At 43.9% G+C, this 144,179-nt stretch overlaps 1 protein-coding gene across 1 annotated transcript; it reads right to left on the bottom strand.

Annotated features, from left to right (window-relative positions):
- Positions 1-23,827: 23,827 nt before the first annotated feature.
- Positions 23,828-69,754, bottom strand: PI15 (peptidase inhibitor 15). The gene is made up of 6 exons (XM_069220371.1): positions 69,601-69,754; positions 68,765-69,071; positions 43,978-44,096; positions 41,789-41,921; positions 41,538-41,653; positions 23,828-27,052 (listed from the first exon to the last, which is right to left on the bottom strand). Exons 2-6 carry the CDS (start codon positions 69,029-69,031, stop codon positions 26,917-26,919), a joined length of 771 nt encoding a protein of 256 aa, XP_069076472.1. The 5' UTR covers positions 69,032-69,071; positions 69,601-69,754; the 3' UTR covers positions 23,828-26,916.
- Positions 69,755-144,179: the final 74,425 nt, after the last annotated feature.

Here is a 144,179-nt window from a genome sequence, read left to right as displayed (position 1 = left end):
TGACCTGCACCTCCCCTGGGAGGTGTCCAGAGTTCCTCCAGTGTGCTCCAGACCTCTGCCATCTTGGAAACAGAGGTGCTGCTGGCACACTGGACTGCTCTGAGTGGCCAGTGCCACCAGGTGACGTCAGAGACTCCTTCTGGTAGGCTCCTTCAGGTGTTGCTAGCCTATCCTCTCTCCTAGGTAGCCAAACCCTCTTTTCTGGCTATTTAGGGTCTCTGTCTCTGGGGAAACTTTGGATAACGAATGCAAGAGCTCATCCGAGTTCCTCTGCATCTCTCTCTTCACCTTCTGCCAAGGAATCGACTGCTGACCGCGCTGGAAGCCTGCAACACTGCAACAAAGTAGCAAAGACGACTACTGCAACTCTGTAACGCTGATCCTGCCGCCTTCTCGACTGTTTTCCTGGTGGTGCATGCTGTGGGGGTAGTCTGCCTCCTCTCTGCACTAGAAGCTCCGAAGAAATCTCCCGTGGGTCGACGGAATCTTCCCCCTGCAACCGCAGGCACCAAAAAGCTGCATTACCGGTCCCTTGGGTTTCCTCTCAGCACGACGAGCGAGGTCCCTCGAATCCAGCAACTCTGTCCAAGTGACCCCCACAGTCAAGTGACTCTTCAGTCCAAGTTTGGTGGAGGTAAGTCCTTGCCTCACCTCGCTAGACTGCATTGCTGGGAACCGTGACTTTTGCAGCTACTCCGGCCTCCGTGCACTTCTGGCAGAAATCCTTTGTGCACAGTCCAGCCTGGGTCCACGGCACTCTAACCTGCATTGCACGACCTCCTAAATTGTTCTCCGGCGACGTGGGACTTCTTTGTGCGACTTCGGGTGAGCACCATTTCACGCATCATCGTAGTGCATGTTTCTGGCACTTCTCCGGGTGCTACCTGCTGCTAAGAGGGCTCCTTGTCTTGCTCGACGTCTCCTCTACCTCCTGGTCCAATTTGCGACCTCCTGGTCCCTCCTGGGCCACAGCAGCATCCAAAAACGCTAACCGCACGATTTGCCGCTAGCAAGGCTTGTTGGTGTTCTTTCGGCGGGAAAACACTTCTACACGACTCTCCTGGCTTGAGGGATCCGTCCTCCAAAGGGGAAGTCTCTAGCCCTTTGCGTTCCGGCAGAAACCGCAGCTTCTTCTGTCCAGTAGAAGCTTCTTTGCACCCGCAGCTGGCATTTCCTGGGCATCTGCCCATCTCCGACTTGCTTGTGACTTTTGGACTTGGTCCCCTTGTTCCACAGGTACCCCAGATTGGAAATCCAGCGTTGTTGCATTGTTGGTTTGTGTCTTTCCTGCATTATTCCTCTAACACGACTTATTTATCCTTAGGGGAACTTTAGTGCACTTTGCACTCACTTTTCAGGGTCTTGGGGAGGGTTATTTTTCTAACTCTCACTATTTTCTAATAGTCCCAGCGACCCTCTACAAGGTCACATAGGTTTGGGGTCCATTCGTGGTTCGAATTCCACTTTTGGAGTATATGGTTTGTGTTGCCCCTATCCCTATGTTTCCCCATTGCATCCTATTGTAACTATACATTGTTTGCACTGTTTTCTAAGACTATACTGCATATTTTTGCTATTGTGTATATATATCTTGTGTATATTTCCTATCCTCTCACTGAGGGTACACTCTAAGATACTTTGGCATATTGTCATAAAAATAAAGTACCTTTATTTTTAGTATAACTGTGTATTGTGTTTTCTTATGATATTGTGCATATGACACTAAGTGGTACTGTAGTAGCTTCACCCGTCTCCTAGTTCAGCCTAAGCTGCTCTGCTAAGCTACCATTATCTATCAGCCTAAGCTGCTAGACACCCTATACACTAATAAGGGATAACTGGGCCTGGTGCAAGGTGCAAGTACCCCTTGGTACTCACTACAAGCCAGTCCAGCCTCCTACACTAGACAGGGTTGTCTGCTCTCCGCCATGATATTTGCTTTGGCACTTGATTCACTACTGGCCTGGCTAAGGGAGAACCCTCTGGTCAGCGGATTGAGGTGAGAAGATAAATGGGACAAGAGAATTTCACTCTATGCTGATAATGTGCTGCTGTATGCGACACAATACCAATCCCCAGATTCTTACAAACCTTTTGCCATTTTAGTAGAAATTAATAATAGCTTTCTCAGAAAAGGGCTGCTGATTAGTTCTTTCTGGACCCTGCCATTTGGTGGATGGTAAGGTGAAAGGGCAGGCTGCAGTTTCGTTGATCAAGATAAGGAGGTTTTCAGCCATGGCATGCCCTTTTGTCTATCCCCAATCATTGCTTCTGCAAAGATCTCACACTCCATTTAGACCTTGTTGTAGATACTCCTGCTTAGAGCCAGCACCATTGCTACTTGCAGTGACAGCCATCACCCTGTGCATAGGCTGGCCTGAGAACTCCTTCCTGCACCATCCATTTTGCTTTTGATATTCTCTGTTTTTCAGCTTTGTGTCCTTCGGCTTTTCTCTTTTTACTTGCCTTCCCCCAGTTTATTGTGGGGGAAACGCACATTTTTTTGTGCTGCTCAAAATGGTCCTTTAACCCTTTTTTGGTTTCTTTTGGACTATTTGTTTCTAATTATTTATATTTTGACCTAATAATTTTAAGTTTTTAACAGCATGTCATATGTTAAAAGGTAATCAAGATCTCTCCTGCTATGACTCAAGCCATTGACCCAAGCTCCCACACACATTGCTGCATTGGAACAGTCTTGCAAAGCAGGCAGACTGGCTCTGGCAAGATGGCCATGCCCTGTGACAGATCCGATTGAGCCACTTCTTTGTTCATGGCAAAATTCAAAGCCTTAAAACAGATCAACAGTCTGGGTCTAACAGTCTAGTCTCCGCTATCAAGAGCAGAGACAATGATCATCGTCTGATGCAGCTTCGGTTTGCCATCTGTTCTACCCTCTCCTCGGTTGGTGTACAAGCACAAAGAGAGGCCCTTGAAAAAGCCAACCAAGCACAGCCATTCATTACCCCATTGCAGTAAAACACCACCCAGCATGCGCGCAGCAATCCCCAGAGGGAGAGAAAAACATCAGATGCCAAAAAGGTGAGAGAGAGCGCGGACAGCTGACAACAGCACAGCGATACTTGCAACCTTATTGTTGGCCAGGCCTTGCACACCATGTACAGAGAACTACGTCTACGCAGACAAGAAGCAATATGGACTATGAGGTTAAGAGCTGTGGAGGTGGGATTGAACTCTGATAGAGAATTAGAATTTTTTCTGGGTGATTAAATGTTGATTCAAGCCTATAGCAAAATCATGTTATACTCTGTTTTCATGTATGTTAACGTTTTGTCTGAGTTCATTATTGTATAATATGTGATGTAATCTTTGCTCTCATGAGTTAACAACCAAAATCCCCAAACGTCAGAGTATATTTTTTAGTTACATGAGCACTTCAATCTTACTGTGAACTTACTCTTCCCTACTTGGGTCCCTCTATTTCATTTTATTTTATTTTATTTAATTTTACTTCAATATGTTCAAGTAGTCAAGTTACTATTAAGTTATTAATTAATATTCTCTCTTAACGCTATTGTAAGTTGAAAGAAGTTCTGAGACAGCCTACACAAAGAAGTTGTTTGACTTGGTTTTGAGTATAGTATTATTATAATTGTAGCTTTAATTTCGTGGACTTAACTTAGCTATTTGACAAAGTAGTTGTCTGCTTAGCCGCAATTGCTATGGGAAGGACATACTATTTACTCATATCAAGGCATAGTTTGCATATATTTGTGTCGGGTGTATTATGAAATATACGTTTTATCTCTGAGCATGTTGTAGTCCTTTTTTGGTGTTTGTCACCCGTGGAGGTACGCAGTGAACCCGGAAGTATATTTACTTCCGGGTTCGGAGACGCGCGAGTAGCGCACTCGCGAAGCGTCCGTACCTGTAGACGCAGCTTACCACAATATTGGAAGAATTAAACTAACGGGGTGAGTTCTGTGTGTGTACAAGGTATTTAGCTATGATTAATTGTTACTGTGTGAGGCGATAAAATAGTTGAATGACCAAGGATATTACTTTGGATGATATGTAAATTTAAATAATCATTGTACAACCACAAAAGAATTATTTCGGTCAAATCTTCGACTGGGTGTTCTATTTGTCTTTCTTGCTTGGACATAAGAATGCACATGTATTACATATTGATTGTTGAAATCTCTAAAGATGATAAGCTGGGACATATTTACTCTTGACTATTTTTGAATTAAAATTTTATTTTCACAGTTGATTGGATTGTACGTTGATATATCACTAGTGTTGCAAGCATATCTGGATTGGAGTAACTTATTTCATCGATTGCATCTAGAATAGTGATAAATTAACAAGGTATTCTTGTCAGTGTATTTCTTGAGTGGTGACACTTTGCTGCACTTTGGGTGGCATGGATTTTTGTGTCTAACTTTCAATGAGGATGGGTTTGCACTTACACATAGCATGTTGGAGGTTATTGGTGATATGTTGATGATTAATCATATATTTTACAAATTTTGGTTGTGGGTGTTTTGTGCACTGGTTGTCTTACTCATTTCTGGTGATTAATTATTAAGATTGCACTTCCCTTGGGTGTAATATATATATACTTTAGATTTGACGATTGAGCATTTTGTTTTTTTTACTTATTCTATTGTATTGTATTCTATGATTTCTAGCCCTGAAGAAGTCGTCAGGGATATAGAAATTTCCCAAGACGAAACACGTGTTGGCTGGAACAATAAATCCTGTGGACTGTATACTTGTGAATATTAATCAGAGACTGGAAGGATAATATCCTGTGGATTTCAGACTGTTGAATATAAATCAGATTCTGAATAAACTTTGGACTCATCGATCAATGAGTGGTTGAATCCTGGGCCGAAGAATATTTTTTGTAACATGGACTGTTGTACTTAATTAATTTGTTATGTGAATTGTTTACTTAAAAATCTTTTCTAGGCAACAAGAGGGGACCCTCGTTGTGTTAACTTGCACACCATGTGCACCGCAATGGAAGGCCAGCTGGGTTGGGGCCTATTTGTGTACACCAAAAGCATCAGTGGTGCAGCACCAAAGCACTGAAATTCAGGGGAAGCAGAACCTGCCTAGAGCACCACTTGTTGTCCATCTGTGACTGCAAACGTGACTTCAATCCATATAAACATACATATAATTAATAACAGTATGCCCTGGAAGACATGAACCCTGTGTACCCTGTTATATAGCCTGTTGTTACTTAAAGAAACAGTGCAATATGCAGGGTGCCTCACCTGTGATTGCCCCACTACCGGAGGAGACACGCTACCTCACTACTACCTACTAGCACTGTATTTAAAGGAGTAGGATGCCCGCCTCACTTTCCAGATATTGGGCAACCACAGAAACTATTTACATGGGAGGTACATGTTCTCTAACGTACAGCCAAATATCTATCTAAACAGCCACTACAATGAGGGAAATAGCATGGATGTAAACACAGAAAGAAACAACGGACCGTTTAGTCACAATAAAAACCGCAGCTCACCCGGGTTGATTACTTGGTCCGTTTTTCGACCTCAGTTTTGAGATCTGGTGACATTAAAGCTACACTGGGCTTGAACCTCATTACCCACCTTGAGCAGAGAACTAGAACTCAAAAGGTGAACCTGGGGAAGAGCAGATGAACCTGCAGCTCAAAGATGATTGGGGGAAGAGAGGCCTTGGTTTGCTAACGTATCGCCAAACAATGATATTCCCATTCAAGCAGGAAGTGAGGCAGGTGCCCACACATGGAAAATCTTGAGAGTCAGCAACAATATGTATTCCCCAGTTACTAATCCAAGATTCCCCTCTCAACTCAGTCAAAGTAATGATCCAGTCTTCCCTGTACAATTTAGAATCCATCATCATCAAACACTATCACCAACCACATAATATTATATGTCACATGGAATATGTACCTGGGACGGTAGGGGGTGAACTTCGAATGGACAGGTATTGAAACACGCATGAATTCAACAAAATCAGTGCAGAAGTTACTTTTCTCAAATACATCACAGGGGTTTGCATTATAGTAACTCAGGCAATAAGCAATACAGAGTGAGGATGGCTCCATATTAACTCAATCGATTAAGATCTCAAATGTGTTAGGCTCATACTATAAATCCGTATATCACTCAGATGACTCAGACATCCCACATCCCAAAGAAAAGTTCCTAAAACACTTAGGCCCATACGTATACTCTGTTTACACTGAATTTGTGTCAGTTTTTTTTATGCAAATTCAGCGCAAACTTAACTTCATATTTATATTTTGACGCTAGACATGTCTAGCGTCAAAATATTAGAGTTTGCACCATTTTTTGGATGCGTGAGCCTACCTTGCATCAATGAGATGCAATGTAGGCGTTCCCATCCAAAATATGGTGCTATCCCCATAGCCCCATATTTATCCCCCGGTGCTAAAATGACGCACAGGTAGTAGGAGGGGCTAAATAGTAGTGCAAAGCTTGCTTTGCACCATTATGTAACGCCTGGGTCATACCAGGCATTAGGGGACCTGTGGACTCATTTCCATGATAAACACCATTGAATGGGTCCACAGGTGCCCTCCCCAAATCCCAGGAACACCCCCATCCCCACCAGAGGGACACCAGAGGATGGGGGACCCCATCCCAGGTAAGTATGGTATTTTTTAATTTATTTTTTTTGCCATTGGGTTTCTACCTTGGGGTCCCCTGCATGGCACATGGTGTATTGGCCATGCCCAGGGGACACTTGTCCCCTGTGCTGGCCATTGGGGTGGTGGGCATGACTCCTGAGTTTCCTAAGACAGGAGTCATGTTTTTAATGCAAATTTGGCACAAACTTAACTCCATATTTATATTTTGAAGCTAGACACGTCTAGCATCAAAATATTGGAGTTTGCACCATTTTTTGGATGCGTGAGCCTACCTTGCATCAATGAGCAAGGTAGGCGTTCCCATCCAAAAAATGGTGCTATCCCCATAACCCCATATTTATCCCCCTGTGCTAAAATGACGCACAGGTGGTAGGAGGGTCTAAATAGTAGTGCAAAGCTTGCTTTGCACCATTATTTAACGCCTTGGTCAGACCAGGCATTAGGGGACCTGTGGACTCATTTCCATGGTAAACACCATTGAATGGGTCTACAGGTGGCCTCCCCAAATCCCAGGAACACCCCCATCCCCACCAGAGGGACACCGAAGGATGGAGGACCCCACCCCAGGTAGGTAGGGTATTTTTTAGTTTATTTTTTTTGTCATCGGGTTTCTAACTTGGGGTCCACAGTATGGCACATGGTGCAATGGCCATGCCCAGGGGACACTTGTCCCTTGTGTAGGAGGCTGGACTGGCTTGTAGTGAGTACCTAGGGGTACTTGCACCTTGCACCAGGCCCAGTTATCCCTTATTAGTGTATAGGGTGTCTAGCAGCATAGGCTGATAGACAATGGTAGCTTAGCAGAGCAGCTTAGGCTGAACTAGGAGACGAGTGAAGCTCCTACAGTACCACTAGTGTCATATGCACAATATCATAAGAAAACACAATACACAGATATACTAAAAATAAAGGTACTTTATTTTTATGACAATATGCCAAAAGTATCTCAGTGAGTACCCTCAGTATGAGGATAGCAAATATACACAAGATATATGTACACAATACCAAAATATGCAGTAATAGTATTAGAAAACAGTGCAAACAATGTATAGTTACAATAGGATGCAATGGAGACACATAGGGATAGGGGCAACACAAACCATATACTCCAAAAGTGGAATGCGAACCACGAATGGACCCCAAACCTATGTGACCTTGTAGAGGGTCGCTGGGACTATTAGAAAATAGTAAGGGTTAGAAAAATAGCCCACCCCAAGACCCTGAAAAGTGAGTGCAAAGTGCACTAAAGTTCCCCAAAGGACATAGAAGTCGTGATAGGGGAATTCTGAAGGAAAGACACGAACCAGCAATGCAACAACAATGGATTTCCAGTCGAGGGTACCTGTGGAACAAGGGGACCAAGTCCAAAAGTCACAAGCAAGTCGGAGATGGGCAGATGCCCAGGAAATGCCAGCTGTGGGTGCAAAGATGCTGCTACTGGATACTAGAAGCGTAGGTTTCTGCAAGAACGACAAGGGCTAGAGACTTCCCCTTTGGAGGACGGATCTCTCACGCCGTGGAGAGTCGTGCAGAAGTATTTTCCCACCAAAAGACCGCCAACAAGCCTTGCTAGATGCGAATCATATGGTAAGGGTTTTTGGACGCTGCTGTGGCCCAGGAGGGACCAGGATGTCGCAAATTGTGTCAGGAGACAGAGGGGACGTCGAGCAAGAAAAGAAGCCCTCTCAGCAGCAGGTAGCACCCAGAGAAGTGCCAGAAACAGGCACTATGAGGATGCGTGAAACAGTGCTCACCCGAAGTCGCACAAAGGAGTCCCACGTCGCCGGAGAACAACTTAGGACGTCGTGCAATGCAGGTTAGAGTGCCGTGGACCCAGGCTGGACTGTGCACAAAGGATTTCCGCCGGAAGTGCACGGAGGCCGGAGTAGCTGCAAAAGTCGCGGTTCCCAGCAATGCAGTCTGGCGTGGGGAGGCAAGGACTTACCTCCACCAAACTTGGACTGAAGAGTCACTGGACTGTGGGAGTCACTTGGACAGAGTTGCTGGATTCAAGGGACCTCGCTCGTCGTGCTGAGAGGAGACCCAAGGTACCGGTGATGCAGTTCTTTGGTGCCTGCGGTTGCAGGGGGACGATTCCGTCGACCCACTGGAGATTTCTTCGGAGCTTCTAGTGCAGAGAGGAGGCAGACTACCCCCACAGCATGCACCACCAGGAAAGCAGTCGAGAAGGCGGCTGGATCAGCGTTACAGAGTTGCAGTAGTCCTCTTTGCTACTATGTTGCAGTTTTGCAGTCTTCCAGCGCGGTCAGCAGTCGATTCCTTGGCAGAAGGTGAAGAGAGAGATGCAGAGGAACTCGGATGAGCTCTTGCATTCGTTATCTAAAGTTTCCCCAGAGACAGAGACCCTAAATAGCCAGAAAAGAGGGTTTGGCTACCTAGGAGAGAGGATAGGCTAGCAACACCTGAAGGAGCCTATCAGAAGGAGTCTCTGACGTCACCTGGTGGCACTGGCCACTCAGAGCAGTCCAGTGTGCCAGCAGCACCTCTGTTTCCAAGATGGCAGAGGTCTGGAGCACACTGGAGGAGCTCTGGGCACCTCCCAGGGGAGGTACAGGTCAGGGGAGTGGTCACTCCCCTTTCCTTTGTCCAGTTTTGCGTCAGAGCAGGGCTAAGGGGTCCCTGAACCGGTGTAGACTGGCTTATGCAGAAATGGGCACATCTGTGCCCAACAAAGCCTCTCCAGAGGCTGGGGGAGGCTACCCCTCCCCTGCCTTCACACCATTTTCAAAGGGAGAGGGTGTCACACCCTCTCTCAGAGGAAGTTCTTTGTTCTGCCATCCTGGGCCAGGCCTGGCTGGACCCCAGGAGTGCAGCTGCCTGTCTGAGGGGTTGGCAGCAGCAGCAGCTGCAGAGAAACCCCAGGAAGGGCAGTCTGGCAGTACCAGGGTCTGTGCTACAGACCACTGGGATCATGGAATTGTACCAACAATGCCAGGATGGCATAGAGGGGGCAATTCCATGATCATAGACATGTTACATGGCCATATTCGGAGTTACCATGGTGAAGCTACATATAGGTAGTGACCTATATGTAGTGCACGCGTGTAATGGTGTCCCCGCACTCACAAAGTTCAGTGAATTGGCTCTGAACAATGTGGGGGCACCTTGGCTAGTGCCAGGGTGCCCTCACACTAAGTAACTTTGCACCTAACCTTTACCAGGTAAAGGTTAGACATATAGGTGACTTATAAGTTACTTAAGTGCAGTGTAAAATGGCTGTGAAATAACGTGGACGTTATTTCACTCAGGCTGCAGTGGCAGGCCTGTGTAAGAATTGTCAGAGCTCCCTATGGGTGGCAAAAGAAATGCTGCAGCCCATAGGGATCTCCTGGAACCCCAATACCCTGGGTACCTCAGTACCATATACTAGGGGATTATAAGGGTGTTCCAGTAAGCCAATGTAAATTGGTAAAAATGGTCACTAGCCTGTCAGTGACAATTTGGAAAGAAATGAGAGAGCATAACCACTGAGGTTCTGATTAGCAGAGCCTCAGTGAGACAGTTAGTCACTACACAGGTAACACATTCAGGCACACTTATGAGCACTGGGGCCCTGGGTTACCAGGGTCCCAGTGACACATACAACTAAAACAACATATATACAGTGAAAAATGGGGGTAACATGCCAGGCAAGATGGTACTTTCCTACACAACCCCCCCCCAAACGAAGGACAATAAGACTAGCCATTACCTGATGAGTCTTCATTGTCTAAGTGGAAATATCTGGAGAGTCCATCTGCATTGGAGTGGCTACTCCCAGGTCTATGTTCCACTGTATAGTCCATTCCCTGTAGGGATATGGACCACCTCAACAATTTAGGATTTTCACCTTTCATTTGTTTTAGCCAAAGTAGAGGTTTGTGGTCTGTCTGAACAATGAAGTGAGTGCCAAACAGGTATGGCCTCAACTTCTTCAGAGCCCAGACCACAGCAAAGGCCTCCCTCTCAATGACAGACCAACGCTTTTCTCTAGGGGTCAACCTTCTACTAATAAAAGCAACAGGTTGATCCTGGCCCTCAGAATTAAGTTGTGATAGGACTGCCCCTACTCCTAATTCAGATGCATCAGTTTGGACATAGAAGTTTTTAGAGTAACAAGGGCTTTTCAGGACAGGTGCAGAGCACATGGCCTGCTTCAGCTCCTCAAAAGCTTTCTGACAGTTTGCTGTCCATAATACCTTTTTAGGCATTTTCTTGGATGTGAGGTCATTAAGAGGGGCTGCAATGGAGCCATAGTTCTTAATGAACCTCCTGTAATACCCAGTGAGGCCTAGGAAGGCTCTCACCTGAGTCTGAGTGGTAGGGGGAACCCAATCAATAATAGTTTGGATTTTCCCCTGAAGTGGTGCAATCTGTTCCCCACCAACAAGGTGTCCCAGATAAACCACCTTACCCTGCCCTATCTGGCACTTTGAAGCCTTGATAGTGAGGCCTGCCTTTTGCAGGGCCTCCAAAACTTTCCATAGGTGGACCAGGTGATCATCCCAGCTGGAGCTAAAGACAGCTATATCATCCAAATATGCTGCACTGAAAGCTTCCAGCCCTTGCAGGACTGTGTTCACCAACCTCTGAAAAGTGGCAGGTGCATTTTTCAAACCAAAAGGCATTACAGTAAACTGGTAATGTCCTCCAATGGTAGAAAATGCAGTCTTAGATTTAGCATCTTCTGACAATTTGATCTGCCAATACCCTGCAGTCAAATCAAAAGTGCTTAGATACTTGGCAGATGCCAGTGTATCTATGAGCTCATCTGCCCTGGGTATAGGGTGAGCATCAGTTTTGGTTACCAAGTTGAGACCTCTATAGTCGACACAAAACCTCATTTCCTTCTTTCCATCTTTAGAATTGGGTTTTGGTACCAGTACCACAGGAGAAGCCCATGGACTGTCAGAGTGCTCAACCACTCCTAGTTCCAACATCTTCTGAACTTCTTGCTTTATGCAGTCCCTGACATGGTCAGGCTGCCTATAGATCTTACTTTTGACAGGTAAACTGTCTCCAGTATCTATAGTGTGCTCACACTAAGAAGTGGTGCCTGGCACAATGGAGAAGAGTTCTGAAAATTGTCCTAGGAGATTTATGCAATTATCTTTCTGCTCAGCAGTAAGACAATCAGCCAAAACTACACCTTCCACAAGAGCATCTTGTTCTGTGGAAGAGAAGAGATCAGGTAGAGGATCACTGTCTTCTTCCTGTCCCTCATCTGTTGCCATGAGCAGGGTGAGATCAGCCCTGTCATAGTAGGGTTTCAGGCGGTTGACATGGAGCACCCTAAGGGGACTCCTGGCAGTGCCTAAGTCAACCAAGTAGGTGACTTCACCCTTCTTTTCAACAATTGTGTGTGGACCACTCCATTTATCTTGGAGTGCTCTTGGGGCCACAGGCTCCAAGACCCACACTTTCTGCCCTGGTTGGTACTGAACCAAAACAGCCTTCTGATCATGCCATTGCTTCTGGAGCTCTTGGCTGGCCTGAAGGTTTTTACTGGCCTTTTTCATGTACTCAGCCATCCTTGATCTTAGGCCAAGTACATAATCCACAATATCCTGCTTAGGAGCTTTTAAAGGTTGTTCCCAACCCTCCTTTACAAGTGTGAGTGGACCCCTAACAGGGTGTCCAAAAAGAAGTTCAAAGGGGCTGAAGCCCACTCCTTTCTGGGGTACCTCCCTGTAGGCAAAAAGGAGGCATGGTAGAAGGATATCCCATCTCCTGCGGAGTTTTTCAGGGAGTCCCATAATCATGCCTTTGAGAGTTTTATTAAATCTCTCCACCAGTCCATTTGTTTGTGGATGATAGGGTGTTGTGAACTTGTAAGTTACACCACACTCCTTCCACATGGCCTTTAAGTATGCAGACATGAAATTGCTTCCTCTGTCTGATACTACTTCCTTTGGGAAGCCCACCCTGGAAAATATTCCCAGGAGGGCCTTTGCCACTGCAGGAGCTGTAGTGGTCCTTAAAGGAATAGCTTCAGGATATCTTGTGGCATGGTCCACTACCACCAAGATAAACCTATTGCCTGAAGCAGTAGGAGGGTCAAGGGGGCCAACTATGTCAACCCCTACCCTTTCAAAGGGAACCCCAACCACAGGCAGTGGGATAAGGGGTGCCTTTGGGGTGCCACCTGTCTTGCCACTGGCTTGACAGGTTTCACAGGACTTACAAAATTCTTTTGTGTCCTCAGACATCCTAGGCCAATGAAACAATGGTACCAATCTGTCCCAAGTTTTCATTTGACCCAGGTGCCCAGCTAAGGGAATGTCATGTGCCAGTGTTAGGAGGAACTTTCTGTACTCCTGAGGAATCACTAATCTCCTGGCAGCTCAAGGTTTAGGATCCCTATGCTCAGTGTACAAGAGGTTGTCCTCCCAGTAAACTCTGTGAGAGTCACTGACCTCCCCATTAGCCTGTTTGACAGCTTGCTGTCTGAGACCCTCTAATGTGGGACAGGTTTGCTGTGCCACACTCAGCTCCTCTCTGGCAGGCCCCCCTTCACCCAAAAGCTCAGCAGTGTCTGCTTCCAGCTCCTCTGGTGTAGGTTCTGCACAGGGAGGGAATTCTTCTTCCTCAGAAGTTGAATCCACTGTAGAGGGAGGGATAGTAGGAAGTGGTTTGCTTCTACTAACCCTAGCTTTAGGGAGCACTTGGTCCATTGTTCCAGGATCCAAGCTTCCCTGTCCTTTTTGCTTTTTGGCCTGAGCCCTTGTCAAAGCAAAAATATGCCCTGGGATGCCCAGCATTGCTGCATGGGCCTCCAACTCCACATCTGACCAAGCTGATGTCTCCAAATCATTCCCTAATAGACAGTCTACAGGTAAATCTGAAGCTACCACAACTTTCTTTGGACCAGATACCCCCCCCCAGTTGAGATTTACAACAGCCATGGGGTGGCTTTGTGTTATGTTGTGAGCATCGGTTACTTGGTACTGGTGTCCAAGTATGTGTTGTTCAGGGTGCACCAGTTTCTCAATCACCATTGTGACACTGGCACCTGTGTCCCTGTAGGCCTGGACCTCAACACCATTTATTAGGGTTAGTTGCTTGTACTTCTCCAAGTTATGGGGGCAAGCAACCAAAGTGGCTAAGTCAATAGCCCCTTCAGAGACTAAAGTAGCCTCTGTGGTCTCCCTAATCAGACCAACCCCAACTAAATTACCAAAAGTGAGCCCAGCTACTCCCTTGGATTGGCTATTAGTAGGTTTGCTCCCACCACCACTGCTATTAGTAGGGACACTAGGTGTAGCAGTAGGGGTTGTAGTGGTAGGAGCTGTGGTGCCTTTCTTTGGACAACTGGGATCTGTTGTCCAATGGCCTTTTATTTTACATAAATAGCACCATTGTTTCTTTTCCTTGTTCTGATTAAAGGAGGATTTGGGCCCACCACCCCCACCAGAGTGTTTTTGTGGGCCTGATGAAGACTCATTTTTAGATTTGTCCCCACCCTTGTCAGAAGACTTACCATCCTTCTTTTTGTTGCCATCTTTGTCACCCCTGTATGAACTTTTCTGTTCACTCTTGTTCTGACCCATTTGTCTGCCTTCTTTCCCAATTCTTGGGGAGAGGTCAGATCAGAGTCCACCAAGTACTGGTGCAACAAATCAGAAACACAATTATTAAGAATATGCTCTCTCAGGATCAAGTTATACAGGCTGTCATAATCAGTAACTTTACTGCCATGTAACCACCCCTCCAAGGCCTTCACTGCCTGGTCAATGAAATCAACCCAGTCTTGTGAAGACTCCTTTTTGGTATCTCTGAACTTTATCCTGTACTGTTCAGTGGTTAAGCCATAACCATCCAGGAGTGCATTCTTAAGAACTTGGAAATTATTGGCATCATTTTCTTTCACTGTAAGGAGCCTATCCCTACCTTTTCCACTAAATGATAGCCATAGGATAGCAGCCCACTGCTTTTGAGGGACATCCTGTACAGCACAGGCCCTCTCAAGTGCAGCAAACCACTTGTTAATGTCCTCCCCCTCCTTATAAGGGGGAACTATCTTGTGCAGATTCCTGGAATCATGCTCTTTTGCAGGATGACTATGGGGAATACTGCTGCTGCCACCATGGGTATCTAAACCCATCTTCTGTCTTTCCCTCTCTATTTCTAAAGACTGTCTATCCAAATCCAGCTGTTGCTTCTTGAGCTTCAGTCTGGTTTGCTCCACTCTCAATCTATTGAGCTCCCTTTCTAACAATCTGTCATCAGGGTGGGTGGGAGGGACATTTCTAGATACAGAGGTATGATGGGAATGAACAGAAGGAGACCTGTTCCTTACAGAGGGCACCCTAACAGCTTGGCTACCAGTATAATGTGAGAGCACATCATCAGTATGATGTGATTCAACCTCTGTACCAACTATGCTAGACTGTCTAGTAATGGGCAGGCTGAGAAGTTTCTTTCCTGAACCTTTTCCTGGGGGAGTCCCTGGATCAGATTGAGAACCATTAGCTACTTTTTCTACAGATTGGGCACTTATGGCCTTATCCTGTACTCTAAGCATATTAATTAACAGTTCTAAGGAAGGATTCTTCCCTACACTCAAACCTCTCTCTATGCAGAGACTCCTTGCTCCTTTCCAGCTAAGGTGATCATATGCAAGTTTGGACAGTTCAACTTTTTGGCCTGTGCCAGACATTTTTTAGAGAGAGTTAAAGTGATAGACAAAGAGAAAAAAGTTTTCAGAACTTTTTGGAAAGACAGAAAAAAACTTTTTAAACTTTTAAGAACTTTTTGAAAGTTTAGAAGTACTTTTCAGCACTTAGAAAAGAGTGAAAAGAGGAAATGCAAAACTTTTTGGCTATGTGTATATACACTGACCTTGTTTTGTATATTTTTCTCTTATGAAAAGTACAATGACAAGAGTGGTAAGTAGTCTCAAAGCACTTATCCCACCGCTGCACAACCAATGTAGGAGGCTGGACTGGCTTGTAGTGAGTACCAAGGGGTACTTGCACCTTGCACCAGGCCCAGTTATCCCTTATTAGTGTATAGGGTGTCTAGCAGCTTAGGCTGATAGATAATGGTAGCTTAGCAAAGCAGCTCAGGCTGAACTAGGAGACGTGTGAAGCTACTACAGTACCACTTAGTGTCATATGCACAATATCATAAGAAAACACAATACACAGTTATACTAAAAATAAAGGTACTTTATTTTTATGACAATATGCCAAAGTATCTTAGAGTGTACCCTCAGTGAGAGGATAGGAAATATACACAAGATATATATACACAATAGCAAAAATATGCAGTATAGTCTTAGAAAACAGTGCAAACAATGTATAGTTACAATAGGATGCAATGGGGAAACATAGGGATAGGGGCAACACAAACCATATACTCTAGAAGTGGACTGCGAACCACGAATGGACCCCAAACCTATGTGACCTTGTAGAGGGTCGCTGGGACTATTAGAAAATAGTGAGAGTTAGCAAAATAACCCTCCCCAAGACCCTGAAAAGTGAGTGCAAAGTGCACCAAAGTTCCCCTAACGACAAAATAGTTGTGTTAGAGGGAAAATGCAAGGAAAACACAAATCAGCAATGCAACAACGATGGATTCCTGACTGAGGGTACCTGTGGAACAAGGGGACCAAGTCCAAAAGTCACAAGCAGCTCGGAGATGGGCAGATGCCCAAGAAATGCCAGCGGTTGGTGCAAAGAAGCTCTTACTAGGCTGAAGAACTGTGAATACTGCAGGAACGACAAGGGCTAGAGACTTCCCCTTTGGAGGATGGATCCCACACGCCTTGGAGAGTCGTGCAGAAGTGTTTTCCCGCCGGATGGAAGCCAACAAGCCTTGCTACACGCAAATCGTGCGTTTGGCGTTTTTGGACGCTGCTGGGGCCCAGGAGGGACCATGAGGTCGCAAATTGGACCTGCAGAGAGAGGGGACGTCGAGCAAGACAAAGAGACCTCACTGAAGCAGGTAGCACCCGGAGAAGTGCCAGAAACAGGCACTACGAGGATGCGTGAAACGGTGCTCGCCGAAGTTGCACAAAGGAGTCCCACGTCGCCGGAGACCAACTTAGAAAGTCGTGCAATGCAGGTTAGAGTGCCGTGGACCCAGGCTTGGCTGTGCACGAAGGATTTCCGCCGGAAGTGCACAGGGGCCGGAGTAGCTGCAAAGTCGCGGTTCCCAGCAATGCAGCCCAGCGAGGTGAGGCAAGGACTTACCTCCACCAAACTTGGGCTGAAGAGTCACTGGACTGTGGGAGTCACTTGGACGGTGTCGCTGGATTCGAGGGACCTCGCTCGTTGTGCTGAGAGGAGACCCAAGGGACCGGTAATGCAGCTTTTTGGTGCCTGCGGTTGCAGGGGGAAGATTCCGTCGACCCACGGGAGATTTCTTCGGAGCTTCTGGTGCAGAGAGGAGGCAGGCTACCCCCACAGCATGCACAAGCAGGAAAACAGTCGAGAAGGCGTCAGGATCAGCGTTACAGAGTTGCAGTAGTCGTCTTTGCTACTATGTTGCAGGTTTGCAGGCTTCCAGCGCGGTCAGCGGTCGTTTCCTTATCAGAAGGTGAAGAGGGAGATGCAGAGGAACTCGGCTGAGCTCATGCATTCGTTATCTAAAGTTTCCCCAGAGACAGAGACCCTAAATAGCCAGAAAAGAGGGTTTGGCTACCTAGGAGAGAGGAAAGGCTACTAACACCTGAAGGAGCCTATCACAAGGAGTCTCTGACGTCACCTGGTGGCACTGGCCACTCAGAGCAGTCCAGTGTGCCAGCAGCACCTCTGTTTCCAAGATGGCAGAGGTCTGGAGCACACTGGAGGAGCTCTGGACACCTCCCAGGGGAGGTGCAGGTCAGGGGAGTGGTCACTCCCCTTTCCTTTGTCCAGTTTCGCGCCAGAGCAGGGGCTAAGGGGTCCCTGAACCGGTGTAGACTGGCTTATGCAGAATTGGGCACATCTGTGCCCAACAAAGCATTTCCAGAGGCTGGGGGAGGCTACCCCTCCCCTGCCTTCACACCATTTTCCAAAGGGAGAGGGTGTCACACCCTCTCTCAGAGGAAGTTCTTTGTTCTGCCATCCTGGGCCAGGCCTGGCTGGACCCCAGGAGGGCAGCTGCCTGTCTGAGGGGTTGGCAGCAGCAGCAGCTGCAGAGAAACCCCAGGAAGGGCAGTCTGGCAGTACCAGGGTCTGTGCTACAGACCACTGGGATCATGGAATTGTACCAACAATGCCAGGATGGCATAGAGGGGGCAATTCCATGATCATAGACATGTTACATGGCCATATTCGGAGTTACCATGGTGAAGCTACATATAGGTAGTGACCTATATGTAGTGCACGCGTGTAATGGTGTCCCCGCACTCACAAAGTTCAGTGAATTGGCTCTGAACAATGTGGGGGCACCTTGGCTAGTGCCAGGGTGCCCTCACACTAAGTAACTTTGCACCTAACCTTTACCGGGTAAAGGTTAGACATATAGGTGACTTATAAGTTACTTAAGTGCAGTGTAAAATGGCTGTGAAATAACGTGGACGTTATTTCACTCAGGCTGCAGTGGCAGGCCTGTGTAAGAATTGTCAGAGCTCCCTATGGGTGGCAAAAGAAATGCTGCAGCCCATAGGGATCTCCTGGAACCCCAATACCCTGGGTACCTCAGTACCATATACTAGGGGATTATAAGGGTGTTCCAGTAAGCCAATGTAAATTGGTAAAAATGGTCACTAGCCTGTCAGTGACAATTTGGAAAGAAATGAGAGAGCATAACCACTGAGGTTCTGATTAGCAGAGCCTCAGTGAGACAGTTAGTCACTACACAGGTAACACATTCAGGCACACTTATGAGCACTGGGGCCCTGGGTTACCAGGGTCCCAGTGACACATACAACTAAAACAACATATATACAGTGAAAAATGGGGGTAACATGCCAGGCAAGATGGTACTTTCCTACAGTTAGACATATAGGGGACTTATAAGTTACTTAAGTGCAGTGCAAAATGGCTGTGAAATACCGTGGACGTTATTTCACTCAGGCTGCGGTGGCAGGCCTGTGTAAGAATTGTCAGAGCTCCCTATGGGTGGCAAAAGAAATGCTGCAGCCCATAGGGATCTCCTGGAACCCCAATACCCTGGGTACCTCAGTACCATATACTAGGGAATTATAAGGGTGTTCCAGTAAGCCAATGTAAATTGGTAAAATTGGTCACTAGCCTGTTAGTGACAATTTGAAAGAAATGAGAGAGCATAACCACTGAGGTTCTGATTAGCAGAGCCTCAGTGAGACAGTTAGCCACTACACAGGTAACACATTCAGGCACACTTATGAGCAATGGGGCCCTGGATGACAGGGTCCCAGTGACACATACAACTAAAACAACATATATACAGTGAAAAATGGGGGTAACATGCCAGGCAAGATGGTACTTTCCTACACCTTGTGCTGGCCATTGGGGTGGTGGGCATGACTCCTGAGTTTCCCAAGACAGGAGTCATGTTTTTGGTGGTTGTGCACCTGGAAATAGCGCTAGTCTGGTTAGAGGCATTTTTTTTGCCTCTAACCAGGCTAGCATTATTTTCTGACGCACAACCCCCTCCTTCCCTACCGCCACCCCCACACGGCTATCGTCTCCTTCTGCGATGCTAGCCCAAGTTTAGTACTGGCTTGCGCCATTCCTTTAATATGGTACCTGGCTGGCGCTGTGGATTGGCGCAAGCAGGCGCTACAGTTTTTTCCCCAAAACTGCATTTGCGCAGTTTTGCGCCAAAAAGCATAAATCTGGGCCTAAGAGCCATATATATGAAAAAGTGGCATAGCATAGCAAGTCACATTGTTATGCTGCTTCAATGAGAAAGGGTAGGAATGCTCCATATTTAAGGCAATATGGTGCATCCCTGTCCTCTCTCCTGCTATGGCACAAAATGGCCTGCCTAGCGCCAAAGTAGTCACCCTTTCATCGTGGTGTAAGAGTGTGTCTGTGTTGCATGTAGGATTGGTGTTGCGAAGGAAGGGGCACCTTTCTGCACAAAAATAATTCCCGGAGGCATTTTCATCATTTTATGTGTGCTACACAGAAAAAGAAAAAAAACAAGGAGAAATGAAGATATTTCTCCTCCTTATTCTTCACCTGGGGCGGCATATGTTTTTGCCACATTCCCACGTTTACCTGTTCTTGTAAATCTGGGAATGTGCCAAAATCCATGGATGTTGCGTGGGAACACCCATGCAACACCCATGGAAAGCCCTACCTGGCACAGAGTAATGCAACGCAGTGATTTGTATTGGGTTTCTGGTTGGCAGAGGTATGCACCCTGTCCAAGCAGGAACCACAATCCGAGTCAGGGCAAGTCAGATACACACCATAAATTACGTGTGCCCACTCTCTGGTACCTTGGCACCGAGCAGGAGGCTTATCTTAGGAGGCATTATGTAAAGTATTTGTGCATCAGTAAAACAGTGAAAACACCACACAAAGTTAATCCACACCAATTTAGAAAAACTGATTTTAATTTAATGATAAAAAAGACCAAAATTACAGAAATCCAATAAAAAGAGGTCGAGGCATGACTTTTAAGGAATATCTGCAATTGTAGTGCTTTAAAGCTCCGTGGCTATCAGGTTTCATTAGACCGTGGTAAAGTCAAATATTTAGGCCAACAGCAATGGAGTGCGGGCTGGCAGCAGGGACAACCTTGTCCTGCTAAAAGAGTACCTTATATGGAGGGTTTCGCCCATGCCAGGGATCCGATGTGAGGAGCAGAGGAGATGATGTGAAGGCAATGTGTAGGTTCTGATCCACAGTCAGAGATGTGTCATCGTCGAACCGCAAAGTTGATGATTTTTTAGCAGTGGTGCGGTCTCAAACCCCTTGCAAAGAAGACGATGCATCGCTGGACCACGCAGTAGGCAATGCTGAGGTGATGCTTTGGGGCTGATGGCAATGCATTGATCCTGAGCCACAAAAGCAGTGTCGCGATGTCCTCATCCTCAGTGGCGGTGGTGATGTTCCAGCATCAAGGCGAGATTCGGTGGTTCCGATTGGTGCAGTAATGGCCATGTGTGGATTCTGCTGGATCATCAACATAGGGAAAAAACACTTCCAAGGGCCCACAACTGATTTGGCACCAATTGTCAGGGCAGGACTCACAGTTGTCAGAGTCCAGCAGCTGTAGCAGAGATGAGTGAAGTCTTTGATGTCCCTGAGACTTCAGAACAAGAAGCATGACAGCAAGCCCGTGGATTCACTTTGGTTCTTAGGATGTAAAGATGCAGGTCCAGTCCTTCTCATTCCCAGGCAAGGAGGGCAGGAGTCAGCAAGGCAGGTGTAGCAAAGCAGGAATCCAGCAAAGTCCAGCAGAGTTCCAGCAGAGTGGCTGTCTCTTTAACAACACAGTAGTCCTTCTTTCTGGCAGAATGTCCTCAGGTCCAGATGTGTATTGTCTTTGTAGGGTCCAGTTCTTATACCCAGTGGTGCCTTTGAAGTGGGGGAGCCTTCAAAGAGAGGCCTTTGAGGTGCACAAAGTCCCTGCCCTTCCTGCCCGGGCTCCAGACACAGTACAGGGCGCTATGCAGCCCTTTGTGAGGGCTCAGGGCCCATCCCATTCAGGTGTAAGTGTCAGCTCCTCCCACACATCCTGTCCAGGGTGGGCCATCAAAATGCAGATGGCCACTCAGTCACACCTTAGCTCCCTTTGTGTGTGGCTGTCTGGAGGGAATGCACAATAGTCCAGCTGTCACCCCCCCAGACGTGTTTTCAAAGGTAGATGATTTAAAGGAAGAAAGTGCCAACTTTCTAAAAGTGGCATTTTCAGAATTACAATTTAAAGTCCGACTTCACCAGAAGCAATTTTAAATTGTGAATTAGAAACACCAAACTTGGGGGGTCCTATCTCTTCCCAGTCGGAAATTACACTTTAAAAATGTGATAAGGCAATCCAATGTTAACCAATGGGAAAGATGGGTCTTGCTCTAGTGAAAAAACAATTAAACGTTTTTCACTACCTGGACATGTAAACCTTAAAAGTACAGGACCAACTTTTTGAATGCACTGTACCCTGCCCTTGGTGCTGTCCAGGGCATACCCATGGGTCACCTATATGTATGAAAAGGAACTCTTGGGCCTGACAAGAGGGTTAGTTTGCCAGGTCGACATGGCAGTTTAAACTGCACACACAGATTCTGCAATGTCAGGCCTAAGTCATGTTTAAAGGGCTACTTAGCTGCAGGCCCACTAGTAGCATTTAATGTACAGGCCCTGGGCACAGGTAGCTCACTTAACTAGGGACTTAAAAGTAAATTGAATATGCAAATTGTGGATATGCAAATTGTAACATGTTTTAGGGAAAGAACACATGCACTTTAGCACTGGTCAGCAGTGGTAATGTTCCCAGAGTCCTAATGCCAACAAAAAGTCATTCAGCAAAAAGGGAAGGAGGAAGGCAAAACGTTTGGGGGTGACCATGCAGAAAGGCCCAAGTCCAACAGACTCTGATATAATTATGACTTTAGAAAGATCCTATTACTGAAAAGACCTCCAATCTTGGGTTGGATTAACAAAGAATTTAAATAATTCTTGTGGGGCAAGAAGTATGCCAGATTAAAACTGTGCAATCTCCATGCACACACTTTATCCAAAGGACTATATATGCCCCAATAACACACTATATGGGACACTTGCGGTCTCATTTAGTATATTTGCTACTCCAGACTGAGCATTAGTTACCGTTGGTTCAATTGGAATGATTCAACTTTAATGGTATTGACTTGTACAGACAAGAAACTATCTGCATCATACAACAAGCTCCAATCCAATTATACACAATACTCAATAAGTGTGGAAACATGCACTTGTCTAGATCATCTGATACACAACCCCACGCCATTGTAGCTTTTTGCAAGATTTGTATGAGACGCCCCATTGTATAATAGAAATGATGTGGATATGCTGGAATTACACATAGACCATATCACTTCTGCCATCTGACTTAAAAAAAACAACACAATTTGTACAGAAATCCCAGTACTGCGAGGAGCCCACCGGCAATACTTACATATGACACACTATCTACTAAGCAGATTTGGAGGGCAGACTGTGGAACTTGCTCCCTCTTCTACCTTGCATGCTATTCAGATGTGGAGGTGGGGGGGAGGGGCAAACAGAGGTGTTGTATTTGATTAGTATAGCACCATGATTTACCGGCTATTCTCTGCACAATCATTATCGAGGAACAGACAGTATTGGCAAATGACAATACTTTAGGAAGGTTAGGGAGAAGTAAAGGGACCTATGACAAGTATTTCAGGGAGACAAAAATTGAATTTTCTATACTTCAAATTACTACATAGTTGGTAATGGACTCCCTTTACGTTACCCCAAGCAGACCTACTTCCTTAATCTAACTGTTGGTGTTGTAAGAACTCCCAACGTGATCTGTTCTATGTTTATGGCACTCTCCGACTTTGACGAATTATTGGCCTGCAAAATGGGGGCAAGTTACGATTTTCTTATCTTTTCCAGTGCAATCATCAGCACACCTTCGCCTTTTCTACAACGTAAGGGACTTGACAGATCTCATGAATCCATAGATAGCTAGTCTCCACACTCGTAGCAGCAAAATTATGTGTCCTACGCCACTGGAGACAAAAGACAACACGTTCACTTGTAGAATGGCTTGTGAACAAATTCACTATAATGGGGCCATTTCCTTTCCCACTTCTAACCGCTCAGATGAGCGCACTATAAATCCATAAGTATCATCCTCAGACCCACGAAACAGTGTTGTGAGGCTGAAGAGAGAAGCAAAAGTCGCATTACAGATGCAATAGACCCAGACAGATCCCTAACACAACTAACAGGACTCCAAATAGCAACAAAATAATAACATACACAGAGATACCCTTGCTCCAGCGTCACCATCCATCCTACCCCCCTCTTCTGTTATAATGGGGATTACTTTAACACTGTATTTAGGAATAAAACACACAGAATTGCGATATTGACTCCCCAAAAAATGACTATGTCCCACACTCCTTTTGCAATTGTTCGTGCTTGTTGATGTGGGTCCCCGCTCTTAATGTCATACAGCAGCAACTACCTTACACTCTTTAAAATGTATTGCATTCTTGATAGTGTGTATACGTTAAAAGCAAAAGAAAGAAAATATTTATGAAAAAACGGAACAGCCTTCGAATAAATAACACACATTTGAGAACACAGCTACTACAAAAAGTTCAAAATAAATTTATTACAAAAATGTTAACTCATACTATTTTATTTAAAAAAAAGTGCTTGTGGAACATCCTTAAAGCAGAATTTCTCCATACTTTTCCTACAATTAAAAGGATTACAAGAGCAAGGTAAGCATATTATCAATTCAGAGAAACTGTGGTTTTATTTAAATAACAACACAATATGTGGCATAGGTGACTTGCTCTGTGCCTCCGTGATCATGCCATATGACTGGTATTAACCATGACTAACAACTTAATTCCTATGTTTGGCTGTCAAGCACATCATGTGAGACACTTTAAACCTTTCTTCACTTTAAGCAGAATGCACCAAAGATATATAAGCGTTTGCTTATAATACTAACACACCAAAACTACACATACCAGAAGACAACATTGGCTTGGATAAAGCAAACACGGAAATAGATTGAGGGTGTCCTATATGACATGGACCCATTTAGAAGCCAATCTTATTGTTTTAAGATTGAAAGTATGAAATACAACAATCTCTCGAGGTTTCGTTAAAAAAATACCAAACGTGTACCTGGTTTAGAACATAACTGGTCGAGAGACCTGTGGAAGGCGTGGGGCATCCAGATGTACTGCCTGCTTAAGAGACTGCCAGCGCAAATACAGAAGACTTGGGGTCAATTCACAAAAAAACTGTACTTGTGCCTTTCTCCGGCTTTTTAAATCGGTTGGGTAAGCATTTCTTACTTATCTAAATTCCTGAATAAGTCACAGCCTTTTCAGGAGCTAGGCCCATCTTACTGGAAATAACTTTGTGAAGGGTACCCACCTTGTTTAAACGTTTTTTCCTGCAGGACAGCATGTCCTTGTTCGTTCCACTCACTTTCACTAAAGATGTGGTCCTTTGTAGGTAGTGGCTTATTAGAATGGTTTGTTCTGGACCTATACTACATTTTTATGATCTTGTACATCCAATAAATTCCTTTACATGCATCATGATCGACAGGGCCAGCTTTAGGGAAGTGCGAGCGGGGCAGCCGCACCGGGTGCTGACCTCAGTAAGCAATTAGAATGTAAAGAAATCTCTTCTGATTAATGTTCTTGCTAGAGAGAGAGATCTAGCACTGCTTTGACTCGCCATCAAGTAGTGGTAGAGGGTGAATATGCCTGCTGCAAAGAACAGAATTATATTTTATGTGGATAGCTGAGTGGATTAGTAAAGCCAGCCTTCACAAGCGCTTTAAAACAAATGAATGCATGTAAAGGGGGGCTATGGAGAGATGAGTGGCACATTTGCTGGGTGGTAGTGAGATAATCCGAGAAGGTGGTCATGGGATGAGTGGGTGCCAAAAAAAGACTGCTACACAGGGTGCCACCAGCGCTAAAGCCGGCCCTGGTGATCGATCTTCGTACAAAAAATAAAAGCGTAACATTTTTACATAACATATTTTGACAAAGCGCAAGGACATGTTTGAAAGAAATACTTTCCAAAAATATAAATACACTTGCATTACACCTCGAAGAACATTATACAAAGCAAAGCAAACAAAGCACATTGATAGTTGAGAAAATAGAAATATGTGCAAAATCATCATACTATGAAAGTGTAGAAACTCTCAATGAGACTAGAAGGCTTCAGCGGATATTCGCAGTAATGGTCTGTGAAGTTAATTTTAACATCCATCCCCATCTGGTATGATTTCACCATATATTATTTAAAAAAACTATGCCATGTATTTAAGTAGTAGTGTAGCTAATAGTTAATATAAAATACTGTCTATGGGATTGGGTTATGTACACAATATTCTAAATTCCATAAATTGTATTTAGCTGTTGTTAGGTTGGGAAGAATGTTAGCATTTTGGCAGCTGGATTGCATTAATTGCCATCATAATGCTAACTTACACAGGTGTGCTGTAGGCACCTTACCTTAAGTGTGAGCTATTTTGTGTCATTTTATTTGCGACACCAGGTGCTGTTTTGAGCAGCAAATAATTTAGATTATTATTTCTATGTAGATAAAATATATGCATTGAATATTTTGTGGCACAAAACAACACACTAAAATAGGATAGAATTTGAATATGTAATGTGTTGCTAATTAGCACCATCTGATGACGTTATTTACTATTTATTTATGATTTTTATATACCGCTGCACGTCACTTTCATGTCTCTTTGTGGTTGTCGCAGCACGGGAGCACTTTACGTAACTGCGTGATATTGAGCATCTCATATATCTTTTATAAGGTTCAAATGTTATAAACTGTCATATATTTCTAACTGTAATGTTATCTTCTGGATTGTTTTTCCCTTCTCTATGGTCCAAGAACAGATGTAATTTACACACATTTCAGAACCTGATTACCGACGGTAGGTGAACATTTGTATCCACCATGCCCCTAAGACTGAAACACAATTGTCTGGGTGACAACCTCCATGCTGCACTGCCTTTAGCAAAAAAGTGAAAAGCAAGTGGCAAATCGTAGGTTAGAATGCAATGAGCAACAAAGGCTTACATAGCACCAAATATCCATAATTCCTGAAAGGGATAGTGTCTTTTGAGCCCAGCAAGTCTCTCCTAGTACAAGAGGTGGAAGGCTTCCACAGCTTTGTGGAGCTTGCTTTAGAGAGCAAGGCAGTAAACTCATTCATTTGCATCCTGGACCACTGCTTCCGCTCAGCTTTATATGACTTGGTCAGCAAAATACAGTACTTTCTCGCATAGCACAGTACTTCCGGTGGCACACAACGAGAAACATTGTTGACATAACGAGTCTTTGGGCGCAATTAAAGTACAATACATGACATGTAAATGGGTACATTCATGATTTTGAATGCACAATGGAAAGTGCTTTGTTCTTACATTTGAAGTCTACGAGAACTACTTTTTATTGTACAGCATGGCTTTAGGTGCACACAGTATTTGCAGCAAGTTAGAACCTCTTTAAAGTCCTAAGACAATCAAAACATGTTGACAAAGCACCGACGAGGAACTTCTTTGTGCTCCAGTCTGTAGTTTAATCCTGTTAAAAAAACAGAACTGATTAAAGTCATTTTCGCAAGGAGCCATTTAGCGACAGTGCTGAGTATGGTAACCTATTTAAAGGCTACTGAAACCAGTAAAGGTAGTTTGAGGTCACTCCTGGAAAACAGAGGTTGTCTGTACAAGACCCTCCATAGGTTGGCGGACAGGCTGAACAAGGCACTCCCACTTTGTAGGGTGCGTCCCCGATCCAATTTCCTCTGAAAAAAATAAAATGAAAGTATTCACACGGTGGGGCAATTAAACACTACATTTATGTATTTCTTTAAAAATAAACGTAGGTTTAGCAACAATTCACCAAGTTCTCCCATTATCACCGATCAATGTGGTTCATGAACTTGCAGTTTGAATAAATAAACAGATTTAAATACTGTACAGAAATAAAGGAAATGCAAAACACAAAGAACACAAAGTGTTCCCAACTCAACTACTTATTTCCTGAGTTTACAAGAGAATACATAAGGTGGCTGACATTGATAATCCGAATAATTTATATAGCAAAGTAATGCGAATGTTTTCTTCTCGTGCTCATACGTTCATGTCGTACTTGCTGCTGGAATAATTCAGCAGCTGGCATAGGCTACATAATCTTGAAGCAAGCAGAATGATGTAAGTGCATTTTGATTTCATTTTATGTATGTAACTGGAAAAAGCAAAATGTTAATTGGGGCTCCTTCCCAATGGCAAAGGATCATTGCCCCCCTAGCTAACAGCCAGGAGCTGTAAAATAAAACAATCTTGCTGTCTCAGCCAGCAGCATGTGCAGGGAAGGGCAGGGCGGGGCTGGGCCACGTGAGGAGGAAAGGAGAGGGAGATGAGGAGAAAGTGCAACTAAGTCCGCATGTGTGTTTGGCTGGCCATTTCTCCAAACCTGCTGTGTTGCACAGCTGGGCTGGAGAAACTGTACAGACCCCAAGGTTGTGTCTGAGTGGCAGTCCAAGCCACTGAGACCAATCCTGATGCTTCTTTCATGCTAGGTTTAGCAGGAAAGCAGCGCCAGGATTGCAGACTGTGCAGGTGCCCCATTGAAGGCTGGGACACCAGAAGAGAAGGGAAGCACAAGGCCGCCGGCGGCATCCATGAAGGTAAGTTTTGTTTTAATATTATTTAATTTTTTTCCCCTGTTCCCCGCTTCTAGACACAGAAGATGGGTAGCGTCTCATCCCCCATGCAAAAAAGATCAACATGAGTAAACCTAAGATTAGCTGTGCATATTTGAATTTAAAACTGGAGTGCCCTATTTCCAATGTATTCCTTGCTTGCAAATGTAAAACAGCATGCAAAGATACATTTGCTTTTTTTGCTTTGTACCATCGAAGATGAGATTACGAAGTATCAAAATATCTGAAGAGAAAACATGAAGAGAATGCCGAAGAACAACCTTTGATTTTTTTAGTCTACTTACCCTGTCAGAGGGACCACACAAACAATTTAAGTTCTAGCTAGATCCATTATACACAGGAAGAACAAGGCATTTTCCCATCTGACTGTAAACGTGGAATACTATTTACAGCAATTCAATCTGGATAATTTGTTTAGAATCCTTTCATAGCTCGGGTACATGTGTTTCCCCACAGACCTGGAAGGAAGGCATTTCTGTCTACTATAGGAGCTAGAGAACATTTTCGAGGGGCAGGAGCAAGCCAAGGTGCAATTAATAAGCAATAATCAAATCCTGCTTTCATCATCAGATCCTACCTGTATTTGTAAAGAGTGTCACTATGGCATAGGCCCTTTGAGTGAGAAGCAGAGATCTGTCTGCAAGAGCAGTCAACAACTGTGGCTTGTCACAAATACCAAATGAGAATGCTATCTACAGGGTTTTAGATAGTCAGGGGAGATGTCTTCAAACATGGGGTAGGTCAAGCTGAGTGCTAATGAGCCAAGAAGTTCTTTTGGGAAGGAAGCAGTGGTGGCAATGCAATCCTTTACACAATAGAACTCTCCAAAGAGCCTGCAGTGATGTGGATGGACCGGACAAGCACAGTGTGGTCCCAAATAGTAGACCCATGGTAGCCTTTTTGAGTTCCACTGTGATCCAGAAAACCAGCAATGTAATTAGATTGATCAGGAAGTCCTGCTTTTGCCAATTTATTTATATTTCTCTGCATCCTTATGTGAGGAGGTGATCTGTAGGCTTGCCACTTACAAGTTTCCCACAAGGGCAAATAGATTTTCCTGTGAGGTTCCCATGCCTTTCCTCTTGCATAAGGCTTGTACTACTGGAAAAAGAGCATGAGGTCTGTGAGAATTTGGGGTATTGGTTGAGTGGGGTGGGAGCCATTTTTAAGCAACAGCCACAATCGTTGTCAGGCTGAACCACAAAATTCACTAAATTAATCAATGTTTAGCATTTTGATAGCGTGGACAAAAGCAGTCAGACCTAACTTAGAAGCAATGTGTAAAGTATTTATGCCGCACTTAATCAGTACTAGAATGAAAACACAGCACAAGAAAAATCCACACCAATTTAGAAAAATAGAGTACAATTTAACAAATTATTTGACTCCAAAACAGCATAATCCATTCAGTAAAACCAGAGTTATGAATTTTAAAATTTTAAAGTTAAAAATTGCACCCAAAAGGTAAACACACCAACCATGGCCATCTAGTTGCGTGAGGCTGGGGCAAGGTCAAAGTTATGATAGACTGCGATGGAGCACACTTTTTATACATGAGGTGGATTGGGCCTGGTCTCCTCTTGGAGCAAAATGTCTGAGAAGGTAACTTTAACAGGGAAAGGTAGCCAGCAGTGTCTGATGAGAAGGTGTTGTTGTTCGGGTGTAGCTGTACAAAGATGTGGTAAATAGTTCTATGTTTGGACTAAGTCTTTTTTTGGAAGTTGAAAATCTACAGTCGGGTGAAGCAGCAGGCTGTAGCTGACGAGGGCTACAAGGCCAGATACCCATTCTGCAAGGAGTTGCTAAACAGGATTTGCTGTTGCGGAGAACACAGTGGGAGCTACTGCGAAGTCATGCCAACTGGCGATGCATCTAGGGTGGATTTGTGAACAGGTAGGTCCCGGTCTCCTCGCAATTCTCAGAGCACTTTTTGGCTGAAAATGTTCCAAGTCACAAGTTTTGAATTTGGACTATCTGGCCACCTTTATCACCACTTCCAAGGGACCAGGAATGGAGGGACACCACATGGAGGGTCAGGACACTGTCAGGCTGGGTCAAGGTGCGTGTTGAAGATGGTTGGAGCTTATCGGTCACTGAGGCACTGACCAGGAGGCCAGCCTATGAGCCCTTTAAATCACTCCTGTGTTCAAGCAGAAAAGCTGGTCTCAAGCAGCATGGCAGTCCCCTAAGGGCACAAGGCAGGCTTCCACAGCATGGCAGTCCTCCTGGTGCAGCATAGTAGTCCTCTGAAGTACACAACAGGCTACAGGCAGCAGAGCAGTCCATTGATGAGTCCCCCACAGGTCCAGAAGTGAACTGGGTAGAGTGGATCTTAATTTTATATCTGGAGCCCTCATATCTACTGACTGACTGAGCAATTGGGAATTAGGGGGATGGACTGGGAGACCCTAATAAAAGGTCATGATAAGGGCTAAGATTTCAGATGCAGAAGAATAGGAGTGAGACATTGATGGCATCAGGAGACGCTGTTCGAGATTCTGTTATTGGGCTCATACTCTGAGGGCCTGATGTATTGCTGATCCACTGATGACCTGGAGACGAGGACTGATTTTGTTGCTGATCCATTCTGTGGATAGGTAGCTATGAAAATGTTTAACATGTGCCTTTTCTTCTAGGTACCAACTGCGCTTTCACTTAGAAAGATGTTTTTCAAATTCATGTTTTTCCTAATTTGTTTTGCATCAAACCCCACATGCTAATGCTAATCTTTGTTAGGTAGACTTCCTAGGGGTGACGTTGACAGTGACAACTGACTGACGAACTAATTGCTGAACTTTGCTATTGATGCTGGAAATCCTTTATTGGCTTATGTAAGAGTATTCAAGCATATGCTTCTTCAAGTTCTGATTTGATTATGTTATTGACGTTACATTAATGAACTAATAATCGAGCTGATTGAATAAAGTTTGATCTAATAGATGATTTAGTTTTGTAATCAATAGGGAAATACATTTTTTAACACTTTAATGAGTGGTGGTTGTTCATGAATAGATGGTTTTAGATGTTGTCAATTAAATATTGATGGTTGGTCTTGTTGATTTCTGATTTTAGTAGTCACTACATGACTTGGATATTCCATGCGATCCAAAAGGTTAATCGACCTATACGCATTCCCTTGTAAGTTTACTTACTAAGGACCAGGCGCTCTAGCACATATAACGGGTGTTCGTGTTGGACCAATCAGGGCATGTATTCCCACATGTCTGGTTTCAACATAGTTCTGATTGTGATGTTCAAGACTACTGATATTCACGGCAACGTATCCTCACAAACATTTTAACACGTGTTAACATTTGCACATATCAACTTAGTGCATGTGCAGTGCCTTCACTGTCTGTTCATGAACGAATGTTTGGGGACTGTAAACATTTGCAGGCACCAACAGCACTTGTTGGTGAACAAAATTGTTGAACAAAGGTCCTCAAACCAGCAATGTTACTAAATGGACCGAAGTACTACTTGTATACAAAATGTATTGGCAATTCCACCATAAGTGGAAAAATCACTGATTTTGCATCTGGTTAATAATTTTTTTAACATTTGAACAATTCTTCTGAAAGGATGATTTCTACAGACTAGTTCCCCTACCTTGATTTAGGTTCAAAATGGTAAACGGTGGGCAAATTTAGCAAATGCTCAGTAATTGGATTTCCTATGGAGAGAGTTGTCAAACTTAACTACTAAAATGTGACCAAGCCTCTTTAAAATGTGTATTAATGTAGTTGAGCTATGGTGATTTATGAAATTAAGAGTTATAAAATGCAGTTATGTTATAAACAATGGAGGTTAGAACTCTAGTGAGTTTGAATTAATGTGTTTGGTTTAAAATGCTTAAACTGTTCAAACAGCAAAATTATCCAATCCAGTCCTATTGTACTAAATCATGTACCTCAGATTCTATAGTAACTTGGTTAAGTACTTTATTTGAATTTGGAAGAATCTAACAAACAAAACAGTTTCTAATTTTCAGAATCTAAGTGTGCCAGAAATAGTGCTGCTCACATGATGGGATTCTAGGTCCCTGGCTCTAATAAGGTTTTTTTAAGTCTGGCATTAGCCAAGGTCTTTTGATTTGATTTTAAAAACATGTATGTACGATATACTTATTTAAAGTGGCTTTCACTTGGATGGGTCATTTGTGAGTTGTGTCTGCCCACTACAGCATACAGCATGTGAAGGAAAAAGCCAACTTTACAACTGAATAACGTCACTTTGGGTGACTGCATTTTGCTCTTTCACAGGGAGCATGTATGCACACAAGCTAGGTCTCATCTGGGCCAATGTTTGTGTTTAAATGCGTTACTTTGATGTTGCTTTTGGGTATAGAGTCTGTTGTGCCAGAAGGACACTTTATACCAGATGTGAGCACAGACCAAATTCCATGCTTTATCAGTTCCGGTCTCCTGTCAATGCTGTTGTGAATTTCGTATGGGAAAGTCCTTTGTTTGTCTGGCTTTCTAAGATAAACAAAGGACATTACAAAAGGAACTTCACAGCATAACAGATTGTGTTTAATTGAAACTGATCTTTACTAAGTTATCGAAAGCTACAATATTGTACACGTAAATTCTTAAGTGGAAGATTCCTTGGAATATGTTAATCTGGACTCAAGTTCCTTAATGAACTTTGTACAGGAAGGAAACCAGCCTTTATTGTGTTTAATTTGCAGCACTTGTAACACTTTTATTATTTCTTGTTTCCTTTCTTCCTTCTTTTATTCTTCCTGCTTTCTTTATTACCTTCATTTATGCTTTCTTTCTTTCCTTCCTGTTCCCTTCTTTGTTTCTTTTTTCTTTCGGACCTTTTTTTCTTTCTTTTATTTTTTTATTCTTTCTTTCTTTCCTTTCTTTTTTCTTTCATTTTTTCATTCCTTTTTCTTTCAATCATTCTTTCCTTCATTCTTGTGTTCCCTTTGTCTTTCATTATTTCTTGGTTCCATTTTTCTTTCCTTCTTTCCTCCCTTCTTGATTTCACTATCTCTTGCCTGCTTTCTTTCCCTCCTAGTGCTTTTCTTGCTTTCATTTCTATTCCTTCTTTCTTACTTTTGTTCCTTTTTTCATGCTTCCATTCATTCTTTCTTGCCTTAATTCCTTCTTTTTTGCTTTCATTCTTTCTTTCTTGCTTTCCTTCTTTACCCTCTTCATTTCTTTAATTCCCTCTCATGTGCTTTCTTTCTGTTTCTATCTATGTTTCTTTCTCTCTTTGTTTGTTTGTTTGTTTGTTTGTTTCTTCTGTTTTCTTTTGTCTTTTTTCTTCCTTTCTTTCTTCCATTCTTTCTTTCCTCCTTTTGTGCCTTCTTTATGTCTTCCCTTCTTTCTTCCCTTCCTTCTTTCTTGCCTTCTTTCTTTCCCTGTTGCCTTATACTTTCCTTCTTTTTTCTTTCCTCTTCCTTCCTTCCCTCTTTCTTTCTTTCTTTCTTTCTTTCTTTCTTTCTTTCTTTCTTTCTTTCTTTCTTTCTTTCCTTCCTTCTTTCTCAAGGCAAGAGGCTGACAGCCAATGGAATAAAGATTGGGTTTCTTAGTCCTTATTTCCTTATATATTACAATTCCTTTTGATTTTAATAAAGTTATGAGTATGACATAGTTACTTATAGAGATTTTCAGCCACACTTCATTTATTTGACAGTGTTTGTGTCATTCACATTTTCCTCCAACCCACTTAGGATGCAGCAAGGGGCAACACGTCACCGTATGTCAGCCACTGGCTGACTTCACTGTGCATTATGGCATGCTGCCCTTTCACAAAATGAGTTTCTTCAGCGCCAGAAAGCACTATGATAAAGTGTGCTTTTTTAATACCAAAACACATTTTTGCCTTTGGTCAATTTTTTTTAGATTGCCAAATGTCTGATAGCTTCAGAAACAATAAAGTTTTGCAAAAGCCATGACAAAACAAAACAAGAATTGCCAAAAGGCTGGCGGATTTGGTTTACCAATGCTTTTTAAATGATAGATTCCCACAAGAGAGGGATAGATCCTGAAGGGGACTGTAGGCTTGTTTGTGATTTCCTGCAAGGGATAGTAGTCATTTGAAGGGTAGTGCATAATTTCCCTTCCGACCCCAGTCATTGATATAACGTCATATTAGGGCACTTAAAGTGGATATAATGGTCTGTCACTTCTCCATGGAAGGGGAGGAATTTGAGATTAAGGCCCTCATTCTGACCTTGGCGGGCGGCGGAGGCCGCCCGCCAAAGTCCCGCCTGTCAGGTTACCGTTCCGCGGTCGAAAGACCGCGGCGGTAATTCTGACTTTCCCGCTGGGCTGGCGGGCGGTCGCCTTCAGACCGCCAGCCAGCCCAGCGGGAAAGAGGCTTCCACGATGAAGCCGGCTCGGAATCGAGCCGGCGGAGTGGAAGCTGTGCGACGGGTGCAGTTGCACCCGTCGCGTATTTCACTGTCTGCGCAGCAGACAGTGAAATACATGTAGGGGCCCTCTTACGGGGGCCCCTGCAATGCCCATGCCAGTGGCATGGGCACTGCAGGGGCCCCCAGGGGCCCCGCGACCCCCCCTACCGCCATCCGGATCTCGGCGGTCCGACCGCCGGGATCTGGATGGCGGTAGGGGGGGTCGGAATCCCCGCGGCGGTGCAGCAAGCTGCGCCGCCGCGGAGGATTCAATGGGGCGGCGGTACACTGGCGGGACCCCGCCAGTGGTGCCGGTCCGACCGCGGCTTTACCGCCGCGGTCGGAATCCCCATTGGAGCACCGCCGGCCTGTCGGCGGTGCTCCCGCGGTCCTCCGCCCTGGCGGTCAAAGACCGCCAGGGTCAGAATGACCACCTAAATGTCATGCTGTAGTGAAGCAGCCTGCCTTCAATGAGAAGGCATTTAAAAAAGTAAATTAGAACTACATGTGGGATCTTATCTCTTCTAGTGGACATTAACCCCTAGGATGCCCTGGACGTAATGGTTACGTCCTGGGAAGCACCGCTCGGGTGCCCAGGACGTAACCGTTAAGTCCAAGTAGGGGCCCTCAGGGGAAGCGCTAGTGCTCCCCTGGGCAGGGATGGAAGGGTAATCACTTCTCCTTCAACCCCCACCACTCCTGACCCCCTTGTGTCATCTGATGATGTCAGCGCGCAATTGCACACTGACCTTCTCAGAGGCCTACTCCTCCAGCGCAGATTGGAGGAGAAATGCAAAAGCATTTCTCCTCTGATCATGTGGAGGGGGTGAGAGAGGCATGAAAGGAGAGGAAAGGCTTTTCTTCTCCTTCCATGTCTCTCTCAGCATTTCTGCTGCCCGATTGTGAAGAGATCGGGCAGCAGAAATGCCACTAGACACCAGGGAATTTAAAAATATATATATTTACACATAAAGAGAGCAGACTCCTGAACAAGGGCCGCTCCCTAGTGGGGAAAAATATTTTTAGGCCTTTACTGCCCCCCTTGGGGGCAGATCGGTCTATTTTAATTAGGCCAATCTGCCACGGGGGGCAGAAACATCTAGGCACCATGGATTTATTTTTTTTTGTTTTATTTTTTGTATATGTGTGGAGCAACGGGTCGCTCCCCTGGGGCAAAATTATCTTTAGGCTGTTTCTGCCCCCAAGGGGGGCAGATCGGCCTATTCCTATTAGGCCAATCTGCCCCCAAGGGGGGGGCAGAAACCGCTAGACACCAGGGATTTTTATTTTGTTGCGTCAATTTCACTCGAGGGGAGTGACCCCTTAGGCAAGGATCGTTCCCCTGCGGGGCAAATTTATTTTAGGCCATTTCTGCCCCCCTTGAGGGCAGATCAGCCATTTTTATTCACTAGGCACCAGGGATTTTTTTTTTTGCCAATTTCACGCAAGGGGAGCGACCCCTTAGGCAAGGGGTTGCTCCCTTGGGGGGGGGGGGGTTTATTTTAGGCCATTTCTGCTCCCCTTGACCACTTAGGCATCAGGGATTGGTGTGTGTATGTGTGTATTTTGTTTGGGGGGGGCAGCCCCTTGGGCAAGGGTCCCTCCCCATGGGGGCACATTACTGTTGGCCATATCTGCCCCCTTTGGGGGCAGATCAGCCCATTTTTGGAAGGCCCATCTGCCCCCACATTGGGCAGAAATCCCACTAGAGACCAGGGAAGATTTTTCAAAATAAGAGGGTGTGTTTATGGTCATATGGCCATACCCTCATCCCAAAGAAAAAGGGCCAAAGTTGTTCTGCCCACCAGTGGGCTCATGGGGCAATTACCTCCTATCCATACCCCAGGGGGAGCAGAAAGTCTACTAGATGCCAGGGAACTAAAAAAATAAATTGTGTGGAGGTGGCTACCAACCAGTATGGGCCTGGTTATGCCCCTACCCCAACTGAAGGGGGGAACAGTCTTTCAGCTCTCTCCCATGGGCACACTAAAACATCTTATCCCATGGCAAGCAAGAGGACATTTGATTATTTTGGGTTTTAGTTTTACATTTGGGCCATGAGAACCTGGCTAACTCTCAAAATCGACCTACTTGGAAAGGTGAGGGATGCACTTTTAGGACTTTGGGACCCCTCCATGTAGGAAAATCCACAAGCCCTAAACACATCTGCAAACAAACATGTGAGTGAGTCGAGGGTGGGGTGCTTCACATGCACCCCGCACCATTTTCTTACCCACAGTGCCCTGCAAACCTCCAACTTTGCTGGAAATCACCCATTTTTCCCACATTTTTGTGATGGAACCTGCAGGAATCCACAAAATTCACCCAGCTTTGTCGCATCTATACCGATAAAAATTCTGCCTCACTTGTCAGCCTAAAAATGTTTTTTTTCAAACTGCCCTTTTGGACCCGCTTTGGTTCCCCTCAATTTCAACATGTTTTGCCTCTTCCCTGTCACAAGCACTTGGCCCACCTACACAAGTGAGGTATCATTTTTACCCGGATACTGAGGGGAACGTTGGGTGGTAGGAAATTTGTCCTGGTGCGGTGATCCCACGCAGAAATGTGGGAAAAATGTGATTTTTTAGCTAAATTTGAGATTTGCTGAGGATTCTGGGTAAGAAAACATTAGGGGATCCACACAAGTCACACCTCCCTGGCTTCCCTTGGGTGCCTAGTTTTCACAAATGTTTGGGTTTGGTAGGTTTCCCTATATGGCTGCAGAGCCTAGGACCAGAAACGCAGGTCCCCCCAAGCAAAAACAGGCAGTTTAGTATTAGATCATTTTAATGTGTCCACATAGTGTTTTGGGGCATTTGCTTTCGCGGGCACTAGGCCTACCCACACAAGTGCGGTACCATTTATATCGGGAGACTTAGGGGAACGCTGGGTGGAAGGAAATTTGTGGCTCCTCTCAGATTCCATAACTTTCTGTCACCGAAATGTGAGAAAAAAGTGTTTTTTTGGCCACATTTTGAGGTTTGCAAAGGATTCTGGGTAACAGAACCTGGTGAGAGCCCCACAATTCACCCCATCTTGGATTCCCCTAAGTGTTTAGCTTTCAGAAATGTGCAGGTTTGGTAAATTTCCCTAGGTGGTGGCTGAACTAGAGGCCAAAATCCACAGCTAAGAACTTTGCAAAAAACAGCTCTGTTTTCTTTGGGAAAATGTGACGTGTCCATGTTGTGTTTTGGGGCATTACCTGTCACAGGCGCTAGGCCTACCCACACATATGAGATACCATTTTTATCAGGAGACTTGGGGGAATGCTGGGTGGAAGGAAATGTGTGGCTCCTCTCAGATTTCAGAACGTTCTGTCATTGAAATGTGAGAAAAAAGTGTTTTTTGGCAATATTTTGAGGTTTTTTTAAAGGATTCTGGGTAACAGAACCTGGTGAGAGCCCCACAAGCCACCACATTTTGGATTCCCCTATGTGTCTAGTTTTAAAAAATGCACAGGTTTGGGAAACTTTCCTAGGTGCCGGCTGAGCTAGAGGCCAAAATCCACAGCTAGGCACTTTCCAAAAAACACATCCGTTTTCGTTGGGAACATGTGATGTGTCCATGTTGCATTTCCTTTCGTGGGCCTTAGGCCTACCCACGCAAGTGAGGTACCATTTTTATCAGGAGACTTGGGGGGACATAGAATAGCAGAATAAGTGTTATTGCCCCTAGTGCTTCTCAACATTTTTTCCTTCCAAACGTAAGACAGTGTGTAAAAAGGACATCTATTTGAGAAATGCCCTGTAATTCACATGCTAGTATGGAGACCCCAGAATTCAGAGATGTGCAAATAACCACTCCTTGTCAACACCTTATCTTGTGCCCATTTTGTGAATACAAAGATTTTTTTGAAACCTATTTTTCACTCTTTATATTTCACCAAATGAATTGCTGTATACCCGGTATAGAATGAAAACCTATTGCAAGGTGCAGCTCATTTATTGGCTCTGGGTACCTAGGGTTTTTGATGAACTTACAAGGCCTATATATCCCCACAACCAGAAGAGTCTAGCAGATGTAACAGTATATTGCTTTAAAAAATCTACAGAAAAGGTTACAGAGAAAACGTGGAGAAAAAGTGCTGTTTTTTTACCTCAATTCTGATATTATTTTATTTCAGCTGTTATTTTCTGTAGGAAAACCTTGTTGGATCTACACAAATGACCCTTTTCCGAATTCAGAATTTTGTCTACTTTTTAGAAATGTTTAGCTTTCTGGGATCCAGCATTGATTTCACACCCATCTCTGTCACTAACTGGAAGGAGGCTTAAAGCTGGGTGTGTCCCGGTAAAATGCCAAACTTGTGTTGAAAAATGTGGTTTTTTGATTCAAGTCTACCTGTTTCTGAAAGCTGGGGAGCTGGTGACTTTAGCACCGCAAACACTTTGTTGATGCCAGTTTCAGGGAAAAAACCACAAGCCCTCTTCTGCAGCCCTTTTTTCCCATTTTGTTTTTAATAAACAAACTTTTTGCTGTATTTTGTCTAATTTATTGGTTTCCTTCAGGGGAACCCACAAACTCTCTGTACCTCTAGAATCCCTAGAATGTTGGTAAAAAAGGACGCAAATTTGGCATGAGTAGCTTATGTGGACAATAAGTTATGAGGACCTAAGTGCGAACTGCTACAAAATAGCCAAAAAAAGGCCTGCCACCTGAGGGAGGAAAAGGCATGGCAGCGAAGGGGTTAAAAAAGGAAATGAAGAGAGGCCCAAGGCCCTAGTCTGCCACATTTCTGTTTAGGAAAAGTTCAATAATCCATGTGTATCCTGAGTCACATAAATATTCAGGTAAAATGGTTTGTGCAGGTCTATTCATATTCCATATATGGACTTCCAAAGCATCTCACATGGGCAAATAACATGTATATCTTCAGATGTCTTATGAAGTGTCTGTATATGCAGCGTCTATAAGAACACAAGTGAAAACATTCCTTAATTGTATACATCCCATCTGCCCTCTCTAAATGTGAAGTTGTTTACTAAATTCCTAACAAACACACTGAACAAGGTTATCAAGCTTCCTTGGTTGGTGTTGCTGTTTTAATGACCGTCATTTATAAACAAGCTCTAGGCACAATATATATAGATGACATGTGCTAATGAAAAGGATATGGTGACAGAAGCGTCTACCACAAGCAAACTCTGGTTGATGGTTCACCTGCTGCTCTGTTTTTGTCTGCAGGTGGGCCCATAAAATTTGAGGAGTCCATGTGGTTAATGATGCACTGAGGAACAAATAAAGGCACTGAAGTCTCTGTTCCAATATTGTGAGGACCCTTTTGGTACCTGTTTTGGGCAGCCCTGTTTTAGCTTAGTTTTACAGTTTGTGTCCTATTCACATTTTATATACGTTTTTATTTATGTTAGCAAGACTGCTTTTTAGTGATGGCTTTTAAGCATTTTACCAGCTTTATTCTTGGAAAGCAAGGAACATGCTGATCATTTAAACTGATCCTTTGCGCTACATATTATTAATATTCTTTGTCCGAGGCTGTTAAACGCAGTACACAATAAGTTAACTTGTGTTGCCAGTCCACAAGCCGGCTTCTATCTCCAAGACACATCATTAGATCAGAAATCTGATCACAAAGTGGCATAGGTTATTATATAAACCGACCGAAGGAGGGTAAAGGGCATTCCGGTCATGACCATCCTGGGATGCAGGCTTGAGAGGATTGCCGTCTGCATGACAGGCCAATTCTTCAAACTCCATTCAGGTTTTGGGCTGTGGCCAATACCTCAGATCGGGCCAGGCACAGGGTTACAGCCACTATGCTCTCAGTCGTAGACATGGGGTTAAGTAGGAATCTCTAGAACCTCTAGAACATCTATATTCACATACATTATGGTGGGGTTATTCATGCTCTTAACCCTGATTGTAATGTTGATTACCTTGCTTTGTTTAATTTGCCTAATTGTCGCAGCACATGCTTTTTATACTACATTGTGATTATTTCAATAAAATGATTGAAAACTTATCTTGCATCTTATGTCTCACCTTGGCATGCGTAACTGAGCGAACAGAGTATGATCATTTTCCACAACTTACTTTGGGAGTTGGAGTGTCATGTTCAGGTTGCCATAATCACCACTTACTCTTATGGTTTTGAAGGTTTGGATGAGGTACTGTGAGCTAGCCAGGAATTAGCTACTAACAGTGTAGGTTGCACTCAGTCTCGCACACTTGGCATTGTTGCCATTCTAAACATGCAGTCCTATTACCAAAGTATGCACCACATACCACCAATATTAGTGTCTGTACAGGAACACTCGCCATGATGGATTCCGGTAAGGTACCAGAGAACCTCTGTGAAGGCATGCAATCTCCCTGTAGGATCCCCATTACTCTCCATGCCCCAGCCAAAAGTGTGTCTGATGCAGGGTCACTATATTTGAGTTACGTTCTGTGTTACGTAGATTCCGTCCATCTCCACAGGATCATTTGCTTATTTTAACATTTCAGCAATTTGGAACATTTACAAAGGCACAGGGATTTCCTTAGTTACAAGGGATAATCTCCAAATGTAAAACTCCCTCTTTGAAAGGTGCACTCATTGAATCAGTCTGTACATAGTTGATACTAGAAATATGGCATTGTACCCCCTTCTGTGATCTCATCCATGCTTCAGCCCAGATGATTGTTTGCATATAGGCCACAACTTTGGCGACCTGACCAATAATCACTCATTACTTTTCAGCAAATAAAAACTGGGGGCCCAATTCATAACCCTTTTTTAATGAGTTGTGGATTCTTAGCTGTGAGTTATGCCTAAACATACAGCCTAGATTGATTCACAAAGCATTATCTGTAAGTTATGTATTATTCATGGATTTCCAAGAGTAAGACATACAATTTTATGAAAATTTATGTTCTGTGATTCACACAGTTTTTCTCTATGAACATGCATTTCGTAATCGTGGAATCGCAAGTGAAGGTTACACCTAACCATAGAGTAAGGCACAAGGACTCAAAAAGAGCTTTGTAATCCAGGGCATGAAGTTCTATTTAAATCCTATAAATTGAGAGTGTAAAATCATGTACTTTCCTTGTTAGAAAGGTTTTGATAAGGAAGAAGTTACAGTTATTCTTAATCTATCTGTACGCAACAATAAAATAATCTTATCAAAAATCCATATATGTTGCTGATTTTAGAGCAGAGAACATACACAAAGTTGTGTTAATAAATATACTCACTTTGGTCCATAGTTGCAAACCAGATAAACTGCTCTTCGCCATACAGAGCCCCACACATTCATGTTCTCACATGTGTTGATAGCACAACCTATGCGATTCGATGTTGCCCACACCATCTGAAAGGGTCAACATTGTTATTCATTTTGCAAGAAGGCATACGACTAAAGCATGTACATGCAAACAATTAAAAAAAACAAAATTACAATTTGTTTGGTTCACAGCAAATGAGACAAGAAAATAAATACATATACCTGTGTGTAATGTGTGCACATGGGTCCAAAACATCTCAAGGGGCACCTGGGATTGCAGTCTTGAGGGTATGGAAATGCATAATCTTTGACCTCATCATACCATGGTTTTATCAGTTGGAGAATTGATCGATATCTATGAGAAAGCATATATGATTTTTTTTTTTTTAACAAGTGTCCAATAAGCTGTACCTTTAAGACAAAAAAAACCAAAAGCTTATCCACTAAACTAAAGATTATTATGTACAAATCTATTTGATAATGAATTTTGAGTCAACACTGCTTGACAACACACTTTTTCTTGCTGTTCAGAAACATATTGGGTGCACATATGGATTTGTCAAAACAGAATTGACCTAAATATGGAGCATCCTGTCCCACTGTCGGCAGAGGAGCAAATACACTGGATGGCCCAGGTACAGACCAAGACAATGGGGCAGGTTGAACAAAAAATATTGTGGCGCAGCCTAGCAAACCACATTGCGTCTCTGTGCTGTGTGCTAGTAAAGGGAAGGAATGTGTTTTTTTCACAATATGCAGCACATTCCTGCTTTTCCCTGCACTGACACACAATGTGCAGCCTAGCACCATGGTGCAAGGGTGCCTGCATTGAGACAGGATTGTTTTTTGTGAAGGAGGCAACACCTTCCTGCACAAAAGCGATCCTCTGAGGCATTTTCCTCTTTCTATTTGTGTTTCAGAATGCAGCATACAAGGAAAGAGGAAAAACAAGGAGAAATAAGGATATTTCTCCTATTTACACCTCACCTGTGAATGAGTAGCATTTTGACGCATTCCCTGGGCTACCAGTAATGGTAAATCCAGGAATTCACCAAAATCCATGGGTGGATGCATCGGAACAACCATGCTCCACCCATGGAACACCTCCCAGGGGCAGAGTAACGCAACACAGTGATTTACGCTGCGTTTTGTTTCTCTAGATTTATAAAGCCACTCAGGGCTATCCAAAGTAGCAATGAATGGGTTGATAAATCTTACTTAGTAGCTGCGGCGCCCTTGCACCCCATTGGGTGGAGCAAGGGTGACGCAATTGCAAGATAAATATGCCCCAGTGTGACTGGTTAAATTATAAATTTGCCCACAAAGTCGCTTAAAGTTAGGAAACTTTGCCCTTCCGAAAAATGTGGAAAGTTTTCCTTAGATGTAGTTTCACTTTGCCAACCCTTGTTTCCTGCAGACACATATCTTCTCAAATGGATGGAAGCTCAGGCTGCAGGGAACTAGGTTGTCAGCAGATTTTTTCCTGACATCACTCAGGCCTGTTTTTAAACCTCTGTGGCAGAGTGTAAATCAATAGTTGCCACTCTGCAACCCATTGAATCCCAAAACCCAAAGGATAATTTCCCTACTGACATACAGCCGCACCTTTCACTCATGCAAAATGCTGCAAAATTACATAGCTCTCAATACTTCACACACTTCTCCAAAACAGCAATTGAAGTGAGAAAAAATGTAAATGGAATTGGCCACCCTTTACTTGCGGAGTATAGTCTCTCCTTTTGCCTGAGTGTGGAGGCTTGGAGGGGGGCAGAACAATTTGCCTGCAGCATCTTCTTTCTTATTATTCTGGGTCCCATTTTCTAGAACATTCCATTGCTCAAGGAATCTGGTAATATTTATTCCAAAACTATGGACTATTGTTAGTTTTCCAGTTGTAACGTATTGGATTTCTGGGACGACATAAAAACTGATTACGACCTGGGCGAAGGGGATTACTCCCTCACAAACGTGTCGGATATCCCGTCCGCCGTATTGCAAGTTGCATAGGATATAATGGAACTTGTAATATGGCGGGCGAGATATCCGTCACATTTGTGAGGAAGTAATCCCCTCCGCCAAGGTCGTAGTCATGCCAATAGAAATGAGAGTAGAGCAGAGAAAAGTGACTATCAGAGAAGTGAGTGATTTAGCAAAGATGGACAGATGTATTAACACTAAGCGCTTAAAACACAGAACTGTGTTACACCGCTGGCTGTTTAAGAGTTTTACTGCATTTCATTTCTGCTGCCTGCAGATACACAAAATAAAGAAGACATTACCGCTAGCTTTTGAAAGGAAATTATTGAAATAACGTACGATTTATAGCTAGTTCGAAACTTTAAATCGGCAAATAGCAATAATGCTAGAAAGTGAGGAAATCATAATAAATGCGCATAAAGTGCAGTACATACCTTCCAGTTCGTACAGAGAGATTCTGTCCCAAAAATCTCAGTAAGTAGGAAGGTCCGTGGTCCCAAATGCAAGTTGCAGCCCACGCCTCTGCAGACTTGGCAAGGCTTTCATCCCACACCTAGGACATAAAATGTGATATATCTGTTCATCAGGAACACAACATACTGAAGAATGTAAATGTGTTTTCAACCAAAGTATACCTTCACATGCTTCATATGCCTCTGATACTGTCATTGAAGTATGATTACTTTCAGAGAGTCAGGGGAATTTGTTCTCAATAGAAACCAGTGCTACCTCGTATGGCGGGGGATATACTGGCACACTACAATGCATGCTGTTCCTGTGACTATTCGCGACCTGTGATTAGCACTACACAAAGTCTCACACTTAACACGGTGCCCTATTCATTAAAAAGTGTAAGGTCTGTCCTTAGATTAACACCTCCGTTTCAATGTACTTTTACACGCTTTTCTAATCTATAAATCCTTGCAGTAGTAAGAACGGAAACCTCTGTCGTCGCAGATTCCTATGCATATTGCTGGAAACATCATGTGACTTTTTCACAAAACAATCACTCCACACTGCTGAACTGTAGGCACAGTACAACTCTAGTGTGAAAGGCAAGTACAGATTTGGATTGCTCATTGTAATCTCTGCAGGGAACTATTTTTCACCATGGAGAATGCCTAATAACGCCCACATCACACCTCCTGCAAGAGAATTACACATGTGTTTGTTGTGGATGCTTAGGAATGTTGGATGCTTAGGAATGTTGATCACTGTCTGGAATCCACATGTCATCCAAGTTCCAGATGAGGTCATTGGATCTTGAGCAGAGAGCCTGGACCGTTGGTGAGAGTGGACGTGTTTGTATTTGCTGTGGGTTGGTGGTATTCAATAAAGCTCATTTCGTAAAACTGATTGTCTGAGCTTAACACTGGCGACAAGGTGTCACCACCAACCCAGAACCCACGAATTTCCTACCTGAGGGATCTTCTGTTTGCTCCTGATCGGGATCGGCCCATCTGTGGTTACTGGCTTAGAGATTTTGGATCGAGGAGCCGGAGTGGTGGAGTCCTGGCGGCGCCTGCAGCGGATGTTGACTGGAGGCAGCACCCTGCCGCTGTGGAGTTTTGGCGTGCTGGCACTTTTGCTGGTTTGCGTGGGAGGAGTGCAGCGCTGTCTTATATCCAGCGCTGGTGATATCCTTTTAGAGATTTGTTTTATCAAGTTGTTTTTGGTCCCGGTTGCGTTTTTTTTTTTCTCTCCTTTTTGGTGCGCGAGCTTTTCAGCGGCTCCTCCAACAGTTTCACCCTGCGCGCGAGGTGCGCGAGAAGCTGTACGTGTAGCCATAGCAACGCGTCTTCTCTCCATGGCAACGGGAGGCGCGTGCGCGTAGACCTCGAGAAGCCAACAGTTTCGTTCTGCGCGCGAGGAGCGATAGAAGTGGCACACGCAGCCTTGGCGACGCGTCTCTTCTCCCTGGAAACGGGAGGCACGTAGGCTCTGCGTGGGGCGTTTTTGGAACACTAGATCGCTAACTGGATTTGGATTACATCCTGTATGCAATTTTCTTAGGGAATCTTCACTTTCAGGAGAAGTTGAAATACCGAAGATGTTTTGAACATTGCAAATACTGAATTTTGTTTTCTTTCAAGCCGTGGTGAACATGTTCAAATACACTAGGATACTTACCTTTATTTTGCTAGTACTTTGTTTCATATCTAGCTGTTACCCGCACGTATTCACCTGGTTTAAGGTATTTATTGTTAATTGTGCCGTATAGTGAGCTTAGAATGGCTACCCCCATGTTGTCTCAACCGCCCCCCTTTTTATCTGATAAGGGGGACCCCATTCTTCCTTGGAAGCATTGGAAGAATCTTTTTGACTCTTACCTACTAGCTATTGGGGGGGAAAAATTCTCTCCAGCCAGAAAACAGGCTATTTTATTGCACAATTTGGGAATTGAAGGCAGAAACATTTATGATAGCCTTGAAACCCTACCTGTAGGGGGAGCTGAGGGTAAGCCCAGAGATATTTATGAAATGTCAGTAGCGATGTTGGCTTCACATTTTGAATCCAAGCTCAATGTTGTTTTGGAAAAGCACACATTTTTTTCAAGATCCCAAGGGAAATCTGAGAGTGTGGGAAACTTTGTTGCTGCATTACGCACATTAGCACGTACTTGTGACTTTGGTGATATCACAGATTCCCTCATTCGCGACCAGTTAGTGCGCTGTACAAACAATAAGAGGGTTCAAGAAAAGTTGTTGACGAGGAATCCTGATTTGAAAGAAGCCATTGCAATTGTTGAGGGAATGGAAAGTACTAGCAATTGGATTAAGGAAATGAATGACCATGAAGAGGACAATTTGTCCAATGTACAAGCGCTTGTGACACGGGAAGAAGTTTCAAGGGTCAGCAGCGACAGCAAAGCACCTGTACCCACTCAGGAGAAAAGAAAAGAAACCAAATTTCAGCGTTGTTACCGCTGTGGCAACTCTGGACACACGGCAAACAGTTCAAATTGTTTTGCAAAGAATTCTTTTTGTAGGAAGTGCGGGAAAAGAGGCCACTATGCTAGGGTCTGCAATAGTGACAAGTGTAACGTAGATTCTATTGCTGATAACATTAACAAAATGATTTTGTGTATTGGACCTGAAATTAACCATGTTGAGAACAATGGTGGTGTAGTGGATGTTGGGCCAGTCGTTATGCCTGAGTGTGCTATTAGACTTGATGGGAGAATAGTTACAGTTTTAGCAGACTCAGATCTCCATACACCATGGTGGGGGACAAGAATTGGCGAGCAATTTTTTCGGGGAAGACCTCCATTCTTTAATTAAGCCTGATATCAATCCGGTCGGGTATGGTGGTGTTAAGATAGAAGTAATTGGGTACAAAGTTATGAAGATCCAATTTCAGGACAAAACCACTGTGGGGAAAGTTTACGTAGCAAGGCGTGGAAATAATCTGCTAGGTTGGCGTCATCAGCGGGACATGGGGATTAAGTTAGACACCAACTCTGAGTGCCAAGTTATGGTGGTGAATGTTGAGAATAATGATTGCAAAGTTCTTAGGGAGTTCCCCCAGGTGTTTAATGACAAATTAGGATGTTTAATTAATTTTGAACACAAAATTATTGTGAAGAAAGGTGCTATTCCTTCTGTGCACAAAGTGAGAAGAGTTCCTAAGTTGATGATAGAACCACTCAGAGCAGAGTTGAATAAGCTTCTGTGCGCTGGTGTAATTGAGGAAATAGAATCATCTGAGTGGTTGGCTCCCATTGTCCTAGCACCGAAAGACAATGGGAGACAGATTCGCATGTGTGTGGATCTTAGAGATCTCAACAGGCATATATGGGTTGATCGTCAACCTTTACCCAACATTTCTGAAGAGTTGTCTGGTTTGGGTGGCTCGAAGGTGTTTAGTGTATTAGATCTATCCTCAGCCTATCACCAAATCGTTTTACATCCTGATTCCAGACACCTCAAGTCATTTGTGACACCTGTGGGAGCCTACCGATTTTTAAGAATGCCCTTTGGGTTGGCTTCCGCGGCTGCCTGTTTCCAACGGATCATGAAGAAGATCTTAGGTGGGGTCTCTAGTATATTATTTTTACAAGACGATATCTTAGTCCATGGCAGTACTGTAGAGGAACATGACAAGGTTCTTAGAGAAGTATTGAGTAAGCTAGCCTGTTCAGGTCTCACTGTGAAGAAGGAGAAGTGCAAGTTTAGGGTCTCTTCGGTAACATACCTGGGCCATACCATTTCCAGTGAAGGAATCACACCCAAATTGGAATTGGTTGATTCCATTATACGAGCACCTCATCCCAGAGACAGGGATGGAGTAAGATCCTTTCTGGGTCTAGCAGAGTATTACTCTAAATTTATTGCCAACTTTTCGAGTGTGACCCAACCCCTGAGATCCCTCTTGAAGAAAGGGTGTGAATTTATTTGGTTAGATGAGTGTGCAGCGGCTTTCACTTTTGTGAAGGATTGTATTGGGAAGATGCCCACTTTAGGTCATTTTGATACACATGCCAAGACCTTCTTGTACACAGATGCCAGTATTAGGGGGCTGGGAGCGGTTTTGATCCAAAGAGTTAACCAAGAGGATAAGGTTATTGCCTTTGCGTCCCGATCTCTCAAAGGGGCTGAACAACAGTATTCTTTTATTGAAAGAGAGGCACTTGCTTGCATGTGGGCAGTTAAGCATTTCAGATTTTACATGTGGGGCTTACCTTTTATTGTGAGAACGGATCACAGGCCCCTTGTTCAAATATTTTCTTCTAAGAAAGGGGAAGAATTGACACCAAGGATAAAATGGTGGGTTGAAGGATTAATGGAATATAATTTCTCTGTTGAATATGTGCCTGGGCCAAAGAATTTGGTCGCAGATTTCTTGTCTCGAACGTCGATTGATGGTGATGATGAGTCTGAAGAGGAGGGAGAAGTTAACTGGGTGAGGGAGATGGCTGTTAGTGAAGATGAATGGAAGGCTGCAACCACTCAGGATTCTGACAGACATGATCTTGCAGAGTTCGTTGTGAGAGGTTGGCCTGAGTACAAAAACGTTTCCGATTCTTTAAAGGGGTACTGGAATGTGAGAGATGAACTGTCTTTGAGTGGAGGTGAATTATTCTGTGGTACTAAGTCCATACCTCCTATTAGTCTGAGGAGTAAGATTGTCAATTTGGCTCATGAAGGCCACTTAGGCAGGAATTTGACAAAATCAAGGTTAAGAACAGTTTATTGATGGCCAGGTTTAGACCGGGACGTTGAAGCGGTGGTGAAAGATTGTTTGACCTGTGCACGGAATGACAAGAGCAAAGTTGTGGTGAAAGCTCCACTTTCCCCAGTTGCAGTTCCAGAGAAACCATGGATGAAGTTAGGTCTTGACTTTATGGGTCCATTCCATCTCCTACCTGCTAATGAGCGTTATGTCATGCTCTTAGTGGATTATACCTCGAAGTGGGTAGTGACTAAGTGTGTGAATTTTGTAGACACCAGAACTGTGATTGAGTTCTTAAGGGAAGAATTTTCCCGGGAAGGTGTACCTAGTCACTTAATCACAGATAACGGTGTACAGCTAACTTCTCAGGAAATGAAGTATTTTTTGGATTCCCTAGCCGTTGTGCATTTGAGAACAGCCTTATATTCTCCTCAAGCAAATGGCCTTGCTGAGCGCATGAACAGATTGGTAAAATCCTGTGTCCAGGAAGCAATTGAAACCAGAGTTTCTCTGGCGGATCTTCTAAGGGAACAGTGGTGGGCATATCGTAATACCCCAAATAGTATCTCTGGCATCGCCCCTTTTGAGTACATGAGGGGAAGGTCTGGGTGTACCAAAATGTCCCCTGCTTGGTTTAGAAATAAGTTTAGTCAAGGAGATTTTGACCAAGAAAAACTTAGTAAGGCATTTGATCGTAGGCAAAGTTACCAGTCTAAGTACAAAGATATGATCACAAATATGGTGTTTCTGATGTTAAATGGAAGGTTGGTGACATGGTGTTGCTGAAGGATCCCGGTTTCAGAACCAAGGGCAAGTCAAGCTTCAAAGGCCCTTTTTGCATCAGGGAAGTTAGGAAGAATGTGGTTGTCCTTGGTAATGGAGATGTGTGGAGCATGCCCAGATTAGTGAAATGGAATAACCGGGTGGCAGATTCCACAGACCCTGGGGAAGATCATCTCTTAAGTAGGTCTAAGGCAACACCATGCATCAAAGCTCCTTCCAGATTTCGCTCCAAACCAGCGTGGTTGAAAGATTATGTAACCTGCTAATTTGTATCTTTTGTTATTATACTCCTCTGTGTATTGCGGGTATTATTGATTTTCTTCACACTGTTTTGTTATGTTGTTATACTTTTATCTTTCTGTTCTTTATTTTCTCTTTTCCTTGTTCCTATGTAATCTTTTAATGTATGTAAAGGGGATGTGTTGTGGATGCTTAGGAATGTTGGATGTTTAGGAATGTTGATCACTGTCTGGAATCCACATGTCATCCAAGTTCCAGATGAGGTCATTGGATCTTGAGCAGAGAGCCTGGACCGTTGGTGAGAGTGGACGTGTTTGTATTTGCTATGGGTTGGTGGTATTCAATAAAGCTCATTTCGTAAAACTGATTGTCTGAGCTTAACAGTGTTGTAGTTTGCTTTCATGACGTACAATTACATAGGTGTGTATAGATTTACAACTACCAAGCGAATTTCGGATGTAAACTTGGAACACAGAAAAATATCTTATTGAATCAGGCCCATAATATTTTAAGATAATCTGTATGAAGCTAAGAATATTTGAAAACAATGCCCGTCAAACACAACTCAGGTAATGTGAATTATTTGATTTTGGAACAGTTGCAATTCTATTTATATGTACAAAACAAGAGTAGTAGTCCACCACTTAAAACGCTTATGTTGACTATTTGTTGGTATGGAGCTCTTATTTTGTGATTAGTGACTAGAAAGAGAAATGTCAACAGGGTTCTTAGCCCTCACCGACCTAGATGTCGTTATCCATCACTGTGCCTGCTCCTCACTACAATAAACGTATTTTGCACAGGGGTGGTATCCTCGTTGATAAAATAGCTTTTTGGTGATACTTAGACAGTAAAAGTTGGTTTCTCCAAGCAAAAAAGCATCAACTTATTTTTGTAATGATTTACTGATCTCAATCATGGAGTTACTTTCTTGTCGCTAGCTTTGACAGGAAACTGCTAGGCCAAAAGAGAAATGAAATGGTTAGGTTAACTTCAGGATGACTGGTAATTCGTAATTTTACATCTCCCACAGGTAAGGTTAAAACTGTAGGGCCTGTATGCCAATATGTTTAACAAAAGGAATTGTAGGTCAGCATGTTTCTGCCCTATCATTGCCCAGTATGGACCTTAGCTTTCGATAGGACCTTTGACTTCTGGTACCTCTCATCAGTGGGTGTCTGGTTATGTGTTTGTAAGATGTAAAGCAAGTGTCAAAGGAGAAAAAACACATATGTTAATTATTACTCCAGTCGAGGTATCACGGTTTAATATCTTCATTAGGTTTAATTTGTGCCATGAACGAAACCTCTCAATGCCACATGTGGGAGGAGGGAGGATAACCCACCGTTGCACGGTAATGACTCCATCAGCCACATGATGGTCTACTCTAACCTATTCTGTTCACTCTCCCATGGCCTGAAATATACTAAAGCATGCCACCTAGGTGGGTGGGTGATGGCTCATAACATCATTTATAACTTCTAAAATGACATTATTTGTCATATCAAAGTGCGTAGCAGAGAGTCTTGAACAGTGTAGTATTTCTGGTAAGAAAGCTGAAAAGACTGTGTAACGAGGTCTGCTACTTATAATAATTTGAAAGGGGTGGATACATTTTAAATGAAAGTTATAGCTATAACTTAGGAAGTTTTATCATTTGTGTAGTTTAAACGTTGTTTATATAGAGAAAATAAATTTTTCCTAACTATAACTAAACATTAAAGTTGAATTTTCTAATTAAATTTCAGTTGGTTTTTAACATTTTTAATAAAAATGTGTTTGAAATCATAGATTCCAGAGTTGTATGTGGAGAGTTGTTACTTCATACAGTACAGTGGTCGAGAGTGTTGTAAAGTCTATTGTCAAAGAGTGGAGTATTGTATATTGGAATAGTGTGGAGTACAGGAGAGTGTAGTAGCATATCAAACAGTGTAGTACAGTGTTATGTAGTGTAGTGGCATTGTGTCTCATATAGTGGAGTCAGGTATCGTAGACTGGAGGAGCGTGTTGTACAGTGGAATGGCTTGTCGAACAGTAGAGCAGGGTATCATAAACTGTCATAGAGGGGAGTACAGTGTTTTAGAGTGCAGTAGGGTGAAGTAGAGTATCATAGACTGGAATGTTGTTAAGTGGAGTTCCATAGAGTACAGTAGAGGAAAGTGTCATAGAGTGGAGTGCTGTGTCATATAGTGAAGTGGAGTATTGCAGAGAGAAGTTAAGTGGCATATTATTGAGAGTATTACAGTGGTGTAGAGTGGATGGGCATAGAGTGGAGTAGAGTGTCATAGAGTGGCACAGAGTGCAGTACAGTGTTGTAGAGTGGAGTTTAAACAGTTGAGTAGAGTGTGAGACAGTGGAGTAGCGCAGAGTGGAATATAGTACAGTAGCACAGAGTGGGGTAAAGTGTAGTAGAGTGGAGTATAGTGGAGTGGAGTACACTGGAGGAGTAAAGCGTCATAGAGTAGAGTGGCATATGGTAGACTATAGTGGAATGGAGTGCAGTAGAGTTGAATAGCATAGCATACAGTTGAGTAAAGAGTCATAAATTGGAGTGCTGTGTTGTACAGTAGAGTGTAGTGGGGTGTTGTACAGTATTGGAAAGTGTTGTAGACTATGTCACAGTAGAGTTGAAATCAGTCTAGTTGCTTTTTGTAGAGTGGAGTGATGTACAGTACAGGAGAGTGTGGTATAGTGTATTGGCATACAATGTTATAGAGTAAAATGGCACTGAGTGGCATAGAGTGGAGTGACATACAGTGGATTAGTAAAGTACAGTGGAATACTGTATCAGAGTAGAGTGGAGTAAAGCAGGGTTCAGGGGCATACAAAGAGTTGTATACAGTTTTTATAGTGAACTAGACTATCATAGAGTAGAGTGTAAAACAGTGGAGCTGCATAGAGTGGATTGTTGTATAGTAGCATAAAGTGGGGTAAAATCTTGTACTGTGGAGCAGAGTCGAGTGGAGTGGTACAACATAATGTGAAGTAAAGTACAATAGAGTATATTGGTGTGTTTTAGAGTAGAGTGGCATGGATTAGAGTGCACTGGTGTAGTGTAAGTAGTAAACTGTTATAAATAGGAGTGGGGGGCTTGTACAGTACAGTGGAGCACTGTGTCATATAGAAAGGTGTTGTATAGTGGAATAGAGTATGGTACATTGAAGTGTAAGAGCATATAGTAGAGTACAGAGTTTGAAAATGGAGTGTGTGGGGACAGAGTGGAGGAGAATGCCATAGAGTGCCATAAAGTGTGGTAGACTTTTGTAGAGTGGAGTTATATAGATTGGAGGAGATTGTCATACAATGGAGTAGCATAGATTTAAGTGGCACACACTGTAGTGATGTAGAGTGGATTACAGAAAAGTGGAGTATCATACAGTGGAATACTGTATAGTGTAGTGTAGAAGAGTGGACTTGGATAGAGTGGAATAGTTTAGAGTGGATTGGTGCACAGTGGAGTGGCATAGAGTGGAATAGGATATAGTGGATTAGCATGGAGTAGAGTAGCATACTTTAAAGTGGCGTAGAGTAGTGTCGAGTAAAGTGTTACAAATTGGAATGACGTCTCATACAGTAGAGTGGAGTGCTGTGTTAGATTTGGAAACTGTCACAGAGTGTGGTAGGGTGTTGTACAATAGAGTGTAGGGGCCTATTGAGTGCACATTTAGACAGTGGAGTGTACAGGAATTGAGTGGAGTAGAGTCTAGTAAAGTAGAATACAGTGGAATGGAGTTTTGTAAAGGGGAGTTAAGTAGAGGAGAGTACAAAGAAGTGTCATAGAGTGGATACAATGGAATAGCATTAAGAGGAAAAGCATATTGTGGAGTAGCATAGAATGGAGTGGTGTAAAGTGTAATATTTTATATTACAGTAGCATACAGTGGAATGGCATAAACTGTAATAGCTTACAGCGTAGCAGGGAGTGGCACAAAGTGGAATGTTGTTGACTGGAGTGGTGTACAGCGGGTGGGGTAGAGGAAAATACCATACAGTGAAGTGGCGGAGAGTGGAATGGCATCCAATGGACTAGAGTAGATTTGAGTGGTGTACAGTAGAGTGGCATAGAGTAGAATAGCATATAGTGGAGTACAGTGCTTTAAATGGAAATATAGAAGTGTAGGTACTCACTATTTAGAGTGCCTGCTTGCTCCTGAGGATTGCTGGTACTCTTCCATTAAATGATTACCGTAATGCTGAGAAGTGCAGGTTCTCTCCCTTTCAAGTTAAAAAAATTGCTGGTACTCAGCACCAGACAGGACCTGCCCATTTAAAGCACCGGTGGAGTAGCATACAGTGCAGTGGTGTACAGTGAAGTGGTGTAGACTAGAGCAGCATAAACTGGAATGGGGTAGAGTGTAATAGTGTATAGTGGAGTAGCGTACAGGGGAGTGAGGATTGCTGATACTCTTCCATTAAATGTATTACAGGAAAGCTGAGAAGTGCAGGTGCTCTCCCTTTCAAATTAAATGAATTGCCGGTGCTCAGTACCAGACAGGATCTGCCCATTAAAACCACTGGTGGAGTAGCAGACAGTGCAGAGGTGTACAGTGAAGTGGTGTAGACTAGAGCAGCATAAACTGGAATGGGGTAGAGTGTAATAGTGAAGAGTAGCATACAGGGAAGTGATGTATAATGGAATGGTGTAGACTGCAGTAACGTACTGTGGCATGATGTAGGCTGTAATTCAATACAGTGGAGTGGTGTATATTGGAATGAGGTTGAATTGAATAGAGTAGAATGAAGTGGTGTAGAGTGGAGGGCTGTACATTGGAGTGGCGTAGAGTGGAGTGATATACAGTGGAATAGCGTACAATGGAGTGGAGTGGCATGGAGTGGAACAGAGTAGAGTGATTTGCATAGTGAGTGGCATAGAGTGGATTAGTGTATAGTGGAGAAGCATCTAGTGGAGTGCCATCCAGTAGAGTGGCGTAGAGGAGTGGTGCTTACAGTGTAATAGTGTAGAGTGTAGTGGATTACAATGGCATTGTGTACAATGTAATAGCGTTTAGTTAAGTGGCATAGAGCAGAGTGTTGTACAGTGGAATGGCGTAGAGAGTAATAGTGTATAATGGAATAGCGTACAGGGGAGTGATGAATAATGGAGTGGGGTAGACTGGGGTAGGCGACAGTCGCATGGGGTAGAGTGTGCCTGCATATAGTGGAGTGGCGTACATTGGAGTGGGGCTCAATCAAATAGCATAGAATGAAGTTGCATAGATAGAAGTGACATATACTAGAGTTGCGTAGAGAGGAGTAACATACAGCAGACTGGCATACAGCGGAATAGCGTACAATGGAGTGAAGTTGAATAAAGTGGAAGAGAGTAGAGTGGAGTTGTGTACAGTAGAATGGCACAGAGTTGACTAGCGTATAGTAGAGTAGTGTCCTGTGGAGTGGAGTACAGTGGAGAGATGTAGACTGAAGTGACGAAGAGTGGGGGTGCTTGCAGTGTAAGAGTGTAAGAGTGTAGAGTGTAGTGGCTTACAGTGGTGCTGCATACAGTGTAATAGCATAGAGGGGAGTGGTGTCTCATACAGTGGAGAGGTGTAGAGTGAAGTGGCCTAGAGTGTAATAGCATATAGTGGAGTGGCTACAGTGAAATGGAATACGGATATGTATGAAATTTAGCAGCTATGCGTATTAAGCTGTGCAGGGTAATGCAAAACAGCGAGTTCCACTGGCTTGCGTTTCTCTAGATTTACCAATCAATGCAGGGCAAGGCATGGTGGCTTTTCACTGCTTTGTAAATCTAACTTAAGTATTGCATTTACCCATGCGACACCATGCGTGACGCAAAGGCACTGCAATCCAATAATACAGCTAGGCCTTCGTTATATTTTGGGCCATGGTATACTGTGATAACTTTGCAGTATATGGTGATCACAAACCAGTATATATTTAGGTGATTTCAGAGAATGAAAGGGCAGCCATGTTGTTTTTACTACACATTGGCTATGTTCAGTGTTAAGGCCTTACATATAGGTAAGTATTAGGTCCCTAACTATTACCACTTTATTTAAGTGGTTGTATGTAGGGAAGAGTATTTATTTTTTATTTATTTTAAAATATAATAGCCATGTACAGTGGAAGTTTCACAAAATATTATGAAATTCTGTGATAGTACCGTGGTGACAGATATCACTAAGTTTAAATGCCTTATAACATAAACAATACTTACCCTACTCAACTGCAGTACCCAAAAAGTATTGTCTCTGCACAATCATGTGTAATCCTGCCAAATTTCAGCCATTCAGCCATTTTCATGCTCTGACAAAAACATAGTCTATGGTAAATGCAATAGTGAAAAAAAGGCATTTTGGAACCCGCTTTTATCTTTGCACTCCCTTAAGGATTCACCACAAAAATGTACATCATCTTAAATGTAGAAAACGCTATAGGTTTGGAAAGTTTTGTGGTGTTTTGTCAAATGGATGGAAAGTTATTAGAGAACTAATATCTGAGGAATACCTATCTTTTAGAATACTAACTATAACTACAGAGTGGCAATAAGATTTGAAGTGCTTTCTTTCTTTTCATCTATTGTATTTGTTATGTATTGGTTTATTGGTTTACATAATCATAACCCATATGTCTTGTAGTTGTTCATGTAGTAATTTTGGAACTTTACAGATGCAGTCTAGTTTATTGTACTTGCTTCCTACTTTTAGTAGAAGTATGCCAATCATTGTTGTTCTAAAAATTAAGTTTTTTTCCTAATGGGCAATTATCATGCCCTCCAGATAGTAGTTTGTGTAGCTCACTGCTAGGTCACTTTTCCATTTTGTTGCACAGGAGTACTTCGGATGTTTTTTGTTCGGATTGTTGGGCACAGTTTTAATTTGTAAGCAAGAGAGTATGCAAAGAAAGCCTATGTAGATTAAGATGTATTTTGTTTGTTATGTATTGGTTTTCATTAGCATGTGACCATAAATGGGTCTTTCAGTTGTCCATGTAATAAATCTGAAACTTTAAGTATGCAGTCTATTTTATATTTTGGGTTTCATTGGTACTTTTAGTAAGATTGTACTACATATAAAGGCCAAAGTGATTGAAAGAAACTCATTGTTATAAAAATTCAGATCACTATTTTTTTCCTAGAGACCATTTATAATTCCTCCAAATAATAGTTCTGTGGCTCACTGCTAGGTGAGTTTTTCATTTTGTTGCACAGTGGTGCATAGGAAATATTTCTTTTGTTTTGCTTGATCGGACAGTTTCATTTTGTGAGCCAGAGACCATGCAAAGAAAACATGTGTAGATTAAGACATATTCAATTTGTTATGTATTTCTTTATAGGCTTCCATTACCATATGACCATAAATGGGTCTTCTAGTTGTTCATGTAATAAATCTGAAACTTTACATATGCAGTCTAGTTTATTTTTTGGCTTTCTTGCTACTTATAGTAGTTTTATCCTACAAGATATCATAACCACTTCATAACATCACTTGCAGTAGCAAAAAGAATCATCTACATAGTCTAATGTACATTGCTATGAAATTTTATTGCAGTCCGTTCATCAATTTTACCTCTATGTGAAATACAGAAGTCTATGTAAAATGCACTGGATTTCCAGTGTGTTTTGGGACCTCCCTTTTTTGCCCCCCTTGACCAAACGTTGCAGAACTGCCAGTCCTCTGACAATGTAACAGGCGAAACAGGTCTGCAAAGTTTCAAGGAGATTCTTCAAACAAGTGCAGGGTTGAAAGGGGTGCAAATCCAAGAAATCCCTGTCTTTGGTAATCCTAACTATAACCACATAGTTGTATTGATGCAGTGCTCCTTATTTAGCCCTCTATTGACATAGTGGTCCTTATCTAGCATTCTATTGGTGCAGTGCTCTTCGGAATCATCTTCCTTAACACAACTATACCTTTAACACTGAAGTTTGAAGTAATAACTAAAATATTAAGAAGTACCAACTGATGCACAGCAAAAGAATAAAAACTGATACACTACACAAAGAACTCTCCACATAGAAAGTATACCTAAGGGAGTGATCATTTGACAACAAGCTGAGAAGAAGCACTGATTGTGCAAAACATGTGTTGGCTGTTTGGAGCAACTTTAAATGAAAATAAATGTAATTTATTCACCCAATTCAAGAAATGTACTACAGGAAGGTTAGGTAGATAATAGGAACTTCTGAGTCATCCAGCGTTCTAGCGGACTATTAAGAGAAAGCAGTATGCTCATTATGATTAGTACTCGAGACCCTCAGGGAACATTTCACTGTGTGACCCTTGTGGCACTAGTTACAGACCAATTAAATGCTTCTAATTTGTTCAGTTCTCACGTTATCATTATCACAGGTACCAGTTTGTGTGTTATTTAACCCTAAATGAGGGTGTCCTTCCTGTTGGTTAATGCCACCCTCTCCACTATATGCCCACTGAGTATCTATATGCCCAGTAAGTGTCCATTTAACCTTCCATCACCTCAACCGTGGCCTGGCTGCACCAATATAATGGCCATTGTCTAGACACATTATCTTATTTCTCGTTGCCAAACAATAACAGCGAGTTCACTGGTTTAGATCCACAGTTCTCTTTCTGATGGTGGCTTAGTCAAAACATTCCACTATTAGCCGACGCCTACTGAGGTACCCAACATTTTTCCTCAATGCACCTTGAAGTGCAGAAAATCCAGAACAAACATCTGAGACGTCATACCAGATGGGATGCATTGTAAACCTCTCTTTGACATATTGCTCCATTAACACAATTGTTTCAAACAAAAGCACAGTAGGAGATCTGATGATTAAAGAGTCTTTGTTAACTCTCTCCAGAAAAGAGCCTTGTCTAGTGGTTCTAATGATGAATAGACCGTTGGAGTCTTATCTCAGTCCCAGAGGGTGAAAGGAGATTCTGGTTTATTTTAGGCGTCCACATCTAAATGTCACCCCCCTTCCACTGTAAATAAAGCTATGTTCCTTGCAATAGCCTCTACCTCTGACAGGACATCAGTTGTATTGTGTGTGATTGCTGTGTCATACATACGTTTGGGGAGTCAGCAGTACTAAATGAAAGCTTGGCGATTTTAGCTGGCGTGAAACAGCACCAAGTGTCTTCTAAACGACATTCCTCGCCACTCATACTGCGAAGTAACCTTTGTGTGCCAAAGAGGCGGAGAGAAGGCCTCAAGCTGTAACATGCGCATGATTTAACACTGCAGCCTGAACGTTTGCATTCTTGTGGTTTTGTCAGGGTCTTATAGAAACTCTCCATTTGCTAAAACTTCGGGTGTTCTGAGATCGAATTGCCCCACAAAAAGAACCATGCAAATAAACACATCCATGCATTCACAAGACTTGCAATGAACAGCTCTGTTTCTCAAGCTGAAGGAATTTTGATGTAGGTTTATGAGGACAGTAAAATGTGCTCTGCAAATACCTTCTGAATTGCAGACAAGAGCTCACAAAAAAATCTGCAGCGTTCAAACAACTCATCATTAATAGAATGTATTGTGCAGTAAAATAAATGACAAATTACACCATTACTTAAAAGCACATAAAACTCAAATGGGATGCTTGGAATTAATCGCATCCAAATAGTGTTTTTCATGAGAAGAAGACGCAGATGTTCATATTGTTTCTTGGAGGAACGAGCATTTGGTTTCATAGCTTGGAGAACATTGCGCACACAATAAAGGGGCACACAGCGTTCAGCCAATTCAACTATGTGGTCTATTCAATGACCACAACCGATATATATATATCACACGTACCGATGGATACATGTTACAAGAACAATTTAATTCATATGTCGGGCTTTGCATTATGCAAAGGATTCAGCAAACGTCTAAGCCACCACACAATTACAGAAATAATGATTGTTCACCTTCTAAGACACAATTTGAAGGGGTCCCTATGAAGAAGGCAGCAAAGAAAGAAAAACTTTGTCTGAATAGAAGCTATCACAAGAGGTTTTTCATGTAATCAGAATATTTGTGTAATTTGACTGGAAGCTTTTTCCTAGCTTTCAAAAGGGAGTCATGTTGGTTAAATGTATTTGAAAACACACCCCTAATGTACATTTCCCACCTCTCACTCTATATCTCCCTCTCTCTTTCACTCTATTTCTATCAGTCTCAGTTCTCTCCTGTTCACTCTCTTTTTCTTTATATTTTAATTTGGCTGGTTATTCCTTTCTCTGGCTTTTACTCTATCTGCCATTTTGTCTTCCTGTTTGTTCAGCTCAGACACAGCTAGAAACCAGGGAGCAGGCTCATCATCTCCCCAAAAGACACTGTCCATTGATCACGGTCAGTTTACATATCCATCTTGCTGACCACAAACTCCACTGCCTGCAATTACCCAGGATGGTTTAACTTGTGCACTGGCCTGCACTGCGGCTTGCTAGACGAGAGCTCTTTGAGATGTGCTGCTTCTGAGCCACCGTTTCAAGTTCCAGAAATGCGGTAGTTTGATAGGATTGAAAAGTCCACAGAGGACTTAACGGGAGCGTTTTTGGCGTGCAATCAATAGGGTTCAATCGGAAGCCACCTGCTCTCCTGTTGTGTTTTAACAAAATAATGCTAGCGCTGTCCATTTGCGGTAAAATTTTTCATTGCACGCAATTTTATAAATTATATGAACCAGTCATACCTATAGGAATACTGCTTTGAGAAGGTAATGGATACAGTTATTTTACACATTTAAAATAGGATGCATTTCAATTAAAGTACAACGACCTCGATAAAATGTCATTGAGTATTTCTGAGACCACCAATGCCCCCTCACAAACAATATTTTACTATTGAACTGTGATGGCAAGTTGCAGTAAATTACGCTTGAACAGAAGCCGTTCGAAAACTCAGACATTCCTGTTCAGAGTAAAAACAACGCACGACTTTCTTAAAGTCCTTAGCCATGCATTAAAACCCCACAGCGCGGCAGATTTCCAGATGTCAGCTGCTGAAGATGCCGTGAAGCCAGACCCTCACCTTCCACGCAGATGTCCTTGTTTATTTGCAGTAAAACACAAGTAACTGTCAGGCAAAGCATTAAGTAATTACACCGGGTGTACGATTTGACCTTTGACTTCTGCATTTTTCTTCAGTTCATGCTCCTTCACATGTTCACTAACTTCAAAGTAAGATGCCCTCAAAAAACAAATGCAAAGTGACAGAATCGTATCCATAGAGGTTTAGGGCCACATGTACGTACCTTTTCTTTCTCGTTGGACGAGAAAAATGCTTTTTGGTATGTACAGACCCATTTTTGTGTCTCGGTAATCTATTTAACGAATTGCAAAAAGGGTTTGCGAATCCTCATGGTGCCCCTTCCCCTTTGTGAATGGCAGCGAAAATATTTATTCAGAGCAGGCAGTGGTCCCACAGACCACTGCCTGCTCTGAAAAAATGAAAAGAAAACTTTTCATTTTTTGTTATTGAAATGCATTTCGTTTTCCTTTAAGGAAAACGGGCTGCATTTAAAAAAAAAAACTGCTTCATTTAAAAGCAGTTACAGACTACCTTCACTGTGAAGGCGGCCATTCCCAACGGGGTTGCAAATTGCGACCCACCTCATGAATATTCATGAGGGAGGTTATTTGCGAACCCATTGGGAATCGCAAACAGTGTAAAGTACATTGCGGTACATTCGGTTTTGCGACTCACAAATTGCGAGTCGCTAAGACTCACAGTTCGCAGAGTCGCAAAACCGAATCTTTGCACATGTGGCCCTTAATTCGCAAACATGCATGTGATCCTCTTTTGCAGGGTTTGAGTTATTGGTGGGCTTCTGAAACCTGTCGAACAGCTGTTTCGACATATCACTGGTTGAAGGAGCCTAAGAAAATAACAACCATTGCAAAGCAGGTTGGTCCATTTTCGGTAGTGCATACCAGCACAGCCAATTGTGGTGATTGACCATGTTAAAAGTATAAAAAATGTTGTTTTCTCTACTTTGAAGATGACCACGTGTGTGGCAAACGTGTGTAGCATTTTCACATTGTTTCATGCATCTGAGCAGCCCTTTTGAAAGTACAGAAAATAATGTTTTCTATACTTTCACAATGACAATTGTAAATAAATATTTAAAAAAGACACATTTTCTGAATTATTGCATTAGGAGTGATGTGCTGTGTTCTCAAACAGTGTTATGAAATGGAGACATAAGATGAAGTTTGCATTGATTGCAGGTGATGAGCTTCAAAGATATACTGTTAAAATTGCACTACTGGTTGACTGGGGTGTGAGCCCTGGCCGAGCAGGTACCACCATCTTATTCAGGGTAAGGCACAAGCAAACCCCAAATTAACCTGTGCTCACCCACTTGTAGCTTGGCATGGAGCAGTCAGGCTTAACATAGAGGCAATGTGTAAAGTATTTGTGCAACACTTCAAACAGTGCAAAAAAAAGTGAAAACACCACATTAAAAGATCCCACATCAGATTAGAACAATAGAACGTAATTCAATAGATAAAACAAGATCAAAAGGACAAACATCTAAGGACAAACATCTAATCAGTAGATCCAGAGTTATCAATTTTCAAAGAATAAACTGTAATATAGTGCCCAGACAGAAAGCACCACCTGTAACTATCCGATCACGCTGGACCGGGCCAACGTCAAAAGGTCTGGTTGACCACTATGGAACTTGTGCCATATATAGTCCCAGGTAAGTCCCACTGAAGTTTAACCCTCTCAAGATTTGTGCCAAGAGTCCCTTTTATGTTGGCAAGGGTCTTGAGGACCAAAGAGAGAGTATCACAAGAGGAAGTTGGTGTGGTGCAAAGAGCAGGTCAGGAGTTGCGGACGGGCAGGCTGGAGCTTAGAGTTTTGCTTTCCCCTGTGGACTTTTGATACTGTTGTGTGAAGAGACATGAGCTCACAGCATCTTGATCTGATTATGGCCATAAAGAGCCCAAAAGCTTGAATTTAAGACCCTGCGAGCCACGCCCTGAGTTCAGGTCCTGATAGGCACTACTTGAGGGTCAGGAACTCACTGAAGATGGGTCCAGGAGCTGTTGGGGAACTTTTTATGTCTCTGAGGTTCAATCAGGAGACCAGCAGAGCTTGGAGTCATCCCGGGGTCCTGGGTTCAAATGAAGTTGCAGGTCCAGTTCTTCTTTTCCAGGGAAGAGGGCAGCAGGTAGAAGGTCAGCACAGCATAGAAGTAGTTCCTTTAGAGCAGCAGTCTAGCAGAGTAGCAGTCCTTGTAGCAGCACAGCTATCCTTCTTCCTGGCAGAGTACCCACAGGTCCAGAAGTGTACTGAAATGGTGGTGCCTGAAGTCAGTTGTGCCTTAGAAGTGGGGAGAAGCTTCTAGAGGCCTGCCTTTGATGTGAACAGATGCCCAGCCTTCCCTACTCTGGCTTCAGATAGCTACAGAGAGCATTCACTCCTTTGTGTGGAAACAGGAAACAGTCTATTTAAGTGCAAGAGAAGCTGTGCATAGCTCCTCCTTCCCATCTTGCCAGTGATGGCCCATCTAATCACACCTAAGCTCCCATTATGTGTGGCTGTGTAGGAGCAATACATAAAGCCCAACTGCCAACTACACCTAGTCCTGTGACCAGTGACGGGCTACAAGCACCACATAGCTAAGGCAAGAAAATACCAACCTCTTGAAAGTGCCATTTTCAGAATAGTAATTTAAAATCTGATTTAGGATTTTAATTTAGTATTCCAGAGACACCAAACATGAAACTGTTATCTCTTCCTATTTGGAAATGCCACTTATAAAATGTAATAAGGTAACTTCAAAGTTATCCTATGGGAGAGATAGGTCTTGTAGTAGTGAAAAACGAAGTTAAAACGTTTTCACTACCAGGGCATGTAAAACTTAAATGTACATGTCCAAATGTTTAAATACACTGCTCCCTGCCCTTGGGACTGTCCAGGGTCTACCTTAGGATGACTTTTATGTGTTAGAAAGGAAGGTTTGGACTTAACAAAAGGTTTATTTTGCCATGTTGAAATAGAAGTTTAAAACTGCGCACACGGGTTCTGCAATGGCAGGCCTGAGAAATGTTTAAAGGGCTACTTAAGTGGGTGGCACAATCAGTATTGCTTAACGTACAGGCCCTGCACACAACTAATGCACTTTACTAGGGACTTATAAGTAAATTAAATATGCCAATTGGGTATAGCCAATGTTACCATGTTTTAGGGAAAGAGCACAAGCACCTTAGCACGACCAGCAAAAACAAAGTCAGGTGGTCTGAAGGCAATACGCTGTGGGGAAACCATGCCAAGGATGCCAGATCTAACACAAACCCAACAAAATATTGCACAGTACATGCTTTTGATAAAAGGCCATCATTTTAATTTTTCTTTAAGAAAGTGTGTTTTCCCAAGCTTCTCTACTTTGTAAACATGAAGCTAATAATGAAAGATGTTATTGAAACTGGGAAATAAAACAAATGACTAAGCAAAGGTGAATATTGAATGGCACCGTGACGTTATTTGATGACAGGTTTAGAGAAACAGCAAAAAATAAAGCTGAAAATGAGCAATACATTGTTGTTGTACCCTCCAAAGTCTAATTCTTTGTCTTTGGTGGATAGTTAATCCAAGAAATAGCAAACTATAATAAAAAACACTTGGAAGACAATGCCTGAAGATGGCTGGCTCTAAGTTAACTCTCTCTCTCTTGTTCTTTCTATTTTTTTAATGTCAAGCATAAGTAGCCCTCCTGGCTAGTGGGTAACCATTCCTGCTGCCATTAAGGACTGCTCAGGACAGTAGATTTAATGTAAATTCTTACCCACTGTCACTGGATCCTTCTGAACCCCCAACTCTCTCATTATCTTCTTCCCAAGTCACCCTCCACTACAAAGTCCAAAGAGCAGTTCCACCACCCTCACCCAAATAGCTCTGTGAATTTTCCCTCCACCCTGCCAGGTTTCCTATCACATTCTTCCTGCAGCATGTTTTGTCCTTCAGAGGTGGGACATCCAGCAACAGGAAATTGTCAGTGCAGGTGGGTTTAATTTCACTTTGGGAAAGTTGGCTGATGGCAAGAAGCTTTGCCTGCAAAGTTTACCTGAATGTGCCCAGCTTTCAAGCAAAGTTTTAAACTTCAAGCACCTCTATTTCTATTACTGAGGAGTGTTTTGCAAATAGGGGTGCCCTGTGGTTGCAGTGGAGAAACATTGTCCCTTTACAAGTAGACTAGCCAAATCGAAAATAGCGGTGGTTAACATCAGTAGGGCAACAAGATATTTTGCCTACCAGACACCTACTGGCATGTCAAATTGCACCCCTGTAGATATTAAAATCTTCTCAAATCCTGCAAGCTATTTTTTGCAAGGTATTGCCTTTAGGAGAGGATGAAAACTCGCCTTCTATATTAAATGGTACGTGTCACAACTAGGAAGGATAGTTATACCAGTTAAGCACCAACTACGATTTAATAGCTGAGCAGTGCCTCAGAGGGCCTATGACAGAAAATGGCCTATAGCAATGCTCGAGCTCATTGGCTATGCATTTTATAAATAGCCATCTGATGGTGGAAAAATACAACCACATGGCACGCAGCAGGAAAATGAACGTGACTGATGGAACCTGGATGTTAAGGAAGGTATCTATAATGACAATTTTGCTATCCTGATTACTGTCATTGCCACCAGGATCCCCGACCATAGTAAGGATCTCATAACTTAGGTGTCTTAGCTGTACAAAGTTATACATTCAAAACACCCCTTCAAAATAATTTAGGGTTACATTACATGTAGCATCATCACTCAGTCTTTAATTATTTCATCTCCACTGTAGGTATCTGTCTAGTTACTCTTTCTGGGAATGTGTTACCAGAACCCGGCAGGACTGTGGAAAGAGAGGCTCAGAAGATACCCACTCCACCCCGTCCCAACACAAACACCAATGATTCAGTAGTTTCCTTGAAAAGTGCAATAAATGTTGAATTATGTATTGTTGTAAAATAAGGCTGTTCACAAATGCCAAAGGGACACATTGGATTGTAACATATGCTTATAGATTATCTAGAGCAGTAGGTAAACTGTCCATGAAGAATTAAATTGAATGTGTTCATGAAAAGTCATGTTTAGTAGCAGGGGAGAAAGTAGCAACTGTCCACTTACAGTTACACCCTACAGAGCCACTGTCATCCTGTCACTTTAAAGGAGAAAGGTCGTCATGTGGCTCCATTGCAAGATGAATGAAGGGACTAAGTCCACCAATAGCAGCCATGCTCAGACAGTTGCATATCCTTGGTCTCGCTTATGAGGAATAATGAGGTAGGCTAGATGTGATTATTTGTAATGACTCTGTTAACCCATCACTCAATTTCTACAGCCAGAACTAAAGTGAATGGAATGAGAGCAAAGACACAACTTTGTATCTGCACATTGCAGCTCTTAGCCTCGCCTTTATAGCACACATGGCCATCAAGTAGCTCAGTGTTCAGCTGTAACAGTATGAACCCTGATTTTTAATGCTGGGTTACCCACACACTTAGGCCCTCATTACAAGTGACTTTGTTAATTGCAATATGTGCAGTATCTCCTGTTATCGCACATATCGTAGTTAGGAATTTGAGGGATAACACATCACTCCTATAGTTACAAATGTATGCCTGGATAAAGTTCAGAAGGTCGATCATGTCAAAATTTATCAGGCAAAAAACGCCTTATAATGATCTGGATTTGTGGATTTTGGTGCTGTATGCACCAAAATCTGTGTGTTATCTAACTTTTGGGGGAAATTATTTCTACTTGGTAGTGATTTACCATATCTATACATGGGGGCCTTATTTTCATGTTGTGGAAGAAAGTGTTAGAGAACGAGAGGAAGGGGAAGGTCCCTGTTTTGTGTCTTTATACACCAAAACTAACATAATCATATGTGACCAGTCATTAAAAAGGAAACTTGCATCTAGGGAATTGCCTATTTGCTGGAACTCCTATCTTGTTTTGTACTGAGCCTCCTGAGATGTGTTGGACTAAGGAATTCATAAAAAATGAACTCACAAAAAAATTCAAGGGTTTTATGAATGTGTGACTACAAGGATTTTCCCCAGCAAACTACTCCATAAGGCCATCATTAGTTTAAGTTAGGGACCAAAAACAAACTTTGTAACTCCAGCAAACACAGTTCCACAGGACTGTGCTAACAGGTATAGTGTGCTATTGATCAATGCATGTACGTTTGTAACAGTGAAGTTAGAAAAATAAAGATCTAGGGGCCATATGTACGAAAGCTTTTTCCCATAGACACTGAATGGGTAAAATCCTTTCGTACATCTGGCCCTAGGTCCTGAAAAAAGCCCAAGAACCTTTGAGGGCCATTACATAGGCAGAAACATGTCGACCCATCCAGATGTAGAGATATTAAATAGTCCCAGGCACCACCATAAGTTTGAATCATCCCTTAGGACTACACTCATTAAAAAGAAGTCATCAGGTTAGGGCACAGGGATTTTTAGATTCTCTAGATCCTGATTCCACATGTACCCACCCCCTTAAAAGTACTACTTGCAATAACAAGGAGTAAATTCACCACTAGAGTTTCCTCTGGTGAGTGTGGTGCGGCCAGTAATGAAGCATGACACCAAGTGAGATGTGTGAGACCACGCCTTTCACATTTTTGTGAATTCCCTGGAATGTCACATATCAGGAGATGTAATACGAATCAACAAAGGACTCCTAACAAGTAGGTTAGTCCCAAGAAGCGAGCTCATTTTTGAATGACTGGTCACATTTGCTTATAGTTGTTTAGTTATTAACCATACCCAAAGAATTCAGATCATGTTGGATCACATAAATATCATCCCAAACACCCGATCACTCAAAATGGAGGACTTAGAAATAGTATAACAACCAATACTCAGAGACATTGAGCAACATTTGACAGCTGAAGCTTATAGAATGATTGCATGAATCATGGGAGGGGACGGGGTGCGAGAGAAAAGGAGGAGAGGAAAGGAGCGGAGGAGAGGAGGTGGCGCAGAGCAGTGTGGAGCGAAAGAGGAGGGGAGGGACGGGAGGGATTGAGAGGAGAGGGAAGGGTAGCTACTGTAGTCAGAAACTATTTAATAAACTGGTCTGTGGGGTAAGCATTATGCACATGTAGGTGTAACTTGTGGTTAGGCATCAGACCAGTATCACATGCAAAACAGGACTTTCTCACAGCCTACACCTTCCACTCCACAGTGCAAACCATTGGCCTCATACACACTGGGAGAGAAGAGGGGAGGGGAGAGGAGAGGAAGGTATGGGAGGGGAGGAGAGGGAAGGGGAAGCGGAAGGGCAAATAGAAGAAGGAGAAGGAGAAGGGAAAGGGGGATGGGGAAAGGGGGATGGAAATGGAAAGGGAAATGGATAAGGAAAAGGAAAGGCGTAAGGCGTAAGGGGAAGGGCAAGGAAGAGAAGGGGAAGAGAAGAAGGAAAAGCAGAAGGGAAAAGGGGATGGGGGATGGGAAAGGGAAAGGAAAGAGAAAGGGTAGAAGGGAAGGGGAAGAGAAAAGAAAAGAAAAGAAAAGGGAAAGGTGAATGGTGAATGGAAGGGAAGGCAGGGGAATTAATGGAAAGGGGAGAGGAGAGAGAAAAGGAAAGGAAGGAAAAAAGAAAAGGGGAAAGGAAGGAAGAGAAAATTCAAAAAAAGAAAAGGAAAGGGGAAGGGATCGTATTGTCAGGTTATGGTGATTATCACAAACACCACAAGACAGAACTGGTGCTGTAAAGGTAATGAATGTTCGATGTCTAAGTGAGAATTGCAGGTACAAGCAATTCCCTTAATGACGCAACGCCCACTACTTTAGTGTATAGAAAAGGTGCCGTGTTCGCGTGAGACAACGTAAATAAGCAAAAGAGCAGTTGGCTCCCGAGCACTACACAGCATGGCAACCCCCTTTAGTAGATTTGCCAGCACCGCTAACATCACTGGTTCACACTTCCAGTGTCAGCAGTGCTTAACTAAAAATACTACTGAAAACACTACGTCATATTTAGTGACAAAGCAGCTCACCGACAACCTTCAGATAAATAACACACACTGACCGATCAGCAACACTGCCAACATTCCGAAATAGAGAATGCCTCTAGACTAGAAGTGTCTCACCATGTACTCCATGTTAGCAGCAGGTGGGAAGACCTTGCCTCGGACCTGGTTGTGATAATCGAGGATGGCGATCATGTCAGTCTGGGAGATGTAGCGCCTCCTCCTGGCTTTCGGGATGTTTGCTGAGTCCAGATGCGCCCTCTGGGCCGAGTTCATTAATGTCACATTACCATCTGGCGGGAAGGAGCCCGTGGAGTTGAGCAGCACCATTGCACTTGCTTCCCAGACGTAAGCGAACAGCAGCGCACAGATGACAGAAGGCATCATTTGAGGTTTTTAAGGGAGGCCGGTCGTCAACTCGATGTGCCTTCACCCAAGAAAAGAAAATGACCAGGTAAGTGGGAAGGAACAGGTCACAGTAACATTGTACTTCCCGGTTCTGGGAAACTACGAACATTACACCTTTGCCCATATTTCTACGGGTAAACCGATAAATGATTTAAATATTTCAAAAATACAACATAAATGTACACAAGTGCAGGTGCACGCGAAACTTCTTATATAGGATTGCCTAAACTTCGCACAAATAAAATGTACATTTCACACATAAACCAGTAAAGAAAAAAACAATTTTCCTTGCATTAAACGTTTTGCCATAAGTGCAAACTTTCTGTTGTTCAGTTGCCAATAGAAATGTAGGCGCACAACAGTAATCATAACTTGAAGAGAGTCCAGGCTGCGCATAGATTGGCTTCAGAGCGCTCGTGTCATCTGTGATCCACGCACGTTGACTCAATCTAGCGCGTGCCGCAGATTATGCTGTTCCGGCCGTGTCCCAAGCAAGCTGATGCTTATAAATACCAGACCCGGCCAGATATTTGAGAGACCCGCCTTACCTTCTCAGGACTGAGGGGAGTCTCTGTTCTCTGAGTAGTTTGCTATGAAGTGAGGGTCCGGCTTCGGAATGAACTGGAGAGGGGTGTATTGTCCCAGGCTCTGCAAGAGGCAAACTCAGCCAAGTCTGAGTCTGCTGGCCGAACAGCCGTAAATGCTTTCTGCTTGCATATGCTCACCTTATATAGCCTAGGCTGACTTTCTAGCAGCCCCTTTCATGCCAAAAGGAGGGGGAGGAGTTTTGTCACACAGCATGCGATGATTGGATGGCATCTGTTTACTGTGGGCAGTTGGGTCCAGCAATCTCGCGCAGAAAAAGGACATTGGCAATGACTCGCGAATTGCAGAACAGAAAGCACATGCTGTTTTTCCCAGGGTCTTCCATCTCTTTTGTTTTAGTGTTCCTTGTGTACACAGCAAATACTCCTTTAGTTACACCACGTTAGGTGTCCCTTACATGGCATACACTGTTTGAAAGTATTTGCTCAGTGTACATATTTATTTGTGTACTCATAAAAAGAGGATATACATGGAACATAAGTAATAGCTAGTGTGTCCCTCTGTTAGTGAACACAACAACGCTAACATAATTGGAGCAATGAGGGTCAGCACTAAGCGCAGTTATAGAACAACTATGTATTTTTTTTAAAACAATTACCAGACTAGATAACTGGGCATAGTTTTTTATGGATGACATTCCACAGTTTAGCCCCTGTCACCTTAATGTCCTGACGCCATGGTTTGACAAACGCAATTTTGGAATGGACAGCTTTAAGTCATTGCAGGAGGGAAGGAGTATAACGAATGAAGATAAAGGTGCTCTGGTAATTCCTTTATGAATAAAGATGCGTTTACCAACGTTTAGAGGCTTACACAACAGGAGCTCTCCTCTCTGGGATGGTTATGCCTCAGAGGGTTCTACTCATATATGTCCCAAACATACCATGAAATAGAACAACCCGTATAAGTAGCCAAATTCCTACCCTCTTAAAAAAACTAAAATAGATCATTGGTGCGAATGCACAACAATTTACAAAAAGATGGAAGAACAACATATTCAAAAATACGACACTGAATTTAAGATTGTAAATAAATAAATACAAATAAACTCAAACATAATTAATTAACCTAAAAGGGCCTTTCTGGATATGAAAAGTCTTCCTTACATTCTGCTTACCACGAAAGAGTTCCAAACCCTTGATATGGCACCCTGATAATTTATAATCAATGTTTTCAGTGTTCAGATGGGAAAATCGCTCTCTTGAGGAAGACTCAATTTGAACTTCCAGTGCGGACTGATATAAAAACACATTGCCATCATTTTCACCATAATTGAACCCCTGCTTTGAAAGAGGTATATCAGGGTCATACACATTTCCACTGCACAGTGGAACCTTATCTTGAGTCCATACTGTCAGGCACGCCAATCCACTCACCTGTGGGCGGGGCTCTACTGATGAGAAGATAAGCCTCCCACTCACCGTACAGTTAATTTCTACTCACAGAAAGACAACTCTATGAAGATAAATAGCTGCTAGGGGAAGATAGAGTTGGGAAAGAGAGAACAAAAGCGACACAAGGAGTCTTCTCATGATTTCAGTTTCCTGCACTCCTGTGTGCCTTTATTTGTTTCTGCCTAGGATGTGCTGCTCAACTTCAATAATTCCCCGAGCAACGCCTTCAAAGAAGATGCAAGAGTAACAATTCTTTCAAAACTATTCGAGATCTTTTGCCTTCTCTAAATTACAAGTGTATTTGTATATCCTTTGTCCATTACTTGAGTTTGTTTCTACTTTTCTGCTTCCAGCTGAACACAACCAGGATTGCTCTAGAATTGGGTTAAACACTTAAGTGCTTCCGAACAGACCCTCCTTGATGCATTACCTTAAAAAGTCAACACAATAATTAAATACCTTACATTCACTCTTCTTAAGGGATTGTAATAATACCCAGTTCTACTTACCTGTTAGATGATGTAGGAAATGAACAAACAAGAAGTCTCTAAAAGAGTCTTTTCTCTTAACAAGAATTAATTTTGGTCCAAGGCAGACTCCTTTCATATGTGTACCCAGATTTTAAAGCCCTATTATTTCTTAAACAGGTAGTTCAAAAGAAGTCAATAGATTTGTGAAGATTGGTTTGTGCAGGCGGGAGAGAGTGTAACGAACGAAGCTAAAGGTACCTTTCGCTGTATTGTTCTTTTTTCAAAGTGAGAGGGGATATTTCTTACCACCACAGCATTGCCTTGCATAATTAAAATTTCTTTTTTACTTCTTAGGCGATTCAGACGTCCGATGCAGCAGACTCAAGGTCGTAATGAGAAAGAGTCATGGAGACTCAATTGGAAGCGGGGATCTACAGGATCAGGTAGGTGCATAAAAGTCTCCTGCTGGAGATTTAAACACAAGTAAAGCTTCCAGGCTTGGGTGCTGTATTTAGAAGACAGCAACTAAGATTGTCACCGTTCCCAAAATCTCACAAGAGGTTTGGAAGGGGATGTAGAGTCTGGAAAGTCCTCTCTCAAGAATTAAGGTGAGATGGAAAGGGCCAGAGAGTCATCATGACTAATGTTGAACTGAATCTGGGAAGATAAAATAAGAATTGAGGAAGCCAACGCTTCTGGAGGAGGTGAAAGGGAAGAACACAGGGTCAATCTGGGAAAATAAAATAAGAAATGAGGAAGGCAAAGCTTCTGGAGGAGGATATAGATAAAGTCATAGGGGTACCGTGCAAGACACCAAGAAAGGTGGAATACCAAATGTGAAGGGCCATCATTTCACACCGAGCAAGGGCGTACACAAATCTGCTACAGCATATTGCGCAATCAGCATGCTTCGTAAAACAAACAGCACCACCACATGCTCTCACAGTGTTCTTGAATGCTTCAATAACCAGCGCAGGAACAGACCATCATGCTATTCCTTTCTCTGAATCAGTAACGCTTTTTAGCCACTTCCTAACATATAGTTTACTGCTCATTTCCTTCTTGCTCTCCGTGGAGATTTGTTTCTTGTGCTTGTGTGTTTCTATAGCATCACTGATTCTGCAATAATCAGTTTCGTAATCTCTCCCACTCTTTTGTAACACAATACACTAATCTGGAACTTGGCTTTCAACCCAAAAGGAGTTTAAGTGGAGTTAAGGAAGAAATGGAATTGGGAATAATCTATAAGGAAGTAGCATAATTTACAAATATTTCTTCCAAATAATAATACCCTTGGTTGCTAACTGATTGGACTCTTTTATTACTCTGTTCAATCTCTCAACTTGACTATTCACATCAGGATGAAAGATAGAGAGCCTTTTATGCTTGATTCCGCATTTGCAGATGAAATCATTAACCAGAGTGCTGTCGGTCATTGTCTGATACAATGTCTTCTGGAATATCTTCTCTGCAGAACACTTCATCTGAACATTCTGCAATATCTGATGTAAATTACCAACCATTTTACTTCTGCACATATAAAAATATAGCCCATCCCATGAGTACGAACCAGTATGACTCATGTTTAGGACGAACAGAAAATGGACCAACAACATCAATGCCTAACTTTCGCCATGGACTTTCAGGCAATTTTACAGGAATAGACTAAACTATAGTAGTTTTAGCTACCATATCATTGCCAGAACAAAGTTCACACGACTTCAATTGTTTACCAACCATAACATCAAAAAGAGGCCAACAAAAGTGTTTATTCAAATCCTTTCTAGTGCCCTCATGGAAAAAATCCATTAATTTCAGTCTTAAACTGAAATGAAGAATGATAATATATGGATGCTGTGCTACATACAAATGTACATTACATAATTACCATGCATCAATCTTTTGATGGAATCAAAACAAGAAAGAAGTATCAGCAGTGCTTAGGGATCAATTAAATGCAGCACATCAGCGTAAAGATGTGTCAGTCATAGTCTATACATAAAAGATGAAGCAAATTGGCCACATGTCAGGCTTGTAGTAGCATGATGACAGTGCAGTTATAGTCTAGACAGGAGATGTTACATTAGCAGTGTTCAAATCCAGGCTCGCTACCTACAGTCTAAAAGAGTAGTTACTGAAAGTATGTGATTCTGTCACAACAGATGATCTAGAGCTTCTATTGTTCATCCACAAATTATCTCCAGTGTAACCTGTGACACTAAAGGCACTCTTGTAATGTAGTTGGATCTCCCCCATCTGAGATGGCTATAGCCAGGCGAGTTAATTCTCCACCTCCAACTATCACCAGTGCCACCACCTCAGAACATTCCACCAATTTATGTTCAAAACATTCCATAGAATATCACAACCTGCATAAAACATGTATCACCTGCATACGTTGCCAGATTGACTGTTGGCAATTAGAGATTCAATAGATACATTGGAAGACTTTCCCATGGCTTGCTTTACCAACCAAACTCAGAAGTCTGCGTAGTGTGTGCTTTAACCAAGCCATTCGTGGCCAGTTGACAGACATATTATTCCTTCATCAGCTCCTAGAAATTAAGGGGGTCATTACGACCCTGGTGGCCGGCAGTATGTTGGCGGTAACACCGCCAACATGCTGGCGTTGTTCCGCCAGCAATTATGACCGTGGCGGAAAAGCCACGGCCATACCGCCGGCCCCTCCACTTTGCTGCCAGGATTCCGCCTGGCGATCATAATCCCCAGGGCAGCGGTGCATGCACCGCTGCCCTGGGGATTATGAGTCCCCGACCGCCGGCCTGTCCATGGCGGTACACACTGCCATGGAAAGGCCGGCGGTAAGGGGACTTGGGGTGCCCCTGGGGGCCCCTGCACTGCCCATGCACTTGGCATGGGCAGTGCAGGGGCCCCCAGGCATAGCCCCGCTGCGCATTTCACTGCCCCAATTTTGGGCAGTGAAATGCGCGACGGGTGCTACTGCACCCGCTTCACATCAGCATTGCCGCTGGCTCTATTACGAGCCGGCTGCAATGTTGATGTGACATTTCCGCTGGGCCAGCGGACGGTAACACTGTTACCGTCCGCTGGCCCAGCGGAAATGTCATAATAGGGAGACAGAAATACCTCCGGCAAAGGTAGTATTCTGTCTCCCGCGGCCTCGGCGGTCTTTTGAAAAGACAGCCGAGGTCATAATGACCCCCTAAATGTTTTGAGCTAATTGCTAATTCAGGTAAGCATCCATATGAAAGTGCAGTCTGGACATGACCACTCACTCAACTAACATCTGACTAACTGTCAGAAGTGGGCAGATTTCTGATAGCGTGAGCAGCTGAAATGTATCTGATTTAACCTCTATCTTTATCTGGGCATAAAAATAATGAATGACAAGTCAAAGGTAATAATTTGTTTGGATACAGTTTCAGCTTGAGTTGGAGCTTGAGTAAGCTCTAGTGTCTACAATAACAGTAACAAAGTGCTAGGCCCTTGTTCCATCACCAAAACCTCTGTTTTGCTACTGGTAAGACTTTGCCAATTCATTTTGATCCAACGTGTAACTTCCAAAACGGCAATGAGTCTCCATAGGCACTTCAATGGAATCACTATGCTATTCAAATAAGAACTGGAGGTCATCAGCATATAACTGACACCGAAGTTCTCTCATCCCCTGATCAAATGTGGTAGATGTAGCATATATGCACAGAAAGAATTGATGACAGTGAGGGGCATTGTGGACACCATAATCTACCCAAGCTAGCTCTCGTAACCTAATTTCCCTACAGATTGTTTAACAGATCCCCAGGTATTCACCAGAATATTGAACCAGGTTGATCAGGGATCCACAAGCACTTCATTACAGTTTCAAAGGGCGCCGAGAGATCTAAAATGACTACTGCCACAGGCAAAACGAATCCATATTCTTTTCTCTGAGGTACATATTTACTGTCACATCCTCTTTTGGTGAATAAACCTGAGTGGACACTCGATGGAAGATTACATGATTCCACAAAGTGAGCTAGTCAGCTGCTTCCATTTACAGTATTTTGCCCACATACCAAGTTGAATATAGTCCAGAAATTAGAATGAAGAGTTGCATCGACTTTCAGTTTCTTGAGTGGTGGGAAGCCTACAGCTTGCTTGAGATCTAACGAATAATAATGTCTTTCCAAATAGGCATTAAAAATGCATATGATATCATCTGCCTTCATTAGTTTAGACAGTCATACATTCACAATGTACCGCAAAAGGTCTCATTTTGGCAGTTCTACTGGCTATATATTTTCCTGATACTAGGGTATTGTTAGATACTTAACCCTTGATCTGATTTTATGGATCATGCATAAATATCATTAGCAATCGTAATGGATGAATTTTCTTGAAAAAAAGGGATTTATAGTGTAGTACAATCATTAAATGTGATTCAATTCTGTGGGCCAATTCATGGCTTGCCTCAGTGGTGCCATCTTATAAAGATTTGAAGGAAATTATTTCATGCAAAAGTGCAGGAGGAGTTGTGGAGATGTATTTTTAAGTCCCGTCGTGCTCTGCTCAGGTCCCTTTGAGTAGAGTGAGCTCCATGGAAAAGTTATTGTTGTGTGGGTCTGCAAGGCTGAACACTGTCCATGGTATGGGAAGGTACCTTGCTGGGTAGGATCACAGATATAGATAGAATGAGAGATGTGCCCGATTTAGCCAGGAATATGTGCTAATTGATTGTAGGAATGAGTTGATTAGGCAGACAGTAAGTCAATCAATTGATTTTGAGACACAGCCCATTACAGTGAAAAACAGTAAAATGCAATACACACATTAAAAGGGAAATATTTAGAAATAACATGTAAGAACATCTAACAGTGAACATTTCCCATCAAAACTCATTACAAAGATCACCAGTACCCTTAGGTTTCAAAAACAACATTTGAGAAGAAACTCTATTAATTTCTCCCATTGAAACCATAAAGAAGACCCCACCAATGCACCCAGTACAGAAGGAAATAAAATCTAGATCACTTTTCAAAATGTCTCCTTCAGCTTAACGCAGACAACAAAAAGCTGAGAGGGCTAACACCACCAATCTTGTGGTATCAGTTTTAAAAAGTTCTATAGGATGGTTCACCCTTCTTATAGCTTTAGTGTTCGACAGTTGATGTTCTACCTGGTCCAGGCAAGTGTTACAAGATTTCGAATGGAAGCAGACACTATCCCATTTATTCGTACAATTACTCAAAGTACAATTCAAGATCTAAATTTATACTATAAAACGTTAGCCACAAGCTTTTCAATACCATATAAATAATATTCATAATTTGGTAGATTTTCTACTCCGAAAAATTCTTGCTAGTCTCTCATTCAATAGATTAGCAACTAGTACCCCCATAACCAATTCCTATATGCATCTTTATCATCTTCTTAAAACCAAGGAGTAATCAAATCATTGGAAGTCCATGGCTCAGATATGCCTAGGTTTTCATGCAAGTTGCCAATATGCCTAAACCAGACCAGCAGCTGGTTACCCTCGAAATTCAAAACTTTCTGGAAAGCCACCCGAAAATAGCTCAACTTTGGTGCCCCCCTCAATCACACTCAATATAAGACATGTCTTAATTTAGCAACTGACACAATAGTCATCATCTCAAAATCCATATGTAATATGTCGGTCAGAGTGCAAAGGTGTAACTACAGAGGCATTTCAGGAACATTCCTTCACAGATAAACAAGTCAGACACGTCAGCATGTTCCCATAGTTCAAGGTCGTAAAGTGAGTAATTTTGACCTTGGGGCCTACAAACGTCCACTGCCAGATAAATTAAAAGTCGTCCTTATCTCGAGGAACGCTCACAGTAGCCCCAGAATGCTGCACCAGAATACTTCTCGACCAATTTTTTTTTTTTTTAATTCTAGGCCTTGGACAAAATCAGTTCCTAAGTAAGTAATTACCCGTTCCTGACCAAGAGAGGTAGCAAGTATATTATAATAATTAGGAACCCATTTTTGCAGATAAAACATCATCAATTTTCTTTTGGCTGTGTTAATTGATAACCATTTACCAGAGCAGAACTCACCGAACGTATTAAGTAAGTTCTGGAAGCCAACAGGAGATTTAGAAACGAAAAGGGCGTCATCAGCAAACAAACGTGTTGCAGTTTTTCATTAACACAAGACTCCACAACCTCACCCACCTTATGGCTATATGAGACAAGGACACTAAAGAGCAGCCCTCTCTAATTTTCTTAAAATGTCTGATGAATAATTAATTATGGGAAAAAGTTACACTCTTGAAAGGGTTGGGCTAACAACTCCTCTCAGAAGTCAAAATTATATAGTATAGAGTGTAGATTTCTAAGCACATATATTATCCCAACGGATGATTTTGTAACCAAATGTACGTTTTCAAGAGAGAATATTTTTTTAGGAACATATAAATTGAATATTACACAATAAATTCTTCATTTTGAATAGTATTTCTTGAAAGAACATTTATTGTCCATAGTGAGTGATAGAGTGCCTTGATGATGCTTTATACAGTAGTCCAGAGTATCACTTTTGAACCACTCATAAGTATGAATATTTCCAATCTTGCCACTTCCCCTTTATGATTCTCATGCAGCCTACACATGTTTTGCCACTTTTATATGGCATGCAAGCCTGGGTCTTTCTCAAGGCTTAAATATGTTTTTATTTGACACTTATGTTGTATTTTTAGTTTTAAGTAAGTCGTTTTCTGCAGTCCTCTGTCTCCTGATATTTTAGGTGCTCTTTAAAAGGCCGTTACCGGGCATAATGCCCATTCGTGATCCCGTCACTGCAGTCCTGCTGTATCTCTATGTGCACATGGAGTACCAAGGAAGACTCCCTGCTCTAATAAATAAGACCATAAATGATGCTTCTGCACATTATCAAAGGTGCAAAGAAGGTCAACAAATACCACATAAAGTGGTAATTTCCTTACCACAACATATTTTAATAATAAGCCTGATAAAGTGTGCCAAGTTTCGTTCCTGAAGCTTGCTTGACAACGGACAAGACCTCTTTCACCCTCCACCCACTTCTCAAATCCAACAATAATGCACAGGCAACAGTCAACATTTTTTGGAATATTATTTAAAAGACACATAGATTGTAATTCACCGGGTTATTTTTGTCTCCTTTCTTACACGTAGGGACAATTTCAGCTCCCAACCAAGACGGTGCTCCATCTGGAATTGCAATGCTGAAGAAAGTAATATAACAACAGCACAATATGGGGTCTGATTTATAGAAATCTGCCGGCATTCTATTGAGACCTGATGCCTTGCCCTGTTTTTCCCTGTTTATCCCAGACATGGTCTCCGTCAATGTAAAGGGCTTAAGACGCTTGGTAATATGAAACAAAAAACTAGGGTCCATCTCTAAGATAGAATATTATGATGTAAAACTTACAGAACTGTGTTTCTCAACAGATGTGGTTGTATGCCAAAAGCTTTGCTGGTCACTGGTTCACGCATAATTCCACCCAGTCCTTCTTGTACTCACTAAGGTTTATATCGATGTATTGCATCTATAATTTCTCATTTCTTCTGAGGTAGCACCTTCATTTGCTGCAAGTAAAGGAGACCTTGCAACCCTACAATCTTTACCAAACTAATAATCTCTGACGTGGTTAGACAATCTCTTTAGTGGAACTGGTCTGGTCAGGAGCAGAGCTAGATGTTTCCCTAAGACATCATACGTGGCCCTATATTGGCGGACTCTGGGTTTGTAATGTATGCTGAAGATAGCAACATGGTAAATATTACTCAATGGAACAATAGAGCTACATTCCACGTCCTCCCACTCGAGTCTCCTGCAGTTATTCACTACAAGGGGATTACTATCAACAGACATATAGAGGCGTATTTATTTTAGGTTTTGCTTTGTTCTGTGCGACACAAGGTGATGTAGAGTGGCCTACAGTGAGATTTATCAAGCCATGCAAGGCCACCCTGCGCAGTCCTAGGGTAAAGTGCCCTCACCAAAGTGGGGAGGGGGGGCGCGGCCCGTTAGGGGGCGGGGCCTCCGAGGCACAGGACTCACTCCCCTTTTACCGCACCGGAGGTGCGCAGTGCTGGCTGGACTTCCGCCCCCATGCCTCACAAGGCATGGGGGCGGAAGTACAACAGGGGGCAAGGCGTTGGCTTCTGCCCGGATCCGGCCACCGCAATCTGGTGGGGGGCTATTTAAGAGCCCCCCCCAAGAAGGCTAGTCCTTCTTTACTTATTGCGGTGGCCGGGTTCACACGGGGGCCCGCGATTGTCCCACCCACCCTCACCTTTAGTTAAGTTGTGAAGTATAGCTTTAGCGGAAATTGAGATATAAATGTGACTAGAAACAACAGGGGGTGTCCCCAAGGTTGGGCCCCCGGGAGGACACCTGGGATAGGATCCTGAAGTTCTGAGTCAACCAGCGGATGTACGCACCAGATCAGGGGGTAAGAGAGCTCAGATCGCTGGGGGAACATGGGGCTCCAGCTCTTGGCCACCCGCTACACCCTGAGTCTGATTGGTGTTTGGTGGGGGGGTGGAACCCGAAACATGAGGACAAGGTACTGTGTAGTCAGGGTAACCGCCCCTTCTATGGATACAGGTGAGATATGGGTCACCTGTCTGGTCCAATGGTGGTTCAGGACAGGAAGGGATCCTGTCAGATTTGATTTATGGTCACTAAACTCCCATGACATGTAAATATGAAAAATGTTTGTGGAATGAATAACCTTTACACTTGATATAACTAGTTTGCTTTAAAAGTTATAAGATGTTTTGAAATGTTTTTAATAATAAAAACCACTTCCAACGAGTTAAGTTTGTCGGTCTGTGTATTTCTGGTGGGGGGAGTGTGGACTGTCTGGAGGCCTCCGGATCCTATGTGGCTTGGTAAATCTAGTGTAACTCAAGTAAGCCCAAGTCAATGCCTTGCATTGCATTGCGTGGTGAGGGCTTTATATGGGTGGAGCTTGGGTATCCAATGTATCCACCCATGTATTCTGACGAATTCCCAAATTTACAAAGAGTGGTAGACCTGGGAATGTGTCCGAATTATACGCCTGCCCCCAAAAGGTGCATTAAGTAGAAATTTAGTTATTTCTCCTCTTTGTTTCCTGTTTCTAAGTGTGCTGCCTGCTGTAGCACACCTAGGAAAAGGAAAATGCCTCTGAGGATTGATTTTGTGCCAGAAGGTGCCCCTTCCTGTACAAAAACAATCCTGTCTACAATGCAGCCACCTGTACATTGTGGCAGAACAGGCAGAGAGCAGGAATGAGCCATGCAGTGGTAAATACAGTGCATTCCTACCCTCTCCCTTTCTTGCAGAGCAGCACGTTAAGTTGGCTTGCTTTACTGCGTGAAACTTTGTTAACTATACCCCAGAATGTGAACTCTTTAATCTAGTAAAGTTCTCAAGGGAGAGAATCAGGGGATCACAATCAGTTTTCTGGTGAGACTCAACTTTCATGTCTAACATCCTGACCCAGTGCTGACCATAAAAAAATACAAAATCAATCACACTTTTATACAGACCATCATTAAATGTAAAATGCCTTGATTACTCAAAGTCTTCTGTTGCAAGTAAGAAACCCCTGAGACAGAGTAAGTGATAAAAAGTGCAGTTTTAATTTCCTCTCGACAAAAGTGAAATGTCCTAAACTCGATCTTCTTTTTTGCAACTCAATAATCATCATTGAGTTTGAATGAAACATTAAAGTCACCAACTACAACTAATATAGTCTGATGCCTGTTCCTCGTGTGACTACCAATATTATGAAATCCAGCATCAAGGTCAAAGAGTGCTGATGAATGTTCTTCCTGTCCTACTGTAGACATTAAAAGGAATGATCTGATCACTAGAGTGAAATGTTAGGAGGGCATGCTGGGCATTAAGGTGACACCCAGTCTATTACTTTATACTTACAATTAAATGAAATATTTACCAAAATAGTTAAGCCACCTGATGGACTTCCTTTGCTATATCTCAGAGCGAGAATATTAAAAGAGGTTAAGCCTGCACTGTGCAAAAAGGTGAAGTTCAAAAATTCTTGAAATACACAGATCTGATAATCATCAATAAAATTACACTGTCCCGGGTCTTTCTGTGAAAGGCCAACAATAGTCCAGCTTAGTAACTTCAAGGTAGCATTGGTAGCATTCTTACAAGTAATAGAGCAAGCTTCATTAAGATCAAAGCATGGGCTATTACAAAGGTTTGGGCTAGGAGCAGCATGCTGGTTTTGGAGCAAAGATGGATTGAGCCACTCACCTTACAAGCAACCATTATCGCTACCGTTAGTTATATATCTACTGGCATTCTGTGAATTGCTCTCCACTGACATAAGTCTTTCTGCTATAGTAGTTGACTCAGGGCTTTTCACATTTATTAGTCTCCTACTCAATAGCTCCTCTCTTCTGTCATCACTTCCACCTTTCAAATCTTTGGAGTCGTCTTTGGACCTTTGCTAGTATGGTAAGAAGCAGCTGGTTCAACAGCAGAGGCCAGACACTCACAGCCATTACCCTGCTCAGGGCACTTGATGTAACAATCAATAGTTGTAGTGACCTGGACCACAGTTGTTATAATAGTTTGATGGCAGAAATGCAAGTGGTGTAGGGATCAAAATGAATGTTGTAATAGTCCTGTTCAAACACCTTTTATTTACCATAAGCATGGCGTGGGATGGTAAAAACTGAGAGAGGTTTGTAACACTATGATATTTAAAAGTATATAGAAAAGTGCAAAACTATGGCATCAATCCCTCAAAAGTCAATTTTGCCAGGTGGACCAAATGATCATTTTTAAAGTTTTTTTCCTTCACTAGTTAATGTTTACTTACCTGCTACACCTTGAGATTTAAGGCTGATTCCAGTTACCGTCTATGGAAGATACCATAGTGATAATGCTGATTCTGCACTCTGTCACAACATTAAGGCAGGCAGCTCTGCCATACTGCAGATGGCAACACAGCACCACAGCACTGCTCAAACTCAACTCAACCCAGGTCGGGGTTTGCAAGCCACACCAGATGTGCCTTAAATCCAGTCTTATTGGTACCCACTGTCACTTACTCAAGCTCCTGCACACATAGCCAACACCATACAACACATCTCACCACCCACCATCTACATGCCTGCACGATGTGATGGGTGAGCAGACTGAATAAAATGGTGCAGAGTGGGGCACCAAAGTAGCTGGCGGAGATTTTTGCAGCAACATGCACACTCCAGCAGCTTTCACAGGTTGAAAATCTTAGCTTGCCAGAGACTCCAGCACATCAAGGAATCCACTAAAGACCACAAGCACCTGTCAATGTAAGTGGCACAGAAATATGGAGTGGGCGACTTCAGGAATCCAAACGCCTGGTAGGGCCACAACATTTTGGAGCTTTATCCTGAGGTGGAGCAAGCCAGGAAACATCAGAGGATCTTGCATGTCTGTCTTTCTTTGATTGAGATAGAGTATACATTTCTGAGGGCCGAAAATGGATTTCCTTTTTGAAAGAAAATATATAAAGCTCTTCTTGCCATGGAAATCTCCATGGCAGGTGGAGCATTGTAATGATTTTACTCTTCCCTCCTGCCCGGTTTTACCTGGCAGTATGAACCAGTAAAAAGAATAACTGCATTTCTGGCCACCCAAATTGGGTGGGTGGACATGTATCCATTTCTCCAACAGCCCTTACTCCGCAGGGCCATTGGAGGAGTTTGGCCACAGTGGCCATTTGAAGGTTTACCCACATTTAAACTGGGAGGGTGGACCTTCATGTTGGTGTATGTAAATGCCAAGGCCGTTACCACAGAGTATACATACCCCAAATATATGAATCAGGCCTTAAGTCTATTATCTGAATGATTTTCAATGCACTTTGTTTAACTTTTGTAACATAATGTATACTCATTATTATTATTATTTTCCTCCCAGCAATATACATTAACTTCCACACCACTGGCAGTACTTTAATACCATATGTGAATAAAGTGATATAAATAAATCCTATACAATAGAATAGATACCATAAAGTTTGTAATCCAGGAAAGATTGACAGGGGTGCAAGAAACCATAATCCTTAAAATGATGACTCCAATACTGAGGTGCAAATTAAAGTCTAATTCCTTGATCTCTAATATTTACTCAGAATACTTCTCTGAGAACAAGATCTTTGACAACTCTTGGCGAAAGTTTGGATTCCAATCTGCTGGTGACAAGATTCTGGATGCAGCAACTAAATATCATGATTGGCAATTATGGAACGCTCTGCACCATGTAGACCTCGTACTCAATGGATATAAAATGATTGCCACCACTGCAAGACTTCAGAAAGTCTAATGGAAATCTGGGATATCTAGTTTGTCTTGATTCCACTAGTATATTTTGAGTAGGGCAGGTGTCGCAGCCGCAAAGCCTTACACCAAGTGAGACCTCATCTCTGGTCATACCACTGACCAACTGCATTGAGAATCGTGTACCATTGAGTTTTGGAAACCATCTCAGTGTCTATTAGGCATACAAAGGCAAGAGCAGATCATGATTATGACACTCCTTTGAACTGCTTTCCCCCATCTCCCCCACACTCTTGCTCTCTGTGTTGATTCCGCCCCAACCAACTCAGTCATTGTTTCTCCACCCATCCCTATTCCTGCTCCATGAGCTTTATTTTATATTCTTCTCTCGATCCTCTTCACTCCCCACCAGTCTCTGCCTAGCACCCATTCTTCATTTCTCTCCATCCTCCACCACCCCACCAACTCCATTCTGGTGGCCTCTACTGGCTTTGCCAATGCTATATGTCTTTAAAAAAAGCTGATACTGCAAAGCCAATATCGATGACAGGCTATTCCAGCAAACATGGTGTTCAATACTTTCAAGATGGTTGCAACATTGCACAGTGCACTATAACAACGCAACACAGCAACTGCCTGAAAAGTATAAAAACAATATTTTCTAAACTTTCAAGATAGCCGACAATGTGACGATACAATGCAACAAGGCAAATAAAAACGTGACGAGCCAAGTAATCTCTGAATGGCAAACCCGCACACTGTAAAAAAATAATTTGTACTCAAGTAATAGCTTTATTACCTATCCCATGTCGATTTAAAAACTATTAATTCTGAGAATCAGAAGTATCTTTCAACTATTTTGTTAGAAATCATAGCTGTTTTATTTTTTTGTTTTAGTCAGAGTTGTAATAATTACTTTTAAAGAGCATCCTTGGCATATTTGTTTCAAATAGTAACTTATAAATTGCTTTATGTAATATGTAATCTGTTTTGTCGCTAACTCCAAAAATAGAGATGCTAGAGGAACGTGACCTGTACCACTGTACCACTATGTTCACTGTAAAATAGCTATTTCCCACAGCCACTTCGTATTGGCATTTGTTTATGTTCACCATGCTCGTCACTGCAGTAGCATTTTTCCCATGTCACGCTTTACCTTGCTTTCCGTGTTACCAGTCGTGGTTGGCGGGAGGGAGAAGGGGCAGGGTGGAGCGGCACAGGGTGTGAGAGGTCGAGTGGGGGGAGTGAAAAAAAAAAACTTGCCTGTTTCGCCGTGCCACCTCCTAACTGCTCCTTATCTGCAGGGACAGGCACAGGCTCCCAGCCTGCCCTGCGTCCAATCCTACTGCTGCTTTCATGCTGCTGGCAGCATGAAAGCAGCAGTAGGATTAGACGGAGTGCCCTGGCTAGGCCCACCAAGTGGGAGCCTCTGTCTGCTGTCTCCAATCCGGCACTGCGTTGCCGGGTTGGACATAGCTTAGCGCGCATGTATGTTTGGCCGGCCCAAGAGGGCCAGCCAAACATACATGTGCACTGAGGGGGAGTGCATCCCTGTCACACCTGTTGCCCCACCCCATTTGCAGGAAAAACATAATAAACTTAGATTACTGTGTTTTTACTGTAAAGTTTTGCAGCTGCTGCTGCAGGCGGTGGGGGGATAACTCTCCTATTCAGCTGTTGCTTTTCCCAAACCTTTCCTTCCTACTCAGCTTTTAAAAAAATATTTTCCTGCTGACACCTCAGTTGAAGCAACTTTGATTACCCAAATGCCAATGCAAAGAAAAAAGTGTGTGCTGAAACGGAACAGCATCAGCAAAAACAAAAACATCTTGGAATGCACTTTCATAACATATTTAAAAATACATTAAAAGATGGTCATCACAGATTCACAGTTGAAGCAAACAAGCATTTACAAAGCCAGAAGGTTTCACAACAAAGACCAATTGGGTGTGTCAGTTATTTTTTCAGTCAGTCTCCATTTTTAGCTACACTTCTCACCCTCAGCCTTTACTCACCCATTTTATTCATATCCTAAAAATAGCTGCGACTACTAGCTTCCACAGAGGATGCACTGTGGACCACCCATCAGCTTACAAGCAGTGGCTCTTCGTTCTAACCAGATAACCACATGATACAAGCCCATTTCCAACAAGGATTACATCTCTATTCACTAATCCCTAAAATCTGCTGAGGTCCTGTAAACCGTTCTTCGATCAACCTTGCACTGCTTCTCTGGATCCTCGAACAACCTCACCTTCAACTTTTATCTAAAATCACACTTATCCACATTATGCATACTGTTCGCCTATCCACCCCACCCCTATATTCTGCATGATCCCTCCTCCTTTGCCATTAATCCTATTTATTCTCATGCCACCTCCCTTAATCAATAATTCTAATCTTCAGGTCACCAGTCTACTGCCGTACTCTTTCATGTAGTCTACCTCTGCATTTGCAGTCAATAATATCTATGTATATAGGTGGGTTTTTATGTGCATTGGATTCTGGAGAAACAATTCATACTAGGTGTTGAAAGTGACATTGTTGGCACGATTTCCCCTCACTTTTTTGCCTTAAATTCTCCTGTTTTTTGCTGACTAGGTTTTTGCTGGCTCTAGTACCCTGGACACTACCACTGCTAACCAGTGCTAAAGTGTTTGTGCTCTCCTGCTAAAACATTGTAACATTGGCTTATATCCAAGTGGCACATTTAATTTACTTGTAAGCACCTAGTAAAAGTGGTGAAGCATATGCCCAGGGCCAGTAAATTAAAGGATAAAGGACTGATTATGCCACCCACTTAGGTAGCCTGTGTATGTTGTTTTAAATTTACATTTTGACCTGGCAAACTAAACATTTTGCAAGACCTAAAACTTCCACTTTAATACATGTAAGTTGCCCCTAGGTTAGGCCCTATACAACCCAAAGGGCAGGGTGCAATGTATTTAAAAAGTTGGGCATCTACTGTTAACTTTTACATGTTCTGGTAGTGAAAAACTCTTAAATTCGTTTTGCACTACTGTAAGACCTACCATCCTATCGGACAGCATTGGGTTACCTTATGACATCTAAAAAGTGATAGCTTTCAATTGGGAGCAGGTAGGAATTTTGAGCTTATACTTTAAAATCTCTTTAATGGTAAAGTTGGATTTTAAGTCACAATTCTGAAAATGCCACTCTTAGAAACTTGGCTTTTTCTTGCCCTAACTGTTTGGTGTCTGCAGTCAGTATCCTAGTTCACATGACTAGCTGTAGCTGGCAATTGGTCTCTGTGTATTGCTCCCAGACAATGAGACAAAGGAGGAATGGATGTTGGCAGGATGGGACAACTCTGACTTGATTGGTGGGTGGAGCTTTCACCTCACACACTTTGACATCATAAGGTTGTGCCTGAGCACACACAAAGGGTTTCACACTAGTCTTGTGTGCCTCCAGACAAGCTGGGTCTAAGGTATGGAGGCAGGACATTTCAGACACCCCTGGGGATGGAAACCTCCACAACCTTCTTCTACTTCAAAGCTTGAACCTGGTATCAATATGGGTTTCTCAGTCCCAGCTCTTCAGATCACTTCTGGATCTGTGGGCTCTGCCAGGAAGAAGAACTGCCCAACTGTGACGTCTGCCCTGCTGACCTGACTGCTTTGCTGCCTTAGGTCTGCTATTACTGCACCAGGACTTTTTTGCTGCTGTCACACACCCTGCTGAATCCAGCCTGCCTGTGTGGCTCGAGTTAATCACCAGGGGTCAGTTGGGTGCACCCCCGTTCTAAGACATAAGTACATAACAGAACAGGCTTCTTTAACATTAACACATGTCTCTGCATCTCAGCACATCTCATCTTCAACTGACCCAGCAAGACACAGCTTGTCTTCAGTGCCGGCCCATCTCATCGCAAGCCCTTATAAGCCCCAGTGGCTCATCAATGCCAACACAGGCCATCGCATGGCATTTCTTTGTCGACAGCTCATTTACAGCGCATCTCCTTGATCTCATCAGTCTCATCAGTCCGCTGCTGCTAGACAAATTTCAGCACCCGGACCTCGCTTCACATCTCCTTGTCCATAGCCCTTCTACATCAGCCCACATAGCACAGCGCAAAGACTTCACATCTTGACGCCTAGACCCACAAGATACTTTCTCAGAGGACTAAACTCAGTTCTGTATCCAGTTCTGTATCTGGCCCCCACTCCTTTGCGGTCAGTCTACTTTGCGGTCAGTCTGACATTGTGACTTGGACCCACTCTACTCTGACTAGGTAACAGAGGTTAGCCCTGTTTGCTTCTTAGTGCTTAATTTCCTAAAAATCTTTACATTTGTATATCTCTGGTTCTGCTAATTGATTTTTCTTGCTTTGGTCTTGACATTTATTTTTGTACTTACTTTATTTTTAGGTTGGTGTGGGTTTTTTCTTATTTTGTGTTTTCACTTTATTATTGTTTGAAGTGCTGCATAAATACTTTACACATTACCTTTAGGGTTAGCCTGACTGCTTTTATTGTATGCCAAGCTACCAAAGGGTTAAGCACAGGTGGATACTCTACCCCAAAGAAGGACTGCTGTGCTGCTGAAAGAACTGCCACCTTGCTTGACTGCTTCTCAGAAGGACTGCTCCACTGATGTGCTGACCTGCAACCCTCTTCCCTAGGAGAGAAGGACTGCATCTGTTTCGGTTGATCGGAGGACCCCAGAGTGACTAGTTGGTGGCCTCCTGACTGGACCCTCTGAGACACAAGGCTCGAAAAACCTGGAACCCAGCACCTGGTCTCTGCCATCTGTGAGTGCTAACCTGCCAAGTGGGCCTGAAGGTGCTCTGCTAGCCCATCTGTGGATCCAGCAGAACTGATGTATCTCCTCATCTGCGTAGCAAAATCCCTAGCAGAACCAAGGCATCGCCTCATCTATGAGGATTGTTCTGGCACAAGGATTCTACATCAAACTCACAGCCCCCATAATAACCACCACTGGTCTAAGCTTCCCTGACACTCGCCGTCACATGGCAAAACTCTTGTAGATGGCAGCCTTGATGACAACACAGGCTCCAGCACCGCAGGAGCACAGCTCCTCAGAATCGATGCATTACCTCGACTGCTCAATGCATCCTCATAACCAGCCTTCAGATCGCAAACTCTTGTAGATGGGATCCTTCATGGTGGGACAGCACCTTGCATCGCAGCTTTGCAGCTTCTCAGAACCAACACATTGGTACAACACATCCTCAATGCGGGACTTGCAACCCATCTCATCGCAAGCCCTTACAAGCCCCAGTGGCTCCATCAATACCAACACAGGCCATTGCATGGCATTTCTTTGTTGACAGCTCATTTACTGTGCTGCAGAAATTTTGCAAGGTGAGGGGGCTATGTGAGGGAAAGAAGGCCACAGAGATGGACCTTCAGATAGTCCTCCTTCAATGTCGATGAGAAAGTCACTAGGATGCAATCCCAGCCTGAGGACTCTGAGAATGAGGATCCTAATGTGGAGGATTATGATGAACTTGATATGGGAATGGAGGATGTCCTCGCTGTGTGCACTGAGCAGGAGCACTGAGCAGAAGCTTCCAGAGAAGGGAGGTCCTCTACCCATGGAGAGAGAGGTCAGTGTGAGGGCAGAAAGCACAGTGTCTTCAAAGGGCCTGTCCCCACAGGAGCTGGAGGACAGGAAGTCAGAACGGGAGCTCAAGCTGTTGTTGGCCAAATTAGACTAGAGGCAGAGGAAAATGAGGCTGAGAGAGTCTTGGCAGAAAAGAAAATACTGCTGGAGCATGAGAGAAGCCTGAAAGAACTGGATGTTAAAGCTAGAAAGAGACAAGAAGGTCAGCATACCCAAAGATCTGGTGCCCAATTATGTGGTGGGAGATGATATTGAAAAATGGCTTGCTGCATATGAGGTAGCCCCAAGGGTGCACAAGATCACAGAGAAGCACTGGGGGTGAGTCATGTGGTAGCATATGCCTACAGCGGGGAGAGATACACTATTCATACTAGCAATAGATGACCAGACCAAGTATGCCTTCATGAAAGTCATCATTGTCACCAAGTTTGGTTTGACCCCCAGAAAGTACTGTTAGAGGTTCAGGGCCAGCCACAAACTCTTAAAATAGTCTTGGACGGACTTCTTAAATTATTCCAGTAAGGCACATAAGGCTTGAATCATAAAGGTAAGCTTACACTTTTTTGTAAGTTTGCAATCGTTTGCGATTCAGAAAGAGATTTACAAGTACTATCTTTACGAGTGCAGAGTCTCCGCACATAAAAAGATAGGACTGTTCTACTACACACTCATAAAGATACTACTCATAAATCCCATTGTGAATAGCAAACAATCTTAAAGATACCAAAAAGTGTAGGGTTTACCTGTGTGAATCAGGCCCTGAGTGGCTGCGTGAGGGTCATCAAAGTTAATGATTATCATGGGCTGTACAATCTGATTATGAGGAAGCACATGCTCAATATTTCTTTTACGGAGCTGCTTCAATACCTAGTGGATAGCAAGCTGAAGGGTCCCAGGAACCACTAGATCAGTACCAGAGTTTCCAAGAACGTTCCTAAGCTTAACCCCAAGAAGGATGGTTCAGGTTCCCTCCAACAGAGTGAGGGGGGGCGGTCAAGGAGGACCCAGACAAATCCAGAGTGAGGCAGGGGAAAAGGTTCCTAAGCCCCTTCTAAGAAACAGGGGGATGGTGGCCTAGAGTTCCCTATCAATAACCCCACTGCTTTAAGAGCACCCAGTTGGAACACAACCATGGGGACTCTGTCTGTCCAAAGAAACCAACCACTGGTGAGACCTCTGTAGGGGTTGCCAATGTGGCCTTAGGGGGGAGTAGCCCACCAGCTCTGAGTGACACCGGGGCAAGCCAGACTATGGTATTGGAAAGGCCAGTGTTCCTAGAGCTGTACTCAGGCACGGGGTAGGATTTGTTCCACCTCATGGTCCCGGTGTCCTTGGAGTGAGGATGTGACCCAGAGAAGGATCATAGTTTGACCTCAGATGCCCATAGACTGCATTTGGGGAATGAGTTGCCCCCAGAACCAGGAGAGCTGAGAGGCGTGGCTGCCCAGTGTGCCCTGACAGCTTAGTTTTCTGGGGGTATCACTCCCAAGAGGAAGGTACAGAGGGCAGGGAAAGGAAGGACTCCCCCCGTCAGCTGTTTAGCCTCATGGCCCAGAAACAGAGTTTGAAAAAACAGTCTTAGGACACTACCTCTGGAAAGGTAGAGGGGAGAGTTGAAGAAGGATGCCTAACACCTTTTGCTCCCATTCTAAGGAGCATCAGAGGTAAGAGAATCCTCAGGAGCCCATAGGGAATTCCTTGCCAGCTCCAAGACTGAAAAAGAGGCCTTCCTAAAGTCCCCACTTCAACCTGGCAGAGGATAGCCCAGGGTCTGGCTCTGGACACCGACAATCGGACATTGGCCTATGTTGGTTACTGTCCTTATGGGTTGAATTTTCTTTGGGTTTGTGGCAGGAGTCTGATCCAGGAGGCAGAATGGGCAACATCTCTGTGACGGCCATGGTGGTACTGTCTGACTACTATGATACATTTGTGAGCAAGTTAATTTTAGGTGCTGCACAGATAGGGTCTACTGATTAGGAGAAGGGTTCCCTATAGGTCAAGTTAGTGATTCAGGAGATTGTAGACAGAGGGATCCAACTCAGTTCAGAGAGGCATAGAACTGACAAGTGCCCCTGCATCACAGGGCCTTCGTCCACGTTCTACTGCCTAAGCAGGGTAGCCCATCAAGATATTGGTTAGTCTACACTGACTTTTGGCTGGAGGGGGGTCTTGTTGGACTAGGCTCGGTCTGCAGAGCCATAACCAAAACAAATTTCTTCACCTTCCTGTTCTCTGAGCCCGTTTTTGCTGGCTTTTAGTATTCTGGACACTTCATCACTGCTAACCTGTACTATAGTGGTTGTGCTCTCACCTCTAAACATGGTAAAATTGGCCTACACCCAATTGGCATATTCACTTTACCTGTAAGTCCCTAGTAAACTGGTGCTGCATGTGCCCAGGGCCTGTAAATTAAATGCTACTAGTTGGCCTGCAGCACTGACAGTGCTACCCTCTTAAGTAGCCCTTTAAACATGTCTCAGGCCTGCCTTTGTTGCATGTATGTTCAGCTTTTGAACTGAAATTTCATACTGACAAAATAAACCTTTCGCTAGGCCCAAAACGTCCTTTTTTTATACATAAAAGTCACCCCTTGACCTGGGACCTCCTCAACTCCATCGCCCCTGACGTTGCCTTCTTCACGGAGACCTTCTCAGCTCCGGACATCGCCACTGCCATCCCTGACAGCTAGAAGATCATACATCAAGACCATGTCAACCGACCAGGACGAGGTATCACCATCGTCCACAAAAAATCACTCCGCCTTGTGACCAGCGTCGATGTCCAGACCCCTGTCACCAAACACCTTCACTTTCAGATCCGAACCAATCCAAACACCACCCTCTGTGAAACGCTCACCTAAAGACCCCTGGACCCCGCCAACCCTTCAGCAAAGCACTGGCTGACTTCATTGCTTCCCATGCCCTCACCTTAATAGACTACATACTCCTTTGCGACTTCGACTTTCACCTTGACTACCACAGCAACCCAAACACCTCTACCCTCTTGGAAAACCTCACCACACTCGGACTCAAGCAACTGGCCAACCTCCCCATGCACTCAGCAGGACACACTCTTGACCCTGTCTTCTCTGCCAGAAACTGCATCTCCTTCTTGCACACCTCAGAACTCCACTGGACTGACGCTTCCATTTCTCCATCAACAATGTGGCCGAAGAGCACCACACCCACTACCCCAGTGCAGGAACTGGACCAAGTTCACAGAAGCCCAGCTCACCATCACGCTCTGCCACTCCCCACCACTAGACACCACAGACGCCAACGCCTCAGCCCACAACCTTCGCCAATGGATCACCAACTACGCCAACACCCTAGCCCCCCTAAGGAAATCTGCCAGCAATCAACACCACAGGAGACCCAGCGTGTTCTCCCCCAACCTCCAAGAATCCAAGAGCGCATGCAGACAACCCGAGAGAAAGTGGAGAAGCAGCAAGAGTTCAACAGGCCACAAAGCCTTTAAAGACGCCATCACATCACCGGCTCATCAGATCAACCAGAAAATCAGCCATCCTGGAGAGAATGAACACTAAAGCGCACAACAGCAAGGAACTTTACACCATAGTCAAGGAATTCACACAACACGACAAAGACACCACAGGCATCCCACCCTCCCAAGACCTCTATGACAAGCTCGCCACCTTTTTCCACCAGAAAATTCAGGACATCTGTGAAGGATTCACAAGCAAAGGTCCCCCACCAGCACCACCACGGACACTTATCACCAAATGACCATGAAGCACTGGACCCTTCTCACCCTGGAAGACACCCTCAAGCTCATGAACACCACCCACTCTGGGGTACCCTTGGATCCATGCCCCCACAACATCTTTAATCAAGCCAGCACCATCATCGCTCCCGAACTATGCCATACCATCAACTTCCCCATTGAAACCGCCACATTCCCAGATGCCTGGAAACTCACAGAGATAAAACCCCTCCTGAAGAAACTTTCCACAGACCCAACAGAGCTGAAAAACTACAGACCAATCTCACTGCTCCCTTTTCTAGCCAAGGTTATTGAAAAAGGGATAAACACACAGCTCATTGAGTTCGTTGAGGCCAACCACATCCTTGACCCCTCCCAATCTGGATTCAGGAGAACCACAGCTCCAAAACCGATCTTCTAGAAGCCACGGATGACATCCGCACCCTACTGGACTGTGGCGAGACAGCTGCACTCATCCTCCATGACCTCTTGGCTGCCCTCGACACAGTCTGCCACACCACCCTGTGCACCAGACTTCACGAAGCTGGCATCCACAGCAAAGCTCTGGAGTGGATCTGCTCCTTCCTCACCGGCCAAACCCAGAGAGTCAGGCTCCCACCTTTCAACTCAATGCCGATGGAAACCAGATGGCGAGATCCCCAGGGTTCCTCCCTGAGACCCACCCTCTTCAACATCTACATGACCCCGCTGGCCGAGATCGTCAGACACCACAGGCTCAGCATTGTCTCATACAAGACACACAGCTCATTCTCTCCCTCACTAACGAACCATCAACTGCCAAAAATAACTTTTGCAATGGAATGAAGGCAGTCACAGACTGGATGAGGGACAGCTGCCTCAAGCTCAACTCAGACAAGACGGAGATCCTCATCCTGGGCCCCACAACTGTCGCTTGGGATGCCTCCTGGTGACCCATTAGCCTCAGAACTTCCCCTCCTCTGACTGATCACGCCAGCAACCTCGGCATCATTCTCGACTCATCACTGTCCTTGGCCCGCCGAGTCAGTACCCTCTCCTCATCATGCTTCCACATCCTTTGCTTGCTCTGGAAGATCTTCAAGTGGATCGCCACTGATGCAAAAAGAACAGTCACCCAGGCACTCGTCAGCAGTAAACTTGACTACAGAAACGTACTCTATGCTCCAATAAAGGCTCCAGAGAATACAGAACACCGTGGCTAGACTGATCCTGGATATCCCCTACCACAGCCACATCCTCCCCCACCTGAGAGACCTACACTGGCTCACCATCAACAAACGCATCACCTTCAAACTCCTGACCAAGCGTATAAGGCCCTCAACAACATCGGACCTGCCTACCTCAGTCACTGCCTCTCCTTCTACACCCCCTCCAAGCAATTCTGCTCAGTGCAACAGGCTCTAGCTACCACTAGGGTAGGTCTTGAACCGCCGAGAGGGAAGGCTGCAGTGTATGTAAAACATAGGATGGCATTTTAAGTTTTACATTTTTGTATAGTGAAAAAGCTCCTAACTTTGTTTTTGACTACTACAAAGCCTACCTCTCCCATAGGACAACATTTGAGTAACCTTATTACATGTCATGCGGTGAAACGTCCGATTGGGAACAGGTAAACAGGTCATGTTTGTTGTCTAAAGAATTGTAATTAAAACCCTCGTAATTGAGGAACTTGGATGCTTAATCCCAATTCTGTAAATGCCAATTTTAGAAAATGATCATACTTTTTCCCAACCATTTGGTGTATGCGGTCTGTATCCTGGGTCACATGACTAGGTATAGTTGGCAGTTGGTCTTTGTGTATTGCTCCCAGGGAGTGAAACAAAGGGATGCTAGGTGCTGGCAGGATGGGCCACTCTGAGTTAAGAAGAAGGAGGAACTGTCATCCCACACTTGCACATCACAAAGACCCTGCCTGAGCAACCTTTCAAAGGGGTTTGACGCTAGCCAATTGAGACTGCAGGCACTCTGGGGTCATGGCAGGGAGGCATGAAATTCTGAGCACCTCTGGATGGTGTATATCTCTGGAAGCTTCACCCACTTCAAAGTGGGCACCAGACGCCAACTCTTCATTACACTTCTGGACCTGTGGATACTCTGCCCCAAAGAAGGACTGCTGTGCTGCTGAAAGAACTGCCACCCTGCTTGACTGCTGCTCAGAAGGACGGCTCCCTTGATGTGCTGACCTGCAGCCCTCTTCCCTAGGAGAGAAGGACTGCATCTGTTTTGGCTGATCACAGGACCCCAGAGTGACTCCTAAGACTAGTTGGCTGGCCTCCTGACTAGACCCTCAGAGACACAAGGCTCCAAAAACCTGGAACCCAGCACCTGGTCTCTGCCATCTGTGAGTGCTAACCTGCCAAGTGGGCCTGAAGATGCCCTGCTAGCCCATCTGTGGATCTAGAAGAACTGATGCATCCCCTCATCTGCGCAGCACAATCCCTAGCAGAACCAAGGCATCGCCTCAACTATGAGAATTGTTTTGGCACAAGGACTCTACATCAAACTCACAGCCCCATAATAACCACCAATGGTCTAAGCTTCCCTGACGCTTGCCGCCACATGGCAAAACTCTTGTAGATGGCAGCCTTGATGACAACACAGGGTCCAGCACCGCAGGAGCACAGCTCCTCAGAATCGATGCATTACCTTGACTGCTCAATGCATCCTCATCACCAGCCTTCAGATCACAAGCTCTTGTAGATGGGATCCTTGATGGTGAGGCAGCACCTTGCATTGCAGCTTTGCAGCTTTTTCAGAACCAACACATTGCCTTGGCTGTACAACACATCCTCAATGCAGGACTTACAACAGTCCACAACCAGGATTTAAGGTACTCTTGCTCAGCAAGCCTAACTGAGTCCCTGTAGCTGGTCCATGCTCCATCGTAGTTGACCTGAACTTGTGCATTTGTCCTGATCTAGCGTGACCAGATATCCAAGTTGGTGCTTTGTGCTTTTTAGTGTTATATTAACTGAAATCTTTAAAATTACATATTTCAGTTTTTCTGATTGGATTTTTTTCATTTTGGTCTTGTTTTATTCATGAAAGAATATTCTGTTTTCTCCCTCGATATCACATGACTAGTGTCCAGGCTGTACCACAACTGTGCTGCCCTAAAGCTGAGCGCTATGGGGAGGGTTAGGGCTGCCTGGGAGAGAGACTTGGGACACTCAATACCTGAGGTTATGTGGAAGTACTGTTGTAATTAAACGAAACTAGTTTCCCCTAATCATTGCCACAAGCTACTAAGCCACAAGTTTCTGCATTGTGCATATGCCATTCCAGAGAGATTAGCTAGAAGTGACCCTGCCCGGTCACACTGCTGTCCCATATGCCGAGCTGAACACTCTGACTTTATACACCTCTTCTGGACATGCCCAACGCAAAGGTCTGGACGTTTAAAGCTGCCACAACAGACACCCCTCCCCCCTTAACCCACTCTTGGCTCTTCTGGGCCATGTCAAAGATATCCCACCTGGTATCTGAAGGTTCATGACAATGGTGGTGCTACTCACTAAATGACAAATTGCCTTGCACTGGGGTAGTAGATTCCCTCTGTAGGATGCAGACTGGCTGCGAAATATGATCTATGTGATTTCAACAGTGAGGTCTACACAGTGCTGCAGCCCCCTGCATCGTGGCCTATGGATAAATGGACCCCTCTGTGAAACTATCTGCTCTCCATGGACACCGATGATGGCTCGTAGTCATGCTAATTGATTTTTGATGTATTTGCTTTGTATGCTTGTTAGTTGTGTATGGTCATTTGTATTACCAGGTTTGGTGTCATTTGTTCAAGTATGCTTTTGTATACCACTGGCTGCACCACCCATGTTTTCATGACTCTTACCCTGCTATTGCACTAGTTTGCTCCTTAACTATACAGCCTTTTGACTTGTTTTTTGATTCTCCTTTGTAACTGCAACTATGTCCCTTACAAGTTTTCTGTTTTCCTTTTTTTATTTCTGGTAACCTGTTACTGTGTACATGTGATGTTTGAAAATAATAAACACATTTTCCAAAAACAATCTATTGTTCCACCATCTGGTGTGGGGACCTTTTGTGGTGTGTTTTCACTGTGTTACTATTTGAGGTAATGCACAACTTCTTTACACATTGCCTCACTGCTCTATGCCAAGCTCTCAGGGGATAGAGCACAGATAAACTTAGGGTTTGCTTATAACGTCACCTTGACAAGGATTGTGGTTTCTGCTTAAGTATGGCTTTACCTCCCTCAACCAGCGAACCAATTTCTTACAGTCATTCAACCAACTAGACATTGAGGCTGATGCAAAAAAAGACATTTTTCTGTATATGGAGATATGGTGCTGTAGTAGGAAATTTGGGGTTCCTGGGAAAAAGGGCATAGACCTTTGTGAACAGCCACAAACCTGCACATTTATGGGTATTCAGAATTAATTCCCTGAACCACTTTGTGGAGAAGTGTGGCGCAATGGTTAGAGCGGCAGACCCTGATGCAGAGAGCTGGCCCAGGACCAGGAGTCAATTCCCACCTCAGTGTGTCTTGGGCTCAATTCCCTTGGACCACATAATTCTCGCCTCTGTTCCTAATCTAATTAATGGATCCCACTCTGTAACTCTGGGCAATAGCTTGCTTAATCTCCACAACACTGCTTGGATGCCTGGCTTCACCCTTGGGCTGTCCAGGAGTGGGCGCCTCACAGGGAAAAGCAAGGAGGGGTTCCATAGTGGTATGCGTACAGCGCCTTGAGACCCTAATGGGTGAGTAGTGCGCTATAGAATTGCGAAGTTTACAGTTTTTTTTACTTTCATCCTGCAAATAGTCAGAGATTTCCACCTGACAAGGGTAATAGTAAATTATTTTCCAGATTTTAAAGGAGAATAGAACACTTGCTAAATGGTTTTCTCCACTAGGCAAACATTTTCAAGTGAAATAAGACACAGTGGCCCTCATTCTGACCCTGGCGGTCAAAGACCGCCAGGGCGGAGGACCGCGGGAGCACCGCCGACAGGCCGGCGGTGCTCCAATGGGGATTCCGACCGCGGCGGTAAAGCCGCGGTCGGACCGGCAACACTGGCGGTCTCCCGCCAGTGTACCGCCGCCCCATTGAATCCTCCAAGGCGGCGCAGCTTGCTGCGCCGCCGAGGGGATTCCGACCCCCCCTACCGCCATCCAGATCCCGGCGGTCCGACCGCCAGGATCCGGATGGCGGTAGGGGGGGTCGCGGGGCCCCTGGGGGCCCCTGCAGTGCCCATGCCACTGGCATGGGCATTGCAGGGGCCCCCGTAAGAGGGCCCCTAAATGTATTTCACTGTCTGCTGCGCAGACAGTGAAATACGCGACGGGTGCAACTGCACCCGTCGCACAGCTTCCACTCCGCCGGCTCGATTCCGAGCCGGCTTCATCGTGGAAGCCTCTTTCCCGCTGGGCTGGCGGGCGGCCTGAAGGCGACCGCCCGCCAGCCCAGCGGGAAAGTCAGAATTACCGCCGCGGTCTTTCGACCGCGGAACGGTAACCTGACGGCGGGACTTTGGCGGGCGGCCTCCGCCGCCCGCCAAGGTCAGAATGAGGGCCAGTATGTTTGCATGAAAAAAACAATTCACAAAACGTTTCTGTGAGAAATTGGGTTGTTGGTTGACTCAGTGTGAGCCCTGGTCAAGCTACAGCCACAATCCCCTATAGGGTAAACAACAAGAAGTCACTAAATTAATCTGTGCTTAACCCTTGATAGCCTGCCACAAAAAGCAGTCAGGAGTAGCTTAGAGGTAATGTGTTAAGAATTAATGCAGCACAAATACAGTAATGAAGTGAAAACACAACAAAAGAAAAATCCGAAACCAATTTAGGAAAATAGAGAGAATGTTAATAAATTATTTGACACCGAAACCATCAGAATCCAATTAGTAGAGCCGGAGTTATGAATTTCTAAATAGCAAGTCCTCAGTTTTGGAAAATGGCCACCTAGGCACCCTTAACACCACAACCAAGGGTCCAGGAGTGAATGGAGACCTCTTGGGGGGTTAAGACTTATGCAGGCTGGGTCCAAGTGTAGTTCAAGATGGTGGGAGCTTATTATGTCCCTATGGCACCAAACACGAGACCTGCTAAACTGGACCCTGCAGTCACTTCTGAAGACCTGGGTGCTGGTGAAGATGCTGGGATCCAAAGCAGGCTGGCCTCTAAAGGTTCAAGGCAAGGCCCAGGTAGCAAAGCAGTTCTTCCAGATACAGCAGCAGTCTGGTAAAATGCACAGCAGGTCACAGCAGCAGGCAGTCCTCTGAGAGTCCTTCCCCATGTCCGTTAGTGAACTGAAGAGTGGGCTTCAGGGCCTTTTTTTTATATCATGGTGCCTTGCTTCTAGAAGTTGGAAAAAGTTTCCAGAGTGTTTTTTGAAGTTCCAGGCATTTCCGGCCTCCCCTGTCCTGGCTCCTAGCTGGCTGCTCTAACAATACAGGGTCATTAAGTCTGTTGTGTGGTGGGAGAGCCCAGACTATTCAGGTGCAAGTGATGCTGTGCTTAGCACTGCCCCCCATCAAGTCAGTTAATGGCCCATTCAGGCTCTGCTAATCTCACTTTTATGTGACTGTCTGGAGTGAATTCACAGTCTCAACTGCCAGTTACACCCAGTCATGTGACCTAAGGCAGGAAGCAGAGGGTTAAGGGAAGGAAAATGCCAACTTTCTAAAATTCAACGTGACCATTAACACAGGTTTCTCATTAGAAGTTCATAGATATCAATCCATTAAATATCTACTACCTCTGGTTTAGGTATTACAGCTTATTAAATATAATAAGGTATCCCTAACGTTATCCTATGGGAAGGGTAGGCCTCCCTGTAGTAAAAAACGAATATGGGAGTTTTTCACTACTAGTACATGTAAAACTAAAAGGTTCATGTCCTACCTTTTAATTACACAGCACCTTGACCTATGGGCTACCTAATTTCTATCTTAAAGGTCACTTATTAGTAATAAAAGGAACCTTTAAGGCTTGTCATGGAGTTTGACATGCCAAGTCTACATGCAATGGCAGGCCTGGGACATGTTTTAAAGTATTACTTAAGTGGGTAGCACAATAAGTGCTGCAGGCCCACTGTTAGCATTTCAATTATGAGCCCTGGGTATATGGCATACCACTGTACAAAGGACTTACATGTAAATTAAATATGCCAATCAGGTATAAACCTTTCAAACCATGTATTACTCCTACTTCATTTATTCACACTCAAATCTTTGCTTCTGTCATGCACGTGTATGTAAATATGCCTTTTATCTTTAGCTGAATTTTGGGAGCCTATTGTTTACGAAACATTTCATATGCATATTATGAATGCCAGAACCTCTTTCAGTGGGCTAGAGGGCACATAGGGGCCACTGGGCCCAGCAGTGGTGTTTGAGGCCTTTTATTCCTGATGGCCAGGTGCCCAACCTACAATCCTGCGCACTTAGGCCAAATACCCCTTCTGCACTTGACTCTCAGGATAGCATATCCTGAGCAGTTCAAGGCTCCCTCAGGGGTGGGGATGGATACAGATTAGTGAACATGGACTCACAATGCAATATGTGTGCAACAGCAGCAATAAATTATTGTCCAGTCAAATACTTATTTTTATGAAAAAAGGAGAAGTATTTTATTTCTACTATTATCCACACAAAGCAAAATACAACATTGACAAACAATTACACAGTCCCCGCTGTGGTCGGAGCTAAAATGTTTTATTGGCAGTTCCTGACCTACTTCCTCCTCCCGCTAGCAATAGTACTTATTTCCCATTTACTCCTGGTAACATTCAACATCGGAAGAATCCCCTTTGACTCTAATTTAAAGTCAATAGTGTTCCAGTGCTACAGTGCTAAATCAGCAGCAAATTCCCCTGCAGCAAACAGGCCCGAAACCAATCTTTGGGGGCTGTAAGTTTGATGTAGAGTCTTTGTGCCAAAACAGTCCTCATAGATGAGGCGATGCCTTGGTTCTGCTAGGGATTGAGCTGCGCAGATGAGGAGATGCATCAGTTCTGCTGGATCCACAGGTGGGCTAGCAGAGCACCTTCAGGCCCACTTGGCAGGTTAGCACTCACAGATGGCAGAGACCAGGTGCTGGTTTCCAGGTATTAGGAACCTTGTGTCTCTGAGGGTCTAGTCAGGAGGCCAGCCAACTAGTCCTTGGAGTCACTGCAAGAGGGCTGCAGATCAGCACATCAAGGAAGCAGTCCTTCTGCTGAGCAGTCAAGCAGGGTGGCAGTTCGTTCAGCAGCACAGCAGTCCTTCTTTGGGGCAGAGTATCCACAGGTCCAGAAAAGTAATGAACAGTTGGGGACTGGTGCCCACTTTGAACTGGGTGAAGCTTCGTTAGATATACACCCCCCAGCGGTGCTTAGAATTTCATGCCTCCCTGCCCTGACCCCAGAGTGCCTGCAGTCTCAATTGGCTAGCGTCAAACCCCTTTGAAAGGTTGCTCAGGCAGGGTCTTTGTGATGTGCAAATGTGGGAGATTACAGCTCCTCCTTCTTGTTAACTCAGAGTGGCCCATCCTGCCAACACCTAGCCTCCCTTTGTTTCACTCCCTGGGAGCAATACACAAAGACCAACTGCCAACTACACCTAGTCATGTGACCCATGATACAGACCACATACACCAAATGGTTGGGAAAAAGTATGATATTTTTCTAAAATTGGCATTTACAGAATTAAGCCATAAAGAGACTGGAGTTTCTGAGTGCACCCCACCTGCTGGTGCTTGCACCATTTGCAGCTGGGTTCAGATGAACCAGCCGCACGCGGCCTAGGCAGCTACACTCTTCCCTCTCTCGCAGTAGCACTCCTGAAGTGACCAGGCTCTCTCCAGCTCCTTCTGCTGGGTAAGTGTCTGGTTTATTTCCTGTGGGGGGTGGCTGTGATGGTTCTGTATTGGGTTCCTCCTCTGGTGGATGGTGCATCAGGGCTCCCATGGTGTCCCCAGTTCTCCGGCGGGAGGTGACAGATCAGGTCACAGTTCATGATGCTCTTGGAGACCCTCACTGTAAAGAAATGACTCCTTGCCATGGTTACCCCCTAACGTTTTGCCTTTGCTGATGCTAAATTATGATTTAAAAGTGTGCTGCGACCCTGCTAACCAGGCCCCAGCACCAGTGTTCTTACTCTAAACTGCACCTTTGTCTCCACAATTGGCACAACTCTGGCCCTCAGGTAAGTCCCTTGTAACTGGTACCCCTGGTACCAAGGGCCCTGATGCCAGGGAAGGTCTCTAAGGGCTGCAGCATATTGTATGCCACCCTAGGGGCCCCTCACTCAGCACATGCACACTGCCTCACAGCTTGTGTGTGCTGGTGGGGAGAAAATGACTAAGTCGACATGGCACTCCCCTCAGAGTGCCATGCCAACCTCACACTGCTTGTGGCATAGGTAAGTCACCCCTCTAGCAGGCCTTACAGCCCTAAGGCAGGGTGCACTATACAACAAGTGAGGGCATATGTGCATGAGCACTATGCCCCTACAGTGTCTAAGCAAAACCTTAGACATTGTAAGTGCAGGGTAGCCATAAGAGTATATGGTCTGGGAGTCTGTCAAACATGAACTCCACAGTTCTATAATGGCTACACTAAAAACTGGGAAGTTTGGTATCATGCTTCTCAGCACAATAAATGCACACTGATGCCAATGTGCAATTTATAGTAACTTAGAGATGCCCCCTGAATACCTACCTGACCTCTAGTGTAGGCTGACCAGTTTCTGCTAGCCTGCCACACACCAGACATGTTGCTGGTCACATGGGGAGAGTGCCTTTGTCACTCTGTGGCCAGGAACAAAGCCTGTACTGGGTGGAGATGCTTCTCACCTCCACCTGCAGGAACTGTAACATCTGGCAGTGAGCCTAAAAAGGCTCACCCCTTTTGTTACAGTGCCCCAGGGCATCCCAGCTAGTGGAGATGCCCACCCCTCCGGCCACTGCCCCCACTTTTGGTGGCAAGGCTGGGGGAGATAATGAGAAAAACAATGAGGAATCACCCACCAGTCAGGACAGCCCCTAAGGTGTCCTGAGCTGAGGTGACCACCTACCTTGAGAAATCCTCCATCTTGAGTTTGGAGGATTCCCCCAATAGGATTAGGGATGTGCCCCCCTCCCCACAGGGAGGACGCACAAAGAGGGTGTAACCACCCTTAAGGACAGTAGCCATTGGCTACTGCCCTCCCAGACCTAAACACACCCCTAAATTCAGTATTTAGGGGCTCACCAGATCCCAGGAAATCAGATTCCTGTACCCTGAAGAAACAAGAAGGACTGTTGACCTACGAGCCTGCAGAGAAGGAGGAAGACGACAACTGATTTGGCCCCAGCCCTCCCAGCCTGTCTCCAACTTCGAAAACCTGCTCCAGTGACACATCCGACAGGGGCCAGCGACCTCTGAAGCCTCAGAGGACTTCCCTGGACTACAGGACCAAGAAACTCCAGTGAACAGTGTCCCTGTTCAAAACCAGCTACTTCTTTGCAACAAAGAAGCAACTTCCAAAGACTTCACGTTTCCCACCGGAAACGTGAGACTTCACACTCTGCACCTGACGCCCCCAGCTCGATCTGCGGAAAACCAACACCTCAGGGAGGACTCCCTAGTGACTGCGAGTCCGTGAGTAACCAGAGACGACCCCCCTGAGCCCCCACAGCGACGCCTGCAGAGAGAATCCAGAGGCTCACCCTGAACGCGACTGCCTGTAACAAGGGACCCGACGCCTGGAACCAACATTGCAACTGCAGCCCCCAGGACCTGAAGGAACCGAACTTCGATGCAGGAGTGACCCCCAGGCGACCCTCTGTCCTGCCCAGGTGGTGGCTGTCCCAAGAAGCCCCCCGTGACTGCCTGCACCGCTAGAGTCACTCCATTGAAACCTATACGAAACCCGACGCTTGCTTTGCACACTGCACACTGCACCCGGCCACCCCTGTGCCACTGGGGGTGTGTTTTGTGTGCCTTCTTGAGTCTCCCCCAGTGCTCTACAAACCCCCTGTGGTCTGCCCCCCAAGGACCAGGTACTTACCTGCTGGTAGACTGGAACCGGAGAACCCCTGTTCCCCATAGGCGCCTATGTGTTTTGGGCACCTCTTTGACCTCTGCACCTAACCGGCCCTGAGCTGCTGGTGTGGTAACTTTGGGGTTGCCTTGAACCCCCAACAGTGGGCTGCCTATTCCCCAGGACTGAGACTTGTAAGTGTTTTACTTACCTCCTAATCTAACCTTTACTTACCTCCTCCAGGAACTGTTGATTTTTGCTGTGTCCACTTTGAAAATAGCTTATTGCCATTTTTACAAAGACTGTACATTATATTGTTTTCACTCAAAGTTCCCAAAGTATCTAAGTGAGGTACCTTACATTTAAAGTATTAACTGTAAATCTTGAACCTGTGGTTCTTAAAATAAACTAAAAAAAGATATTTTTCAACATAAAAACCTATTGGCCTGGAGTAAGTCTTTGAGTGTGTGTTCCTCATTTATTGCCTGTGTGTGTACAACAAATGCTTAACACTACCCTCTGATAAGCCTACTGCTCGACCACACTACCACAAAATAGAGCATTATAATTATATAATTTTGCCACTATCTTACCTCTAAGGGGAACCCTTGGACTCTGTGCACACTATTTCTTACTGTGAAATAGTATATACAGAGCCAACTTCCTACACTCACTGATATATGGGTCACTGTATCTCACAGTACACAGGCTCCTGCCCAATCAGCATGGTGAAATAAATCCTTCACGGTGGCCCGTTTGCATTAAGGGGTCACCGTCTGCTACCACGCAAGGTTATGGCCCTTACCACATAGCAATATTTTTCTTTATCACAACGGCCTCTCCTGGCATAGAGTTGCCGACTCTGTCCTTCACATTGGCAATGACTCGATCAGTGCAGCGGCTCTTACACACAGCACACACTGGTCTTGGCAAGCAGGAAGGTGCTGGTGCTCCAGGGCAGGTGGCCTTGGTTTCCCTAGATGATGTCCCCTCACCCTGCAGGAAGACTAGTAGTCTTTGGCTCTCAGTCCTAGCCACAGGCAGAAGTCTTGCAGAGCGTCCTCTCCTGACGCAACCCATCCCACTGCTAAAACAGACAACAATATTATGGTCTTAAATTCTGTTTTTTACTGTCCATTTGCAGACAGCAAATTTACCATTTCTAGGCACCCTTAAACCATTTGTCTGTATGCAGCATACAACCACTACACAGCAAAGTATCAACAATATACCAATCTCAGGTACATATGCATCCAGGATGTACACACTGCACAGCACTACATCCTTCGTGTACTGTATCATTCACAGGCACACATACACCCAGCATATGTATCCAGCATGCACACACTGCACACCACTACATCATGTGTTTTGCACCATTCACAGGCACACATGCACCCAGCAGATGTGTTCAGCATACACACACTGCATTATTGCATGATCCTTGTATGGTACCCTTCTAGGGCATACATACACCCATTGCAGATACACCACAAATGCGCTGCACAGCACTGCATACCAAACTATGCAGGACAAAGGGTGAGTTAAGCACACAGCAGCAGAACTTTAAAACAAGTGAGTTTGTAGGCCTTACTCCAGTGACACAGGTTAAAAAGGGTCTGTTCCCTCCAAATGGTCACTACATGTTAGTCTGCCATGACTGCACTCGTACTACTGAGCACTTGGTGAAGGGAGTAACAATTCATTACAAATGATGTAGCACTTTGGGCACCATTGTCGGTTCAACAACATCACAAGTCATGAGACAGGACTATGCAGTCACACAAGATACATCCTTGCCTATGACAACTAAAGTCAGAAGTAGGGATCCAGACATCAGTACAGTTGGCCACTCAGGGCAGGGATGCACATCATTACTATGCAGAGTACTTTTTCCATCCCAGTAGTGGGCTTTAGGCAGGCTACTCGAATTATGCGACAAGAGCGGACCAAATTATATGGCACGGCTGACTAAATTATATGGCAAGAAAAGGCAAATTCTGCTGCATAATACAGCACATACTTGGTAGTATTACCTCCTTATTTTGTCATGTTAACACTATCTGGGGAAAGGTTTCACCTCATTAGTACCAGTTTGACACCCAAATACAGAAGTAAGCATCAGAAGGGTTACCAGTCAACATCTGTGAATGGGCTTCCACTGCACAGCAAGAGGTTATTAACTTCGGATCTGTTTGAGCTCACAACAATTTTGTTATGTTCAAATCTGCAGATTATGTAACAGATGATTAAGTGGTGAATACGGCAAATTTAAAACCGACCTTAGAGAGGAGATTGTTTGCAGATTAGATCTGTAATCATTGAGAATCATTGATGTTGACAAACGCAGTAACTTGGCCACCAGCATAGTATAAAGTTGGCCTGAAATTACCATTGGTGACTGAATTTCTCAGGTCACACCATACCATTCACATTTGATTAGTGTACAAGGTGCCACTTGTATGTCATTCCAGCACTTTCATTAGTTCAGGGGTGGCATTTCAAGATATAATTCACAAGAAGAGTCAGATTTGGGTTTTGGAGCAGTGCAATCAGTAACGGTAATGGATTTGTTCATATGTGAATGTGTCACCTTCAATGAGTAAATGCTCATGGTGACAATTGGGTAGGACCGTATGCTTGTACTAAATAGCTTGAGCATCTTTAGGGATAGTAGACTTGCTTGTTTTCTGTCAGAACTGTCTATCTGTTTAAGTTAATTGGCTGTAGGGAGGGTTTGTGCCTGGATATGCCCAGGCATCGGTCCCATGCACACTCTGCCACTGGAACAAAACTAGAACTGCTGATGACTCCTAACTAGGGCGAAGCTAGTCCTAAGTTGCTTGTTTTCCGGTTCAGGGGGGACCTAGCTTGTCAGTTGCCATTGGAGCAGGTTCAAGTTTGATTTGAATATCACTGAGTCCAATCTGAGGTGGCATGGTGAGTAAAATACTGATGGATTGGGATGTGGCAGGAGTACTTACCAGTGGCTGAAATTAATTCAAGCATTCCATCCATGCTTTCTTTTATTGTATATTGTGGCGTGTTTCACCCTAAGTGGGACAGGTATGCCCAGACATGGGTCCCATGAACACTGTGTGACTGGAACCAAGCTATAACTGGCTGATGAACCCATAACTAATGTGAAGCTGGTCCTAAATTGCTTGTGTGCCACTTCAGGGAGGATTTGGCCCTGCAGTTCGAGCTGGACTGTTCCATTGGAGCAGGGTCAAAACTGATTTGCATATGGCTGGATCAGATTTGATGGGGCATGGTGTGCAAAATTATGACTGGGATGCAGCTTGAGCCATTTACCAGTGGCTGAGATTGATTCAAGCATCCAGATTATGAAGGTAGAACCAAATTACCAGCTAGTTAATACCTGGTGAGAGAAATATCCTAAATGGCAGCATTTTATATACTTCTAGAGGTAGATAACGCAGAACAGAAGAAAGGTTAATTTTAATTTTAATGACCAAATGGAAAGAAATTGAGAATGTAGATATCTCTTCTGCCGTATTATCGGACCATTGTTCTGTAAGTATGAATGTGACTCTAGAAAGGCAAAGCTATAGAAATCTTGTGATATTAATAACGTTTAAAGATCTTCTATTAGAACAAGAGAAGTTCAGATTTAAAAAGAAAAGCTCTATCAAAACGTTCATCAACGATAACTGTAGTACCTATAAGCAGAAAATATGGGATGGCTTGAAAGGCATGATTGCAGATATTTGCATCTCTTGGTATGCTTAAAGAATATAAGAATGTAATGAAAGGGCCATTCAGACTTCATTATACTTTACCTGGTATATGAGTAAGGCATCATGGTGGGTGACTGCTATGTTGGCAGGTTAAGAGTAAGAATGCTAATTAGGTTACTAAGCACATAAAAGTTTCCAAGAATTATAAAAAATTACAAGGAGAGAGCAATGAGGCTATAGTATTCCATATATTTTATGCCAAACTGTATAGACAAGAATGCAGGGGGGTCACAAACCCTTAAAGCCACTTTTTGATGAAGTACTCTGAAAAGGCTGATTACCTGGCTTTTCTGATTATCTGGAAAGAAGCAGATAGAGGTATCAGAGTTATCTATTGGGAAAGCACTTGGACCTGGTGGAAAGGTTGGGAAAGTCATTTTACAAAATATTCCAAAAAGATCCTGAACATCGTATGCTGACCTTATTTAATCATATCTGGGAACAGATACCATTAGGGAAGGGCATTTATATATTTTTATCAAACTCAGAAAAGACCCTGACAAGTGTGGGCCATGACAACCTTTCTCGGTATTAAGTCCAGACTATAAGATATTTGCGAAGATATTGGCAGCCCGCTCAGGGTCACTCATCCACAACGTGGTAAACCAACATCAGACAGGATTGGTACCTGGGAGGTAGCAGGCGGCTCAGACAGACTTTCTAGTAGAAGCTCGTATCCTAAATAAAGAAAAACGTAGGCCCACGTAGTTTTTCGTAACGAATCGAAAACTTTCTATCTGCTGATTTTGAAGACTTGTGGAAAAGCTTATGGAAAAGAAGAAAGCACTCCACATTTACTCGGTCGATTTCAGAACCTCGGCTGATTTGTTATAATTTGGAGGAGAGAAGACAAGATTATGATAAAAAAGGCACTCAGCAAGAGTAACCACTCTGACCCTGCTCTTTGCTTTCTCTACTTTGTCACTAGCTCAGTGTTTCCAAAACTTTTTTGGACTACGAGCCAATTTTTAGAACAACACATATTTTTGACCCACCCAGCTATAATGGACATGAGGCTGGTACTATTTAATGTTACTAAAGCATAGTGTGGCAACACACTGTGATTAACAGACTGCACATTTCCATTGAAAAGGCAACTAAATGTGAATTGACATACCGTTTTACAGATACAATTTTATTACACACAAATGGTAATATATTGAAATAGGGTTTCAGTGAATATTTATCATTTGTGCATCACCAGGTAGAGCTTCTTCATTTGTTTTGATCCCATAAAAAACTTTAACAGAATTACAAAATAAATGTGCCTCGTTTTACTTTCCTAATTGCTGAATATGTACAGCTAATTTACAGCTATTTACATTTTGCTGTTTGTTCCACAAAATCACATCCTCCAGCCTTTCCTTTCCCACTCCCTCTAACCCAGCAAGATTGTCACATAATTCACAAGACTTTGCTTTCTCTGACTGCAAAGTGAATGGAGTTTGTAAACATCAATCCTCATGTTAAAAAACATAAGCAGCAATTTGTCAGAAGGCATATCCTAACATTTGACCTCTGGCTTTAGATTGCACCAAATGCTACAAGGTAAATACAGAATTTGAAGGCATCTGTTTTCATTGCTTTGACTTTCATGACCCACCAAAAATTGGCTCGCAACCCACCAGAGTTTGGAAAACACTGTACTAGCTGTTAAGATCCATAGAAAAGGTGTAATTATAGCTTTTTGAGAAAGATTAAATGTTTGAAAATTGACAGAGCAAATGTGTTGAAAATTTAAGATTTAATAAATGATATCTTTTAAATCTGACAGAGCAAATGTGTTAAACATTTTAGATTGAATATATTGATTTTCTGTGGTGTCAGGTGATCAAAAACCAGAAGACCTGAACTGTGCTCAAGAGTAACATCCATAGCCATAAAGATATTTAGGTATGAGGGTTCAAACAGACTATTCCAACCCTTTTGATCTGCATTATAGACTATTATAGACTATTATTGAAACACATCAGGCAGCAATTGAAACAGTGGTATATTTAGGGAGAGTCAAACTGTTAAAAATAGGTATTCTACTTCAATGTTGATTCTTCTTCTAAATAAGTCCATGTTATCTGGTGAGATATTTTAATTAGATATAAAATTAATTATTTCTAAATATGGGTATCTACCAGTTCATTTGAGATGGGAAAAAAATCAAGTGAGTGAAATGAATATATCTGAGCTCTGTTTTCTGGAGGGTGGGTGCTTCAAAATAAGGAAACATATTATATAGTGGCAGCCCTGGGACATATACAAAGGCTTAATAATGCTTAGTGGACAAATGATATGGGTAAGTGTGTCCTCCGCCAGAGATGAGAGTGTCCATATTTAAAATTGGTCAACCAAAAGTTTTTAAAAGATATTGATGAAAAGTGAAGGTGATATAACTAACATTCTTAAAATCCAAAATATACATTCATTAATGCCACTCTGAAATAACTCAATGTTTCCTGAGGAAATATATTAAGGAGGTCACCTATAGAAAGATAGAAGGATAACCACATCTGTTAACAAAGAGACCCTTTGCCCTTTGTGAATTTGAAAAAAAGGTTTGTTGGAAGAGGAGGTAATGGTCCAGGTGACCACTGTCAACTTCTTAAGGAAACAAATAAATAAATGTTTGTTCTTTTAAACGCAGTTCTATTTCCTTTAATGGAAATGGGCTGCATTAAAGAAAACGTTTGCTTTAGTAAACCCCAGCAGACCACAATATCTGTAATAGTCTCCACTCATAGCGTATTGCAAATTATTATAATTAGTAGTAGTGGCATTCATGAGGTCAATCAAATTCCGACTCACTACGATTCAGAATTTAAAGAACTGACCTATTTGTACATAAGTTGGTTCTTATAATTTTTACTGGTGGCACAAATACTAGTCACAAATTGCAACCAGTAAATAGCACATCTGCCCCTTTGAGCTTTATGTGTTTAGTGGACTACATTAGAAGTGACAGCAAAAAGTCTAATCATTGGACTGCAGAAACTGTGGTGTTTCAGTGAGTTTTTTCAAATTTTACCAGCCATAACATTAGCTCCAAAATGTGCACCATACAGCAAAGAGGGCGTTGCTTGGCAGTTAGAATGGTGCTTTTCATTTAGATGAACCGTCAATCCATCCAGTCTGTGTTGTTATCAAATGCACATGTTTTGTAACAGGCACCTAAACAGTGCTCTATAATGGATAAATAATGCTTCTGGGTACTGTCTCAAAACCTGCAGAATTAGAATGTTTAATAAGTTCCTCTTCAGTTCAGTCTGTAAACCTCATGGCTCTTTAGGTACCACATTTTAAATGTAGTACTACTAAACTGATCATTTGGATCCATCTAATAAAACAGAATCTTGGAGGGCCCCTTTAAACAACTACCATAGACCTCTCTGAAAATTGCTTTGCACTTTCAGTTTGTGCTCCACTGTCCATCCCCTTGCCAATATGATAATGTTTCACACTATGTAATTGTTTTCCTAGATTGAAACTCAGCTCTCCTAATTTGTTATTCAGTGCTTTTTCAGAGGAAGGCATTAAGACCACACCATGAACTTGCCACTGGCTCTGACAGATTTTACTAACTTCTATATTAGGTGTACCAGCTGCATCAAAAGCCGCGACAAGTCAGCACAGAAAACTAATCCTATTAACAATGATTACTCAAGATAATGAGGAACAAGAGGCCTCAACACAGGGGCTTCGATTACCATAACTTCTAAAACCAATGTGATCAAAAAAAGAAATGTTAGCCCCTCTCTAAGTGAATTCCACTTGCAAAAGATTGGACTACCCTTAGTCTGTGGCCTCATCTTACTGCGGCATCAATGAAATGGCCAAGTGCCTTAGAAGGATGGTGTAACTGCATACACTTTGAGTAACAATTTCAGTAAACCACTGAAATAGCTGATAAATACACCAACCTATGGATTACAGGGACTGACCCATTACCCCATTCTCTCCATATATTGCATTAGCTCTTCCAAACACTTAAATCTTTCTCCAGACATAACTAAAAATTGGGAAAGGATAAGAATGATATGCAGAACACCACAGAAATAAATAATTGTTTTTATGTTCATGGCAACCATGATCTGCAAGGTTCATACAAGGTTAAATTTGGAAGACACAATGGTATTTTATCTGAGGCCTCCTGTGCATTATACATGTTTATGATTTCTTGTTTTTGGGATTATTAGGTATTCTTGGAACCTCATCATGCACAATACACTGATGAACACCATAAACATCTTTGCAAGGGGTGGAATCCTTGAATAATGCGTTGCAAGCAGCTGTGGAGTGTGAAAGATTTTCTTTCTGGAAGCATCTCTTCTCGTCTAAATTAAAAAAATATTTGGGTGTGGTACTGAGTATTTGGGATCATACTTTCACGTAATAAGTCAAGGGGGTGATATGTTTCCTCCAATACAATTATTACCTTTCCAGAAGTGCTTGTTCAAAACCTGTGCATCTAAAGAACTAGGAGGTAAGCTACTATAATAGCCCAACAACTAGAAAAAGCTAGAAAAGCTAGAAAAGACAGCTCTGTGCCTAAGGTGTTGTGTGCATGCCTGACACAAGAGAAGCCTGCCTCATTTCTCTACTACCTAATGTGCCAAGCGAAATAATATTTAGGCTAATGCTTACAGGTGATTTGCAAATTTGTATACTTGTAGCAATTTAAAGGGCGAACCATGGACTCTAGGGGGGGTGAATATGGCCCTGGGATCCCATCCCCTGGTGCCCTGCCTTCATTTAATGGGGGAGGAGACGACACAGCCCCCCTCCCTTCAGTACCAGCGACCCCATCCTGCATACCCTTGCAGTCGCAGCTGACTGCCCGCCTTCTGCGGGAGCCGCCATTGCCCTTGCATGCAGGGAGCTGCTTAACATGCAGCTCCCTGTGTGCAATAAAATTAGTTTCATCTCTTTCCCTGCCCACATGCCTGTGGGCAGGGAAAGAGATAAAACCTCTGCTTCCAGTGGGAGAGAGTACTTTGACAGCTCTTGTCTGCTGGAAGCAGAGTGCTTGCTCTGACTTGGTAGGAGCTGTCAAAGCTCCCGCTAAGTCGGATCAAATAGCTGTGTCACGAGTGTAGGCACCTGGAACATACCAAGAATTGGCCCTAGGGGGGGTGGTCCCTGGGGCTATTAATGGCTCCACAAGGGGGAGCGTGTGCCCCCCAACCTTTAATTTAGCACAGAGGAAGTGGTGTTCCCCTGGTCTGGGGATCTATAATGGACCCCTTCATCATTTTATTTCAGCCCCATGGAGGTGGCGGCCCCTGCGGTTGTGGGGGAGGCTGATGGACCTCCCAATACAAATAAACATTTTGCCCTGAGGAGATGGTGGTGCCTGGGGCATGGGGTGCTGTGCAACCACCACTCATATTTTTTAATTCATCGCCCCGGGAAGGTGGTGGTCACCGGGGCTAATATAAGCCCTAGGAGGTGAGCCCCATGTGTCCCCTCCTTTATTAAGACCCCAATGCACCGGGACTAGGACCGCCAGGGGCTAAATAAAAAAAGGGTGTGGGTGCCACCCTCTTTTCTTTTTAAATTTATCAAAAGTCCACAGATCCAGATAAATGGATTTTCCTGAGATTTCTTTAAAATAAATGCTTTTTATGCATGGCGGGGTCTGTGAGAGACCCCTACACCAAGGCTAGGGACTCAGGGTGACGCTACCTAGGCCCCTTTTTTTTTCAACTTCTTTGGTGGGACTCGGCTAAAACAGAGTGCTAAGATGGCTGCCAACACTTCCTTGTTGAAGCGTTGGAAGCTAATCAGCTGTCAGCATTGGGACAGTTGGATCCGCAGAGGATCTGCATCCCTAGATATATTTTTTCTATTTTAATATCTCCAAAACTACTGAATGGATTTACACCAAATCACAAAACGCACATTCTGTGCAACAAGATCTAGCTTCCTACCAAATCCATTCAGCAGTTTGGATTGTAGATGTGTCTAAAGACTCTATGGAAAAATGAATGGGGAATATATATATATATATATATATATATATATATATATATATATATTACACTGCAAAAATGAAGGTTACAGGGACATTATAGTTATGAATTAGCATTTAGAAAAACCTTAGAAATTCACTGCACAGTTTTCAGATCAATAATTTTACTCCAATGTTGCAATGACATTATCAATCATGTCATAGAAGATACAATTACTGATGTAGTATATGTGATAATTAGCAGTGCATGGTGAGGGTGCAAGTTATGTTTACCTTAGAGCATGTGTTATAATTATTTGAAATATCTCTAACTATATAAGCTGAATTTCTAGGCTTTGTGAGAGTAAATTCTGATCCTACTTATAACGCCCCTGTAACCTTTGTTTTTTCAGTGAATTTCTTAGTTTTTTTTTTAATGAAGTGGGAGTTGGCTGCAGGGCCTGGCTTGTGACCAGGCCATGTGGGCAACTCCCCACATGCATCCTTCCGATGCTGGTTACTCACTCCCGCAGCACACCGCCAAAGGCCAACCCCAGTGCATCCAACGTCACAACATGAGGGAAAACGAAGGAGAGGGCACTCAAAAAACATTGGAAAAAGCAAGGAAAAGCAGTGAAAATGAGGGAAAAGCAGGAGTAGGCACACAAAAAAGTGGGAAAAAGCAAGGAGAAAGCTGTGAAAACTAGGAAAAAGCAAGGATAATGTACACACGAAGGACAAAGCAAGGAGAAAGCAGAAAAGGAAAGGAGATCGCACACAAAAAGAAGGAAAAAGCAAGGAGAAAGCAATGAAAATGAGAGAGAAGCAAGGGGAATGCACACAACAAATGGTGAAAAAAAGAGATGATGCACAAAATTAGGGGAAAAAACAAGGAGAAAGCAGTGAAAAGGAAGGAAAAGCAAGGAGAAGGCACACACAAATGGGTGAAAAAGCAAGGAGAAGGCAGTGAAAACAGATAAAAGCAAGTAAAAGGCACTTCAAAAATGGAAAAAAGCAAGGAGAAAGCATTACAAATGAGGGTAAAGCATACAGAAGGCATACCAAAAACAAGTTAAAAAGCAAGGAGAAAGCAGTGAAAAGGAAGGAAAAGCAAGGAGAAGGCACACAAAAACTGGTGAAAAAGCAAGGTGAAAGCAGTGAGAATGAGGGACAAGCAAGGAGAAGGCACTAAAAAAATGGGGGGAAAGGAAGGAGAAGACAGTGGCAAGAGTGATGCAGCAGCAAGGGGAGAGTTGGGCAATTTTTTTAATGTTTTGCTGTGGATTTGCAGATTCACCATGATTTTGCAGCAAAAATGTTAAAAAAGAGCTTTATGTGGCCCCTGGTGACCCACCACCTGGCCTAGGGGGTGAGGGTATTCCTACTTCACCCCTTCTGTTTTTTTAGACTTTTCCAATGGGACTTGGCTGAGAGTGTACTTTTTGTGATTTGCTGTAAATCAGTTCAGTACTTTTGGGGAAATTAAGGTTAAAAAATAATTGTATATCTCAACGTTTGGGTCAGAGGGACTCTCTCTCGAGTCCCTCAAACCCAATTTTGTAAAATAGAGGGTTCTGACTGGCACTGTGAGCATTTCTCCCATTGGGATAATTTGTTCCTGCGGGAGTCAGACTACCGAAGGATCAAGCGCTCTAATTGGCTGCTCTAAACATGAGGATAATGTTGCTGGCAGCGATTACATGACTCTGGGACTTATTACATGACTCTGGGACTTATTACCCTGTTACAGAAGCTTTATATACTTAACAATATACTGCTTTTGAAAGGAGAATGTTTAGGTGATATATCGAAGACATCATTTGCTCTCTTAGGAAGGCAGACATCGTTTTGTTTATATACCTGTGCATTTTCTTCTGCTTTCAGGTATTGCTAATGAGTACTTCCATTTATCGTTTGACAAATATGTGACTACTCAAAATGGGTATGATGAAATAGAGTCATTAAAGATGTAAGCTTCCCTTTCATCTCTATTTCAGTTCAAACACCAATGAGGTGACCATTATTAGTGCCTCTACAATGAATAATTACAAAATGTGGATGCTCACAATCACTAGGCGAGGAAAGGAGAGATAGGATGTTATTCCATCTTAAACCTTGTTTACCCACCAACATGGTTTCAACATTTGTGAAGCCCAAAATATGCTCAATTCCATGCTTCCTGGCATAGTCTTGAACCCAAAAGATATAACTATGTCTAATTATCCACATACAAACCTTATTTGTTGAACAATACCACCAACCTTCAAAGAAACACAACACTGCCCAATAAGATACTAATTAAGATATTACATATAAGGAAAACACAGTGTGATTGGTAATGTAAGATTGGGCTACTAACATAGCCCAAACAGTAGTAAAGAAACAGATTATATGACAAATATATTAGACTGTATAATTTTACAATTTTATACCCTACCTACACCTATGTGACTGGCATGTAAGGTGATATGACCATGTAAACCAATACAGTATGGGATTACAAGGGAAACCCACCATTTATATGTTATGTACTAAGTGCTTTCCTAAAAGTACACATGAAGGAGAGAAGAACTTTATGTATATCATAACATTAACTAATAGTATGCTACCTAAAAAAGGCAATTCACATGAAACGCAGATTGCTATTGGATTTTTTTCAAATAGTCTATAAATGTAGGCTAATACCACTACAATTATGCAAAGTATTTACATTAGTTGTGAAAATGGCGTGTGTTTTTACACCACACTTTGGATGTACAATTATTAAACTAATGATGATATTAATGTTGGTATTGGAAATTTTCATTGTATTAAGCAAACAAAATATTTTGCAATAGGAACTTATGCAAAGGTGTAATCACTTCTGTGTGATAAAATAGGAGGAGGATGAGGACTGATTTGTAAATGGGGGATCCAACATGGGGTGTCATATGGAGGAAAAGGACATTGGGTTGGAGTACTACCTTGAGCTATTGGCAATGGTTACACTTATTCTAAGCAAGCTACTATCAGCATTTGTGTTTTTTGTTTACTGCCCTTAGTGGGATTGGTATGCCCAGACGTGGCTCCTATACTCACTGTATCACTTTAACAAAATTTTACCCAGCTGATGACCCTATAACCATGGTGAAAATGGTCCTGGGTTGCATGAGTTCACATTTAGGGAGAACCTGGCTTGGCAGCTCAGGCTGGACTGTTTGTCTGAGGAGCATGGTCAAAACAGGTTCACATATGGCTGTGTCCAAGCCATGATTTTATGGTGAGTAAAACCCTGATGCCTTGGACAGCTTTCACAAGCTATTGCGAGTGGCCACACTTATGGCTACCAGCCTCCCATCACCATTTGTGTGTTTTATATGCAGCCGTAAATGGCATGGGTATGGCCACAAGTGTGTCATGTGGTCAGTATGTCACTGTAAGTACGTTGTACCCAACTGATGAGCCCATAACTAGGGAAAAACTGCTGCTGGGTTGCTTATGTTGTGGGTGAGGGAGAACCTGGCTTGGCAGTTTGAACTGCACTGTTCCCATGAGGAGCAGGATGAAGACTATTTCGCATATTGTGTGTGCAAATTGAAATGGCATGGGGAGCATAATAACAATGGGTTTGAGTGCTACCTGAGCTATTACCATTGGTTTCACCCATTCCAATCAGCCTTCCATCACCTTTTGTGTGTTTTATATACCGCCGTAAGTGACATGGTTATGGCCATGTGTGTTTCTCCTTCTCAGTGTGTCAATATAAGTATTCTATACCCAGCTGATGAGATCAACCTCTACTGGCATGCTTATGTTGTGGGTCAGGGAGGATCTAGCTTTGTCAGTTTGGAACTGTACTGTTCCCATTAGGAGCAGGGTGAAGAGTATTTTGCATATAGCTAGGTCCAAACATAGGCGGCATGGGGAGCATAACAATGATTGGCTTGAGTACTATCCTGAGCTATTACCAGTGTTTTCATTTATTTCAAGCAGCCTCCCATCACCTTTTGTGTGTTTTATATCCAGAAATATACACTGTGGCGTGGGTATGCACATACATGGGTCCTGTGTTCACTCTGTCACTGGAACCAAGCTATACACAGCTGGTGAGCTGAAATGTAGGGTGAATCCTGTCCTGGGTTGCTTGTTTTTTGCCTTAAAGAGGACTTGGCTTGGAAGAGCAGGCTGGACTGTTCCCTTTAGGAGCAGCTTCAACATTGGCTCACATTTGGCTGGGGCAAAACAGAGGTGGCATTTTGAGCAAAACAACAATGGCTTTCACAGCTAACCTGAGCTATTATCAGTGACTAGACGTATTGCAAAAAGCCTCCCATTTCCTTTTGTGGGTTTTTCAGTGATACATTAAAACATGCATTTCTAAATAAATTGTTACTACTACAGTAACAAGACTACATACATATTTTATCATATCTGTATGGGAACAAATGTTGAGTAAATATTTTATATTTTACTATTGTAAATAAAGTCACAATTTGAAATTTTAATTTCCGCTTGTTGAAGTGCTATTTCTTTTCAATAGATATTTACATTTTGCAAGTTACCCTTGTAGGAGGCTGGCCTGGTTTGTAGTGGTACCAAGGGGTACTCACACTCTGCACCAGGTCCAGTTATCCCTTATTAGTGTAGAAGAGGTGTCTAGCAGCTTAGGCTGATAGAAAAGGGTAGCTTACCAGAGCAGCTTAGGCTGAACTAGGAGACGTGTAAAGCTCCCACTATACCACTGGTGTCATATGCAAAATATCATAAGAAAACACAATACACAGATATACTAAAAATAAAGGTACTTTATTTTTATGACAATATGCCAAAAGTATCTCAGTGAGTACCCTCAGTATGAGGATAGCAAATATACACAAGATATATGTACACAATACCAAAATTATGCAGTAATAGCAATAGAAAACAGTGCAAGCAATGTACAGTCACAATCGATTGCAATGGGAGCACATAGGGCTAGGGGCAACACAAACCATATACTCTAGAAGTGGAATGCGAACCACGAATGAACCCCAAACCTATGTGAGCTTGTAGAGGGTCGCTAGGACTGTAAGAAAACAGTGAGGGTTAGACAAATAGCCCACCCCAAGACCCTGAAAAGTAGGTGTAAAGTGCACCTATATTCCCCAGAGAGCACAGAAGTCGTGATAGGGGAATTCTGCAAGGAAGACCAACACTAGCAATGCAACAGCTGAGGTTGCAAAGAAGCTGCCACCGGATGGTAGAAGCTGTGGTTTGTGCAAGAACGAAGAGGACTAGGAACTTCCCCTTTGGAGGATGGATGTCCCATGTCGTGAAGAAGCTTGAAGAGGTGTTCCCACGCAGAAAGACCGCAAACAAGCCTTGCTAGCTGCAAGGGTCGCGGTTAGGGTTGTTGGATGCTGCTGTGGCCCAGGAGGGACCAGGATGTCGCCAATTGCGTGAGGAGACAGAGGGGGCGTCCAGCAAGACAAAGAGCCCACTCAGAAGCAAGCAGCACCCGCAGAAGTGCCGGAACAGGCACTGCAAAGAAGAGTGAACCAGAGCTCACCCGAAGTCACAAAAGAAGGTCCAACGACGCCGGAGGACAACTCAGGAGGTCGTGCACTGCAGGTTAGAGTGTCGGGGACCCAGGCTTGTCTGTGCACAAAGGAAATCCTGGAAGAGTGCACAGGAGCCGGAGCAGCTGCAAATCATGCGGTACCCAGCAATGCAGTCTAGCGTGGGGAGGCAAGGACTTACCTCCACCAAACTTGGACTGAAGAGTCACTGGACTGTGGGAGTCACTTGGACAGAGTTGCTGAGTTCCAGAGACCACGCTCGTCATGCTGAGAGGGGACCCAGAGGACCGGTGATGCACTCTTTTGGTGCCTGCGGTTGCAGGGGGAAGATTCCGTCGACCCACGGGAGATTTCTTCGGAGCTTCTAGTGCAGAGAGGAGGCAGACTACCCACACAGCATGCACCACCAGGAAAGCAGTTGAGAAGGCAGCTGGATCAGCGATACAAGGTTGCAGTAGTCACCTTTGCTACTTTGTTGCAGTTTTGTAGGCGTCCAGAGCAGTCAGCGGTCGATTCCTTGGCAGAAGGTGAAGAGAGAGGTGCAGAGGAATTCTGATGAGCTCTTGCATTCGTTATCTAAAGAATTCCCCAAAGCAGAGACCCTAAATAGCCAGAAAAGGAGGTTTGGCTACTTAGGAAGGAGGATAGGCTAGCAACACAGGTAAGAGCCTATCAGAAGGAGTCTCTGTTGTCACCTGCTGGCCCTGACCACTCAGAGCAGTCCAGTGTGCCAGCAGCACCACTGTTTCCAAGATGGCAGAGGTCTGGAGCACACTGGAGGAGCTCTGGGCACCTCCCAGGGGAGGTGCAGGTCAGGGGAGTGGTCACTTTCCTTTGTCCAGTTTTGTGCCAGAGCAGGGCTGGGGGATCCCTGAACCGGTGTAGACTGGCTTATGCAGAGATGGGCACCATCTGTGCCCATCAAAGCATTTCCAGAGGCTGGGGATGCTACTCCTCCCCAGCCCTGACACCTTTTTCCAAAGGGAGAGGGTGTAACACCCTCTCTCTGAGGAAGTCCTTTGTTCTGCCTTCCTGGGCCAGGCCTGGCTGGACCCCAGGAGGGCAGAAACCTGTCTGAGGGGTTGGCAGCAGCAGCAGCTGCAGTGAAACCCCGGGAAAGGTAGTTTGGCAGTACCCGGGTCTGAGCTAGAGACTTGGGGGATCATGGAATTGTCTCCCCAATGCCAGAATGGCATTGGGGTGACAATTCCATGATCTTAGACATGTTACATGGCCATGTTCGGAGTTACCATTGTGACGCTATACATATGTAGTGACATATGTATAGTGCACATGTGTAATGGTGTCCCCGCACTCACAAAGTCCGGGGAATTTGCCCTGAACAATGTGGGGGCACCTTGGCTAGTGCCAGGGTGCCCACACACTAAGTAACTTAGCACCCAACCTTTACCAGGTAAAGGTTAGACATATGGGTGACTTATAAGTTACTTAAGTGCAGTGGTAAATGGCTGTGGAATAACGTGGACGTTATTTCACTCAGGCTGCAGTGGCAGGCCTGTGTAAGAATTGTCAGAGCTCCCTATGGGTGGCAAAAGAAATGCTGCAGCCCATAGGGATCTCCTGGAACCCCAATACCCTGGGTACCTCTGTACCATATACTAGGGAACTATAAGGGTGTTCCAGTATGCCAATGTAAATTGGTGAAATTGGTCACTAGCCTGTTAGTGACAATTTGGAAAGAAATGAGAGAGCATAACCACTGAGGTTCTGGTTAGCAGAGCCTCAGTGAGACAGTTAGTCATCACACAGGTAACACATACAGGGCACACTTATGAGCACTGGGGCCCTGGCTGGCAGGGTCCCAGTGACACATACAACTAAAACAACATATATACAGTGAAATATGGGGGTAACATGCCAGGCAAGATGGTACTTTCCTACACAACCCCCCCCCAAACGAAGGACAATAAGACTAGCCATGACCTGATGAGTCTTCATTGTCTAAGTGGAAATATCTGGAGAGTCCATCTGCTTTGGAGTGGGTACTCCCAGGTCTATGTTCCACTGTATAGTCCATTCCCTGTAGGGATATGGACCACCTCAACAATTTAGGGTTTTCACCTTTCATTTGTTTTAGCCAAAGTAGAGGTTTGTGGTCTGTCTGAACAATGAAGTGAGTGCCAAACAGGTATGGCCTCAACTTCTTCAGTGCCCAGACCACAGCAAAGGCCTCCCTCTCTATGGCAGACCAACGCTTTTCTCTAGGGGTCAACCTCCTGCTGATAAAAGCAACAGGTTGATCCTGGCCCTCAGAATTAAGTTGTGATAAGACTGCCTCTACCCCTAATTCAGATGCATCAGTTTGGACAATTAATTTTTTGGAGTAACTGGGGCTTTTTAGGACAGGTGCAGAGCACATGGCCTGCTTCAGCTCCTCAAAAGCTTTCTGACAGTTAGCTGTCCACAATACCTTTTTAGGCATTTTCTTTGAAGTGAGGTCATTAAGAGGGGCTGCTATGGAGCCATAGTTCTTTATGTACCTCCTGTAGTACCCAGTGAGGCCTAAGAAGGCTCTCACCTGAGTCTGAGTTGTAGGGGGAACCCAATCAATAATAGTTTGAATTTTCCCCTGAAGTGGTGCAATCTGTTCTCCACCTACCAGGTGTCCCAGATAAACCACTTTCCCCTGCCCTATCTGACACTTTGAAGCCTTGATAGTGAGGCCTGCCTTTTGCAGGGCCTCCAAAACTTTCCACAGGTGGACCAGGTGATCATCCCAGCTGGAGCTAAAGACAGCTATATCATCTAGATATGCTGCACTAAAAGCTTCCAACCCTTGCAGGACTGTATTCACCAACCTCTGAAAACTGGCAGGTGCATTTTTCAAACCAAAGGGCATTACTGTGAATTGGTGGTGCCCTCCAATGGTAGAAAATGCAGTTTTTGCTTTAGCATCCTCTGATAACTTGATCTGCCAACACCCTGCAGTCAAATCAAAGGTGCTTAGATACTTGGCAGATGCCAGTGTATCTATTAGCTCATCTTCCCTGGGTATAGGGTGAGCATCAGTTTTAGTTACCTGGTTGAGACCTCTGTAGTCTACACAAAATCCCATTTCCTTTTTACCATCTTTGGAATGAGGCTTTGGTACAAGTACCACAGGAGAGGCCCATGGACTTTCAGAGTGCTCAACCACTCCCAGTTCCAGCATTTTCTGAACTTCTTGTTTTATGCAGTCTCTGACATGGTCAGGCTGCCTATAGATCTTACTTTTGACAGGCAAGCTGTCTCCAGTATCTATAGTGTGCTTACACTAAGAAGTGGTGCCTGGCACAGTAGAAAAGAGTTCAGAAAACTGACCCAGGAGATTTATGCAGTGGTCTTTCTGCTCAGCAGTAAAACAATCTGCCAAAACTACACCTTCCACTAGAGCATCTTGTTCTGTGAAAGAGAAGAGATCAGGGAGAGGGTCACTCTCTTCTTCCTGTCCTTCATCTGTTGCCATGAGCAGGGTGAGATCATCCCTGTCATAGTAGGGTTTCAGGCGATTGACATGGAGCACCCTAAGGGGCTCCTGGCAGTGCCCAAGTCAACCAAGTAGGTGACTTCTCCCTTTTTCTCAACAATAATGTGGGGCCCACTCCATTTGTCTTGGAGTGCTCTTGGGGCCACAGGCTCCCAGACCCACACTTTCTGCCCTGGTTGGTACTGAATCAGAACAGCCTTCTGGTCATGCCATTGCTTTTGGAGCTCTTGGCTGGCCTCAAGGTTTTTACTGGCCTTTTTCATATACTCAGCCATTCTGGATCTTAGGCCAAGTACATAGTCCACTATGTCTTGCTTAGGAGCTTTTAAAGGTTGTTCCCAACCCTCCTTTACAAGTGTTAGAGGACCTCTTACAGTGTGTCCAAATAGGAGTTCAAAGGGGCTGAAGCCCACTCCTTTTTGGGGTACCTACCTGTAAGCAAAAAGGAGGCAAGGTAACAGGACATCCCATCTCCTTTGGAGTTTTTCAGGGAGTCCCATTATCATTCCTTTGAGAGTTTTATTAAACCTCTCAACCAGTCCATTTGTTTGTGGATGATAGGGTGTAGTGAACTTGTATGTCACACCACATTCCTTCCACATGGCCTTTAAGTAAGCAGACATGAAGTTGCTACCCCTGTCTGATGCCACCTGTTTTGGGAAGCCCACCCTGGAAAAGATTCCCAGGAGGGCCTTTGCCACTGCAGGAGCTGTAGTGGTCCTTAGAGGAATTGCTTCAGGATATCTGGTGGCATGGTCCACTACCACCAAAATAAACCTATTGCCTGAAGCAGTAGGAGGATCAAGGGGGCCAACTATGTCAACCCCTACCCTTTCAAAGGAAACCCCAACCACAGGCAGTGGAATAAGGGGTGCCTTTGGGTTGCCACCTGTTTTGCCACTGGCTTGACAGGTGACACAGGACTTACAAAATACCTTTGTGTCCTCTGACATTCTAGGCCAATGAAACAAGGGAACAAGCCTGTCCCAAGTTTTAATTTGTCCCAAATGTCCAGCCAAGGGAATGTCGTGGGCTAGAGTTAGGAGGAACTCTCTGTATTACAAGGGAATGACCAGTCTCCTGGCTGCTCCAGGTTTAGGTCCCTTGCCTCTGTATGCAAGAGGTTGTCCTCCCAGTAAACTCTGTGAGAGTCACTGACATCCCCATTTTGCTGTTTGACAGCTTGCTATCTTAGACCCTCTAGTGTGGGACAGGTCTGCTGTGCCACACTCAGCTCCTCCCTGGCAGGCCCCCCTCCACCCAAAAGCTCTGCAGTGTCTGCTTCCAGCTCCTCTGGTGTAGGTTCTGCACAGGGTGGAAATTCGTATTCCTCAGAAGTTGAATCCACTGTAGAGGGTGGGATAGTAGGTAGTGATTTACATTTACTAACCCTAGCTTTAGGGAGCACTTGGTCTATTGTTCCAGGATCCAAGTCACCCTGTCCTTTTTGCTTTTTGGCCTGAGCCCTTGTCAAAGAAAAAATATGGCCAGGAATGCCCAGCATTGCTGCATGAGCCTCCAACTCCACTTCTGCCCAAGCTGATGTCTCTAAACCGTTCCCTAGTAGACAGTCTACAGGTAAATCTGAGGCAACCACGACTTTCTTTTGACCAGTAATCCCCCCACCCCCCAGTTGAGAATTACAACATCCATGGGGTGGCTAAGAGTGTTGTTATGAGCATCAGTCACTTGGTACTGGTGACCAAGTAGGTGTTGTTCAGGGTGGACCAGTTTCTCTATTACCATGGTAACACTGGCACCTGTGTCCCTGTAGGCCTGAACCTCAACACCATTTATTAGGGGAAGTTGCTTGTATTTATCCATATTAAGGGGACAAGCAACCAAAGTGGCCAAATCAATGGCACCTTCAGAGACTAACACAGCCTCTGTGGTCTCCCTAACAAGAACAACCCCAACTAAATTACCAAAAGTGAGCCCAGCTACTCCCTTGTTTTGGCTATTAGTAGGTTTGCTCCCACCACCACTGCTATTACTAGGGGCACTAGGTGTAGCAGGAGGGGTTGTGGTAGTGGGAGGCTTGGTGCTTTTCTTTGGACAACTGGGATCAGTTGTCCAATGGCCTTTTACTTTACATAAATAGCACCATGGTTTCTTTACTTGCTTAGAAGAGGATTTGGGCCCACCACCCCCACCAGAGTGTTTTTGTGGGCCTGATGAAGACTCATTTTTAGATTTGTCCCCACCCTTGTCTGAAGACTTACCATCCTTCTTCTTGCCATCCTTGTCACCCCCTGTATGAACTTTTCTGTTCACTCTTGTTCTGACCCATTTGTCTGCCTTCTTTCCCAATTCTTGGGGATAGGTCAGATCTGAGTCCACTAGATACTGGTGCAACAAATCAGACACACAATTATTAAGAATATGCTCTCTCAGGGTTAAGTTATACAGGCTTTCATAGTCAGAAACGTTACTGCCATGTAACCACCCCTCCAAGGCCTTCACTGAATGGTCAACAAAGTCTACCCAGTCTTGTGAAGACTCCTTTTTGGTTTCTCTGAACTTGATCCTGTACTGTCCAGTGGTTAAGCCATAACCATCTAGGAGTGCATTCTTAAGAACTGTAAAATTATTGGCATCACTTTCCTTCACAGTAAGGAGCCTATCCCTACCCTTTCCACTGAACGATAGCCATAGGATAGCAGCCCACTGCCTTTGAGGGACCCCCTGTACAACACAGGCCCTCTCAAGTGCAGCAAACCACTTGTTAATGTCATCCCCCTCCTTGTAAGGAGGAACTATCTTGTGCAGGTTCCTAGAATCATGCTCTTTTACAGGATTACTATCTGTAATACTGCTGCTGCCACCATGGGGTCCAAACCCCAACCTCTGTCTTTCTTTTTCTAAAGTCAAATGCTTCCCTGTCTAGATCCAGCTGTTGCTTTTTGAGCTTCAGCCTGGACTCTTCCACTCTCAATCTATTGAGTTCCCTTTCTAACACTCTGTCATCAGGGTGGGTGGGTTGGGCATGCCTAGACACAGAAGAATGGTGTGAATGAACAGAGGGAGACCTGTCCCTAACAGATGGCACTCTAGCAACCTGGCCTAAAGGAGTAATCTCCCTACTGTGATGAGAACTCACATAAGTACCAGCCCTGCTAGGTGGCCTGCTAAGGGGCAGGTTGGGAAGGTTCCCTTCTAACACTATTACTGGGGCTACCCCAGAAACAGAGTGTGAACCATCAGCTAATCTCTCACCAGATGTGCCAGCTATGGTCTTATCATGTTCAATGAGCATATTAACTAACAATTCTCTAGCGGGATTCTTCCCTACCCCTAAACCTCTATCAATGCAGAGACTCCTTGCAGCTTTCCAGCTAAGGTGGTCATAAGCAGTGCTGGTCGGATCCAGAGTTTGACCTGTACCAGACATGATAGAAAAAGGTTTAAGGGACAGAAAAAGAAAGAAAAACTTTCAGACCTTTTAAGGAAACAGAAAAAACTTTTTCAACTTTTAAGAAACTTTTTGAAAGTTTAGAGGTACTTTTCAGCACTTAGCAAAAGAGTAAGAGAAGAAAAGCAAAACTTTTTGGTTAGGTGTATATACACTGAACTTGTTTTGTATATTTTTCTCTTATGAAAAGTACAAAATGACAAAGTGGTAAGTAGTTGCAAGTACTTATCCCACCGCTGCACAACCAATGTAGGAGGCTGGCCTGGTTTGTAGTGGTACCAAGGGGTACTCACACTCTGCACCAGGTCCAGTTGTCCCTTATTAGTGTAGAAGAGGTGTCTAGCAGCTTAGGCTGATAGAAAAGGGCAGCTTAGCAGAGCAGCTCAGGCTGAACTAGGAGACGTGTAAAGCTCCCACTATACCACTGGTGTCATATGCACAATATCATAAGAAAACACAATACACAGATATACTACAAATAAAGGTACTTTATTTTTATGACAATATGCCAAAAGTATCTCAGTGAGTACCCTCAGTATGAGGATAGCAAATATACACAAGATATATGTAAACAATACCAAAATTATGCAGTAATAGCAATAGAAAACAGTGCAAGCATTGTACAGTCACAATAGATTGCAATGGGAGCACATAGGGATAGGGGCAACACAAACCATATACTCTAGAAGTGGAATGCGAACCACAAATGGACCCCAAACCTATGTGAGCTTGTATAGAGTCGCTGGGACTGTAAGAAAACAGTGAGGGTTAGAAAAATAGCCCACCCCAAGACCCTGAAAAGTGGGTGCAAAGTGCACCTAAGTTCCCCAGAGAGCACAGAAGTCGTGATAGGGGAATTCTGCAAGGAAGACCAACACCAGCAATGCAACAACGATATATTTCCAGACGAGAGTACCTGTGGAACAAGGGGACCAAGTCCAAGAGTCACACACAAGTCGGGAGTGGGCAGATGCCCAAGAAATGTCAGCTGAGGTTGCAAAGAAGCTGCCACCGGATGGTAGAAGCTGTGGTTTCTGCAAGAACGAAGAGGACTAGGAACTTCCTCTTTGGAGGATGGATGGCCCATGTTGTGAAGAAGCTTGCAGAGGTGTTCCCACGCAGAAAGACCGTAAACAAGCCTTGCTAGCTGCAAGGATCACTGTTAGGGTTTTTGGATGCTGCTGTGGCCCAGGAGGGACCAGGATGTTGCCAATTGCGTGAGGAGAACCAGGGGGCATCCAGCAAGGCAAAGAGCCCACTCAGAAGCAAGCAGCACCCACAGAAGTGCTGGAACAGGCACTACAAAGAAGAGTGAACCGGAGCTCACCCGAAGTCACAAAAGAAGGTCCAACGACGCCAGAGGACAACTTAGGAGGTCGTGCACTGCAGGTTAGAGTGTCGGGGACCCAGGCTTGGCTGTGCTCAAAGGAAATCCTGGAAGAGTGCACAGGAGCCGGAGAAGCTGCAAATCACGCAGTACCCAGCAAAGCAAGGACTTACCTCCACCAAACTTGGACTGAAGGGTCACTGGACTGTGGGAGTCACTTGGACAGAGTTGCTGAGTTCCAGGGACCACGCTCGTCGTGCTGAGAGGGGACCCAGAGGACCAGTGATGCAGTCTTTTGGTGCCTGCGGTTGCAGGGGGAAGATTCCGTCGACCCACGGGAGATTTCTTCGGAGCTTCTAGTGCAGAGAGGAGGCAGACTACCCCCACAGCATGCACCACCAGGAAAGCAGTCGAGAAGGCGGCTGGATCAGCGATACAAGGTTGCAGTATTCGTCTTTGCTACTTTGTTGCGGTTTTGCAGGCGTCCAGAGCAGTCAGCGGTCAATTCCTTTGCAGAAGGTGAAGAGAGAGATGCAGAGGAACTCTGATGAGCTCTTGCATTCGTTATCTAAAGAATTCCCAAAAGCAGAGACCCTAAATAGCCAGAAAAGGAGGTTTGGCTACTTAGGAAGGAGGATAGGATAGCAACACAGGTAAGAGCCTATCAGAAGGAGTCTCTGATGTCACCTGCTGGCCCTGGCCACTCAGAGCAGTCCAGTGTGCCAGCAGCACCTCTGTTTCCAAGATGACAGAGGTCTGGAGCACACTGAAGGAGCTCTGGGCACCTCCCAGGGGAGGTGCAGGTCAGGGGAGTGGTCACTCCTCTTTCCTTTGTCCAGTTTCGTGCCAGAGCAGGGCTGGGGGATCCCTGAACCGGTGTAGACTGGCTTATGCAGAGATGGGCACCATCTGTGCCCATCAAAGCATTTCCAGAGGCTGGCGGAAGCTACTCCTTCCCAGCCCTGACACCTTTTTCCAAAGGGAGAGGGTGTAACACCCTCTCTCTGAGGAAGTCCTTTGTTCTGCCTTCCTGGGCCAGGCCTGGCTGGACCCCAGGAGGGCAGAAACCTGTCTGAGGGGTTGGCAGCAGCAGCAGCTGCAGTGAAACCCCGGGAAAGGTAGTTTGGCAGTACCCGGGTCTGTGCTAGAGACTCGGGGGATCATGGAATTGTCTCCCCAATGCCAGAATGGCATTGGGGTGATAATTCCATGATCTTAGACATGTTACATGGCCATGTTCGGAGTTACCATTGTGACGCTATACATATGTAGTGACATATGTATAGTGCACGCGTGTAATGGTGTCCCCGCACTCACAAAGTCTGGGGAATTTGCCCTGAACAATGTGGGGGCACCTTGGCTAGTGCCAGGGTGCCCACACAGTAAGTAACTTAGCACCCAACCTTTACCAGGTAAAGGTTAGACATATAGGTGACTTATAAGTTACTTAAGTGCAGTGGTAAATGGCTGTGAAATAACGTGGACGTTATTTCCCTCAGGCTGCAGTGGCAGGCCTGTGTAAGAATTGTCAGAGCTCCCTATGGGTGGCAAAAGAAATGCTGCAGCCCATAGGGATCTCCTGGAACCCCAATACCCTGGGCACCTCAGTACCATATACTAGGGAATTTTAAGGGCATTCCAGTATGCCAATGTAAATTGGTGAAATTGGTCACTAGCCTGTTAGTGACAATTTGGAAAGAAATGAGAGAGCATAACCACTGAGGTTCTGGTTAGCAGAGCCTCAGTGAGACAGTTAGTCATCACACAGGTAACACATACAGGGCACACTTATGAGCACTGGGGCCCTGGCTGGCAGGGTCCCAGTGACACATACAACTAAAACAACATATATACAGTGAAATATGGGGGTAACATGCCAGGCAAGACGGTACTTTCCTACAACCCGTCACTTACTTTCTCTTTTATTGTTTTTTGTATATAATACTATCTGCGCCTGTGAGTGAAAAAGTTATGATAACAACCAGTTTTTTTTTATAATAGTGAAACTGAAAATAGATCTGACAACACATTTTTTCTTTTCTTTTTGGTTTGTGTTTTTTTCTTTATTTTAACTATAGGTAAACCAGACCAACTGTAAGAGAAAAAAAGCACACACCAAACAGGACACTATAGAACATGCTGCTCAAAAACACAAAAAGTAGGGAATTGGTTCAGACAGCAGTGAGATATTATAAGCTTCTGGTGGATATGAAGGTTGTTCTCCCCAACTGTCTATAAATGTTTGGCAAGCTAAACAGTAGGTTGCTGCCCCCACATAAGGCTCAACAATGTTGCTGCTGCCTTAGGAGTTTAACATTCCCTGCCGAACCAGGTAGTGGATTGGTGGGTGGTGCAGAAGTACTCACTAGGGGGAGTACTGAGAGGGCCACAGATGAAGTGGGCAATCCAGCTGTTACCATATCTTCAGCCCCGAAAGATGCTCCCTCCTCCAGTTCTGCCAGCCACAGCTCTCTTCTCCTTTCTGCTCGAGCCAAAAAGGTGGAATGCATGGCATGAAGGTGTTTCCACCTTCCTGTCATCCGTAAGGCCCAATTTCATTGTAATTCACTTTGTGACACAATGAATATGTCACATCCCAGGTGTTCACTTTTTTCTCACTCGCCAGGAGAATAACGAACTGCCACACCACCAACTCTTTAAGAAGCTTTTGCCACTCTAATTCTCCCTTCTCAATGGCAAGCCCGGGCACCAGCAGCATGCTGAAGTAGCATCATCCAGCCACACCACCTTGAAAAGGCTGAGATAGAGAAGGATGCAGTGCATGCCTCCCCATCTGCTGTGGGCATTTTGCTCCTGGGGACCTAGTGCTGGTTGCTGTTACAGCAAATTTCCCTACAAGCATCCCTGAAAAGTTAAAAGTTCGCTTATTTTACACAAAGCGTGCAAGAAGAGTATAGCTGTTGATGAACAGTCTATCACTGCTTTTATACAGGCTATGAAAAACCACAAATGTTATTTTTCCAACTAGTTTTGGGCATTTCTGGACTTTATTTTTTTATAGTTACAGTTGAGAAAAAAGAGAAAAATACCCCCCAAAAAAGTTCCAAAAACAGAACAAAATCACCTTTTTAGAACTACCTATTCTGCTTTAAAGAAAGAAAACGATATATGTTTGTTTGTCAATGTCGAAATACCTGCTGCGATTTGTCTACATATATGTCAGAGTGACTGGTATGTTAGTGTTTGTATGGTTGTGAGAGTGGTTGTCTGTGTGGCTGTGTGGGTCCCATGATAGATGTGTAAGTATGTAAATGGGTATCTGACTGGCTGTATAAGTGGCTGTGTGAGTCTATGAGATGGTGCAGTAGTTGTTTTGTACATGTTAAGTGAAGGGTTGAGTGTGTGAATGAGAGTGTGTCTCAGTGTGTCTCTGTGTGAATTTGGAGTGTGAGTGGCTGCATCAGTATGCAAATGGGTGTGTTAGTGCGGGTGTTAGTGTGTGAATAGGTCTGTTAGTGGGTTTGTAAGTGTAGGAATCAATGTGTGAGTGGTTGTGTGACAAGCTCCGTATATGTGTATGTAAGGTGGGGCAGTAATGGTTTTCTGGGTGTTCCAGCAGATATGTCAGTGTACGAATGGGTGAATGAGTAGGTATCTGGGTGTGAATGGATGTCTGAATAAGTGTGTTAGTGTGTGAATGTGTGTGTGCGTCGGTGTCTCACTTTGTAAATATGCGTTTGAGTAGCTGTGTATGTGGATCTGTGAGTATGCTAGTGGGTGTTTTAGTGCTTATGTGGATGTGTGAGTGTGTCAATGGGTGTGTGACTGGGTGGGTAGGTGGCTGTGTGGTGTGGCACTGGGTTTGTTAGTGATTTTGTGGCTGTGTGAATAAATGTGTAAGTATACAAAAGGGTGTGTGAGTGTGTGAATGGGCGTGTGAGTGGCTATACAAGTCTGTGAGGAAGCTATTATAGTAGTTTTGTGAGTGTGTGAGTTGCTGTATGTGTCTATGAATGGGAGTGTGAGTGGGTGTCTCAGTGTGTAAATGGGTGTGTGAGTTGGTGTGTCAATAGGATGTGTTAGTGGAAGTGGAAGTGTGTGAACACATTTGTCTGTATGTGTGTGTGAGTGACATTCTTTTCACATAGTCCTAAAATAAAAAAAAACCTGTTAGTTTGTATTGGTTATGTTCAAACACGATTTGGATTCAGGCAAAGAAGAAATTAACTTTATCATAGAAGAAAACAAAAAAAAAAAAAAGTTTATTTTCACTTGTAAATAGGCTAAAACCATGTGTATGAACATGGAGGTACCATATGTTGCATATGCTGCTATCTGGAGGTAAGCCCCTCACTAATCGATAATGACATTAGTCTCTTATACAGAAGATGAAAAAAGAATGGCAATTCAAATAACGTCTGGTGCTAGAAAAAAACAGCACCTTGCATTTTGGACTCAGACACTGACAATGCCAAGCAGAAGGTAAAACAAGCATTTGCAATGCAATAGGTCTCGTATTTGATCGATTTAGAGCTATTAGCGTTAGAAACTCCTAACCAGACTTTTCTTGCCACATAAACTGAAAATTAAAAGGAAAACACTTTCATATAAGCAAGCTGGCATCCGACACTAGTGTGAAGGAGACACACAAAAGGAAACAGAACTTCTCTCACAGTCAAATGTATCGTCAAAAGTGCAATTATCCATGTAACAGGGTCGATGTCATGCAAAGCGCTCTACTACTGCCTAGTGAGATTGTGCTGCGTAGGAAGTAAAAAAAAAAAGTAGTCCAGAAGCCATTCGGAAAACATGGTGCCTTGTATGTTTTCAGTAGTTTGCCGGTGCTCCCGAGGAGGGATAAATACCGGAAAAGGCATGACATATTCATGCCTTTCATTAATGAAATCAAGCAAAGGCAAGCCCACGAAGCAACCAAACTGATGGGCATGACATGGATGTGGTTAAAAGCTCACAGAGAGATTACTTCAGGGGCTAGAGCGCTTGCATGCTCGACCCTAAAAAATGATCTGTTATGTGCTAATTGTGAGGTATGGTTAAAAATGTGTTACATTATTTCATCCATTTGCAGATATCTGAGTTTATTGAAAGCAAAAAAAATTCTAATCTCTTGAGAGTGATCCTATAAAAATGCCTCCTTTCTAAACATTTCTGCAGCTGCTGACTCATTTATTGGAACAGTCGCAGCTACCCAATGTAGCAAACATGAATTTTATGGGTGGAAAATAGAAAGCACCAGGCCATCCCTGATTTACCTAGCGCATTTGGGGGAGGAGGTTTAGTAGGGCAGATGGAGGTGAACATATTACAATCAAGATCCCTGTGTCGCAGATATGGTCACATTTAGGAATAAGTGTGATTGCACGGACTCGTCCATTATCTTGTACCTATACATTTACAGAGAACCAATCAGAAACATACTTCAAACGTTTGCTTTTGCCAAAGAATTGATACCCTAGTCTTACTTCGACCGGACTCTACAACAGAGTACAAAGAAACTTCTCACCACGAAAGTAGGCCCCAATTTCACCCAAAGTTCACTTTGAATATAGATGAATAAATGCACAAATGCTAAAAATCAATGAACCTAAATATGTTGTAACATTGGTAAAAGTTTCAGATACCTGATGTCCTTTGGTGTTTTACAGCAGGTCGTGATCAGATTGAAGCAGTTTGAAAAGACCTGCACTCATTTTTTTTCAACTTTAACAATTAGCGTTACAAGCTTGCTTAGCGTGTAACCCTTAAATATTACATGGCCTGACATACTGAGGGCCTCATTTACGAGGCCCTTGCACCACCTGAGTGTGATGATTAGCCATGCTCCATTGGCGCTGTGCCCTGCTCCATATCTACAAGGTGGCGTTAAGCCACTTTACCTGGCTTAACGCGGTCTTGTAAATATGGGTCGTGCTTCTGAAGTTTACTGCGGCAAAGGGGCATGCCAAGGGTGTCGCTGTGCACATACCCACACAACACCCATTGTTTTTTCACGCTACCCCAGATTTAACCTGGGGCAGCACCAAAAAGCCTCCAGGGGTGGCATTAGAGTAGCGCAACGAGGAGAAATACTTTTATTTCTCCTAATTCTTTTCTTTTTCTAATATGTCCTGCTTTCTGCAGCACACATAAAAAGAAGAAAATGCCTCTGGTGATTGTTTTTGTGCAGGAAGGTGTCTATCCTATACCATCCACCTGTTGACAGACATGTGGACCAGTTGTCAAGCAACTGATAATATCTGTATCATTGCACGCTGGATTTCCTTTGTGGGGGTTAGGCAATAGCTATCTACAGGTCTAAGCTCTGAAGGTACTTTTAAGGGTGTTTGGCAATGTGCAATAGTAGCCATGTTCGCCATGTAAAAATCCCATACAGCTGGCAACATCTGGGATACATTTAACAGTAAGGTGTTTGAATGGCTGTGACCCAGAGGTATCAGAATTGGATTTGTTCTACAGAAAATGGCAGTAATATAATCAAGGCCATGTCAAATGGTGGCGATTTCAGGGTCCTGTGTTTTGTGCATTACATCAACCTGGTTGTGCAGGAGTTTCTCAAAAAAGAAGAAATAGGGACCAATTATGAGTTTGGCTGACAGGAACACCCATCAGCCAAACTCCCGATGGGGTGGTCGCTGCCCTGCTGGCAACCTCCCTGCCGGCCCCACTATGATTTTCCCACTGGGCCGACTGCCGGCCAGGCTAGTGGGAAAGAGGCAGTGGAATTGTCGACGGCTCATAATTGAGCCAGTGGAAATGCTGCCGCACACAGGGGGCACCAGCACCCATTGGGAGGCTGGAGGCACTACATGGAGGAACTGGAGGTTGTAGGCAGGACAGCTGCAGCTGCCTCGTCTTTCTCCTCCTGTAGAGCCACCAGCCACTGGTACTCCAAACGGATGGCCTTCAACCTCTGCTGCCACAGCCAGGCTGCTGTTTCCTGGCATGGAGGTGGTCCACAAGGTGTAGCTATATCAAAAAAGAAAAAAAAAATTGTAAAGAGTGTTCTGGGCAAACATTTGTTTAAAATTAGAGTGGCACAGTAGCAGTGCACTGCTGGTCCCACTGGGCCACTGGAATTTGATGTGACTGATTACGCAGGCCCATGTTTTACCTACACATGCCTCACTGTAGTTGACGAGTATCAAAAGGGAAACATTTGAACAGGCATGAATCTGTTATGGAAGCAATGAAATATAGGAATCACTTGTCCAGAAAAATGTGTTATGTGCCAAAAAGGGATTTGTCAATTTTTTTTGTGGTTGGGACAGAACTTAAGAAAGAATAAAAGACTGAAGTACTGAGAGGTGAGTGAGTGGACACTGAAAGGGAAGCAAAACACACCTTGTTTTCAGTTTAAAATGCATCAAAAATGTTGGACGTGCTGAATTAACTGAAGCAGGTGAACTTTGCACAGACAACACTAACGTACTGCTGAATTGAACCATGCTGAAGTTAGGTCATGCCATGGGTGACTGTTATAAATTGGGTCTCTAGTTGGCAGAGGTATGACCTTGTCCAAGTAGGAACCACAATCCAAGTCAGGGTAAGTCACAACACAACCTAAATTATCCTGTGCTAACCCTCAGGTAGCTTGGCACACAGCAGGCAGGCTTAACTAAGAAGGCAACGTGTAAAGTATTTGTGCAATATCTCACACAGTAACACAGTGAAAATACCACAAACGTACTCCACATATTTTTTTAAAAATAGATAATATTTATCTGAATACAATAAGACCAAAATGAAAATGATACAATATGCACAATTCAAAATAGCACTTTTTGGAGGTTTAAGTAAGTCTTAGTCCATAGGAATCGAGGGATATATCTCTCTAGCAAAAAGTACCGGGGATGGATCAAAAATAATGATGCAGAGGGCCGGAAAGGAGGTGATATATTGGACAGTAATGCGATGTGTTGATTTTTCCGGCACAGCAGATGTAATGCGTCCATTCTTTCCTCATGGGCAAGGCAATGTGTTGGAATACTGGATGCACATCCTTGGTTCCTTACTGCAGTGTGGGGATAATTTGACACCCAGATAGATGCAGCAGGCGTTGCATTGATTTTACCTGCGCAGTGGATTTTCTCTCTCAGGTGAAGTCTTTGATGGCCCTGAGACTTCTTAACAGGAGGCAAGCTCAGTCCAAGACCTTGGAGAGCACTTGTGGGGGAAGGCAAAGTTCTTCCAGGAGAGTCATGGAGCAGCAGGCAGGGGAGCAATAAGCAGGAGAGCAGTCCTTCCAGAAAAGAAGTCCAGATGAGTCCTTTGGGCAGCACAGCAGTCCTTCTGACAGAGCCCAGTTGTAGGTTCGGAAGTGTCTGATTTGAGAGGGTTACCCAGTATATATATTCAAATGTGCCTTTGAGGTGGAGAAGACTTCAAAGAGTGGCTTTCAAGTTTATCACTTCCCCCATCAACCTAGTCCTGTCTGCAAGGAAATCTGTGGTTGGTAATCAGTCCTTTGTGTGAGGTCAGGCCACTTGTCTTTGAAGTGTAAGTGAGAGCCCCTCCACTCTTCCTGTCATGAAGACCCATGAGCATGAAGATGAATGCAGATGCTGAGTGTCCTGTGTTTATGGCTGTTTGGGTTGAGTGCACAAGGGGAACAGCCAACCAGCACAGACCAGATGTGGATTGGAGAGCAGCTGTAAGGCACAGAGAGCAGTAAGTGCAGAGAAATCCCTACTTTCTAAAAGTGGTATTTCTAAAATAGTAATGTTAAATCCAACTTCACCAGTAAATAGGATTTCTCACTACCATTCCTGTCATACCAAATATGACAATGCCACCCCTTTCAGATCAGAAATTACCTCATAAAAGTATATAAGGGAATTTCCAATGCTGTTCTATGAGATGAGCAGGCTTCACAAGAGGGAAAAATGGCTTTGGGCGTTTTTCACTACCAGGACAGGTAGAATTTACAAGAACATGTCCAGCCTTTCACTTACATAGCACCCTGTCCTATGGGTTTCCTAGGGCCAACCTTAGGGGTGACATGTGTAATACAAGGGGAATTTAAGGCTTGGCAAGCATTTCTAAATGAAACTGCACACACAAGCCCTGCAATGACAGGCCTGATACATGGTTAAGTGTCTACTTATGTGGGGGCACAATCAGTGTTGCAGGCCCACTAGTAGCATTTTATTTACAGGCCCTAGGCACATGTAGTACACTTTACTAAGGACTTACAAGCAAATTAATTATGCCAATTGGGAATGAGCCAATGTAACAATGTTGAGGGGAGACAGCACAAGCACTTTAGCACTGGTCAGTAGTGGTAAAGTGTGCAGAGTCCTAAAACAAGCAAAAGTGTCAACATCAGGGCAGTGCAGGCTCTACGGGCGACTAAAATGCAAAAACCCAGCCTTTATGCAAGAGCATAATTCATGCATTGTGTTTATTTGCAGTATGTTAACCTTTTGCATTGCAGACTTTAACCTTGAAAAAGACTATTAATGATGTTTTGCAAGGTATTGCTGCAGACTTACTGAGTGTGTTAGGGTGTGGTCCCTTTCTAGGGCCTTCCAGAAGCTTTCTCTGCAGCATTACTGGGTGTGGTTGTGGGCTGGGCCAGCTTCTATATAAGGGAGCTAGCCCAGCTCCACGTGCTCACTATTCAGAGGTCACGGTGCAGAGCAGCAGCATTTTCCTGATCTCCTGTTCAGGAGGCATACCTTGGAGTTCCAGGCCTGCCCTGCATTCTTTTGGTGATCCTTGAGCAGGGTGGAAAGACGGAGGTCGGGCTGGGCCCGACCCCGTTCTAAGAGACTCTTGAGTTTTGGGACCAACTCGTAAAACTTTCAGAGTACCCAAATCGGTTCAGATCGCTTACAGAGTGCGCGATAATTTCATGGCATTTGCATATTTTTGTTGAGATTGGCAGTGTGCGCGATTCATTCCCGCATTTAAACCTTGATGTTCAGATCGCTTGCAGAGTGCGCAATCATTTCATGCCATTTGCATATTCTTGTTGAGATCGGCAGTGTGCGCAATTCATTCCCGCATTTAAACCGTGATGTTCAAATCGCTTACAGAGTGCGCGATCATTTCATGGCATTTGCATATTCTTGTTGAGATCGGCAGTGTGCGCGATTCATTCCCGCATTTAAACCTTGGTGTTCAGATCGCTTACAGAGAGCGCAATCATTTCATGGCATTTGCATATTCTTGTTGAGATCGGCAGTGTGCGCGATACATTACCGCATTTAAACCTTGATGTTCAGATCGCTTACAGTGTGCGCGATCATTTCATGGCAATTAAAACTTTGATGTGTAGTGTTTCCTGAAGTGCACACGATTATCCAGGGCCTTTCATTTTTCCATAAAGGAGTTAAATTCAAGATGTTACATTCTATGTGCATGTAAAGTCCTTAGTACAATTCCTATTGTTTTCCAGAGAATGTTCAGATTACCTTTTGTCCTCATGTAAAGAAGCAATGTTTGTTCTAGAAGCTTCTTACATTCATAGACAGTATGTGACATTTCATGAAAAGTTCATATGAAACATTGTATTAACCATTCTTGATTCCTTCCCAGGTACCCAGACATATTGAGGTCTAGCTATAGTCCTATCTAAAGTTATCCATGGTTACAGTATGACAATGCTTAGAATCATAGTCTAGTAAAAATCAACGTGATAATATCTTGATATAGTGTTGTTTAACCTTTTGCTTGCTACAGGTCTCCTTCCCAGGTATTCCCATCCTAATCCCCCTATCCCCCGTTTGGACTCGCTCAGGCTCTATGCTATTTCTATCAGAGTTTTGGAGCTGTCTATTGGTGGACATGTTGGGAGGGTACGCAGGCCCGAGGATCTGGTCTCCCTGACAAAAAGTGAGGTCAGAAAAATGGAGGGAGGCAGGTAAAAAGTTGGGGGAAGACCACCCTAAGGCTGTCAGCTCTAACAGTGACTAAATGCCATAAGCAGGCAGGTGATGAATGATGATGGGTGGGAGGGTACATATCTGTCTTATGTAAAGAAGTAGAGAGAAAACTAAAATACCCCCACTTTGAACCAAAGCTTTAGTAGCAAAGCAAGCAAACTAGGTGAACAAGTCCCTTTCCAGAAGAGCTCCCTTATTTCTTCATCCAAACAATTATCCATTATCCTTTCATTGTTTAATTCACACTGTGATACCCACCATTTAGGATTTATATTCTTTCATCCAGTCTATCACCATTCCAATTAATCAATCCATTTATCACCCATACATACATTCATTCATCTATCCACCCTTTCAACCATCCTTTCACCCATCCATCCATTTACCAATGCATTGAACCCATCTACCCATCCTTTAAACCACCCAAGCATTCACCCATCAACCCATCACCTACTCAGGCATCCTTTCACCCATATACTCTTTTATCCACCTTTTCACCCACCCATGCATCTCCTATCCCATCACCCACCTATGTATCCTTTCAACCCACCCATTCTTCCTTTCACGCATATACCATTTCACCCATCCTTTCTTTTAAGCTTGCATCCTTCTTTCATTTTTCCATCAACCCATCATTTGTAGTGTTGCAGATAGAAGAGGCCATTAAGAGCTCAACACCCACTGTAGCTGCTAAAGCGGGAGGGGGAAGTTTACAAGCAATGCCCTTGCAGTAAGTATACTTGCAATTGGCAATTAGAAAGCAATGTGACTTTCCAATGCCTGCATCCTGCTGTGGGTTCTTTCCCTACAACTGCTGCAGTGTCTGGGGAACTGGTGCTGCAGCTGGCCCCGGTAATGGTGGTTGGTGTGACTGGAAAAAACATTAGACATTTTAGATGCCAGTTACACCTTCGCTTGCTATTCTTTAAAGACAAATGCAACAAAATACAACCGTAATAGATCACTAAAGTTCTATCTTCTTCTATCATTCACTTCAGGAATTTTGTTGGTTAACTATGTTAGAAAAGCCAGGTAGTTAAGTCAAGCCAACACAAACATTTCGTAATGGGGAAGGCAGATCTAAGTCACTGCAGTGCAATAAAGGGGTGGAACAATTGGTCAATCAAGGACATTTGGTGAGGGCTTGGTTGGCAAATGAAATAGGACCATCCTCGTACTACTGTCATCAAAACTGCTGGTATACTACTGTATAAATGAAAAATAATACACACAGTACAGCATTGGGGAGGTCCACATTGACCTTGACCACTCTCTTGTTTTACTGTTTGAGCATGAGCAAGAAAAAGAAAGCCTTCTCAACAAACATGCGTAGAAAAGCTTACTTGGGCAAGAAATCTTGACAGGACGGTACCTATCCTAAAATCTGTTCTCTTAGGAGTATATTTACAAGCCCTTTGCGCCATAGCATTATTTGTTTTATGCTAAGATGGCACTAAAGTGGCTTTTCTGCAGGGCCATATTTACTAAGTAGGGCAGTGCATACATTGCTCCACTTTGCGACCCCTTGCGCCACATTATGCCTGGGTCAGGGATAATGTATGCAAGGGGGACGTTCCGGCACAGGGATGCCCGAAAAAATGTACAACATTTCACTGCAACATTTTTTCCATCATTTTTAATGCCTGCTCAAAGCAGATCAAAACAGATAAGCAAAAGTAAGGCAAACCAGGCACAATGTTTGGGGAAGACCACCCTAAGGCTGACAGTTCTAAAAGGCACACTTAATTCACTTGTTAGTCCCCAGTAAAGTAGTATTACATGAACATAAGGCCTATAATTTAAATGCTACTAGTGGCCCTTCAGCCCTCATTATACCGCCCACAAAAGCAGCCCTTTAAAACATGCCTCAGGCCTGCCATTGTAGTCTTTGTGTCGTTTTAAACTGCCCATTTGAGCTGCAAAGTAAACATTTTGCCAGGGCTAAATTTCCCTTTTTAATTATAAATTGCTATTGTAAATTGTATTTATATTACGCTTACTACATCATATAGACATTGCAGTACTTTGAGCTGTTAAGCACACTATTCGGAACCCAACATTAGAGGTTAATAGTAGATTAGTAAATAATTTACTTATTTATTTATTTAATTTATGCTTTTGTGCTCTTGGTTTCTTGTGTGTTTAACAGAGACTAGAGTAGGAATAGAATGATGGGAATGGATTTCAAAGGGGTAATAGTAAGATGTTTTGTAAGTAGTGTTATGTGCCTGTGTTAGACCTGACAGCCTTAGGGTGGTCACGCCTAACTTTTGCCTCCCTCCCTCCACTTTTGAGATACTGTTTTTGCTGTTTTTTGGACTCTGCACACTTTGCCACTGCTAACCATTGCTAAAGTGCATATGCTCTCTCCCTTTAAACATAGTAACATTGGATCATACCCAATTGGGTTATTTAATTTACTTATAAGTCCCTAGTAGAGTGCACTATATGTGCCCAGGGCCTGTAGATTAAATGCTACTGGTGGGCCTGCAGCACTGATTGTGCCACCCACTTCAGTAGCCCCTTAACCTTGTCTCAAACCTGCCATTGCAAGGCCTGTGTGTGCAGTTTCACTGCCAATTAGACTTGTCATTTAAAATTACTTGCCAAGCCTAAAACTCCTGCTTTTCTACACATAAGTCACCCCTAAGGTGTGCCCTGGGTAACCCCAAAGGCAGGGTGCTGTGTAGGCAAAAGGCAGGACATGTACCTATGTAGTTTACATGTCCTGGTAGTGTAAAACTCCTACATTCATTTTTACACTGCTGTGAGGCCTGGTCCCCTCAAAGGCTAACACTAGGGCTGCCCTCATACATTGTTTGAGTGGTAGCTGCTGATCTGAAAGGAGTAGTGTAGGAGGCTGGCCTGGCTTATAGTGGGCACCTGATGGTACTTACACCTTGTGACAGGTCCAGTTATCCCTTATTAGCAGATTAGTAGTGTTCTAGCAGCTTAAGCTGATAGAGGTAGCTATAGCAGAGCAGCTTAGGCTGAACTAGGAGACATGCAAAGCTCCTACTATACCACTTATATCACATAGCACTATATCATAAGAATCACAATTCTCAGAGTTACTAAAAATAAAGGTACTTTATTTTAGTGACAATGTGCCAAAAATATCTCAGAGGATATACTCCCTTCATAGGTAAGAAAAATACACAAAATATACACACAAACCAAAATCAGGTAAGAAAACAGTTAGAAAAGTAGTGCAAACACTGTAGAATACATTAGGATGCAATAGGCCTAAGGGCAACACAAACCATATACTAAGAAAGTGGAATGTGAACCACTTAGGGACCCCAGGCCTAGTGTAGTGTGTAGAGGGTTGCTGGGAGTGTGAGAAAACACTAAGGGTGTCCAAGATACCCCACCCCAAGACCTTATAAAGTAGGAGTAAAGTTACCCTACTTCCCCAGAAACACACTAAAGTCGTGATAGGAGATTCTGAAAAGACCACAACAGAGTGCAAAGCACTGAACACGGATTCCTGGACCTGAGGACCTGCAAGGAACGGGACCAAGTCCAAGAGTCACAAAAGTGTCCAGGGGGGCAGGAGCCCACTAAACCCAGGATGAAGGTGCAAAATGGCGTCCTCTGGGTGGAAGAAGCTGAAGATTCTGCAACAACTGAAGATTCCAGGAACTTCTCCTTTGCACAGAAGATGTCCCCCGGTGTGCTGGAGGAGGCAGAGTTGTTTACACACAGAAAGACTGCAAACAAGCCTTGCTAGCTGCAAAGGTCGCAGTTGACGAACGTGGGTGCTGCCTGGGCCCAGGAAGGACCAGGAGGTTGCCCCTTGGAGGAGGAGACAGAGGGGGTGCTCAGCAACACAGAGAGCCTACACAAAAGCATGCAGCACCCTTAGAAGTACTTGAACACAGGTTCAAGAAAACTGACAATGGCGGTTGTCTCAACACTACAAAGGAGGGTCCCACAAAGCAGGTGGTCAACTCAGCGAGTTGAGAAATGCAGGATGGAGTGCTGGGGACCTGGGTTGTGCTGTGCATGAAGAATTCCTTGCAAAAGTGCACAGAAGCCCTAGCAGCTGCAGTTCATGCAGCACACAGGATTACTGTCTGGCATGGGGAGGGAAGGACTTATCTCAACCAAATTTGGACAGATGGACCACTGGACTGTCGGGGTCACTTGGATCAAGCTCCTTTGTTCCAGGGACCATACTCGTCACGATGAGAGGGGACCCAGAAAACCGGTGAAGCAGAATTTGGAGCCTGCGTTAGCGGGGGAAGATTCCGTCGACCACAGGAGATTTATTCTTGGCTTCCAGTGCAGGGAGAAGGCAGGCAGCCCCCAGAGTATGCACCACCAGGAAACAGTCGAGAAAGACAGCAGGATTAGGCGCTACAATGTCGCTGGTAGCCTTCTTGCTACTTTGTTGCAGTTTTGCAGGCGTCCTGGAGCAGTCAGCGGTCGATCCTTGGCAGAAGTCAAAGAGGAAGATGCAGAGGAACTCTGGTGAGCTCTTGCATTCATTATCTGAAGAGAAGCCCACAGGAGAGACCCTAAATAGCCCTCAGAGGAGGACTGGCCACTTAGTCAGGTAAGCACCTATTAGGAGGGGTCTCTGACGTCACCTGCTGGCACTGGCCACTCAGAGGCCTCCATTGTGCCCTCACACCTCTGCATTCAAGATGGCAGAGGTCTGGGACACACTGAAGGAGCTCTGGGCACAACCTCTGTGGTGGAGATGGACAGGGGAATGGTCACTCCCCTTTCCTTTGTCCAGTTTCACGCCAGAGCAGGGGCTGGGGGATCCCTGAACCGGTGTAGACTGGTTTATGCAAGGAGGGCACCATCTGTGCCCTTCAAAGCATTTCCAGAGGCCAGAAGAGGCTACTCCTCTCAGGCCCTTAACACCTATTTCCAAAGGGAGAGGGTGTAATACCCTCTCTCTGAGGAAATCCTTTGTTCTGCCTTCGTGGGACTGGGCTGCCCAGACCCCAGGAGGGCAGAAGCCTGTCTGTGGGATGGCAGCAGCGGTAGCTGCAGTGAAAACCCCAGAGAGCTGGTTTGGCAGTACCCGGGGTCCATGCTGAAGCCCCGGGGATGCATGGGATTGGCACCCCAATACCATATTTGGCATGGGGAGACAATTCCATGATCTTAGACATTTTACATGGCCATATTCGGAGTTACCATTGTAAAGCTACATATAGGCATTGACCTATATGTAGTGCACGCGTGTAATGGTGTCCCCGCACTCACAAAGTCCGGGGAAATTGTCCTGAACTATGTAAGGGCTCCTTGGCTAGTGCCAGGGTGCCCTCACACTTAGTAGCTTTGCACCTAACCTTCACTAAGTGAGGGTTAGACATATAGGTGACTTCTAATTTACTTAAGTGCAGTGTAAAATGGCTGTGAAATAAAGTGGGCATTATTTCTCTCAGGCTGCAGTTGCAGTCCTGTGTACGAAGTGTCGGAGCTCCCTATGGGTGGCCAAAGAAATGCTGCAGCCCATAGGGATCTCCTAGAACCCCAATACCCTGGGTACCTAGTTACCATATACTAGGGAATTATAAGGGTGTGCCAGTGTGCCAATCAGAATTGGTAAAAATGGTCACTAGCCTGCAGTGACAATTTTAAAGACAGAGAGATCATAAGCACTGAGGTTTTGGTTAGCAGAGCCTCAGTGGCACAGTTAGGCATCACACAGCGAACACATTCAGGCCACAAACTTTGAGCACTGGGACCGTGGCTAGCAGGATCCCACTGAGACAG

Source organism: Pleurodeles waltl, chromosome 2_2, assembly GCF_031143425.1.
Source record: "Pleurodeles waltl isolate 20211129_DDA chromosome 2_2, aPleWal1.hap1.20221129, whole genome shotgun sequence".
NCBI lineage: Eukaryota > Metazoa > Chordata > Amphibia > Caudata > Salamandridae > Pleurodeles > Pleurodeles waltl.
Note: the sequence above shows the minus strand (reverse complement) of the source record. Positions and strands in the feature narration are given on the sequence as shown.

What these genes read in the sequence shown, in the direction of transcription:
- PI15 (XM_069220371.1), bottom strand. Translation starts at nt 69,031, where the DNA reads ATGATGCCTTCTGTCATCTGTGCGCTGCTGTTCGCTTACGTCTGGGAA. An exon ending in TGTGCACACATTACACACAG is followed by an intron (nt 41,654 to 41,788) that starts GTATATGTATTT and finishes TGACCCTTTCAG; the next exon opens with ATGGTGTGGGCAACATCGAA. An exon ending in GTTTGCAACTATGGACCAAA is followed by an intron (nt 27,053 to 41,537) that starts GTGAGTATATTT and finishes TATTTTTTTCAG; the next exon opens with AGGAAATTGGATCGGGGACG.